General features: G+C 42.6%; 5 protein-coding genes across 14 annotated transcripts; 3 read left to right on the top strand and 2 right to left on the bottom strand.

The window, feature by feature from the left end:
* Window positions 1-38,789: 38,789 nt before the first annotated feature.
* Wnt5 (Wnt oncogene analog 5) lies at window positions 38,790-129,141 on the bottom strand. Of its 9 annotated transcripts, none has more exons than XM_033379023.1 (11): window positions 129,054-129,141; window positions 117,309-117,724; window positions 109,417-111,022; window positions 108,385-108,469; window positions 105,780-105,974; window positions 104,285-104,465; window positions 80,911-81,307; window positions 75,232-75,456; window positions 54,742-54,844; window positions 39,812-39,979; window positions 38,790-39,755 (listed from the first exon to the last, which is right to left on the bottom strand). In XM_033379023.1, exons 2-11 carry the CDS (start codon window positions 117,422-117,424, stop codon window positions 39,568-39,570), a joined length of 3,264 nt encoding a protein of 1,087 aa, XP_033234914.1. In that variant the 5' UTR covers window positions 117,425-117,724; window positions 129,054-129,141; the 3' UTR covers window positions 38,790-39,567. The 9 variants fall into 9 exon arrangements, with proteins under 9 accessions (XP_033234914.1, XP_033234912.1, XP_033234915.1 ...); XM_033379021.1 differs by lacking the exon at window positions 129,054-129,141 and adding an exon at window positions 128,691-128,829; XM_033379024.1 differs by lacking the exon at window positions 129,054-129,141 and adding an exon at window positions 128,691-128,815 and having other exon boundaries at window positions 117,309-117,650.
* LOC117183773 (uncharacterized) lies at window positions 113,210-113,803 on the top strand. The gene is made up of 2 exons (XM_033379033.1): window positions 113,210-113,465; window positions 113,532-113,803. Exons 1-2 carry the CDS (start codon window positions 113,268-113,270, stop codon window positions 113,703-113,705), a joined length of 372 nt encoding a protein of 123 aa, XP_033234924.1. The 5' UTR covers window positions 113,210-113,267; the 3' UTR covers window positions 113,706-113,803.
* Window positions 113,973-114,850, top strand: LOC117183774 (uncharacterized). Its single transcript, XM_033379035.1, has one exon. It carries the CDS (start codon window positions 114,063-114,065, stop codon window positions 114,429-114,431), a length of 369 nt encoding a protein of 122 aa, XP_033234926.1. The 5' UTR covers window positions 113,973-114,062; the 3' UTR covers window positions 114,432-114,850.
* Window positions 115,540-116,811, bottom strand: LOC117183775 (probable salivary secreted peptide). Its single transcript, XM_033379036.1, has 2 exons — window positions 116,360-116,811; window positions 115,540-115,793 (listed from the first exon to the last, which is right to left on the bottom strand). The coding sequence occupies exons 1-2, from the start codon at window positions 116,543-116,545 to the stop codon at window positions 115,617-115,619; spliced, it is 363 nt and encodes a 120-aa protein (XP_033234927.1). The 5' UTR covers window positions 116,546-116,811; the 3' UTR covers window positions 115,540-115,616.
* Window positions 129,142-129,617: 476 nt separating the features above from the next.
* On the top strand, window positions 129,618-141,727 carry LOC117183772 (uncharacterized). 2 transcript variants are annotated; one of them, XM_033379031.1, is made up of 2 exons: window positions 129,618-130,616; window positions 140,749-141,727. In XM_033379031.1, the coding sequence occupies exons 1-2, from the start codon at window positions 130,594-130,596 to the stop codon at window positions 141,485-141,487; spliced, it is 762 nt and encodes a 253-aa protein (XP_033234922.1). In that variant the 5' UTR covers window positions 129,618-130,593; the 3' UTR covers window positions 141,488-141,727. The 2 variants fall into 2 exon arrangements, with proteins under 2 accessions (XP_033234922.1, XP_033234923.1); XM_033379032.1 differs by lacking the exon at window positions 129,618-130,616 and adding an exon at window positions 135,730-135,782.
* Window positions 141,728-144,179: the final 2,452 nt, after the last annotated feature.

Below are 144,179 nucleotides of genomic sequence, written 5' to 3'. Positions count from 1 at the left end.
CATAATGAACTAGACTTCCCACTGTTCCAAAGGGCATTCCTGGAGATAATCAGCCCAAATCACTTCACAAAACTGATTAAATCCAGTACCAAACTCAATCATGTGAAAAATTCCTTGGGTCGATTGCTTGATCTATGCTTTGTATCGGATCCGACCATAGTGTTGTTAACCCGAGCCCTTCCGCTCACTATACCTGAAGACGCCTACCACCCTACTTTCGAGGTGTCGCTAGATATAGGACCAACTGTATTGGATCGGTCGAGTAGACTACCTGAATGTGTCCGTTGCTTTCGTAAAGCCGAGTTTGCGAAGCTTAATAACCTAATTAGGGATTTTGATTGGTCCGCTTTGTACTTGTGCACTGATGTCACAAAAGGCACAAACATTTTTTACAATGCTCTTGGCACATTTTTTGATTCTTGTGTGCCGCTTTCTTGTCCGATTAGATCTGGAAAACCCCCTTGGTTTACCAAAGAGTTATCCAGTCTAAAAAACTTAAAATCAAGACTTTATAAAAAATTTCAAGAAGTGGGTTCTCCTACTTCTCACTCTCGTTATGTAATAGCTCGGTCAAACTTTTCAGTTCTTAATGCTCAATGCTATAAGAACTACCTATCTCGATGCAGGATACGTTTTTCTCAGGACCCTAAACAGTTTTACTGCTTCGTAAACAGTAAGCGTAGAACGTCCGCACACCCATCATCGCTATCATTTTGTAATACGTCGGCAAATAATGATCAGGCAATTGCCGATCTTTTTGCCCAGTTTTTCCAAACCACCTATTCTGAGGAACGCTACTCTGGTCAACCGTACCCATACGGATTACCGAGGTCGAACGGCATTTTCAGTCCCTTGTTAAATGAATATTCCCTACTTCAAGATCTTCGACTAGTTAAGCCGGTGTTTTCACCGGGTCCAAACGGGGTTCCAGGTTGTGTACTCAGGTATTGCGCCGAGGCTCTGTGTGGACCATTGCTTAAACTATTCACCCTGTCCATTGATTCCTCTTGCTTCCCCCCAATCTGGAAGGAATCGTTTATAATTCCTCTCCATAAAAAAGGTAGCAAGTCTGATGCAAAAAATTATAGAGGTATAGCAAAGTTATCCGCTATTCCCAAATTGTTTGAGAAGTCTTTCCAGGTAACTTACAGACGGATGTTATTTACACCGACTTTAGTAAAGCATTCGACTCTGTAAACCATTCCCTTTTAGCACATAAACTTGACCTTATAGGGTTTCCGCCCAACCTCCTGAGATGGATTTCTAGCTATCTTTGTTCTAGGTCTCAAAGAGTCCTCTTCAAAAACTCCCTCTCTTTACCAGTAAAGGTTTCTTCGGGAGTACCACAGGGCAGCCATCTAGGCCCCTTACTTTTCACACTCTTTATTAATGACTTGCCTTCAGTATTAACATACTCTGTAGTACTTATGTATGCGGATGATGTTAAACTCGGTGTCCAGTATAAGGAAATTTCATTTCGTTCTCGCTTGCAATCCAATCTCAATAGCTTTCAGTCATGGTGTTGTGCAAACTTGTTACACCTTAATGCCTCGAAATGCAAAGTTATGACATTTCATCGTTCTAGCCCTTTGTTGGCTCCCTACACCCTATTTGGGAGTTCTCTTGAGAGAATTACCCTGGTGGATGATCTGGGTGTTATGTTAGACCCCAAGGTTAAGTCCGAACACATTTCTACCATGGTAAATAAGGCCATGGGCGTGCTTGGGTTTATAAAGAGGTGGTCAAAGGAATTTGACGACCCCTATATAACAAAGACTCTCTATACCTCGCTTGTTCGTCCGATCTTAGAATACGGCTCCTGTGTATGGTGCCCTCAGTACAAAGTACACCAGGACCGTATAGAATCAGTACAGAAAAACTTTTTACTCTTTGCTCTGCGGGGCCTTAACTGGGATGCGGGTGTAAGACTCCAGTAGACTATTATTAGTAAACCTCCCATCCTCAGTTAACCGTAGAAAAATGCTTGGTGTGATATTTATGCACAACTTGATCAGGGGTGACATAGACAGCCCTGATCTGTTGAGCCGCATAAACTTCACGATTCCTATTAGACTGACTAGAAATTTTATACCGTTGTTCCTTCCACTTTGTAGATCGAATTATTCCTTGCATGAACCGTTTAGGGTCTTATGCTCGGATTATAATTCCCTCTACCATATTATATCCAACACTAATTCTCTTCCTCTTATTAAATTACTAATCCTTACACACCTTTCTATTAATTAGTAATTGTAGAGGTATTTGTATTTTGATTGCATGCTTAGTTTCTTGGTAAGTTTAGTGCTAATTTTCCTCGAATGTTAGTCTAATATCTATCTTTCTTGCATGTTCGCGTTTGGTTCGGCTACGCACCGCGCGTCATGCGGCAGCGCCCCTCGGTCGGTTGGGCGGGAGTAGGACTGCGTTTTGCCTGGGATCCGCGCGTAACAGCCTTCTACTGGTGTCACACGGGCCACTTGACGGTGCAGTAATTGCATCGCCTCTTGAAAGATGCAGTCATTGCATGTCAACGTCCAATATAGATATTCCGAACTACTCCGAATTCAAGGAACACATATTGAAGAATCATAAAGAGCTACTTCATCCAGGTATCGAAAAGACCACTAATTGGTTTAAAGGAAAATTCTACTACCCCGATTATCAAAAGTTAATCCAAATTATTATCAATGAATGTCCTACGTGCAACGTTGCTAAAACGGAGCATCGTAACACCAATCTAACCTTCGAAATCACCCCTGAAATACAAAATATCAGAGAAAAGTATGTCATGGATTTTTATCTGGTAGGCAATCAACAATTCCTATCATGCATGGATGTATATTCTAAATTCGCTACCCTTGTAGAAGTTAAGAGTCGTGACTGGTTAGAAACAAAGAGAGCCATCATAAAAGTCTTTAACGAAATGGGCAAGCCACAGGGAATTAAAGCCGACAAAGATTCAGCCTTTATGTGCGCAGCATTGCAAGCATGGTTGAATGCGGAAAATGTCAAAATATAGATCACTTCCAGCAAAAATGGAATATATGACGTAGAAAGATTTCATAAAACAGTAAATGAAAAATTAAGAATAATATCTAGCGAGGATAACACAGAAGATAGATTCACGAAGTTTGAATTAATTCTTTATACTTATAATCATAAAACCAAACATAATACCACAAATAGGACACCAGCTGATATATTCATTTATGCAGGCTCACCTGATTATGACACCCAACTAAATAAAGTGAATAAAATCCCTCAATTAAATAAAAACCGCAAAGAGTATGAAGTAGATAGCCGCTATAAACTATCACCTCTAGTTAAGTTAAGGTAACAAATCCTTTCAAAAGGACGGGTGAAATCAGGCAGGTAGAGGTAGAGGTAGAGGGAGAAAAATCACCCACTATAAAACAAAATTCAAAAGAAAGAAAAAATCTCATAAAAGTAAATACGTTAATTGCAGAGTACCCGAAGAGAGTACTGGGAATCCAGAGCTACAACATGATTAAGATTATAATCTTACTAATGTTCACCGTCCTACAAGCTATCGGACAGAATATAGAGATAGATCCCATCAACTCAAGGAATGGATATCTCATATTCAAAACAAATACCATTAACATACCCATTAATTATGAATACCACTATCTAACAATTAATATAACAAAAACAGATGAAACATATCAGAGTTTACTAGAACAGGCAACCCAATTTGATAACGAAAGTTCAATATTTAGTCGAGAAATTGCAACGTGAATTCAACGGCATTAAAATAGCCAAAAGAAACAGAAGAGGCCTTATAAATGCAGTAGGCACAATATATAAATATCTATTTGGAACGTTAGATCAAGATGATAAGGTCGAATTAGAAGGGAAATTAGACAATCTGGCTAGCCAAAGTGTTCAAGTTAACGAATTAAACTTAGTAATTCAAGCAGTAAATTCCGGCATAGAAGTTGTCAATAAATTAAAAAAGATAATGACAGAAATAAGCAACTAGAAATATTGTTTGAGATGACAAGCTTTTTTGGCACCTATTTGTTTCAAAATGAAAAGAGATTTTGGGTTAAACTTTATAATTCGTATTTAATCTTGGTGGCTTAGCGGAAGCCGATTGCTTGCTATTGCCAGATAAACTTTATGCGAGATCGATATGCAACCAATGCGCAGAGGGGTTAGCATAGAACTAAACTATAGACGACGGCGTTAGATCAAAGTGACTGCCGAAGTGGCGGCAGCAGATCAAAGTAATTGCCGAAGTGGCGGCGGCAGAGAGCCCCTTTAGCGGGAGAGCGCAGCAGCACTGCAGAAAGTCAACGCTTTACAACATAGGCGGCTCTCTCTGCTCATACAATAATAATGTTAAATGTACGGTTATTATTCAGCGGCTGGCCCGAACATACTCCCCCCGTTGGGAGCTAGTCTCTCAACAGATTCCTTAAGGGGCAGCAAACATAGCCGAGTGACGTCCCTCCTGATGTTTCCTGAGGATGTCTTCAGGTCAGCGACGCGACACACTCCGTCCTTGCCCAAAATGACATCGACCACTCTAGCCAGTGGCCAACGCATTGGAGGAAGATTTTCGTCCTTCACCAGAACGAGGTCGTTCTTGCAGATGTTTTGCGCGGGGGTACGCCACTTCGCGCGCTCTTGCAAAAGAGTGAGATACTCTTCGCGCCAACGGATCCAAAATATTTGTTGTAGTTGGGTGACCCGCTGCCAGCCATCCAGACGATTGTAGTTCAGCTTCGTTAGGTCAGGCTCGAGGATTAGCTCATGGGGGCCGCCTAAAAGCAGATGAGCAGGAGTCAAAACGTCTAAATCATCAGGATTTTCTGAAAGCGAGAGCAAAGGGCGAGAGTTAACAATTGCAGTGATCTGACAGATCAGAGTGCGCAGCTCGTCGAAGCTAAGCACAGATGGTCCAACTGAGCGGTACAGGTGATATTTTGCGGTCTTCACGGCCGCTTCCCACAACCCGCCAAAATGCGGAGAGCGAGGTGGGATGAAACGCCAGTCGATCGAGTCAGCCAAGCAGGATTCGTGGACCTCCTTCATATGCGGTTCGCTCAGACAGAGCTTCTTTAGCTCCAGAAGCTCGTTCTTGGCCCCAACGAAGTTTGTCGCATTGTCCGAACAAATTTGACTTGGCCTTCCTCGAGTGGAAGTAAAACGCTTTAGTGCGCCTAGAAACGATGCGGTGGTCAAATCCTTTACGAGCTCCATGTGTATAGCCTTAGAAGTGAAGCAGATGAATACGCTAATGTAGCACTTGATCGGAGGTCTTGTGCGGATTTCTGATCGGTAGTAAAAAGGTCCACAGTAATCTACTCCAGTGACTTCAAAAGCTCGAGATCCTTCCAAACGTTCCTTAGGTAGGTCTCCCATGATGTGTTCGACCATGCGCGGCCTAGTCCTGAAGCACACATCTGCTGACGACCCTTGACACTGCCTTAACACCTCCAATGGGCCAATATTCCAGCCGAATTTTGGATAGCAAGGCGCGAGGTCCGGCATGGAGGTTTCTTTCATGATAATATCTTATCAGCGCAAAGGTAATGGAATGTCCCTTTGGCAGAAAGAGCGGGTGCTGAGCGTCAAATCCTAGCGATGAGTTGCCAAGACGACCTCCAACTCTAAGTAGTCCAGAATGATCGATGAACGGGTTGAGCGAACTAATAGAACTGGATTTCATGACTTGACCATTGCGCCGAATCTCCTTTATGTCCATCCACAAATTTGCCAGCTGAATGTGTCGAATTAGAAGATGCGTTCCTTGCCGAATATCAGAAACGGTGAGTCCTGGATGCCTAAGACGATGTATAAATTTATGCATGTAGGCGAATGTGCGCTGCATGCGAAAGAATGAATTCGCAAATTTGCATCCGGACGTGAGATCGGCATGTGGAGACGTGATTAGCAATCCTCTCTTGCGAAGCTCCAAAGTTGCTATGTTGTTAGATGGAGATACAGGCCACTTATCCTTGGAGCCTAGCAAAAAAGATGGGCCGTGAAACCATAGCTCCAAAGTTGCTATGTTGTTAGATGGAGATACTGGCCACTTATCCTTGGAGCCTAGCAAAAAGGATAAGCCGTGAAACCATAGCTCTGACTGGATAAGATGGTTGGGAAGCGAGCCTCTCGAGAGAATATCAGCAGGATTTAAAGATGTGGGAACATAGCGCCATTCCATGTCTGCCGTCAACTCCTGAATTGATGCCACTCGATTTGCCACGAAAACTTGAAATTTAGCTGGCTCGTCCCTAATCCAAGATAATGCTGTTGACGAACCGACCAGCAATAGAACCGACCTGTAAAGATTCCCATGTCCTTTACATTCTGCATGATTTTCGCAAGCAAATGGGCTCCACTTAATTCCAGCTTAGGAATCGATATAGTCTTTAGCGGCGCCACTCGCGACTTTGAGCACAAAACGTGGCTCGAAGACTGGGCTTCCCTGGACACGACATACACGCAAGCGCCATATGCTTCTAAGCTAGCATCACAGAATCCGTGAACTTCTGTAGCCACACTAGAACGAAGAACCAAGCGAGGAAATGAGATCCGAGAAATGCTTGCCAAACTATTTCTCAAGTCCATTCAAGTTGAATGCAACGCTGAGGGTAGGCGTTCATCCCAATCCAAATTTTCTCTACTAAGCTGCTGAAGGAAGATTTTGCACCTGACAATGACTGGATTTATCAATCCAAGAGGGTCGTAGAACCACGCAATCGTAGATAAAACCGACCGCTTTGATGGCTTTGAGGTTGTGTCCAGTGCGGACAAGGCAAAAAGCAGCTGATCCGAAGCAGGGTCCCACGCTAAGCCGAGAGTTTTGGCTATGTCGCTTCCATCATTAAACTTTAGGAACTTCTCTATGTCATCACGCTCCAGTTTTCGCTCCAGACTGATGAACCGTCGATAAGCCTGAGCATAAGATTCTCCTAAACGATCAGTATTGTTATTTAGCGGCAGACGAACTGCATACTCCCCGGATGGCAACCGTGAAAGGTGGCTTACGAAATGTGCTTCACAATCGTCTTCTTCTTTGGTATTAAACCCAACCTCCACACAATTCTCGACTTCCCAAAACATACGAAGAGTTTTATCCAACCTTGCTTCCATCTCAGCTATCGAATTTGGACAACTGTGCGTGGCCAAAAGCGCCGAGCTTGATACCTTCTGTCCACCACCAGATACGATCCACCCAAGCCGGGTCTTCTGCAGAAGAGGCAGTCCATCGGTGAGTTTGATTTGCCCTACGCAGAGGAAATCATAAAAAACGCTCGCACCAATGAGAAGATCAACCCGTTGATGATTGAAAAATGCAGGATCAGCGAGCTGAATGTTAGATGGAATACGCCAATCGGATACATTTACTGCCATACTTGGTTGAGAATCGGTAATCGTGGGGGCGATGAGAGCAGTAAGCGTAGTTGTGTAAGCAGAGGTGCGAGAATGCATACAAATGCTTATGGTGGATCCCTCAGTAGAAACGCTGGTATCGCCTAGCCCAGACACAAGTGCAGACGATTGAGTTCTCCTAAGCTGAAGCTGCTGGGCGAACCTGGATGTGACGAGATGCAGCTGCGTTCCTGAATCTAAGATGGCACGACAAGGAACTAAAACGCCAGACCGATTCTTCACGAGAACCACGGCTGTAGCCAGAAGCACGACATCAGAGTGAAGACCTTGGTTAGTAAGAGAGGTAGACGAAGGTAGAGACGAGCTGCTAGCAGAATTTTGAGCAACGGAAAGAGTGTCCGGTTGAACGGCCAGATCGGGAGGAGTAATACCTGGGCAGCCTTGTGTTGTGGGCTGTATACTATCGAAGTGCAACAAACTATGATGCCTACCGCCGCATACTCGACATTTTCCACTATTGCATGCGCGGGTCCGGTGCCCCGGTTTTAGGCAATTGAAGCATAGTGTTCAGGCCAGCAATGGACAGTTTCCGCGCACTGTGCCGGCTCCGCGCGCCTCGGTCCCGGCTCGCGCTCGCGCGCTCGGAGGGGCGCTCGGATCCACAATCCACGATTAACACGGCGCTCACCGCAGCACAAAGGCAGCATAAAGCATAGAGCATAAGGCATAGAGATTTAGTGACGTGTTCACCCCCGCTTCAACCTGTCGACATACCGCGCGAATACCCAATAACTACGTGAACAATATATATATATACACACAACGAAACCCATCGGCCTTTCCTTTCTGTGACGGCTGCTAGGAGTTTATACTGGAACATACACCTCGCCGTTGGATAATTGATCCTCGATCCGCTCCACTACAAACATTGGTCCTTCGAGCCGGATCTTCGCCTTCCCCATAAGGAGAAGCTCACCCCAGCCAGCATCGGCGGATCGCTCCAAGTGTAAGATAAGTACAACCCTTCGATTGTGCCCAACACCAGTGCAGTGATTTTGTGCGAGTTTCCCATCCCAGTCCGAGTGCCCGCGGCATATGTACATATATGCCTTTCTCGCTCTAGCTCCAAATTAAACCATACTTCGTTCTGCCAACGGTTGTGGCCTCCTATTTCTCCAAAGGTTTAATTTGATCCGAGCTAGCTCCTGCGTTCCTCCTCCGATCCAGTGCCCACATTAATATATAGCTGTCTGTAAATCATATTCCTACCGCTCCCAGCTACCAGCTGAGCTTTCGTTGCTGACAAATGCACATGCACACCAACATACATACATATGTACATATGTGTAACCAACGCAATCCAAGCGGCTGGCAACAAACAAAAAGACATATTCTTGCAATTAATTTGTTGTTCATTCCGTGCATGCTCAACGGGTTATAGTTCTTTCGTTTGTTTTAAAGAATATAGAATAACAAATCACAAATCACAACCAATCTTTATTTAACTCATTATATTGCCAATAAAAATAAAACACGACTCCATACATATCATCTTACATATGCGCACGCATTTTCAACTAACAACTCTTGCACATCTGTATATACATACATATATTGTATTGTATTGTATATAAAACGGTTACTCCGTTTTTTTTTTACCCGTTGTTTCAATCTCGTCAAAAGGGGGGGTCGTTAATCCAAGCCACGGTACCTAGCACTTACACCCATACACACACACACATACAAGCAACAGCAGCGACGCATTCTGTTCATTTTTCCTTTCGCTTTCGCTTCTCCACCGTTTGCTTGCGTTGTTGTTGGTGGGAGAATATTTTTCGGTGCCGCGCTTGACCGTAACGGAACGCCAAGTGACGCGCTACCCTGTTTTTCAAGGGTATATTGTTTTGAACATTCGGTTTGCAACCGACTCTATATAGGGGGACCTTGTGCATTAATATCATTGCTCATCCATTAGTCGCTCTTGGTTGGACATTTTTTTTTGTATTTGATCGTAGTATTTTATATTTATATTCCGGCCACGGTGCCCGACTTCTACTATATAAATACTCGCGATAAATTCCGCCAAGGCCACATATCCACGGTTCGTCGTTCAAAACTTCCACTTCTCCATTTCCGCTCACCTGCTTTGCGACTCTGATACGCGTTATCGCAAATCCATCAGCCAACCATGCCCACTGGTGATAAGAAATCTCGCAAGAAGTTTAAGCGGGTGAGTTCGCTGAGTTTAACCCATCCACCCAGCTCCAACGGCTCAATCGCTACGCCCACATCTTCCCGTCCGGCCCCAACTGAGCGAGGTCCGACCACGTCCAGGGCTCACGCACCACATGCCTTTGAGGCCTTGTTGCTCCCCTCGGTCGTCCCTCGCATGGTTCCGAGCACTATGGCCCAATCGGCCGCCAGTTCCGCACGGTCTAAGTTTGCCTTGGCTGCAAGCAGACTGACACGCTTCGACCAGAAGCTCAGCGCTCCAGATGCTAGCACACCAACCCGCTCGCTCTCCCAAGTCCATCGAGATCAACTCCGAAGCCTGTGGGCGAAGGTGGACGCGGAGTTCGAGGCCTGTGTGGAGGCGATAACGGAAGTAGATCCAGAGGGGGTAGCTGACGTCCAGGGGATGTACGATGACTGCTACGCGGTCTACGCGCAATGCCTTGCCGAACTGAACGATCAGCTCGAACCCCCGACTGTCCCTCACACGCCTCAACTGGCCGTTCAAGTGCCGACGTCCGGCGGTTGCCGTCTTCCTCCATGTGACACTGAAGTTTTCAGTGGGGACTATCAGCAGTGGCCCACGTTCCGAGACCTGTTCACCGCCATATATATAGAGAACCCGAGGTTGGCTCCAGTAGAAAAACTGTTCCACCTCAACAAAAAAACAAGAGGTGAGGCCCACGACATAGTGGCACAGGCTCCACTCACGAACGAAGGGTTCGCGTCCGCATGGAGCGCCCACCGTGAGCGTTTCCAGAACAAGAGGCTGATACTCAAAGCCCAGCTGAAGATCCTTTTCAGTCTGCCCCAAATCCGCACCGAGTCAGCTGCAGCGCTAAAAGAGCTTCAGAGGGCCGTCCACAAGTGCCTTACGACACTCAACCACTCCGAGGTCTCCACAGACAGCATTTTCGCTGACGGAGTGTTAGTGTACCTCATATCCGCGAAGTTGCCGAAAACGACTTTGGAGCTTTGGGAGCAGTCCGTGACACACAAGTCCGAAATTCCCACCTGGCACGCTATGGACAAGTTCCTGGCGGAGCGGTACCTGTCTCTCGAGGTGACCGAGGACGGCCATCCAGGCATGGAGGCTCAGGCCCACTCCAGGGCGAGTCTACCCATGTCAGAGAGGTCAAAGGGCAATCCCAACCCTTTCCGTTCCCAAGAGAGCCCTGTTGCAAGGCGGGCTCACTCTTTCGGAACAACTGTGGGTCCGAAGCGGAGAGCGTGTGATCTTTGCTCCAAAGAGAACCATCCGATCCGGGTATGCCCTCAATTCCTTCAGATGAGACCTGATGCTCACTCCAGCTATATTAAGCAAAAAAAGCTTTGCTTAAACTGTTTCGCAAGAGGTCACCAGATTCGTGAATGCCAAAGCGCCCACAACTGCAACACGTGTGGAGACCGGCATCATACGCTGCTGCACCGTGGCACTCCAGTTTCCAGCCAATCCGTGCCCAATTCCGTACCACTTCCGACTCCTGCCGAAGCTCAGCCTAGCGTTCAGAACTATTTCGCCTCCGGCAAGAGGGCGGTACTCCTAGGCACGGCTATTATTAATATTTGCCACTTGGGGACAAATTTTCGCCCCCGCGCTCTAATCGACCCGGGCTCCGAGGCGACGTTCATTACGGAACGTCTCTTCCAGATCATTAAGTTGCCATTCCGACTCGCCCAGGCACAGGTCTCGGGCCTCAATCAGACAATATCCGCTCAGTCCAAGAAACTCTGCCATTTTTCCATCCGCTCCCCGACTAAGCCGGGCTTACAATTGGACGCCACAGCCTATGTCCTGCCGGAACTATCAGGCAGCCTTCCCTCCCATCCGATCCCGCAACACTCGTTGCGAGACTTGCCGAACCTGCCATGGGCAGACCCGACATTTTACGAAAGCTCACAAATAGATGTCCTGATTGGTGCCGACATCCTTCCATCCATCCTCTTGAGCGGCTCACAGACGAACATCTGTGGATCTCTCCTCGGACAGGAAACCATTTTCGGGTGGGTTCTTACAGGCCCAGTGCCAAACACGGTACAAGGCCGGGTCGCATCCTTCTCCACGCAAATTTCCACCGAGCTAGAGACTCCATTGGACAAACTCCTCACAAAGTTTTGGGAGGTGGAGGACATTCCTACTAAAATAGAAAGCGAGTCGGATTCGTACTGCGAAAGAAATTTCCTCCGAACTACGTCAAGAACGCCAAGCGGGAAATACGTCGTCACGTTACCGTTTCGCGACCCAGATCATCTCGGATCAGATCTGGGGTATTCAAGGGCAACAAACGGTCCCCTACAAGAGCAGTACGACACCGTGATCCAAGAATACCTAGAGCTTGAACATGTGACAGAAGTTCCTCCGACTCATGGGTCCTCAACCCACTACCTTCCGCACCACGCTGTCTTCAAGCCTGAGAGCACTTCCACGAAGGTCCGTTTGGTATTTAACGCATCCAGCCCGTCGACCAACGGTGTGAGTTTGAATGATCTTCTGCACGCCGGCCCGGTCCTCCAATCTGACTTGACCCTCCAGATCCTAAAGTGGCGTTATTTCCGCTACGTTTTCAACGCGGACATCACCAAAATGTATCGCCAAATTTGGGTTGACCCGAAACACACCCCTTTCCACCGAATATTATTTCGAAACAAGGAGGGACACATCCGCGACTACACCGATTCATTGGCCCCATTCATTGTGCGGTCCAAGATATTCATGCAAGAAATCTGGTTGCAGGACCTGGGATGGGACGATGAGCTTCCAAGCGAGATGCGCCAGAGCTGGCAAAGTTTCCTGCGGAGCCACTCCGCTCTCGACCAAATCCATATTCCAAGATGGGTCGGCTCCCGGCCAGCGGTAAAAGTCGAACATCATGGGTTCTGCGATGCATCCGAGAGGGCTTACGGTGCTGCCATCTACGTGCGCATTGAGGTTGACCGTTTGGTCGAGGTGCAGCTTCTCACAGTGAAAACGCGAGTCGCACCCGTGAAAACCCGTGTTAGAGCTTTGCGGGGCAGTGCTTTTGTCCGAAATGGCGGCGGCTATCCTGCCGAATATGCCAACAGCAAGTACGAGCTGCTATTGCTGGACCGATTCCACCATAGTCCTCGCCTGGCTGGCAAAGTCCGCGTGTCACTGGACCACGTTCGTGGCCAACCGAGTGACTAGGATATCTCAAGCGACCGATATTGAGAAGTGGTGCCACGTTCCATCCGAACAGAACCCCGCGGACTTAGCCAGCAGAGGCGTGCCGTTACAGGAGTTGGTGGAGAACCAACTCTGGTGGCACGGACCAACTTGGCTGCAGAAGGGCCGAGATCAATGGCCGGCACCAGTTAATAACTCCCCCGTTATGACCTTAGAGCAGCGAACTGTAAAAGCCCATTTCGCACTCAACCCAGCCGAAGACTTCCTCGAACGATTCTCCAATCTGGAGAGAGCTCTACGAGTCCGTGCATATATCCTGCGCTTCACCAAGCGCTGCCGGAAGTTAGCCACCGCGCAAAAGGGCCATCTTACGAGCGGCGAAATTACCGAAGCTGAAAAAACTCTTATCATAGAGACGCAGCGTAGAGAATACCCCGAGGAGTATCGCTGCCTAAGCGGTAAGCGGCCAACGTCAAGGTCAAGTTCTATCCTGAACATGAACCCTTTCCTAGACCGCCATGGGTTGATCAGAGCATGCGGCCGTGTCGCAGGCTCTGAAGTGCTAAGATACGACGAACGACATCCAATCATTCTCCCATATAATTGTCGATTGTCTCGCCTTCTCGCGCAATTTACACACCGGATAACTCTTCATGGCGGCAACCAATTGATGGTGCGCCTCATTCGATCAAAGTATTGGATTCCAAAGGTTCAAAGGCTTATGAAGGAGGTTGTGAACTCCTGCAAGGTCTGCGTTATTCACAAAAGAAGGTTGCAAACCCAAATGATGGGAGATCTCCCAACCGAGCGGTCTTCCTTTTCCAGACCGTTTACGCATACAGGGATTGATTACGCGGGTCCTTTCGAAATACGGAACTATACAGGGAGAGCATGTCTGATCACGAAGGGGTATGTGTGCGTATTCGTGTGTTTTTCCACAAAGGCGATACATTTAGAACCCACGTCCGACCTCACCACCGAAAAATTTCTCGCCGCCTTCGCTCGTTTCGTCGCAAGGCGCGGATGTCCACAGCGTATCCATTCAGATAATGGAAAAACTTTCGTTGGTGCAGCAACCCTGCTTTCCAGTGACTTCCTTGACGCGTTTAAGGACTCGGTGACTGATGCGTATAGCCATCAGCGGGTTTCGTGGCGCTTCATCCCACCAGGAGCTCTACATATGGGAGGCCTATGGGAAGCCGGAGTGAAGAGTTTCAAAACTCTCTTCTACAAGGCCACGTCCACTCGGAGGTATACGTTTGAAGAGCTTTCTACGCTGCTCGCGAAGATTGAAGCGTGCCTCAATTCCAGGCCGCTCTCACCGATGTCCGATGATCCGACGGAGTTGCTAGCCCTCACTCCCGGGCACTTCCTTATTGGGGGGCCCTTAATGAGTACGGCCGAGCCCGAAATAAAGGGGAACCTTAATTTGATCATCAATCGGTGGCAGCATTTGAAGGCCCTCAACCAACAGTTCTGTCAAAGGTGGAAGGAGGAATACCTCAAGGAGCTCCACAAGCGGACTAAGTGGCAGACGCCGACGCCAAATCTGCAGGTTGGCGATATGGTAGTCATCAAGGAGGATAACCTGCCGTCCAACGAATGGCGGCTCGGAAGGATAACTTCCGTGTATCCCGGTGCCGACGACAGGGTCCGTGTGGTGGATATCCTTACTGCCCGCGGTACCCTCAAAAGACCGATTGTCAAGGTCGTTCTCCTGCCAGTAGAACCCCGTAGTTCCATCCAACAATAACGTGAATGTGCACTTGTCCCATTCACAGCTCCGTACTAATACTTCTTCGACTTCTCTATTCCATCCTAGTTCCATCCTCATCCAGACATGGCCCCACGGATCCGCGCCAGCCGCACCACGGAGAGCCGGCGTGATCGAGGGATCAACTCGTACCGTTGCCGGGTCTGCCGAGGAATTCATCCGCTACGGACCTGTCACCATTTCCTTCGCCTGAGCCCTGAGAAGAGACTCCGAGCTGTCCTCATTAACAAATATTGCGGGAACTGCCTGGCCCACCAACACTCCGGCCAGGATTGTCGCAGTGGCGGGCTGTGCCAGGTGTGTGGCAAAAACCACCACACTCTACTCCACATACCCTCGTCTCGTCGTCCAGTCCGCTCGGCCTCAGGAGCATCGTCGCCATCTACAGCGCCCCACGTCAAACGCCGACCTCGGCGTCCAGCCCGCTCAGCCTCGGCTGCATCGTCGCCATCCACGTCGGCCCACGCCGACCGCCGCCCGCGTCTCCCCGTGAGCCGCCCCGTGGCAGGGCCCCCGGCACCATCCGTCGACTCACTTCTACAACATCGAAGCCTCATCATACTCCCGACGGCGCTGGTGGTCTTGGATACGGGTTCCAAAAACTTCGAGACGGCGGCGCTCATCGACCAATGCACGCCGGTCAGCTGACTCCTTGGCCAGCGCCTTCAAGTTGCCCACCACTTGTGTGGGGGACGAGAAAGTGTGTACGGCGGTGATCCGCGCCAAAATGGGCGACTTCCAGTTGGAGACGATGCTCAAGGTCGAGCCCCGTGTGCGCATCCGCACGCCTATCCGACAGCTGAGCGATTCCGTGCGGGCGCGTTTCGGTGACCTGAGGCTTGCCGATGAACAATTCCATCGACCGGCGACAATCTCGCTCATCTTGGGAGCAGATGTCTACCCGAAGGTGATCCAGCCCGGGTTCCTTGCGCGTGAGGACGGCCTGCCGGTGGCCCAGAGCACCGTTTTTGGATGGATCGTGTCGGGGGCGTGCACCCAGCCATAGGCCACCCCATTATACTTTGCAATCCTGCAAGGGGGGGGAGGATGTTCAGGCCAGCAATGGACAGTTTCCGCGCACTGTGCCGGCTCCGCGCGCCTCGGTCCCGGCTCGCGCTCGCGCGCTCGGAGGGGCGCTCGGATCCACAATCCACGATCCACACGGCGCTCACCGCAGCACAAAGGCAGCATAAAGCATAGAGCATATGGCATAGAGATTTAGTGACGTTTTCACCCCCGCTTCAACCTGTCGACATACCGCGCGAATACCCAATAACTACGTGAACAATATATATATATACACACAACGAAACCCATCGGCCTTTCCTTTCTGTGACGGCTGCTAGGAGTTTATACTGGAACATACACCTCGCCGTTGGATAATTGATCCTCGATCCGCTCCACTACAAACACATAGGGAAAGCTTCTTCACTTCTTTGTGGCGCAGCAACGGTGAGAGATTTCCGAATATCTTGCACGAGTATATTCCATGGCCCGCTGAGTGGCAAAAGACGCATACAGACGGGTCGGCGGAAGAGTTGGAAGCTACAAACGTTTTCTTAACATGCGTATAGGAATGGTTTTTTCCCACCTGATCGCTGTGTCGCTGTAGCATATTCCAATCGCTCCATTTTCTGGCAGCGTTGCTGCAAGAATTCGAAGAACTCTTCTGCGGTAGGTATAGCATCCGACGGCGTGTGCTCCTCCCATTTGGTTTGCGTCTTCAAATCCAACTTCTGCAGCAGCATGTTGATAACCATGAATCCCGAAATCTCCTCAGCAGTTCCCAATGTCTGCAACGCTCGCATGTGTAAATTGACTGCATCCGAAAACTCCCGAAGCCTTTTAGCAGAAGGCGAGTCTAGCCTCTTTAGCCCAAGAATCTTCTTGATGTGTGCCTGGAAAACAAGTCTTTTGTTATTAAAGCGTTTATTAAGTATATCCAGAGCCGCACGATAATTGGCACTGGAGAGCTCCAACGATCGAACCGAATCCAAAGCCGCATCAGCGAGGCAAGAGCGAAGGTGCTGGAATTTCTCGATGTCACTGAGATCCGCATCCGCTTCAATCACCGATTTGAACATTGCCATAAAATCCGAGAACTCGACGTATCCACCAGAAAACTTCGGCACCTTCAGCTCAGGAAGTCGCTGCTTGTGAGCCATGATGATGGTACTATGTCCGGAATGGCTTGGCAGAGTCGTAGAATGGGCAGCGGCGTGTGACTGGCTTACTTCAACAGCAGCCAGCAACTCAGCTTTCAACGATATGAAAAGAATATCGAAGATTTCGCGCAGCTCACTCCCAATCTCGTTTTGATCGAGAGCCTCCAACTCATTATGGGCCTTATTAAATTCCGCTCGAATTTCTGCCAACATATCAAGGCGCACCTCGACTTCCGCGGCGGTCAGCTTGTCGATTTTATTCCCCGCGAAGGATTCGCCAAGCCTGTGCAATCGATCATATAATGACTGACTTTTACGCTTATACAGACTCAGTCTGGAATCAGCCACCACAATATTTCCGCCCGCGCCTGTATTCGGATCGTAGTCCATGTTAACCGTTGTGCAATTCGACACTACAACGGAAAATGAAATACCGCTTAAGCGACGATGTATAGACGCGAGAGCGAGAATGCAAGACACGAAAAGTCAAGAACCGCGGCTGCAGCTGCGCAGAGAATGAGAGATTCGACGCTTAAAGTACCAGAATTTGTCTATAAATATTCCAGCCGCACTCTCACTGAATTGGCACTTTAAACTGTTTTTCAACGTGCACCCAAATGTATTTCTTGGTAGTTAAACTACCCAACAACACAATATTGTATAATTAATAAGTGTTTTAACGGAACGCGATTATTCACGTCGGGGGGTCACCAATGTTTGAGATGCCAAGCTTTTTTGGCACCTATTTGTTTCAAAATGAAAAGAGATTTTGGGTTAAACTTTATAATTCGTATTTAATCTTGGTGGCTTAGCGGAAGCCGATTGCTTGCTATTGCCAGATAAACTTTATGCGAGATCGATATGCAACCAATGCGCAGAGGGGTTAGCATAGAACTAAACTATAGACGACGGCGTTAGATCAAAGTGACTGCCGAAGTGGCGGCAGCAGATCAAAGTAATTGCCGAAGTGGCGGCGGCAGAGAGCCCCTTTAGCGGGAGAGCGCAGCAGCTCTGCAGAAAGTCAACGCTTTAAAACATAGGCGGCTCTCTCTGCTCATACAATAATAATGTTAAAGTTACGGTTATTATTCAGCGGCTGGCCCGAACAAATATTAATATTTAACCTTCAACATTTTACTGAGTACATAGAGGATATTGAATTAGGCATGCAGCTAACAAGATTAGGTATCTTTAATCCAAAATTATTGAGGCAGGATTACCTGAAACACATCGATTCAGAGAAATTATTAAACATCAAAACATCTACTTGGTTGAAATCAGACACTAACAAAATATTAATAATTTCCAACATCCCACGAGAGATCTGAAATATTCCTATACTTAAAATTGTTCCATATCCAGATGAAGATAATAACATCCTCACTGACCTAACGCAAAACAATTATTACATTCTAGAAAACGAGGTATATGAAAAAGAATCAAAACGAAAAATAAATGACGAATGTATTTCAGGAATAGTCAAACAAGTAGAAACAAAATGTCCATACACCAAAACTTTCAAATAAGTTTCATAGAACCCAATATATTGTTAACTTGGAAATTACCAAAAACCTTATTTAACCAAGATTGCCTAAACCAAGAAATAAAAGTAGAAGGTAACGCATTAATAAAAATACATAATTGCAATCCAACTCAATACCAGAATTTGCACAGAGCATATACATCAACAATAACGTAACAAAAATTAAACCACTGTCTTATTTGCAAACCAAAGAAATCGTAATAGAAAATACGCGATTAAATAATGTATTACATGTAAGCTTAATACTACTATTTGTCATAATCATAATAGGATTAAGCTACAAATTGTTTAGTCTAAGTAAAAGCAATAAGCCTAAAACCGACCCGCACATAGAAACATCCTTAGACGAAGACGAAGAATCCCCAGCAGGCACAGTTTTAGACGAACCTGAACTATATCCAAGGATAATCGCCTGAGGACAGGCTTAAATCTAACAATGGGGGAGTGACATATCTATAGTCCATGCTCCGCAAACCCTTGTCTATGTCTATTACCCTGCACCCACAATACTATAAACAATCCGACACTACTATAAACAATCCGACACTCTCAGCTTCGAAACCCCATAAACAATCTCACGCTCGAAATGGACCACGCGTAGCCGATTGCAGGCAATGTAAACAAACACCCCAAGCCAGAAGTGGAACATAAAACAATAGATGCCGCACTAGAATCCAGCCGCACTAAAATCCACCCGCACTAGAATCACGCCACTCTTCAGAGATCAATTACTATCAATCGTAGCTGACCAATCAGAGGCCCTATTCTCAGCCACCCCCAAGTAATGCAACACCGATCATACGCAGCGGAAGCCTTTCATCAAAAGCCGCCTTTCCCACATATCGATCGAGACACGTACTCCATCTCCGAAGCCGAAGTCGAAGCCAACGCCTCCGAATCCCAATCCGAATCCCAAGCCGAGCATCATGATATAAATAGTCTACATTTAAGAAGGCAAATCAGTTCTGTTCAAGACAAACGTCAATCGCGACACCGTCGGAGAATTCAACAAAAGTTAATTCCATTCAAGACATCGGACATCAGTCATCGTCGGGGAACTAACTAATCAATGTGCACTAAGTTTAAGTGAAAGAATAAAATCTTTTTTAAAAACGTAAACTGCAGTGTCGCATATTTAACTATATATATGTAAATATGTACCTATATTTCGGAAGACAAACTCTTATCTTGTACTGCTGATTGGGATATTCTATCGAAAATCTGAGTCCGCATTGTTATCAGCAAACGAAGTATATTAAAAAGATAAGGCAGTTGAATAATGTTGCGTCATTCCTATTTATTTCATATCGGTGAGCCTAGTCGTTCAAATGCAGAAAAAAAAACCCAAATATTTAAAAAACAGATTTTACAAATTCTTACAAGGGTAATGTAACATTGATTTTGGATGAAATTTTGCTAAATTTGGTGTACTGTTTTTTATTTATAAGTTCTTAAAAGGTTCAATTCGAATTTTATAAATTCTTATTTTTATGAATGTAAGATTTAGTATTTCGTATATTTTAAAAATAATAACTTTATAATAATTTTATGCATTCGGTTGTTTTAAGAGTTTTTGTTAAGTTAATCTTGCAGGATAAAAGTGTTTTTTTTTTTTAAATGTGATCAACCCAGAAGAAACCATCTCCATAAGAAAACGATTTTTATTTTTAGGCACCATTGCAATTGTGAGAAAAAATGTTCTTATGAGGATCACCCAACGGATGATGGCCGGTAAAAAAAATATATCTGGTCCCTTCAGTAACTTATAGACCAGCGTTTCAATAGAATTGTACCACTATTTGGGGGCGAGGAACGAGGTTTGGACTACCAGCTACAGCAGCCCACGTTTTTGCACTTGTATCAGGACTTTTTCTGCTATACAGAGTCCAGGCACAGCAATATTGATCGCCACTTGGTCGAATTTTTTTTACGGCCTAGTTTTAGGCGGTAATTTGCAGCTTAGCCGTTGGCTTTTCAAATTAGAAAAGCCACGACAAGCGTCGAATATTACATGATAGGCATTACCTCCTCACATACTACGGCTGAGACAAAAAAAATGATTAGAAAAAAAATGTTTCCCGATCACGGGTAGGTTTAGAAAAATGTATTCCTGGGTAATAAGAACAACTGAAAAAATATTTGAGCCAAATCGGCACAGCCTTTCTCAATTGATGAAATCCCATACATTTTTCAGTCCTATACATATCTTGATCAGTACAATAGCCGTGTCGATAGGGCCATGACTGTCTGTCTGTCTGTCCGTCCGTCTTTCCGTCCCTATGAGCGCCTAGATCTCAGGGTTTTGCTTGGCCACTCCAAATTTATTTGTTCCTTTTGGTTATAATAATGATCAGATCTAATTCAGATTCGGCAGTCTGGTAGATGTGGTCATTCTCTACGATTCTGCATTTTTGGTTTTCTGATATTATTAAAATTGTGGATGCTGCAGAGTTTCGTCCTTTGCGTGGCAAAATTTTGAAACAAGCTTGATTCAGAGTGACATCACAGGAGTCTGGCTACAATTTCGCTGCTCTAGCTCATGTAGTCTCCGAGAACTAGGCGCCAAAAAAGGCGGACGGACAGACAGACATGGCCCTATTGATGCTGATCAAGAATATATATATTTTATGGGGTTGGAAACGCTTCCTTCCGGACGTTAAACATATCCATTTTACCCACAAATCTAATATACCCCAATACTCATTTTGAGTATCGGGTATAAAAACCCAAATATTCAAAAAACAGATTTTACAAATTCTTAGTGTAACATTGATTTTTTTTTATCTTGGACGTTGACATGCAATGACTGCATCTTTCAAGAGGCGATGTAGTTACTGCACCGTCAAGTGGCCCGTGTGAAACCAGCCGAAGGTTGTTACGCGTGGATTCCAGGCAAAACGCAGCAGTCCTCCCGCCCAACCGACCGAGGGGCGCTGCCGCATGACGCACGGTGCGTAGCCGAACCGACCGCGAACATGCAACAAAGATGACCATTAGACTAACATTCGAGGAAAATTAGCTCTAAACTTACTAAGAAACTAAGCATGCAATCAAAATACAAATACTACTACAATTACTAATTACTAGAAAGGTGTGTAAGGATTAGTAATTTAATAAGAGGATGAGAATTAGTGGTGGATATAATATGGTATAGAGAATTATAATCCGTGCATAAGACCCTAAACGGTTCTTGCAAGTCATAACGCGGTCTACAAAGTGGAAGGAACAACGGTATAAAATCTAGTCAGTCTAATAGGAATCGGGAAGTTTATGCGGCTCAACAGATCAGGGCTGTCTATGTCACCCCTGATCAAGTTGTGTATAAATATCACACCAAGTATTTTTCTACGGTTAACTAAGGATGGGAGGTTTACTAATAGTAGTCTACTAGAGTAAGATGGGAGTCTTATACCCGCATCCCAGTTAAGGCCCCGCAGAGCAAAGAGTAAAAGGCTTTTCTGTACTGATTCTATACGGTCCTGGTGTACTATGTACTGAGGGTACCATACACAGGTACTATACTATACAGAGTCTTTGTTATATGGGTGTCGTCAAATTCCTTTGACCACCTCTTTATAAACCCAAGCACGCCCATGGCCTTATTTACCATGGTAGAAATGTGTTCGGACTTAACCTTGGGGTCTAACATAACACCCAGATCATCCACCAGGGTAATTCTCTCAAGAGAACTCCCAAATAGGGTGTAGGGAGCCAACAAAGGGCTAGAACGATGAAATGTCATAACTTTGCATTTCGAGGCATTAAGGTGTAACAAGTTTGCACAACACCATGACTGAAAGCTATTGAGATCGGATTGCAAGCGAGAATGAAATGAAATGTCCTTGTACTGGACACCAAGTTTAACATCATCCGCATACATAAGTACTCGAGAGTATGTTAATACCGAAGGCAGGTCATTAATAGAGAGTTTGAATAGACCTAGATGGCTGCCTGTGGTACTCCCGAAGAAACCTTTACTGGTGAATAGAGGGAGTTTTTGAAGAGGACTCTTTGAGACCTAGAACAAAGATAGCTAGAAATCCATCTCTGGAGGTTGGGCGGAAACCCTAAAAGGTCAAGTTTATGTGCTAAAAGGGAATGGTTTACAGAGTCGAATGCTTTACTAAAGTCGATGTAAATAACATCCGTCTGTAAGTTACCTTGAAAGCCTTTAATAATGAAAGAGGTAAACTCTAACAAGTTCGAGGTGGTTGATCGCCGCCTTATAAATCCATGCTGAGTTGGAGATATAAGTGACTTGCAGAGATGTTGCAAGTGCGGAGTTAAAACCTTCTCAAACAATTTGGGAATAGCGGATAACTTTGCTATACCTCTATAATTTTTTACATCAGACTTGCTACCTTTTTTATGGAGAGGAATTATAAACGATGCCTTCCAGATTGGGGGGAAGCAAGAGGAATCAATGGACAGGGTGAATAGTTTAAGCAATGGTCCACACAGAGCCTCGGCGCAATACCTGAGTACACAACCTGGAACCCCGTTTGGACCCGGTGAAAACACCGGCTTAACTAGTCGAAGATCTTGAAGTAGGGAAAGTTTCATTTAACAAGGGACTGAAAATGCCGTTCGACCTCGGTAATTCGTATGGGTACGGTTGATCAGAGTAGCGTTCCTCAGAATAGGTGGTTTGGAAAAACTGGGCAAAAAGATCGGCAATCGCCTGATCATTATTTGCCGACGTATTACGAAATGATAGCGAGTATGCGTGTGCGGACATTCTACGCTTACTGTTCACGAAGCAGTAAAACTGTTTAGCGTCCTGAGAAAAACGTATCCTGCATCGAGATAGGTAGTTCTTATAGCATTGAGCATTAAGAACTGAAAAGTTTGACCGAGCTACTACATAGCGACAGTGAGAAGTAGGAGAACGCACTTCTTGAAATTTTGTATAAAGTCTTGATTTTAAGTTTTTTAGACTGGATAACTCTTTGGTAAACCAATTGGGTTTTCCAGATCTAATCGGACAAGAAAACGGGACACAAGAATCAAACGAGAGGAACATTGTGAGTTGCTGCGGAAACCGCATCTCTACAGTTATACCCGATACTTAGTCAGTATGGCTCTCCTCCGGCAGACGCCGCTAATATTGAACGACATGACAAAGAGTGCCTGCGAAAGAGACAGCAAATCAGTCTGAGCGTGTCATCGGTCCCTGCGTAGCCACTGCAAATTGATTTGTTCCTTTTGGCTATAAAAATGATCCGATCTGATTCAGATGCAGCAACTTGATAGATATGGTCATTCTCTATGATTGTGCGTTTTTAGTTTTCTTGAATCTTTAATATTGTGGATGCAAAAGATTTTTTTCCTTTGTTGGGCCTGAAGGGGGTGGGGCGAAATTTTGACAAAAAAACATTCAAGGTCCGATATCACAGGAGTGTGGATACCGAATTTAGTTGCTCTAGCTTTTATAGTCTCTGAGATCCTTGAACTCATATTTTGCAATTGGCAAAACCGACTATAAAACCTGTGTGTTATAGAGAGCGAGAAAGAATGAAGTGTTTTCTTGGTTCTGACTATAATAATGATATGATCCAATTAAGATTTTGCACCTAATATTTTCGACCTCCAAAATATATATCAAAATACAGCCACCCAAAGTTTTCGGTTATTTCGTATTAAAAAAACTCTTCTTATTTTTCAATGTATAAGAATAAAATGGTTAAAATGGATGTGTGTAACGTCCAGATTCCGACCCCATAAAGTATATATATTCTTGATCAGCATCAATAGCTATCAGTGCCAAGTGCTCAAAGACTATAAGAGCTAGAGCAACGACATTTTAAATCCGGACTTCTGTGATATGTCACTGTTACGAGAATATTTCAAAACTTTGCCCCGCCCACTTCCGCCCCCACAAAGGGCGAAAATCTGTCGCATACACAATTTTAAAGATACGAGAAAACCAAAAACGCAGAATCGTAGAGAATGACCATATCTTTTCATAACCACGATTAAAGATCAACAATGCAAAAATATTCGACGATTCCCTGAAACGTCACGGAACATACATATATACTAGAATTACACAGTTTTAAGTACGCATAAGTCATTGTTCTTTATTAGTTATAATGTTGATTTTTAAATATGGATGGAGTTTGTGTGCGTGTGGCTCAAACTCTAGGCAGAGACTGGTTCCAGAGCGACAGAGTTGCTTAGCAAAAAACGAAAGCTGGTTATTTCTATGGAGAAATATTCAATATTGCGGTATTCCGTAGAGCAACATAAAGTCTATGTTCTGCCTGAATACAGTCAAATTGCACATGCAAAACTGATGGTATGGCCAGAAACAAAAAAAACGTCTAGCGTTAGTAGAAATAAAACGTCTAGACCTGGTGGAACACCCTTTGAAACGGCTCATTAAAAGATTACCTCGACATCAGATTGAGAGTCTGCCGAAAATCGCACATTAATCAGCAATGAGGCTGATTCTAAAATGTTTTTGGATACATCGAAATATTGGAAAATTCCGCAACCTTCGTCTGCTTTCTACTGCCGCCCTATATTATTTAAATACGCCATAGAATCTTCGGATTAAATAAAGTCAACTGTAATCGATATTAAGAATCAGATTGAAAATATGGGTCAGGTACAACATAAAATCAAGGAAGGAAAAACCATACGTGTCGATTTTGAATTTTTCCTATTTTAATTGATGGATAATTTTTTAACGATCTCACTTTTACTACATGGACCTCACAATGCGCATTTTATAAAAAAATACAAAAGTACTTAAAAAATTTTGATGATTCCATAATTAAAGAGGAAACCTTAGAATAGAATAGAATTTCCCCATTTCATGCAAAAATAAGATGTATGGAGTTTATTCTTAAACTTACATATACCATTACACGAAGCGGAGAATTTTTGGACAACGGCACGCCAGCCAAGGAAAAACAAAACAATGGAAAAAAAATTATTCAAGATAAATTCGTTGACAAACTATTAGTGAAGGTTAGTTACACCAGCTATGTAATCACATTCATACTTTTAGAAAAACGAAATTACTGCAGAAATAACTGGGGTGGAATTATCAAAAGATTGGGTGTCATGTTGCAGTACTTGCTGCGACTCAATACTTTCCCGTTCGTTTATGTTGTTATCTGAAACGAAACTGGGTGGAATTGGGTGGTCGACAGTTAGTCGCAAATCATATTGTGATAGAAAGTGCAGAAAATAGACTTTTAATGATGTTTACTCCAAGTTATTATATTTTATATTTATTCGAATTTAATATGCCACACAAAATTACCGATATACCGGTAAAATTTAAAATACACAAATCCAATTTATTCAGCCAGGCTCCGTGTTCACAAAAGTTTTATGATTTACTTTTGAATACACATAAATTATGGCTCCCGTTTTCACATTCCGCAAGATTTATTCGTTTTCAAAACGAAAACATTTTCATTGACGAAATGAAAAGTAAACGAAACGAACCTTAATTACAAAACGAAAAAAATAGATGACTTATTATGATGCATTAACATAATCTTGACACTTATATCAGGGTAATTAAACTTTAATAATTTTATTTTAACCCAACCTCAAATTTCTCGGCAAAAATTGGCCAGGGCAACAAAAACAACACCTTGAAACGAAAATGAAACGTTTTGACTGAAAGCGTAATCCGCAAAAGTAAGTGAAAAATGGAGCCTGCCTGATTATGAAATGATGGGGTATTTTTACGAGTAACTAGTGTGATCGTGAAAAGATCTATTGCATTAATAATGTGCGTATTTCGGGATGTCGACCGTCCTGCAATGGTAGAAAATTCCTTTGCCTCAGTCTCCTTTTTATATGTACCATATGCTATGATAATCATCTAATTTTAGATTTTTGTATTTTTTTAAGGCCGTCTTTAAAAAAACTCGAATAACTTGCAAGTGTCATGGAGTCTCTGGATCATGCAGTTTAATTACCTGCTGGCAGCAATTATCATCTATAAGAGAAATTGGTAAGTTATGTTCTAAAAATAAAATAGTGACATGATATGACAGTCATCTAAGGATCATGTAGACGTATCATGTGTTTTTTTGCGAAGTGAACTATCTTCTTATATCCCTTGATATAGGCAAATTCCAATGATGCTGCTCTCGTCATGACGAAAAATTCCGCCTGGAATATGTTAAGTAGGCTGCTATTTAAGATTCTGGCCTAATTATGACAAAACAAACTTTAGTTGTTGAAAATGGTTTTATTGGTTTTAAAAATATTCGCAAAGAATTCATATTCACCATTTTCAAATGTTTAAAACTCTTATCGCACAACTTTCACCATCTGAAAGATGTATCTCTAAAACAAGACTTCATCAGCTTCTGTCGGCGTCAAAACCCGTTGACAATTCAATTTTTTTTTTTTGCTTAAAAAAGTTTTTGTTGATTGTGATAAAATGTTTTTGAAGCAGATGTCCTTTTGATTCGATACATTGGGTGGTTAAAAAATCTATCTATATGAGTGGTTTGATGTGGAAGAGCTTGGACTGTGAAAGTAAAGACCACTCTTTTATGTTGGTTTTTCTTGATATTATCAAAAACCTTCCGGGCCAAAAAATTGTTACTGACCACTCAGAATCGGTCTTCCTACTTTTCTCTATCGAAAAAGTAGCAGCAGTAGTTGTTTAACAGTTTTCGAACAAAGAGGCAAACAGTTTATTTGCATTTGGCTCTTTGTTTCAGACTTAAATTCTTATATCCATGATATTTCACCTGTGTAGATATAAAACGCAGCTTTTGAAGAACCACGATCGTATTTTTTGACTATTTTCTTAAACCAATCGACACGAGCCTCTTTTCGACCGATTTTTAAATTGTGTGTGATCCAAGGCGAACACACCTTTTTTTTACTACGATGTGATCATGAAAAATCTTATTAATGGACGTCATACTAATGCTTAAGGATGTTTCAATCTTATGCTGACATGACGATCTTCCCCAATTATTTCTGTGTTAACTAATTTTTATTTATTTATTTTTATACCCGATACTCAAAATGAGTATTGGGGTATATTAGATTTGAGGTAAAAGTGGATGTGTGTAACGTCCAGAAGGAATCGTTTCCGACCCCATAAAGTATATATATTCTTGATCAGCATCAATAGCCGAGTCGATTGAGCCATGTCTGCCTGTCCGTCTGTCCGTCCCCTTCAGCGCCTAGTGCTCAAAGACTATAAGAGCTAGAGTAACGTTGTTTTGGATCCAGACTTCTGTGATATGTCACTGCTACAAGAATATTTCAAAACTTTGCCCCGCCCACTTCCGCCCCCACAAAGGGCGAAAATCTGTGGCATTACAATTTCGACGATACGAGAAAACTAAAAACGCAGAATCGTAAAAGATGACTAATCTTCTAGAGTGCAAAATCTGAACCAGATCGTATAATTATTACAGCCAGAATCACGAAAACAATTTCACTCTTTCTCGCTCTGTCTCACTCTAACACACAGGTTTCATGGTCGGTTTTGCCAATTGCAAAATATGAGCTCAAGGATCTCAGAACCTATAAAAGCCAGAGCAACCAAATTTGGTATCCACACTCCTGTGATATCGGACCTTGACCGTTTCATGTCCAAATTTCGCCACACCCCCTTCCGCCCCCGCAAAGCACGAAAATCTGAGGCAACCACAAATCTCAGAGACTATTAAGGCTAGAGTAACCAAATTTGGTACACACACTCCTTTAAGATGTCACTATAAAACGTATATCTCAGAATTTCGCCCCACCCCCATCCGCCCCCACAAAGGACGAAAATCTGTTGCATCCACAATATTGCAGATTTGAGAAAACTAAAAACGCAGAATCATAGATAACGACCATATCTATCAGATTGCTGAATCTGGATCAGATCAGATAATTTTTATAGCCAAAAGGAACAAATCAATTTGCAGTGGCTATGCAGCGCCCGACGTCACGCTCAGACTGATTTGCTGTCTCTCTCGCACGCACTCTTTGTCGTGTCGTTTAATATTAGCGGCGTCTGCCGGAGTATACTGACTAATTATCGGGTATAAATGTAGAGTTGTACAGTAGAGAACTCACAACGTTCCCCCTCCTTTTTTATAAGATGTACTTCTTTTTGTACGTTAATCGATTTTAGACGCGATCGTACAAGAAAACGGTATATGTAAGCTTATCCCAGAAAATATCATACTTCTTACTACAGTGTTACATTTTGAAAGTTTTTTTACTTCAGCTTCAGTAAAAAACAAAATTTTATTTTATTTTTTCTGCATATTTAAAAGATAAAATATGCTGGTGGTGGAAATTTTGGCCGTCTAAACAGTCTGATCTCGAAACGAATGGGCCTGTCTTGGTCATGTCTGGCTTGTCGGGAGATTGAGGCCGAATTGCGCTCTTTCATGGGACAGACTCGAACTGGGTTTCAGGATGTCCGGAAAAAATTCGTGGCTCTCAACGAGAAATTTTTAGCTCTAGAATCGCAATTTACATTTTAATTTACATTGAAACATAATCGCAACATACACTCCCCGACACTTGAATACGACATACTAAATTGTACACTTTAGGCACCAATATTTTCGGGCACAAGCCAAAGAAAACGGTGAAAAAAAACATGTTTTATTATTTTATCACTAGCTTAAAGTACAGTTTTAGATTTTTAAATCGAGTTTTAGTCGTGATTTTTAGTTGCGGCTCGCAGATGAGATCTCATAGAGGTCTCGGAAGTAGCAATTTTGGTTCGGTTTTTTATGTTTTTGCCATAATTTGACCCGTTCTTTATGAAATCACTGTGAACACACCTAATTTTACCAATTTCATCCCTTATTTTCATTATTGATGGACCTACTTCCTTCGAGGCTTTTATAGTGGAGTTTTCGTCCTTTGAAAAGGACTTACCATAACACAAATATTTTTTCTCGTAATAATGACACCCTAATTGATTTTTGAGAATTTATTCAATGTCCGGTCGCGACCACATCCAAAATAAAAAATTTTTCAATGTGAATGTCGTATTCAAGTGTCGCATTTTTTGGGAGCGGAAATTTGAGTTATGTCAATTAAATTTTTTTCCTCAATCTACTTTGATGAATATTGCTATTATTTTTTTTAATTTATGCTAAATTGAATAGAGATTTGAGAAAAATTCAAATTCACCGTTTTCTTTGGCTTGTGCCCGAAAATAATGGTGCCTAAAGTGTACATTTTAGTATGTCGTATTCAAGTGTCGGGGAGTGTACCATCTTTTAAAAATCTTCTCCCTGATTCTTTACTATCTAAATCTCTTGACCCGTCAAAATGGACTGAGTATACAATTATGCATAAGTTTCTTCATAAAGACTCGCAATCGAGTCCCAGAATTACCAAACCTTCTGCTCCAAAAAACTAATTAACCATTGTTCGGAGCAGAACCCAGCCGATTAGCTGCTTGCCAAATAGCACCTAATTCTTGGCCCTCAGCCGCTTATTTTGTTTGTTACTTATGTCTATGTCACTCATTTGTTTGTTAAAGCTTTGCGCGTGCTTGCCCTGCTAAACGCTCTCTGCCAGCTCGCTCTTCGCTATCTCCGCTTTGCGTATGCCTACCGACGTCGGCCGAGCGAAGCTGCGCTTAGCGATCGGAGCGGCAATGTAAAGGGCAGGCAAGCCACACCTGCAATTTGGATGTCACGCATTAAAGAACATATCGTAATTTTATTTCTGCGCCGAGTTTTATATAATTCGAAATAATTAGTCGGCCGATTGGGGATAAAAAACATTATCTCCACAACCATTTTTCTATTCACTATCAGAACGTTCGCAGTTTGTTGGGCAAATTGCGTCAAATTCATACGAATAGTGCGTCCTTTGATTTCGACGCCATAGCTTTTACCGAAACCTGGCTTAACTCTTCTGTCAATAATCATCAAATTTTTATTGACAATTACACTATTTTTAGAATGGACCGCCCATCTTTCGCTGGTGGGGTTCTGGTTGCAGTAAAATCTGATTTCTCATCTGAGTTATTCCCATTCAATAACATCCATAGAATTGAATTTGTTGCAGTCAAAGTTCGTGTTGGTTCGGTATTTTTCTATTTAACCTGCTCCTACATTCCTCCCAGGTCTGATGCTGAGGTTTACTTTAACCACCTCTCAGAAATTAATACTATCGTATCCGCATTACGTTGCAATGGTCAAACTATTGTTATGGGGGACCAATCTACCATTTGTTTCTTGGGTGCCTTGCGACGACGCTAACCGGCTGCTTCTCAATTGCCACAATGATTTTATTCATGGGCTTATCAATTTTTCCTTGTTTAAATTAATGGTGTTAAAAACATTAGGGACAGTCTTTTTGGCCTCATGTTTCCTGAAGATCCTTACCATCCAACTCCACTCTACTCCAGGGTCGAAATTACAGCAATATTTATAATTTGACGGGGCTCAGAATTTCGGACCGACGAAAGCGAACCGTACGGGGCGTGTCAGCCGGTTTCACCAAGAACGCTTAGGCAATCGCCGGATAGCGCTTTCAGGATCTTATCAGACTCAGAATTACTACGAAGGTCTTTGCTATGCGGAGATACCGACAAGTATCGCCGAGAGTACTTACGGGACCCTGTCGGTCTACTGGGATCATACATGGCGCCAACAGCTGTCACCGAGAGCGCCTAGGCCTAGGCCTAGCACCGTAGACTGCACTTGGCCTAGTTTCCATCGTAGCGGTAGCAGTTTGTCCTCATGGATGATGTGGTCATCCATCCGTGACCTCGGTGAGGTTCGTTGAGGGTGCTGTCCAATTCGTGCGTGATCGCAATTCGTTGACATAGTCAACAGACCATTTCTTCCAAAAACGTTGCTTGACGTCCGTAATCGCATCGTAGCGGTCCATATTTGACATCTTGATATTCTCGAAAGACCTCTCAGGTAGTGATCGCACTAGTGCGATCTATAGTGAGAGTGCTATAGTCATTTGGGTCTGACGAAAGCGGCAGTTCTATACAAATTTGGACTAGGCAGCAGCAACGGATGTTTTTGACCGTCTGGTACTTCTGAAGTAAACGGATGTCCTCTGCAAAATGAGTTTGTTGAATGTTCCAAATAACGCAATGTAAAGCAAAGCGAAGTTCATCTGGCGTCATTGCGGTTGTGGTAAATGTCGATTGATTCCGACATCTCCTTATGACCCAAACCATCCAAGCAATGAGACGAAGACTGTGAGAGTTCGAGTTGATATTATCGACGATGTTGAGGATATTATTTGTCTCCTGTACGGCAGCGAACAAACTTTTCCGTTTCTCCGAGTTAACCACGTCCATGTCAACATCAAGTTTTCCACCGGTGGCGGGCCAGTTTAGCGAATCCTCAAAAACCATGGAGACTTGATACAGCCTCGTGACAGAATATCAACAGGGTTTTGATGTGTGGCACTAAGCTCCATTTACCATCAGAAGTTAAATCCTGAATATCGGACACTCTATTTCCAACAAAGGTCAGTCAGCTTGACTGAGTGTTGTTACAGCCAATGCAATACGAGCTGTGAGTCGCTCCAAAAATAAGATGTAATAGTGTGTTTACTGAATATGGCCTTGATTTTGTTATAAAACTGAGAAAGTAGATGTGCACCGCATAGTTCAAGCTTCGGCAGAGACTGTTTCTTCACTGGTGCTACTGACTTAGAAGTGAACAATTTCACTTTGACCTGTCGAAGCGAATTCTCCGTGCTCCAGGTTAGGTTAGGTTGACTCGGACGGCCCTCAGCGGAGCCCCACATAGGCCAATATGGCCCTTAGTTTTCCGGATAGGAGAGTAATGAACCGTCCCTGCAGTGTTTAGGGGATTTTATACTCCTTTAAAAAAATCGAGGTATTTTTCGCATAGGACAGTAGTTGCTTTGGCGGCCTCTTGGAGGCATCTTCCAGTAATGCCAGCACCGGTGCGCCCAGGAATTTCCTTCTTACCCTTAAGAGAGGGTTCTAGGGTTTCGGTTGCCTCCTACAACTGTCTCTGTTGGTGAGGCCTAGTTTTGTTGCATGCTCGGCAGCCAGACTACAGTCCTTTCGTGGTAGGTGCAGTAGGTAGTGGCTGAGTTTCTCGTTGCGTTATTTAAAAATGATTTTCGAGGTTCTGCAGGGGGTGGTACTCCTCTAATTGCCGCTTGGCTGTCGACGAATAGATTGACCGCATCGTGTGCTCGCTCTATAATCTGAGCGACCTCTTCTGCTTTCCTGATGGCGAAAACTTCCGCCTGAAATATGCTGCATCGGTCCGGTAGCTGATACGACAGCCTTATCTCAGGGTCAGGGTCCGTCCATCTTGGAACCATTCTTATATATGTTAAGGTGTTTAACTTGGTAACTTCCCTTTTTCCAGTCTTCGGGTCCCAGAGATGAGATAGTTTTGATGTAGAGGCAAGTTTGGAGGATCATGTAATCAGTGGATCTGGTCATGTCCCTGCCAACTGAACTGTGCCCTTATCCTTGTGGCGACATATTCCCTGATGCGAATAGGCGCTGTGCTGCCTTTCCCGCAATCAGGCGAGCGTGAATGTCCAGGGGGTCGATTCCGAGGACAGTTGCGAGTGCTTTTGTTGGGGTTGACCTAAGCGCCCCTATAATACAGAGCCGAGCCTGTCGCTGAGTCTTTTCCATAAGCTTATGGTATGTCTTCTTTTTGGTATCTTGCCCCCACACTAAGGCTCCATACAGCAGAGTTGGTCGCGCCACCGATATGTAGATCAAGTGCATTAGAGCAGGTGACAGGCCCCATGTGCTACTGAGCATCTTCTTGGATGCATAAAGCGCAATGGTGGCCTTCTTAATCCTTTCCACTACATTGGGTTTCCATGCCAGCTTGCTGTCCAGTTCTGTGCCTAGGTATTTCACCTGTGCTTTCGGGGTCAGCCTAGTTTGGTCAATTATCCGATAGGACCCCCCCCATATCGGAACCTTGTACCTCTTGGTAAAGAGGATGAGGTCCTTCTTGTCCGCGTTGATACTGAGTCCTACCTCTTCTGCCCACTCACGTATCTTCCTGAGTGCACGTTCCATTAAGGAGCTGAGGGTTGATGGACATACACCCGTAATAAGTATGCTTATGTCATCTGCATAAGCGGTTAGTTTTGGGGTCTTCCTTTCAAATCTTTTGACGAGGTCGTCGACCACCAGATTCCACAGTAGTGGCGACAGGACTTCCTTTTACAATTGAAGCGGTGTCCCACTCCGATTGCACCCGCCTACAACTTAGGAGGTTCTTGATCCAAAGGTTGATTGCTGGGTGTATGTTATTCGCTTCTAGGCGAATTGTTATTGCGGTTGTGGCCACGTTATTGAATGGTCCGGAGATGTCAACAAATGCTCCCAGTGCACACTTTTTATTGTGAAGGGCGCTCTCGAGGGTGGCTACTAGCGAGTGTAGTGCCGTCTCCACTGATTTCCCTATGGTATAGGCATGCTGATTGGGTGACATCAGTCCTTCTACCTCATTCCTGACGTTGGGCGGAAACCTTAAAAGGTCAAGTTTATGTGCTAAAAGGGAATGGTTTACAGAGTCGAATGCTTTACTAAAGTCGGTGTAAATAACATCCGTCTGTAAGTTACATTGAAAGCCTTTAATAATGAAAGAGGTAAACTCTAACAAGTTCGTGGTGGTTGATCGCCGCCTTATAAATCCATGCTGAGTTGGAGATATAAGTGACTTGCAGAGATGTTGCAAGTGCGGAGCTAAAACCTTCTCGAAAATTTTAGGAAAATGCCGTTCGACTTCGGTAAACCGTATGGCTACGGGTGACCAGAGTAGCTTTCCTTAGAAAAGGTCGTTTGGAAAAATTGGGCAAATAGATGGGCAATTGCCTGATCATTATTTACCGACGTATTACGAACTGATAGCGAGTATGCGTGTGCGGACATTCTACGCTTACTGTTCACGAAGCAGTAAAACTGTTTAGCGTCCTGAAAAAAACATATCTTGCATCGAGATAGGTAGTTCTTATAGCATTGAGCATTAAGAACTGAAAAGTTTGACCGAGCTACTACATAGCGAGAGTGAGAAGTAGGAGAACGCACTTCTTGAAATTTTGTATAAAGTCTTGATTTTAAGTTTTTTAGACTGGATAACTCTTTGGTAAGCCAAGGGGGTTTTCCAGATCTAATCGGACAAGAAAGTGGGACACAAGAATCAAAAAATGTGCCAAGAGCATTGTAAACGAGGGGAACGTTGTGAGTTGCTGCGGACACCGCAACTCTACAGTTATACCCGATACTAAGTCAGTATGGGTCTCCTCCGGCAGACGCCGCTAATATTAAACGACACGACAAAGAGTGCGTGCGAGAGAGACAGAAAATCAGTCTGAGCGTGACGTCGGGCGCTGCGTAGCCAATGCAAATTGATTTGTTCCTTTTGGCTACAAAAATTATCTGATCTGATCCAGACTCAGCAATCTGATAGATATGGTCGTTATCTATGATTCTGCGTTATTAGTTTTCTCAAATCTGCAATATTGTGGATGCAACAGATTTTCGTCCTTTGTGTGGGCGGAAAGGGGTGGGGCGAAATTTTGAAAGAAAGGTTTTATAGTGAGATCTAACAGAAGTGCGGATAACAAATTTGGTTACTCTAGCTTTAATAGTCTCTGAGATTTGTGAATATCCCCAGATTTGCATCTTTTGCGGGGGCGGAAGAGGGTGTGGCGAAATTTTGAAACAAACTCGTCTCGGTCCGATATTTTAAGAGTGTGGATACCAAATTTGGTTGCTCTAGCTTTTATAGTCTCTGAGATCTAGGCGCTAATGTTTTACTCTAAGCAAAGCCACCTATGCTACGTGTGTGTTAGAAAGAGACAGGGCGAGAAAAAATGAAATTGTTTTCTTGATGCTGGCTATAATAATAATACGATCCAATTCAGATTCTGCAGTCTAAAAGATATGGTCATTGTCTACGATTCTGCGTTTTTTGTTTTATCTTATCGTCGAAATTGTGGATGCCACAGATTTGCGTCCTTTGTGGGGGCGGAAGTGGGCGGGGCAATGTTTTGAAATATTTTTGTAGTAGTGACATATCACAGAAGTCTGGATCCAAAACATCGTTGCTCTTGCTCTTATAGTCTTTGAGCATTAGGCGCTGAAGGGGACGGACAGACGGACAGACGGACGGACGGACAGACGGACAGACGGTCGGACGGACAGACAGACATGGCTCAATCGACTCGGCTATTGATGCTGATCAAGAATATATATACTTTATGGGGTCGGAAACGATTCCTTCTGGACGTTACACACATCCACTTTTACCACAAATCTAATATACCCCAATACTCATTTTGAGTATCGGGTATAAAAATGTTTGTGCCTTTTATGACATCAGTGCACAAGTATAAAGCGGACCAATAAAAATCCCTAATGTGGTTATTAAGCTTCGCAAACTCGGCTTTACGAAAGCAGCGGACACGTTCAGGTAGTCTACTCTACCGATCCAATACAGTTGGTCCTATATCTAGCGACAACTCGAAAGTTGGATGGTAGGCGTCTTCAGGTATAAGGAGCGGAAGGGCTCGGGTTAACAACACTATGGTCGGATCGGATGCAAAGCACAGATTAAGCAATCTACCCAAGGAATTTTTCACATGATTGACTTGAGACAGGGACAGGTCAAAAAAATCGTCAACAAAGTCATGTCGTGACATGGGCATTAGGATACTAGACTCGTTTACCGAAGACCAAACAGTTCCTGGCAAGTTGAAGTCACCAAGAACTATCATACGATCTTTATCAGATAGCGAGGAAGAAACAGCGGTTAAAGCGGACAAGTGCTGCTCATAAATTGAAATATCCGAAGAAGGTGGAATATATGAACAAGTAATGAATATAGCGAAAGCGGGAAGAATCAGTTTTACACACAGGAATTCCAGTTCCTGTTGGACTTGGACTGTGAAGTGTTCCGACGCAAAGTTAGAGTTCACTGCAATCAGAACCCCTCCTGCACGTCGAGACGAACGGTTTGAACCTCGGAACTAAGAATGTCCGGCTTTAACCAGGTTTCGGTAAGCACAATAACGTGGGAAGCAAATGCAAAAAGTTACTAAAAGAAAAGTTGGTTTTTTGGAAAGGTGTAAGCAAGACAGGAAGTTGAGGAAGAGGAAGTTGAGGTTGAGGGTGGCACACTGGAAAGATTTGTAAGGGATATGGGAGCCTTGAACTGCTTCACCACCAAATGCTCCGGCTAAAATTTGGCGGAGCAAATGGTGTCAAATTGGGTTGGGGAGATGCTTATCTCAAACGAGGCTATCTCCCTGACATAAGAGAAGTAGAATTTCTCCACCTTTAAACCCCCGGCTCTTATTTTGCTTTGAATAAAAGCAATTACATCATTAGATGTGAAGTCAGAGGCCAGCCGTGAAACAAAAACTTGTCGGTTTGGTGGGACTCCCACCAGTGGTTTAGTCAGCATAGGACTAGTACCTGTGGTGGCAATATCTGGAGGTCCGGAACGTCTATTTACTGGTGGGATCGGGATAGACGGGACGCTGCAGACGTACTTGGCTGCACATTCTACGAGGCGATGAATTCGGCTACCGAATCTGCATCGCCAGCAGCTGTCGTTGCCCTTGGAGTGGCAAACGAGATCAACTGCTGCACACTTGGAGTGGTCGAAGTCAGTTTTTCGGCGGCGCACGGCGAGTGACGGTTGCACTTGCAGATCCCGCGGAGTGACCTTCATTCAGCAGTTTTAAACCGCTAAACTGAGCCTCCATGGCTAGGAGCCGATCGTATTGGTTTTTAAAACCAACGGTCAGCTCCTTAAAGCCACTCCGCGTCTGCCTCATAAAAGCTACCATGTCTTTCTCCATTTTGCGTTCACTACGCTGTCGCAGAGCCAGCAGGAGACATTCGGCTGATCGTGGGTGATCTGCTTCTTGCAGGTTTTTTTGGCACAGACCACAGCGTATTCCATTTTATTATTTATTTATTTACTATTATTTGCAAAACAAATTGGTATCAGACCAATGTGCAAGACAACGCTCAAAGCGGAATTGGTAAAAAAAAGAGAGCAGAGTGGAAAGCGGTTATAGCGAGAGCTACTAAGCGTAGAACGCTATTGCTCAGAAAGTTTAAAGAGCGAAAGAGAAAGAACAGTTATTGAAGTTGAGGTGATAGCGAGATAGTGATAACACAACAAATGCTACCAGACGAGAGCGGACTGCAATGCAATGTAATGCGTACTCACTCACTGCAACAACACAAACACGACAAGCCGACGCCGAAAAATAAAAAATTAAATAATGTTTTAACACAAATCAAAAGGCATGCACTCCCGGAATAGAATAGGTTTCCAGATTGTTGATGATGTCGTATGATATTTAATCAAAGGGTAAAAAATGCCGGAGCGAGAAAAAAATCTTCGACGACTATACAAGCATCGAGCTGGCGCATCTCCCTAGTAACTTCGATGGAATACATCCTTACAAAACGGAACAGCTGTACCCGTTCAAATCGCCAGGTCCGGACACAGTAATTCCGGCCAAACTTCAAAGGCCGGGGAAATGTCCATCAACTGGCTACAATGTACAATGATTCCCAGGCCCACAACATATTTACAGATGGATCGAAGCTGGACAAGCTGGTCTTCCAAGCGGAGGTCATATTGATCTGGGAAGCTCTGAACTGCCTTCAATCTGTTGCCGTTATGTCAGCTCGGATAAACATTTGTAGCGACAGCATAGACGAATTGGCCAGATCTGGTGGAGGAGGCAGTGGAACAACTGTTCTGCTCCTGTCCAGCTCTCAGCAGAAGAAGGCTACAACACTTGGGCTCGGTCTTTCTAAATGACATTTCAGAGATGTCTATACTATGTCCCAAAAGGAAGGCTAACTTTGTGAACGCATCTGGTTGAATTGGACCCAAACATTTTGTACCTTAGCTTACCGTCTGGGAAATATTAAGCTCTCAAATGCAAAGTTTTGACTTTAAAAACTCCGGAAAAGTCGACCAATGTAATAGGCGTTCAAGCTATCGTTGAATACCATTCGGTACCTTCCCAAATGCTCTTGATAGTTAATAACAGTTACAAACACAAAATTTTGGTATTTTTTTAAAAATAAGGTTTGATTCCTTAAACGGAAGAACAAAAAAATGTTGGGCCATTGGACTTTGCTTTGTATCGATTACACAAATATGTAGACGATGTTGCTAGATAATTAAATGATTAGTGTTGCCCCAGGTGTGTTGTCGCAAGTTTCCCTAGAATATAATAGCATAGATAGCAGCAAAAAAAAATACTATTAGCTGCCGACATTGAAAAAATTATCATCCATATTACCGGTAATTGTTGAGGTACTATTTTCTAAAAATATAACCTTCTACTTCAAACACCCTTCTGTTCTCAAAGAGACTTGCCTTGACAAGGGCAACATCCCCTTGGTAGTAGAAACATGAACGCGAACAGGAACACAGCACGATTCATTTCAATTCAGTAAAATTTCATTGTGATTAAAAGAGAGAACAAAAAAAAACTAAAATCAAAAAGTAAAATATATAGTTTTTTAATTACTACTAGGATATGATAATAAGTATTTAACAAATATCCAAGAAAACCACGATTAATCAATTTGATTTCCAGATGTACAATCTTTTTATTCGTAATTTGCATATGATTCTATAGTTGAGAGCCGATATTTCATTATCAATAGTTCGACTTAACTTTTTGGAACACTAATTGGACATTTTATATTGAAAGATGTGCTCTCATACATTAGAAGACACACAATTCATTCTAAATCATATAGATGTATACTTACAAAAGTAAGTTACGTTACGAGCATAGGTTGATCATTGCATCTACTTAGATCTAATTGAACTTATTCTAGCGCTAAAATCGAATTATTAGCTACACGTCACAATCATCAATTTGTATATTTTAAAATCAGTTTCAATTTTTCTGACTTATAAATACACTCGTTTTACGAATTAAACTTACTAATAGGATAGAAGCATTAAAAATCGAAGCTATTTTACGCTGAATACAAATTATTACGAATATAGTTTTTTAAAAAAGTAGTTACATACATGCTTAATTTCGAGTTCGGATGAAAGCGCATGTTACAATATTTTCCCAATTCGTGAGGCAAAATATATATATGAAATAAAGCAAGCCTTAATTTTAACTATCGTTAAATAGTATAAGTTAACTCTATAGTTATTTCGCAGGAATGAAAATCGAATGATTTAGTAACCTGTTTAATTGTTAAAAAATAAATACCAGAAAGCAGAATGATCGATTTTGTAACTTATTGATTTCAATAAATAATTTTTGTAAGTATCCATTAAATATATAATGGCTATGCAATGAACATTTGGATATTACTATTCCGTTGCTTTTAAATATTCTATTTACATGTATGCTCTTCCAGTACCTTTGTACAAACTTCGCATTTAACCTGGCAGCACCAATGGAACTTGCAATTACACCGTTCATGGACGACAATATTTTTGGTATTATAGCCTCGACCGCAGCAAAGTATGGCACAGCTATCTAGACCCGACGAGCTCTTGTGACAAACCCGTCCATGCGTACCTGATAAAAAAGATTATCAAAATGTGCATTTAAATGAACTATTTTAAAACAATTACCAGGCCAATGCAGAACATAGTTACTTCGACACCAGTCGGGACTTTCATCTATGTAAATAAGGTCGTGCGCTGTGGGTACTTTAAATTGCGAATCCTTAACCTGAAGGCGTCCTCGTTTATTTAACTTCACTTTGGTTGCCTCTTCGTATTTCTCCCGCAGATAATCACCTGGAAATAATAACGTTGAAAATACAACAAGTTTAATATAATATATACATAAAATAATGAATATTAATAAATTAATAATACTTCTGTTGAGCTAATGAGCAATTTCAGAAGGGTAAATGAGACAAGATAGGACATTAACTAAACAAGATAACCCGATGACGCCTCGTTTTTAAGCGATACAAAACAGGGGTTGAATACGGTTTATAAACATTTTGAATGATCGGTGATTATCGATTTAGATTTAAGTTCTGCTATGCAGCCGAGCCTTCTCGCAGCTCAATCCTTCGTTCTCTTTCGCAGCGACCAGACGTGTTTTGTTCTGCGCTCCGCTTTGCATAAACAGCCGGTGCTTTCGTAAAATAATTTATTTTTTGTATTTATTTATTTATTTATGTAATGCTAATAGCTAGTTAAAACTAAATATTAACAAGTGTTGGAGCTATAGCTACTGAGGCCTTAAGCTCTAGGGTAATTGGGTCAGATTTTATATATATTTACAGAGGTGTTGGGATGGGTATTTACAGTATGCTCGGTTATATTTTGTGAAGGAGATTTGCGGTTACAAGGAATTTGAGGATAGTTTTGGAATTTTCGTTGGTGGGATTTGAGATCAGTTGCATGGGGTCTTTGTTTTTGAATGATAGGGACCTTTGAGAGGAGAGTGAGGGGCATTTGTATAGTATGTGTCGCAAGTCTATGTTCGCGTTGCGGCACAATGGACAAGTCTTGGGCAATTTTTTGTCAATGTAGTGGGCGTTGGTCAGCTTGGTGTGGCCCAGTCTGACTATTAATTATGACCTGGTGCCTTCTATTAAGGATATTGTTCTTTGGGGGGGTGTTGTTGGTAGCGAGGTTGCTAATTTGTTGGTACCATGTTCCATGTAGGAAGTGTGCAATATCGGTAGAATTGTGGTTTGGGGTGTAAATGAGGGGAAATTTGGTGTTCATCTTGGCTGCAGAGTCTGCGATTTCGTTGCCTTTCATGCCTATGTGACTGTGATTATTAAGATCTTTAAGAAATGGATAATAGATTTTTGATCGAGGATGCGTGTAGGAGTGATTGTTGTGGTTCCTGATTGCGGTGATAGAGGAGAGGGAGTCGGTGCAGATAGCATATTTTCCACGTTTATTTCGGGTAAATAAGATGGCTTCGTGTATTGCAACTATTTTGCTGGAGAGTACGGATGAGTATGCTGGCAGCAATCCTGATTTTATTACTGATGACTCGTTTGTAATACAGTAGCTGGTGATGCCCCCAGCTTTGGAGCCGTCTGTGTAGAGGAAGTTGTGTTTGGGGAGAGTTGATTTAATACAGTGGAAAAGTTGGTGGAAGACAATTGTAGGGGTGGTGTTTTTGTTGTGTTTGGAGAGGTTGATATTTGTTGATTTGTGGATGGTAAGGATGTTGAATTTTTTGGATGTGTAGGTTCTGATTGGGGAAAAAGGGATGAGGTATTTTTGGGAAATTTGTATGGTCCTGTCTACCGTGCTGGGAAGTCGGTGTTTTTTTCTATGCTTTTGGTAAGGGTCTTTAGGGGGGTGGATTTTCCGTGTATGAGGTTTTTGGAGATTTTCCGGTTAGGTAGTCTCGTTTGCTTTCAATGATGAAGATGTTAGTTTCAGATAGCATGTTATTTATGGGGGCTGGTACGAAATGATCCAAGGGCGGCTCTTAATGCTGTATTTAGGATGGTTTTCAGGAGGTTAAGTTGGGATTCTGCAAATCCATACATGGGAAGGCAGAAATTTATTTTGGAAATGATTATGGAATTTATAATTTTGACTAGTGATGAGGTGTTTGATGGGGTTTGATTATGCCTAGTGGGTTAGCAAGGTCAATTTTGAGTTTGTTGATATGAAAGTTCCAATTGTATTTGGTGTTGATTGTAAGCCCTAGGAGTGTGTCGGTAGCTTGGATAGTTGTGCCACCGGTGAGTATCTTGGGTTTGCAGTTGTGTTTGCGGCATATATAAGGAGTTTCCTTAAAGAGGATTGAACCTGAGTGATTGCACCAGTCGCTATTTGGTTTTGTTTGTTGTGATTGATAAGTAGGTGGAAGTCGTTGGCGTACGCGCAAAATTTTATTTGTTTGTGGAGGGAGATGATATCGGTGAGTGAGTTGTATGCTATGAGGAAAAGGATAACGGAGATGGGGCAGCCTTGGGGAATGCCATTACTAAGAGGGAAAATATTTGAGAGGCTTGACAGTTTTGACGAGGATTTTCCTGTTGGACATTAAGTTCTTAACATAATTAAGTATTCGTGGCCCTATCTTCCATTTTTTTTAGCTGGTTTATTACGGTGTGAATGCCAATTTTGTCAAAGGCTTTGGTGAAGTCCAGCGAGATGACTGTGAGGTGTTTTTTTAGGGCGATGCCTCTGGTAGCTAGGTGGTCTACATAACGTAGTCTGTCTAGTACAGGTTTTCTTTTTTTGAACCCTAGTTGGTTGTTGTGGATCAGGTTGTTATTTAAAACAAACCACCACAACCTTTTTGCAAAAACCTTGTCCAGAGTTTTGGTAAGTCATGAGTTTAGAGAGATGGGCCTGTATGATTTGATATCGATTTGGGGCTTTTGTGGTTTTAAGATGGGCCTGAGTTTAAGGGACTGTGGGATGGAGGAGTCGAGTATCTTGTTGTAGAGTGTTAGGATTCTGGTTTTAAGGGTGTAGGGTGAGTTCTTTAGCATAGAGTAAGAAATTCGGTCAAGACCAGGACCTTTCAAGGTGGACAGCGCTGCTGTATATTCGATAATTGTTATATCTTTCACGATTTTTAGTGCTGATGGTGTTGGGGTATAGTTAGAAGGAGTATTAATAAGGAGTTTGTTTGAGAGGAATGTTGGGGAGAAGTTTAAGTCGTCTGCTTCTTCTGACCATGTCTGTGCGAAGGAGTTGGCTATTTCGGATTGATTGTTTGATTGCGATTGGGTGTGAGGGTTATGAATGGCATGGATATTTTTTGTGGTGTAAAGACCGCAGAGACGTCTGATGTTGGGACATGTTGTGGTTGGATCTGAGTTAGGGTGTATGTGGGTTGTGAATTCAAGGATCGCTTTTCGTTTGGTTTCTCTAATTGATCTTTTAAAACTAGCCTTTGATTTTTTGTATTCTATGATGTTATGGTTGGTTATGTTGTGTTTGAGATGGTTTCATTTGGCGACTTTGTCTCTTTTGAGGAGTGAAAGTTGTTTGTTCCACCAGGGAACAATACGGATGAGGGAGAAGGTGGTGTTTTGTGGGATAGATAGGTGGGCACTTTGGATAAGTAATTTTTTTTTATTAGGGCGACATTGGGTTGTGGAGATGAAGTGGGCTGTATGCTTCCTGAAGAGATTCCAGTCTGCGTTTTTGAGATTGAAAGCCGGTTTAAGGGTGAAGTTCGGGGGAGAAGGCGTGTTGAACAGCGAAAGTAAGATGGGAAAATGGTCAGAACCGTAAAGGTCGTCTATCACTTCCCAAAGGATCTGTGATGCAATTCTGGCTGTTGAAAGTGAGAGATCGATGTGGGTAAAAGTATTGTGTGTTGAGAAGTGGGTCGGGGTCTTGTCATTTAGTACGATAAAGTTCGAACGGTCTAGGAATTAGGCTATTGTTTTTCCTCTGCAGTTGGCCTTAGGAGAGCCCTAGTAGGGGTGCCAGCTGTTGAAGTCTCCTAGGACAATGGTGTGGTCGTTTGTCGGGGTGAAGACGTTTTCGAGGTTAAGGGTGTTGAAGGATTTGTTAAGGGAGATGTAGGCGTATATGATATTGAGATTTGATTTTGACTTTATGGTGAGTCTTACGGCGTCGAAGTCTGCGTTGAGTTGAATTTTGGTATGGGAGATGGTGTTGTGAATGAGGAGAGCTGTTCCACCGAACGCATCTGTGGGGTTATTGTTGCAGTATAGGGTAGAGTTAATAGGGATTGGAAGTGTGATGGGCTTAGTTATGTGGGTTTCCTGTAGGTCTATAAGTTGAGGGTTGTGGGCTTTCATGAGTGTTTGTAGTTCTACATAGCTATTTTTGTATCCGTGGATGTTCCATTGTATTATTTTGGCTTAGGTTTGATTGGATGTGTGTTTGAAGTGATGTCTCCTTAGTCTTTGATTGGTCTTATTCGGTGTGATAGGTTTAAGGTGTGTGATGATGAGGTAGATGTTTCGGTGTTATGAGGTTTTGGTTGATGATGGCGGGCTACTTCAGCATATGGTGTGGATTGATGGGTGTTCCGTTGGTGGAAAATTTTCTTTGCGGTGGTCAAATCTACTCTTTCTATTGCTTTCATTATTGTGATTTCTTTTTGTTCGAGGAAATCTGGGAAATTTTTGTCTGTGGGGCTGTGGTTATTCTGAATGTCGGTGTTGAATTTGCACTTGCTACAAAACTTTGGCTTAGAGCATAGTTCATCGTCAGCAGGATGAACTTCCGAGCAGTTTATACAGATCTTTGCGGATCTGCAGTATTTAGAAGGGTGGCCGTATTTTTGGCAGTTGTGGCATTTGAGGGGGCGAGGTGTTTGTGGACGTACGTTCACTCGTTCGTAACCGATCATTAAATGTTGGGGTAGAGTTGGTGTGTCGAATTTAACGATGATGAGTCCGGTTTCATGGCGTACGTTGTCTTTCTGTTTAAGTATTTTGGTTGCGTCAATCACTTTTTGAGCTTTGGGTTCTTTTTTGATTTCGTCAATATCAATGTTCCGCAAATCGTTGGAATAGATAATCTATACTATTTTGCGAGTGTATGCTTTTTAATCTGTGTAAAAACATTATTTAAATTTGTTACTAAGTACTCATTGCATTGCATTACATCCCGCTCTCATCTTGTGCCTGTTTTTGCTTTATTACCTACCCATAAATAACTGTTCTGGTCTTGCACTATTTAAAAAAGAAACAAGAAAAGCAAGGAGGGTCTCTTGGCAAAAGTTTTGCTGGGAAATAGACGAAGATCCTCTCGAAAACTACCCCCTCGGTAGGGTGCCTCAAATGTTGGTAAAGTGCCCAACTCAAGTGAGGAGTCCCTACACATTATACGCGACACGCATTTCCCCGGAAGTACAACCATCGAGCCGGCACACCTCCCTAGGCTGATCACATTCTTACAAAACGGAATATACGCTGGGCAGGCCCGGAACAAGTAGTCCCGGCCCAACTTCAGAGGACCGAGGAAACGGCCATCAACTGGCTACAATGTATCTTCAGCAAGCTACTGGCTGTGGGCACAATCCCGCGAGCTTGGCTTATGGCAAAGATAGTCTTCATCCCCAAAGCAGGGAAAGCCTCGCACTCCACTGCAAAAGGTTTTAGTCCAATCAGCCTATCGTCGTACCACCTCAAAACTTTTGAGAGAATTGCCGGGGTACAACTGAGGGCAACTATACACCCTCAGATGCTGTCAGGCGCACAGCATGTCTACCGGAAAGGAAAATCCACGGAAATCTATACATCTCAAAGACTAAGGCGGTCTGCAAAGTCGTGCTTTACGCGGCAGACGTTGCAATTATCTTCTCGGGGAAATACCTTCAAACACTCTACGACTTAATGACCGCGAAGCTATTGTAAATGTCGGAATGGACAGAATCGCGCGGCCTAGTAGTAAATCCCACAAAAACGGAAATTCACAAAAAAATACAAGGTCTCTCACATCAAACCACTAATATAACATGGATGCAGGCTCTCCTCTCGCGGCAGGGCTAGTTACTTAGGGTTGGTAACTGGTAAGAAGCTTAATTGGAACGAAAATTGGGCTGGCGAAAACCCTCTAGCTGAACCCTCCACGAGGGTGCCAGCTGGGCAAGGGACACTGCTTTATCCCAGGCAAGGGTAATGCACTGTCGCTTCCAGCGTCTTCCCGATCTAAAATCCGGGTAACTGAACAAGGTCCATGATTAGAGGTGGCTGGTGGTCAGGCATAAAACGCTAGGGCTTAGTCCGCCCGAAAAATATTAATCCGTACGGACTTTCGGGCCAGACATGGAGGCTGATACGCATCAAGTACGGGTTGGGATGTCAACCCAAGCGTCGGTGGAAAGCGTGACTGCTACCACCGGCGGCCACCGGCAGGAGCAATCTTCTCTGCGTGTCGCCAGCGGTCACCCCATATCAGCAGGCCATATCAGCTGCAAAGCTACTGCCACAACTAAGACTCAATCCGCACTCCGCAAGCTGAGCCGCACAGATGCCGTGGTCGAAACAGTCATGGATCCGGAGAGCGTGCTTTCTTTAAGCACGACGGAGGAAGAGAGCCTTCTCCGCTCACCAGAACCAGGCACCAACTCCCTGCGTAGGGAATGGCAGAAGTATTCAAAAGAGGGGATGAGGACTAAAGCACAATACAAAGCGGCCCTCAAGATCAAAAGCCGGTTCCAAGGTAAGGCCAACATCTCCCAGGAGGAGAAAGTCAAGCTGGTCTGGGCCGAGCATCCAGTAGAGGGGGGCCGGCTAAACTACGCACAAATGCCAAAAAGGTGGAGGAGATGATGCCTCGAAGAGGCAACGCTCGACTGAGAGTGCCATCAAGGACACTCCAGGGAGCTAGCGGCAACGCGGGCCCAAGAGTGCAGAGCCTCCACCGGCCAAGAAGCCAATAACTAAGCTCAAAGTCAACGTCAGTGACGTGACCAAACGATATCTGATCGTGGCACTCATCGACCGCAGCGAGGAGAATGGCAAGATGACAGCGGCACAGTGGAAGTTGGTGCATGCGCGTCTTGTCGACGCACTGTTTGGGCATATGGAGGAAGAACCCGCGGCCCCAATTCCCACTTTCGATAGTGCTGGGTGACTCAATGGGGTTAAAATCCTAAAGTGCAATGACGACCCTAAGGTGGCTGACGCGCACGGCCTCCCAATTGTGGGAGGGGGCCAAGCTGGAGATCGTGAATCGGCAGCTTCGAAGGAATGTGTGATCCTTCAAATAAACAAAGAAACAGAAGATCTGCTGTACCTCAAATTCGGGAAGATGGCGTGGGGCATGGGTAGTGTCTACCTGTGCCTCAAAAAGCGCCACCCCAAAGACAAGGACGCACACAACCTACAGGCAGGCGAGGTGGAAAACGACTTAGAACTTGAGTCCATCGTGGAGGCCGACCAGGGTCTTGCGCTCGAAGACGCAGAGGAAGAAGAAGAGGACGGTGACCTGACGCTGGTAGTCAACCAGGTGCAACTGAGGCTGATGCTTATGATGCTGAGTGTGCTGCAGCTAAAGATTAGAAAGACAGTTACTTCGAAGATCGCGAATCCGGGCTCAGTGAAATCCGCGGAGGATATAGAGAAGTCCCTAGAGACCCTATCCAACGCGTTACTGGACGCCTACCACACATCGTGCAAGCCCTCGAGAACGAAGAAGAGGTGCAAGCCACTCTGGTGGAACAGGGTTCTCTCTCTTCAAAGTAATAACCTCAGGGAATCGAGAAAGTACCAGAAACCGCACGGCTTCGGAAGCTGCTCTCTAAGCAGCCTACCATACAAAGCCAATTAAAGCTAGATGACGGACAGTGGACAGAGGGCAGTGACGAAGCCCTAACAGCACTAATGGAGGAACATTTCCCTGGTTGCGCCGAGGTCGCTGATGCCAAAGAGCACCAGGACCTACCAACCGAGGAACAACACCCCCCAACAGATCTGTAAACCACTAAGCGAATCCACTGGGCAATAGACGCCGTTGCGGGCACAAAAGCACCAGGACTGGACGGGGTATTCCCAGCCATGTTGCAGGTGACCAAAGAGGTGATTACCCCGTGGCTCTCCGCAATATTCACAGCATGTCTAAGTACGGACTATATCCGTATCCAATGAAGAACCTCGATAGTTGTCTTCCTCCTAAAGGCAGGAAAGTGCAGCCATGCGAGTCCCAAGGCCTACAGACGGATAAGCCTTACCTCCTTTATACAAAAAACACTAGAAAAGCTGCTGGATTTACACGTCAGGAATGAGGCAGAAGGACTGATGTCACCCAACCAGCATGCCTATACCATAGGGAAATCAGTGGAGACGGCACTACACTCGCTAGTAGCCACCCTCGAGAGCGCCCTTCACAATAAAAAGTGTGCACTGGGAGCATTTGTTGACGTCTCCGCACCATTCAATAACGTGGCCACAACCGCAATAACAATTCGCCTAGAAGCGAATAACATACACCCAGCAATCAACCTTTGGATCAAGAACCTCCTAAGTTGTAGGCGGGTGAAATCGGAGGGGACACCGCTTCCATTGTAAAAGGAAGTCCTGTCGCCACTACTGTGGAATCTGGTGGTCGACGACCTCTTCAAAAGATTTGAAAGGAAGACCCCAAAACTAACAGCTTATGCAGATGGCATAAGCATACTTATTACGGGTGTATGTCCATCGACCCTCAGCTCCTTAATGGAACGTGCACTCAGGAAGATACGTGAGTGGGCAGAAGAGGTAGGACTCAGTATCAACGCGGACAAGAAGGACCTCATCCTCTTTACCAAGAGGTACAAGGTTCCGATATGGGGGGGGTCCTATCGGATAATTGACCAAACTAGGCTGACCCCGAAAGCACAGAAATACCTAGGCACAGAACTGGACAGCAAGCTGGCATGGAAACCCAATGTAGTGGAAAGGATTAAGAAGGCCACCATTGCGCTTTATGCATCCAAGAAGATGCTCAGTAGCACATGGGGCCTGTCACCTGCTCTAATGCACTTGATCTACATATCGGTGGCGCGACCAACTCTGCTGTATGGAGCCTTAGTGTGGGGGCAAGCTACCAAAAAGAAGACATACCATAAGCTTATGGAAAAGACTCAGCGACAGGCTCGGCTCTGTATTATAGGGGCGCTTAGGTCAACCCCAACAAAAGCACTCGCAACTGTCCTCGGAATCGACCCCCTGGACATTCACGCTCGCCTGATTGCGGGAAAGGCAGCACAGCGCCTATTCGCATCAGGGAATATGTCGCCACAAGGATAAGGGCACAGTTCAGTTGGCAGGGACATGACCAGATCCACTGATTACATGATCCCCCAAACTTGCCTCTACATCAAAACTATCTCATCTCTGGGACCCGAGGACTGGAAAAAGGGAAGTTACCAAGTTAAACACCTTAACATATATAAGAATGGTTCCAAGATGGACGGACCCTGACCCTGAGATAAGGCTGTCGTATCAGCTACCGGACCGATGCAGCATATTTCAGGCGGAAGTTTTCGCCATCAGGAAAGCAGAAGAGGTCGCTCAGATTATAGAGCGAGCACACGATGCGGTCAATCTATTCGTCGACAGTTAAGCGGCAATTAGAGGAGTACCACCCCCTGCAGAACCTCGAAAATCATTTTTAAATAACGCAACGAGAAACTCAGCCACTACCTACTGCACCTACCACGAAAGGACTGTAGTCTGGCTGCCGAGCATGCAACAAAACTAGGCCTCACCAACAGAGACAGTTGTAGGAGGCAACCGAAACCCTAGAACCCTCTCTTAAGGGTAAGAAGGAAATTCCTGGGCGCACCGGTGCTGGCATTACTGGAAGATGCCTCCAAGAGGCCGCCAAAGCAACTACTGTCCTATGCGAAAAATACCTCGATTTTTTTAAAGGAGTATAAAATCCCCTAAACACTGCAGGGACGGTTCATTACTCTCCTATCCGGAAAACTAAGGGCCATATTGGCCTATGTGGGGCTCCGCTGAGGGCCGTCCGAGTCAACCTAACCTAACCTGGAGCACGGAGAATTCGCTTCGACAGGTCAAAGTGAAATTGTTCACTTCTAAGTCAGTAGCACCAGTGAAGAAACAGTCTCTGCCGAAGCTTGAACTATGCGGTGCACATCTACTTTCTCAGTTTTATAACAAAATCAAGGCCATATTCAGTAAACACACTATTACATCTTATTTTTGGAGCGACTCACAGCTCGTATTGCATTGGCTGTAACAACACTCAGTCACCTTATCGACCTTTGTTGGAAATAAAGTGTCCGATATTCAGGATTTAACTTCTGATGGAAAATGGCGCTAAGTGCCACACATCAAAACCCTGTTGATATTTTCACGAGGCTGTATCAAGTCTCCATGGTTTTTGAGGATTCGCTAAACTGGCCCGCCACCGGTGGAAAACTTGATGTTGACATGGATGTGGTTAACTCGGAGAAACGGAAAAGTTTGTTCGCTGCCGTACAGGAGACAAATAATATCCTCAACATCGTCGATAATATCAACTCGAACTCTCACAGTCTTCGTCTCATTGCTTGGATAGTTTGGGTCATAAGGAGATGCCGGAATCAATCGACATTTACCACAACCGCAACGACGCCAGATGAACTTCGCTTTGCTTTACATTGCGTTATTTGGAACATTCAACAAACTCATTTTGCAGAGGACATCCGTTTACTTCAGAAGTACCAGACGGTCAAAAACATCCGTTGCTGCTGCCTAGTCCAAATTTGTATAGAACCGCCGCTTTCGTCAGACCCAAATTACTATAGCACTCTCACTATAGATCGCAGCGGACCGCTACGATGCGATTACGGACGTCAAGCAACGTTTTTGGAAGAAATGGTCTGTTGACTATGTCAACGAATTGCGATCGCGCACGAAGTGGACAGCACCCTCAACGAACCTCACCGAGGGCACGGATGGATGACCACATCATCCATGAGGACAAACTGCCACCGCTACGATGGAAACTAGGCCAAGTGCAGTCTACGGTGCTAGGCCTAGGCGCTCTCGGTGACAGCTGTTGGCGCCATGTATGATCCCAGTAGACCGACAGGGTCCCGTAAGTACTCTCGGCGATACTTGTCAGTATCTCCGCATAGCAAAGACCTTCGTAGTAATTCTGAGTCTGATAAGATCCTGAAAGCGCTATCTTGCGATTGCCTAAGCGTTCTTGGTGAAACCGGCTGACACGCCCCGTACGGTTCTCCTTCACCACGATCGCTCCCGTCTGCGAGACTGCCTTCGTCGGTCCGAAATTCTGAGCCCCGTCAAATTATAAATATTGCTGTAATTTCGACCCTGGAGTAGATTGAGATATGTACCCCAGCCAAGATCGCTACCTTACACAGTAAAGTCTCTCTTATGCTCAGTGATTAAGCACTATAATTTGTAATCAGGCAGGCTCCGTTTTTCATTTACTTTTGCGGATTACGTTTTCAGCCAAAACATTTCGTTTTCGTTTTAAGGTGTTCCATTTTTCACATATTTTTTTTATCGATATGTTACATTTTGAAGTCCGAATTAAATTGGGCGGGAAACAGCTGTGCTCACCCAGATTTTCTGTTGAGCGCATGTTACAAGCACAGTCTGAGCTGTTACATGCACATTTGTGCTGTTAAACGCAAAAATTTAGTAATTGCCAACGTTCCGATAACCAAATCGGAATGCGTCAGCTGCTTACACCAAAACGAAATTTGTTGTTGCTGTGGCCAATTTTTTCCGAGTCAAATTTTAGGTTGGGTTAAAATAAAATTATTTATAAAGAAAGCACACGTTAACTTATCCTGATATAGGTATCAAGTTTATGTTAATGCATCAATAAGTCATCTATTTTTTTCCTTTTGCAATTAAGGTTCGTTTTGTTGTATAAAAAGCCGTTTACTTTTCATTTCGTCAACGAAAATGTTTTCGTTTTGAAAACGAAGAAATCTTGCGGAATGGGAAAAAGAGAGCCCCAATTTATGTGATTTCAAAAGTAAATCGGAAAACTTTTGTGAATGTGAAAAACGGAGCCTGGCTGAATAAATTGTTATTGCCTAACGCTTAAACGCATACATCAAATTTTATTCGTTTACTAAAAACTAACACGCCCTCATCCGTGAATAAACATTAATGCGGAAAACGCTCCGTGTTCAAACAAATGGTTTTTCGAAACCACTTTATGCGGCAAGGAGCCATGCAACTGTCAGCACCATCAGATCGGGTACACCAAAGGATATCGGCAGAGTTGGATGGTAAGGATCTTCAGGAAACATGAGGCCAAAAAGACTGTCCCTAATGTTTTTAACACTATTAATTTAAACAAGGAAAAATTGATAAGCCCATGAATAAAATCATTGTGGCAATTGAGAAGCAGCCGGTTAGCGTCGTCGCAAGGCACCCAAGAAACAAATGGTAGATTGGTCCCCCATAACAATAGTTTGACCATTGCAACGTAATGCGGATACGATAGTATTAATTTCTGAGAGGTGGTTAAAGTAAACGTCAGCATCAGACCTGGGAGGAATGTAGGAGCAGGTTAAATAGAAAAATACCGAACCAACACGAACTTTGACTGCAACAAATTCAATTCTATGGATGTTATTGAATGGGAATAACTCAGATGAGAAATCAGATTTTACTGCAACCAGAACCCCACCAGCGAAAGATGGGCAGTCCATTCTAAAAATAGTGTAATTGTCAATAAAAATTTGATGATTATTGACAAAAGAGTTAAGCCAGGTTTCGGTAAAAGCTATGGGGTCGAAATCAAAAGACGCACTATTTGTATGAATTTGACGCAATTTGCCCAACAAACTGCGAACGTTCTGATAGTGAATAGAAAAATGGTTAATTAGTTTTTTGGAGCAGAAGGTTTGGTAATTCTGGGACTCGATTTCGAATCTTTATGAAGAAACTTATGCATAATTGTATAGTCAGTCCATTTTGACGGGTCAAGAGATTTAGATAGTAAAGAATCAGGGAGAAGATTTTTAAAAGATGGTATGTTGCGATTATGTTTCAATGTAAATTTAAATGTAAATTGCGATTCTAGAGCTAAAAATTTCTCGTTGAGAGCCACGAATTTTTTCCGGACATCCTGAAACCCAGTTCGAGTCTGTCTCATGAAAGAGCGCATTTCGGCCTCAATCTCCCGACAAGCCAGACATGACCAAGACAGGCCCATTCGTTTCGAGATCAGACTGTTTAGACGGCCGAAATTTCCACCACCAGCATATTTTATCTTTTAAATATGCAGAAAAAATAAAATTAAATTTTGTTTTCTACTGAAGCTGAAGTAAAAAAACTTTCAAAATGTAACACTGTAGTAAGAAGTATGATATTTTCTGCGATAAGCTTACATATACCGTTTTCTTGTACGATCGCGTCTAAAATCGATTAACGTACAAAAAGAAATACATCTTATAAAAAAGGAGGGGGAACGTTGTGAGTTCTCTACTGTACAACTCTACATTTATACCCGATAATTAGTCAGTATACTCCGGCAGACGCCGCTAATATTAAACGACACGACAAAGAGTGCATGCGAGAGAGACAGCAAATCAGTCTGAGCGTGACGTCGGGCGCTGCATAGCCACTGCAAATTGATTTGTTCCTTTTGGCTATAAAAATTATCTGATCTGATCCAGATTCAGCAATCTGATAGATATGGTCGTTATCTATGATTCTGCGTTTTTAGTTTTCTCAAATCTGCAATATTGTGGATGCAACAGATTTTCGTCCTTTGTGGGGGCGGATGGGGGTGGGGCGAAATTCTGAGATATACGTTTTATAGTGACATCTTAAAGGAGTGTGTGTACCAAATTTGGTTACTCTAGCCTTAATAGTCTCTGAGATTTGTGGTTGCCTCAGATTTTCGTGCTTTGCGGGGGCGGAAGGGGGTGTGGCGAAATTTGGACATGAAACGGTCAAGGTCCGATATCACAGGAGTGTGGATACCAAATTTGGTTGCTCTGGCTTTTATAGGTTCTGAGATCCTTGAGCTCATATTTTGCAATTGGCAAAACCGACCATGAAACCTGTGTGTTAGAGTGAGACAGAGCGAGAAAGAGTGAAATTGTTTTCGTGATTCTGGCTGTAATAATTATACGATCTGGTTCAGATTTTGCACTCTAGAAGATTAGTCATCTTTTACGATTCTGCGTTTTTAGTTTTCTCGTATCGTCGAAATTGTAATGCCACAGATTTTCGCCCTTTGTGGGGGCGGAAGTGGGCGGGGCAAAGTTTTGAAATATTCTTGTAGCAGTGACATATCACAGAAGTCTGGATCCAAAACAACGTTACTCTAGCTCTTATAGTCTTTGAGCACTAGGCGCTGAAGGGGACGGACAGACGGACAGGCAGACATGGCTCAATCGACTCGGCTATTGATGCTGATCAAGAATATATATACTTTATGGGGTCGGAAACGATTCCTTCTGGACGTTACACACATCCACTTTTACCTCAAATCTAATATACCCCAATACTCATTTTGAGTATCGGGTATAAAAATAAATAAATAAAAATTAGTTAACACAGAAATAATTGGGGAAGATCGTCATGTCAGCATAAGATTGAAACATCCTTAAGCATTAGTATGACGTCCATTAATAAGATTTTTCATGATCACATCGTAGTAAAAAAAAGGTGTGTTCGCCTTGGATCACACACAATTTAAAAATCGGTCGAAAAGAGGCTCGTGTCGATTGGTTTAAGAAAATAGTCAAAAAATACGATCGTGGTTCTTCAAAAGCTGCGTTTTATATCTACACAGGTGAAATATGATGGATATAAGAATTTAAGTCTGAAACAAAGAGCCAAATGCAAATAAACTGTTTGCCTCTTTGTTCGAAAACTGTTAAACAACTACTGCTGCTACTTTTTCGATAGAGAAAAGTAGGAAGACCGATTCTGAGTGGTCAGTAACAATTTTTTTGTCCGGAAGGTTTTTGATAATATCAAGAAAAACCAACATAAAAGGGTGGTCTTTACTATCACAGTCCAAGCTCTTCCATATCAAACCACTCATATAGATAGATTTTTTAACCACCCAAATGATCTACATGATCCTTAGATGACTGTCATATCATGTCACTATTTTATTTTTAGAGCATAACTTACCAATTTCTCTTATAGATGATAATTGCTGCCAGCAGGTAATTAAACTGCATGATCCAGAGACTCCATGACACTTGCAAGTTATTCGAGTTTTTTTAATGACGGCCTTAAAAAAATACAAAAATCTAAAATTAGATGATTATCATAGTATATGGTACATATAAAAAGGAGACTGAGGCAAAGGAATTTTCTACCATTGCAGGACGGTCGACATCCCGAAATACGCACATTATTAATGCAATAGATCTTTTCACGATCACACTAGTTACTCGTAAAAATACCCCATAATTTCAAAATCAGGCAGGCTCCATTTTTCACTTACTTTTGCGGATTACGCTTTCAGTCAAAACGTTTCATTTTCGTTTCAAGGTGTTGTTTTTGTTGCCCTGGCCAATTTTTGCCGAGAAATTTGAGGTTGGGTTAAAATAAAATTATTAAAGTTTAATTACCCTGATATAAGTGTCAAGATTATGTTAATGCATCATAATAAGTCATCTATTTTTTTCCTTTTGTAATTAAGGTTCGTTTCGTTTACTTTTCATTTCGTCAATGAAAATGTTTTCGTTTTGAAAACGAATAAATCTTGCGGAATGTGAAAACGGGAGCCATAATTTATGTGTATTCAAAAGTAAATCTTAAAACTTTTGTGAACACGGAATAAATTGGCTGAATAAATTGGATTTGTGTATTTTAAATTTTACCGGTATATCGGTAATCTTGTGTGGCATATTAAATTCGAATAAATGTAAAATATAATAAATTTGAGTAAACATCATTAAAAGTCTATTTTCTGCACTTCCTCCCACAATATGATTTGCGACTAAGTGTCGACCACCCAATTCCACCCAGTTTCGTTTCAGATAACAAAATAAACGAACGGGAAAGTATTGAGTCGCAGCAAGTACTGCAACATGACACCCAATCTTTTGATAAAATCCACCCCAGTTACTTCTGCAGTAATTTCGTTTTTCTAAAAGTATGAATGTGATGCGTTTACATGGCTGGTGGGCTGCTTGGGGCAGCCCACCTTCACTAATAGTTTGTCAACAAATTTATCTTGAATAATTTTTTTTTCCATTGTTTTCTTTTTCCTTGGCTGGCGTGCCGTTGTCCAAAAATTCTCCGCTTCGTGTAATGGTATATGTAAGTTTAAGAATAAACTCCATACATCTTATTTTTGCATGAAATGGGGAATTTCTATTCTATTCTAAGGTTTCCTCTTTAATTATGGAATCATCAAAATTTTTTAAGTACTTTTGTATTTGTATGTATAAAATGCGCATTGTGAGGTCGATGTAGTAAAAGTGAGATCGTTAAAAAATTATCCATCAATTAAAATAGGAAAAATTCAAAATCGACACGTATGGTTTTTCCTTCCTTGATTTTATGTTGTACCTGACCCATATTTTCAATCTGATTCTTAATATCGATTACAGTTGACTTTATTTAATCCGAAGATTCTATGGCGTATTTAAATAATATAGGGCTGCAGTAGAGAGCAGACGAAGGTTGCGGAATTTTCCAATATTTCGATGTATCCAAAAACATTTTAGAATCAGCCTCATTGCTGATTAATGTGCGATTTTCGGCAGACTCTCAATCTGATGTCGAGGTAATCTTTTAATGAGCTGTTTCAAAGGGTGTTCCACCAGGTCTAGACGCTTTATTTCTACTAACGCTAGACTTTTTTTTGTTTCTGGTCATACCATCAGTTTTGCATGTGCAATTTGACTGTATTCAGGCAGAACATAGACTTTATGTTGCTCTACGGAATACCGCAATATTGAATATTTCTCCATAGAAATAACCAGCTTTCGTTTTTTGCTAAGCAACTCTGTCGCTCTGGAACCAGTCTCTGCCTAGAGTTTGAGCCGCACGCACACCAACTCCATCCATATTTAAAAATCAACATTAGAACTAATAAAGAACAATGACTTATGCGTACTTAAAACTGTGTAATTCTAGTATATATGTATGTTCCGTGACGTTTCAGGGAATCGTCGAATATTTTTGCATTGTTGATCTTTAATCGTGGTTATGAAAAGATATGGTCATTCTCTACGATTCTGCGTTTTTGGTTTTCTCGTATCTTTAAAATTGTGTATGCGACAGATTTTCGCCCTTTGTGGGGGCGGAAGTGGGCGGGGCAAAGTTTTGAAATATTCTCGTAACAGTGACATATCACAGAAGTCCGGATTTAAAATGTCGTTGCTCTAGCTCTTATAGTCTTTGAGCACTTGGCACTGATAGCTATTGATGCTGATCAAGAATATATATACTTTATGGGGTCGGAATCTGGACGTTACACACATCCATTTTAACCAAAAATCTAATATACCCCAATACTCATTTTGAGTATCGGGTATAACAAACTTATTCTTATACATTGAAAAATAAGAAGAGTTTTTTTAATACGAAATAACCGAAAACTTTGGGTGGCTGTATTTTGATATATATTTTGGAGGTCGAAAATATTAGGTGCAAAATCTTAATTGGATCATATCATTATTATAGTCAGAACCAAGAAAACAATTCATTCTTTCTCGCTCTCTATAACACACAGGTTTTATAGTCGGTTTTGCCAATTGCAAAATATGAGTTCAAGGATCTCAGAGACTATAAAAGCTAGAGCAGCCAAATTCGGTATCCACACTCCTGTGATATCGGACCTTGAATGTTTTTTGTCAAAATTTCGCCCCACCCCCTTCAGGCCCAACAAAGGAAGAAAATCTTTTGCATCCACAATATTAAAGATTCTAGAAAACTAAAAACGCACAATCATAGAGAATGACCATATCTATCAAGTTGCTGCATCTGAATCAGATCGGATCATTTTTATAGCCAAAAGGAACAAATCAATTTGCAGTGGCTACGCAGGGACCGATGACACGCTCAGACTGATTTGCTGTCTCTTTCGCACGCACTCTTTGTCGTGTCGTTCAATATTAGCGGCGTCTGCCGGAGGAGAGCCATACTGACTAAGTATCGGGTATAAATGTAGAGATGCGGTCTCCGCAGCAACTCACAATGTTCCTCTCGTTTGATTCTTGTGTCACGCTTTCTTGTCCGATTAGATCTGGAAAACCCCCTTGGTTTACCAAAGAGTTATCCAGTCTAAAAAACTTAAAAACAAGACTTTATAAAAAATTTCAAGAAGTGGGTTCTCCTACTTCTCACTCTCGCTATGTAATAGCTCGGTCAATCTTTTCAGTTTTTAATGCTCAATGCAATAAGAACTACCTATCTCGATGCAGGATACGTTTTTCTCAGGACCCTAAACAGTTTTACTGCTTCGTAAACAGTAAGCGTAGAACGTCCGCACACCCACCCTCGCTATCATTTTGTAATACGTCGGAAAATAATGATCAGGCGATTGCCGATCTTTTTGCCCAATTTTTCCAAACCACCTATTCTGAGGAAAGCTACTCGGGTCATCCGTACCCATACGGTTTACCCAGGTTGAACGGCATTTTCAGTCCCTTGTTAAATGAATGTTCTTTACTTCATGATCTTCGACTAGTTAAGCCGGTGTTTTCACCGGGTCCAGACGGGGTTCCAGGTTGTGTACTCAGGTACTGCGCCGAGGCTCTGTGTGGACCATTGCTTAAACTATTCACCCTGTCCATTGGAAGGAATCGTTTATAATTCCTCTCCATAAAAAAGGTAGCAAGTCTGATGCAAAAAATTATAGAGGTATAGCAAAGTTATCCGCTATTCCCAAATTGTTTGAGAAGGTTTTAACTCCGCACTTGCAACATCTCTGCAAGTCACTTATATCTCCAACTCAGCATGGATTTATAAGGCGGCGATCAACCACCACGAACTTGTTAGAGTTTACCTCTTTCATTATTAAAGGCTTTCAAGGTAACTTACAGACGGATGTTATTTACACCGACTTTAGTAAAGCATTCGACTCTGTAAACCATTCCCTTTTAGCACATAAACTTGACCTTTTAGGGTTTCCGCCCAACCTCCTGAGATGGATTTCTAGCTATCTTTGTTCTAGGTCTCAAAGAGTCCTCTTCAAAAACTCCCTCTCTTTACCAGTAAAGGTTTCTTCGGGAGTACCACAGGGCAGCCATCTTGCCCCTTACTCTTCACACTCTTTATTAATGACTTTCCTTCAGTATTAACATACTCTCGAGAACTTATGTATGCGGATGATGTTAAACTCTGTGTCCAGTACAAGGACATTTCATTTCATTCTCGCTTGCAATCAGATCTCAATAACTTTCATTCATGGTGCTGTGCAAACTTGTTACACTTTAATGCCTCGAAATGCAAAGTAATGACATTTCATCGTTCTAGCCCTTTGTTGGCTATCTATATCCTATTAGCCTGGTGAATGATCTTGGTGTCTTATTAGACGGAAAGTTAAAGTTTTCCGAACACATTTCTACCATGGTAAATAAGGCCATGGGCGTGCTTGGGTTTATAAAGAGGTGGTCAAAGGAATTTGACGACCCCTATATAACAAAGACTCTCTATACCTTGCTTGTTCGTCCGATCTTAGAATACGGCTCCTGTGTATGGTGCCCTCAGTACAAAGTACACCAGGACCGTATAGAATCAGTACAGAAAAACTTTTTACTCTTTGCTCTGCGGGGCCTTAACTGGGATGCGGGTGTAAGACTCCCATCTTACTCCAGTAGACTACTATTAGTAAACCTCCCATCCTTAGTTAACCGTAGAAAAATGCTTGCTGTGATATTTATGCACAACTTGATCGGGGGTGACATAGGCAGCCCTGATCTGTTGAGCCGCATAAACTTCACGATTCCTATTAGACTGACTAGAAATTGTATACCGTTGTTCCTTCTACTTTGTAGATCGAATTATTCCTTGCATGAACCGTTTAGGGTCATGCCTGCTATGAATTGTACGTTAATAGATATCCTGAAAAACTGGCCACTTTGTGTAGCTGCCAGCGAACCGTTCGATTTGAATTTTTGGAAATTCGCTTTGTATTGGTGTGACCGCACCAAATGCAGTTTGAATTCACCGCGCTTCCGAATTCGCCCATCTCGCTCTCTCCACCAGCACGCATGGACATGTTCTGGTTTGCAGCTGACTGTTTAAATAGCTGTTGTTGTTGTAGCAGACAGAGTACTGCGTCTTTGTGTAGATGAAGCCCTTTGCTGCCATCCCCGTTGATCGTTGTAGTTGTAGTTGGTTGTACCAACCGCTTTTTCTCCAAAATCATTGCATGTGCCGTTAGATATTTTTCCTCGTAGATTGCATTGTCTTCCTCTGGATTTCCATACCCATCCACGTGTTCGAGAAGGGCCATGGAATCCCCAAGTTGTGAGAACTCTTTCCAAGCTGATTGGAACAGCTCCATCCGTGAGGTGACCTCCGCAGTTGTAGTTGGTTCCTGCCGTTCAGCCCAAGCCAATGCGCGCGAGTTACTAGTTCGGCCTTCTTCTTGTAGATGGTCCTGGTTGTTCTTGTATGGGTTTATATTTCTGTCTTTTCCAAAGATTGGTGTTTGAGTTTGTATAAAGTCTGACTGTTCGGTTTCGAGTTCAAAATTGAAGTGTTCTGTGTTTATTAATTATATTCTTAGGAAGCCTTCGCAGAGGCTTTGAGTTTAGTACATAAGGCATACATAAGTATAAAATGTTGCAACGGGCTAGCGTATGTGAAACCGCCGAGTCGGCATTATGCCGGATGTCGGGTTCCAGTTTCGATGTTGTTATGTTAAAATGTGTAGGCGGTTGTTTGTGCCGCGGTATGTAGAATGTTGCGACAGTCAAAGTAGTCAAAGTGGACATTACAATGTCCGGGTTGAATGGTACGGTAAGGGTATTAATCGGTACAATTGGTATTGTTCCTGTGATAGCATGGGTATTTTAATTTTAAAAGTTAGAGTTTTGTTTACTGTTGTTGATTCCAGTGAAAGTACGTTTTACATTTCATGGTCTAATTCTAGTGTAATATTTTGATGTGACAGTAATTCTTTAATTCTTTGAATCTCCTCTGAATTTAAGATATATTTTGGGATTAATTTTAATTTGGTGAATAGCAGGCTCTCCGCTATGTTGCTTAGGTGATTATATAATATGTCTATACTATAAGTGATTCGATTGATATATTTTTATAAGTTGTATAGTGTGTTGTTCTGAATCTAGTTCTTTAGAGATTTTATTTTGGTAAGTGTTTATGAAATTGCTAATCGCTTCTTGTTCGATGTTGATATGGTTCGTAATATTTTTAAATCTAATTAGTGTCTCTTTCCTAAATTTCTGGCTGAGCTCTAAATTTTTGTTAATATTTGCGAAATTGTTGGTTATTTTTGTCTCATCGTCGGCATCCATATTGCCTGAAACGATCTTCACTATGCTACCTAGTCCGTTAATCAATCCCCTCCTCGGTATGTTATGCGGGAGTAAGGTGCTCAATCTTTCTAACACCTGCTGAATCTTTTTATGCAATGTTAGTTTTAGGTCAGAGAATGCGTTGTCGTTAGGTAAGTTATCGATTACTTTGATAAGTTGTTCTGCTGTTACTTCGTAATCGTTTAAGTGGATGACGTGGTTTATTGTTTTAAATGAATTTACTACTCTAGCCGGTCCCAGGTTGACCTTTATTAACGGCTGGTCCTTATCCAAAACGTCGAGCAAAAGTCGTTGTGCATACCCTAGCGTTAGTCTGTAAGAGTTCAGTTTAAGGGGTAGTTAATGCATGGTGTAAACTTTTACTTTATTGTTTGTGTTTGTCTGTTGTCTACTAAAGCTTTATGTGTTTTGAAACGCGGTTTTAATTTGTTTTCTCCTATTTTCCTTCCTAAATATTAGATTACCCGTCGGTACGGTGGGGCCTCTATCCTAGATTCATTCGCTTTTTCTGTTCTTTTATAGGTCTGGTTTTCCATGTTTAGCTTGACTGCTGGGTAAAGTGTAGTTTGGAATTCGTTAAGTTTTGTCAAGTATTCATGTTCGTTATTAAATTGGATTATTTGATCGAAAATGTGTGTTCGTCCACTGAATAGTTCGAAAGGTGTCAAGTTGGTACTGCTGTGGATGACATTGTTGTAAGTTATTATGGTTTCGTCGAGGATTTCGTTATGGTCTTGTGTCAATTTCAATTCTTTCCTCTTTTTGAGGATTATTCTATAGATTTCTGTTAGTGTTGAGTGTAAGCGTTCGACTGTCGAATTGCTGCTTGATTGTTGGAAGGAAGTGATATGCAGCTCGATATTGTACTGTTGAAGAAAGTCTTTGAAAACAGCTCCCGCAAATTCGGCACCTTGGTCGAGTATTATCTTTTTGGGCAAGCCGAAGTGGCTCATAAAGTCTTTGAATGCTTTTGTGACGCTAACAGAGTTTCTGTTTGTTAGTGGGTAAGCTTGTGAAAATTTAGAGAATTTATCAATAATTGTCAGGTTGTAATTACTGTTGATTGTATAGATGTCTGTGTGAATGATATCTAATGGTCCGTTCGGTATTTCGGGTAAAACGAAAGGGGGTTTTTGTGGTTGCCTATCATATTTAAGGGTGAGGCATACCTCGCAATTTCGAATTATTTCGGAAATTTCGTTTTTCAATTGAGGTATGTAGAACTCCCTTTTCAGGTGTTCGTATGTCTCATCGATCCCCCTGTGGTTATTTTTCGTGTGGTACGTTTTGATTAATTCTTTAGTCTCGCCTGGGTTTGCTGGTTCCGCAAGGAAAATTAAGCATCTACAAATCTTGTAAAGGTTGCTATCCGAAAAATATTTAGAATACGATATCTCTATACTGTTGAATATTTCGTCGGTAGTGTGGATTGCCAAAGTCTTGTTGGGTATTAAAAAGGTTTTCAATATAGTAGAGCTTTTTTCTAACGTAAAAGAAGGTTCGGAGATAACTCTACGAACTTTGTGGTTGAACGCATGAAGCTATCGGGTTGATTTTAAATATCGCTTGGATAGAGAACTGGTTCAACGGGCTATTGATTGTTGGTATACTAGGGGTTACTGTGGGGCTGGTATCATTTACGCAGATATATGGCTCTATTCTACTTAGGCATCTGCTACAACGTTTTGTGAACCTTTCCTGTAGACTATTTCTTAGTCATACTCGGAAAGTGTTATTTTCCAGCGAAGGAGCTTTGGGTTCTGACCCTTGAAATTGCCTAACCAAACTAGAGGCTTGTGATCTGTGACAATTCTGAACTTCATATAGGTATGGGCGGAAGTACTTTACCGCCCAAACTATAGCCAGCATTTCCTTTTCTATCGTGGAATACCGGGTTTCTGCGTCTGTCAGAGTCCTACTAGCAAAACAAACTGGTTTATCAGCGTTATCTGGGCCTTGGGAGAGCACGGCCCCTATAGCGAAGTTACTCGCATCAGTTGTATGTTTGTGAATGTTTTTTCGAAATCCGGGTACTGTAATATAAGGTCGTTAGTTAGTAGCGTTTTGCAAAGTTCAAACGCTTGTCGGAACTCCGAATCGATTACGACCCATTTGCCCCTTTTGAGCTGTTTTGTTATTGGTTTTGTAAGCTTAGCGAAGTCCCTGATGAATTTCCGGTAATACCCTAGCAACCCTAAAAAGGATTTGATTTGTCTGGAGGTTTTGGGACAGGGAAAGTCTTTTATGGCTTTTATCTTGTCCGGGTTTGATCTCTCGCCTTCTTAACTATGTGTCCTAAAAAGTCTATTTTTTTTCTAAGAAAGTTTCTGTTCTGATGAGCTCGTGAGGTGGCTCAAAGGGGGCCTAGCTGAGGCCACCGGACGGGTCGCAGGTTGCGGATAGCGAACGACCTACCTATATACAGGTCATATAGGTAGGTCAGCTGCGAATAATCGGACATCCCTAGGGAGAGTACCGAAAATAAGCAGCCCCGGACAGCCAGCGGGTGTTCGCGAAGTAGCAACACTGACGATGCGCTTGTGGTGCCGCCTCGTATAAGTAGCTCACACACTCCCCTATCCCTACACACTACCTACCCACATCCCAACCCCCCACATTCAGCTCACACCGGGCCGGACTAAGAGTGTTATTCGACCCGTGCCGAGAGTCAGCCTGGCTGGGGGCCCGGTATATAAAACTAGCCCAGTCGTTAACGGAGAGCTCAGGGACTTGGCAGCCCCCTGTTCTAAGTATGCCTTATCCGGGCAACGTGGATCTCTGCCCGGACGGACCGTACCCCTTCTCGGCAGCTCGTGGGAAAAGAATGGCAGATTTAAAAAACAAACAAAATGAGTCTGACACTCCCCAAATGCCAACAGGGAGTAATCCCAAACAGGGGAAGGCAGCGGCCCAAAGGCCTGGCCCAATCCGCAAACCAGCAGTGAAAACCTGCGCGGCGGAAGATGCTAGGGAGAGCCCAAAGGGGTCCCATCCCGGTGTCGGGGTGGGTGGTAAATTGGCTCCCAAAACCGATACCTTGGCAGAGTGGCTATGCAATCCTGCGGCTGCTCTGCCTGCTGGTAAAGTGGCGGGTGATGAGTCACCATCTACTAGTGTCCAAGCCAAATCTTTTACATATGCCGATAGAAGGAGTGCTGGCAACATACTCCGTCGGCAGAACGCAAGCCAGATGTCCAGCCCGACGGACAAATGGATTAAGAAGGTTGAGTGGGCGTCGAAGGTGCTGCCGAACTTTGGCAAGGAAGCACCGAAGAAGGAAGCCCCTCAACCACAAAGGCAGCGCTCGGAAGAGACTCCTGTGCCAACACCGAAGCGATCCAGAGTACTGCCTAACACATCGTTCTCGCAGATTGCCAGAGAAAGGACGCTGATTGGCGTCCTGGACAAAGGCAGACTCCCGAATCCCTAAGACCCGGAAAAGCAGCCTGAACCCCCCCGCAGGTAAAACCCGCCCCTGCATTCTCGCCAGAAAGCACCTTTCTGCTTCATTCCTATCTTTCTGCTCCATAATTATAGCGATAGCGACAACACGGCGGCAAGCCTTGATCTGAAAGGGACACATCTAAGGCTGATGTCGTCCTACATGGCCCATGAGGGAAACGATCCTCCCAACGACCTTGTTCGCAAACTAGCCAGCGACAGCGAGAGGTCGGACATAGACCTATTAATAGGTTGCGATGCCAACGCTCACCACACTCAATGGGGGAGCTCGAACACAAATGTAAGGGGTGAGTAAATTTTCAGCTTCATCCTTAACTCAAATCTATTTATTTGTAATCGGGGCAACGACCCCACTTTTATAATTAAAAGTCGACAGGAGGTTATTGACCTCACCTTAGTGTCTCCCAACCTGTAAGACATAGTCAAGAGTTGGCAAGTCCTTGATGACCACACTTTCTCTGACCACAGATACATCGAGACCACACTATCCCTCGAGTGTCCGAAACCTAAGGACTATATTAATCCCAGGAAAGCCAACTGGGAAAAATATAACTCAGCCCTGGAGGACTTACTCCCCGCCAAAGCAACATCATTCCCGGACACAAAAGACGACCTAGATCGCCTAGTGAACAGGTTCACAGAAGCATGCAACAAAGCCTTCGCGGCAGCATGTCCCTCTAGCAAACCTAGGGGGAAAAAGAAACCCCCCTGGTGGTCAAAACAAATAGACATCCTACGTAAAACTGCAAGACCCTCTTCAACAGGGCCAAAAGCGCGAACGAGGAGAGCCACTGGGCAGACTACAAAATCAGTCTGTCACTATTGTTCGGAGCAGAACCCAGCCGATTAGCTGCTTGCCAAATAGCACCTAATTCTTGGCCTGCTTATTTTGTTTGTTACTTATGTCTATGTCACTCATTTGTTTGTTAAAGCTTTGCGCGTGCTTGCCCTGCTAAACGCTCTCTGCCAGCTCGCTCTTCGCTATTTCCGCTTTGCGTCTGCCTACCGACGTCTGCCGAGCGAAGCTGCGCTTAGCGATCGGAGCGGCAATGTAAAGGGCAGGCAAGCGACACTTGCAAGTTGGATGTCACGCATTAAAGAACATATCGTAATTTTATTTCGGATCCATCGAAAAGGACACGGAGTTTTGTCGTCGTACTGTCCTCCTTTAGGACACAGTGCTGAAGCAAGAAATATTTGCAAAGGCGGAATACCGCTCCTTGAGTGTAAGATTACGTTCGATATTGAACCGTCAATAAGCCTGAGCATAAGATTCTCTTAAGTGATCATTATTGTTCTTTAGCGGCAGACGAACTGCATACTCCCCGGACGGCAACCGTGAAAGGTGGCTTACGAAATGAGATTCACAATCGTCTTCTTCTTTGGTATTCAAACCAGCTTCCACAAAATTCTCGACTTCCCAAAACATACGAAGAGTTTTATCCATCTCAGCTTCCGAATCTGGACAATTGTGCGTTGCCGAAAGCGCCGAGCTTGAAACCTTCTGTCCATCGCTAGATACGATCCTCTGCAGAAGAGGCAGGCCAGAAGAATTTGATTTCCCGTACTCAGAGAAGATCATAAAAAAAGCTCGCACCAATGAGGAGAATAACCCGTTGAGAATTGAACGAGCGGGAACGTTGTGAGTTGCTGCGGACACCGCAACTCTACATTTATACCCGATATTTAGTCAGTATGGCTCTCCTCCGGCAGACGCCGCGAGAAAAAATGAAATATTATATTAATTATATTACATTATATTAATTATATTATATTATATTAATTATATTATATTATATTAATTATATTATATTATATTAATTATATTATATTATATTAATTATATTATTATTAATTATATTATAATAATAATACGATCCAATTCAGATTCTGCAGTCTAAAAGATATAGTCAATCTTTACGATTCTGCGTTTTTGGTTTTCTCGTAGCTTTAAAATTGTGGATGCCACAGATTTTCGTCCTTTGTGGGGGTGGAAGTGGGCGGGGCGAAGTTTTGAAATATTTTTGTAGCATTGACATATCACCGAAGTCCGGATCCAAAAAATCGTTGCTCTAGCTCTGATAGTCTTTGAGCAATAGGTGCTAATAGGGACGGACAGACGGACGGACGGACAGACAGACATGGCTCTATCGACTCGGCTATTTGCGCTGATCAAGAATATATATACTTTATGGGGTCGGAAACGATTCCTTCTGGACGTTACACACTTCCACTTTTACCACAAACCTAATATACCCAAATACTCCTTTTGAGTATCGGGTATAAAAATGCAGCATCGGCAAGCTGAATGTTAGATGGAATACTCCAATCGGATACATTTACTTCGTAATTGGCACTGGAGAGCTCCAACGATCGAACCGAGTCGAAAGCTGCATCAGAGATGCAAGAGCGAAGGTGCTGGAATTTCACGATGTCACTGAGATCCACATCCGCTTCAATCACCGATTTGAACATGGCCATAAAATCCGAAAACTGGACGTATCCACTAGAAAACTAGGGCACTTTCAGCTCAGGAAATCACTGCTTGTGAGCCATGATGTCCGGAATGGTTTGGCAGAGTCGTAGAATGGGCAGAGGCGTGCGACTGGCTTAAGTCAACAGCAGCCAGCAACTCATCTTTCAATAATATGAACCGAATTTCGAACTTTTCGCGCAGCTCACTTCCAATCTCGTTTCGATCAAGAGCCTCCAATTGATTATGGGCCGTATTAAATTTCTTTCGAATTTCTGCCAACATATCAAGGCGCACCTCGACTTCCGCGGCGGTCAATTTGTCAATTTTATTGCCCGCGAAGGATTCGCAAAGCCTGTGCTGGAGGATCATATAATGACTGACTTTTACGCTTATACAGTCTCAGTCTGGAATCAGCCATCACAATATATCCGCCCGCGCCTATATTCGGATCGTTGTCCATGTTAACAGTTGTGCAACACGTCACAGCAACGGAAAATGAAATACCTCTTAAGCGGCAATGTATAGACCAGAGAGCGAAAATGGAAGACACGAAAAGTCAAAAACGCGGCCGAAGCTGCGCGGAGATTCGCTTATAGCTCTTGCTTAAGCCGGTCATGTTTTTTTCTTTCTCCTGCATTCTCTGCCCCTTTTTTAAGGTGGCTCCAGTTTTCACATATTTTTTTTATCGATATTTTTCTTTTTTCATCGTTTCTGGCAAACAAAAACAACTGACCTGGCTACTTTGTAAAAATACAGCGTGATTAAAATGCCTTTTATTTTTTCAATTGCTTGTTTTAAAGCAAAACGATTGCAGAAAAGTCCGAATTACATTGGGCGGGAAACAGCTGTGCTCACCCAGATGTTCTGTTAAGCGCATGTTACAAGCACAGTCTGAGCTGTTACATGCACATTTGTGCTGTTATACGCAAAAATGTATTACTTGCCAACGCTCCGATAACCAAATCGGAATGCGTCAGCTACTTACACCAAAACGAAATTTGTTGTTGCTGTGGCCAATTTTGTCCGAACCAAATTTGAGGTTGGGTTAAAATAAAATTATTTATAAAGAAAGCACAAGTTAAATTACTCTGATATAGGTATGTTTATGTTTATGCATCAATAAGTCATCTATTTTTTTCCTTTTGCAATTAAGGTTCGTTTTGTTGTATAAAAAGCCGTTTACTTTTCATTTCGTCAACGAAAATGTTTTCGTTTTGAAAACGAAGAAATCTTGCGGAATGGGAAAAAGAGAGCCCCAATTTATGTGATTTCAAAAGTAAATCGGAAATATTTTGTGAAAGTGAAAAACGGAGCCTGGCTGGTATCATTTGTCATTTTGTTTTGGTAGATCATCGAATCTCTTTGATATTGACTAAAATTTTTGTTAATCACCGGTGTTTCGCAAAGTAATATCGGACTTGTGCAGTCAATTTGTTATTGTTTTTTACCCAGTCTGACTTTGGTTATCGTTTCATCGGTGTGCACTGTTCTCGCGCATAAGCGTTTGCATCGTCTACACTCTCTCGAAAGCATAAGCGGGCCTGCTGCTCGCATTCTTGCTCTCACTCTCTCTGGATGGCCTATATTCTCCTTCTTTGTGGAGTATTCTTTTGTTGTCTCTGCTTTGGTGAGTTTACTGCTCGTTCCCTGCACTTGTTGAATCGTCTGCTCTGAATTAATGCCGTTGCTGCTGATTGTGGGGCTCGCTCTGCTGTCTCCTCTCCCATTTCGCCTGCGCTCTTAATCTGTGCTTTTATTATTCGTGCACAGTGACTCTACTGCTGTCAATAATGGCAATCGCTTGTAGTGCAAAGAAATGTGAATTCGGTGGTGTTATCATTGGTGATTCATTTCTTAGCTGCTGGCTGTGCGACAATTTTGCCCACATAAAATGTGCTGGTGATGGAAATTTTGGCCAACTAAACGATCTGATCTCGAAACGTATGGGCCTGTCTTGGTCATGTCTGGCTTATCAGGAGATTGAGGCCATGAGACAGACTCGAACTGGGTTTCTGGATGAACGGAAACAATGCGTGGCTCTCAACGAGAAATTTCTATCCCTAGAATCGCAGTTTCTTGGGTTTAAACTCTTGAGCGAATCGCCTAGACGGAAAATTCTAAATTATGATACTAATCTCTTGCAACCTAATCCGATTGGTATGCCTGCTTCCCACCTCCATACATCGGAACCATTTGTTACTCCGTGTGGTCATGCCTTGCCGTTAGCAGTAAATCCGACAACGGCAGCTCCGGTGTTTTTTACACCGGGCAATTCCTTCGAGCATCCAAGTTCCCATCAGCATCAATCCCATCATTACCGACCTGGTGAGTGCTCCTAGTACGGGTGTGTTGGTTGCTGGTGATGTCTTGCCAATTCCTGCTCCACCCGTTGCTGCCAATGCCTCTGCCCCAGGACCGGGATCTCTTTTAGGAGTAGCTCCACCGTCACGCTCTCGCTCGGGACTTCAACTTAGAGCAGGAACTAGGAAAGAAATATTTGTTTTCCGTCTTATTCCTGAGGCTACAACGGAGGATGTTAAACAACATCCTTCCTCTAAACTTAACGCTTCGCCTGATGATATAGTTGTGACTAAATTTACATTTAAACATAAGCGCAACATATCATCCTTTACAATTCTTCTCCCTGATTCTTTACTATCCCATTCTCTAGAACTGTCAATATGGCCTAAGCATACTATTATGCATGAGTTCCTTCTCAAAGATTCGAGCTCGAATCCCAGAATTACCGAACATGCTGCTACAAAAAACTGATGTACCATTTTTCTATGCACTATCAGAAAGTTCGCAGTTTGTTGGTGGGGTTCTGCTTGCAGTCAAATCTGTTTTCTCATCTGTGTTTTTCCCATTCAATAAAATCCATGGAATTGAATTTGTTGCAGTCAAAGTTCGTGTTGGTTCGGCATTTTTCTAGTTAACCTGCTATTACATTCCTCCCAGGTCAGATGCTGAGCTTTACTTACACCACCTCTCAGCAATTAATACTGTTGTTTCTGCATTAGGGTGCCATGACCGAATTATTGTCATGGGGGACTTTAACCTCCCATTTCTTCCTTGGCTGCCTTGTGATGACGCTAACCTGTTGTTTCCCAATTGCCATAATAACTTTATCAAAGGGCTAACGAATATTTCCCTTGTCCAAATTAATGCCGTTAAAAACATTATGGACAGACTTCTTGACCTCATGTATGTTAACGATGCTTCTCTTGCTACGGAGCAAGCCAATATCATTCCCTGAAGATCCTTACCATCCAACTTTGTCGATATCCCTTGAGTGTACCCGATCTGGTGGTTTCTGACAATTCCATGGCTCCTTGTCACATAAAGTGTTTTCGCAAAACAAACTTTATCGATTTAGATCTACATCTCTCGCGTGTTGATTGGTCGTTTCTTTATTTATTACCGAACATAGATGCAACTGTTAGCTTGTTTTATAGCTTTATGTACTCCGCCCTTAATACATTTGTTCCAGATATCACTGTACCCGTATCGTCCAAGCCTCCTTGGTTCTCGAAGTATTTGTCATACTTAAAAAACAATAAATCCCGGCTCTATAAAAAGTACCAGAAGTCGGGCTCAACGTCGGCCTTAGCTCTATACTCCTCTGCTCGCTCTCTGTTTCTTGCCATTAATAGTCAGTGTTATAATCATTACCTTTCACAATGTAGTCGTAACTTTCATAGTGATCCTAAAAAACTCTATTCGTTCGTTATCTCTAAGCGTAAGTCAAACGCTTTTCCTCCGTCCCTTCATTACCAGAACAAAACAGAAGCTTCTGCTGTTGGTATTTCAAATTTATTCGCTACCTTTTTCCAAACAACGTACTCGTCTCATATTTACAACAGGTTACCTATGAGAAGTTGCCGCTGTGGCCCGACTTTGAGAAAGTCTTGAATCGTCGATACCAGCATCTGTCTGCTAAGGAATCGACCAAGCCAAGGCAAGAAAAAGTCATGCCAAACAAGCCACATAATCGCAGTTCATTTGCTTGTTCTTCCACTTCTACCAACAGTAGAACTCAGCAAACTTGTAGCTACTGCAATTCAGGAGACCATGTAGTGGTCGGTGATGCAAAGTTTTTAGTTTGCCAAGTCGGCATCCTTATGCATTAATTATCTGCGAAAAGGCCACGCTGTTGTAAAATGCAAAGCCAATAAATGTCGAGTGTGCAGCCGCTCACATCATACATTATTGCATCGATACACAGTGTCGGCGAATAGTCTCGCGTTGCCACCACCCCATGAGAGTTATTCTCCTCCATCAAATCAGAATCAACCTTCCACGTCACATGTTCTGCATGGGACAGCGTTGGACAGGGTAATTCTGGCTACATCGATCGTAAGCGTCTGAACTAAGAGCGGTGAACACATTCTGGTCAGAGCTCTGCTCGACTCTGGATCACAAACAAATTTCATTGCCGAGGACCTCGCTAATCGCTTACAGATCCGTAGAGAGAAGTCCTGTATTAACTTGGAATTAGTGAATCTAACTCTCAAGTAAAGGAAAAAATACACACAGGGGTGAAGTCGCGAATAAATGGTAGTGAGTTCTCCTTTGATTTTTGCATCCTGAAATCAATTTTAGGTTATCACCCTGACCGATTGGTCTGCCATCTACCAAGAAAATTGGCACACCTGAGCACAAGCTACGTGAAGAACACTATCGTAAGACGACTCAGGTACTATCATCAGGCCCTTTCGAAGTAAGGCTCCCGTTTAAATCAGATCGAAATTGTTTAGGCAACTAGTTTGAGGTTGCTAAACGGCGGTTTTGTCGCTTGAAAGACGATTGCATCGTGACCCTGAGTTGAAGAAAATGCACTTGGAACATGGAAGAGTACCTCTCCTTAGGTCATATGTCTCCTACTGACAATACGATTCCTTCGACTCCACACTACGTAATCCCTCATCAGGGTGTTCTGAGGCCCCAAAGTACGTCTACCAAACTCCGAGTCGTGTTCGATGCTTCGTCCAAGACGTCCTCACAGGTGGCCTTGAATGATATTCTGATGGTCGGACCTACCATTCAAGAGGAACTATACTTGACACTGCCCCGTTTCCGTCTGCACAGGTTTGCCCTGACTGCCGATATCAAAAAGTTTTATCGCCAAGTGATGGTGAACGAAGCGGATCGGCAGTTTTAGCTCATAGTGTGGAGAAGAGACCCTTCTGAATCCTTGAGATTATACAAGCTCAACACTGTAACCTATGGGACTGGACCAGTCCCATTCTTAGCTATCCGGTGTTTGAAAAGGTTGAGTGAGTCTGCGAAGCTCTCATTCCCTAGAGCTCAAACTCACCCGAGATCACCGCATCTGAGAGCACAGCCAAACCCATTACAATCTCGGATTCAGAGTCGACAAAGGCGTTAGGAATCTCATGGTTACCTACTGACGATGCCTTTAAGTTCAAAATTGACAATTCAGTTATGGGTCTCCGAGCGACAAAACGGAACATACTATCGGTGACATAAAAGTTGTTTGACCCCCTTGGTTTGTTAAGTCCTATCGTCATAAAAGGCAAGATCCTATTGCAGGAGCTTTGGCTTAACAAACTAGATTGGGATGAGTCGATCCCGCTGCATTTGGAAACAGCGTGGAATAAGTTGAAAAATACACTCTCTCAATTGGAAGACATATCCATATCTCGGTTTGTGTATTCCGATCCGATGTCACCGATTCAAATACATGCCTTTGCTGAGGCCTCCATGAGAGCCTATGGAGCGTGCTGCAGAAGGTTTAAAAATATCTTTGTTGACTTCGAAATCCAAAGTAGCGCCGCTCAAGACCAAAACGCTCCCAAGGCTTGAGTTATGTGACGCTCACCTTTTCGCAGATCTCTGTCACAGAATCAAGCCCCTATTAAACGAGCCCATTGAACGAGTCGTTTATTGGTCGGATTCAGAGCTCCGGTCTCATCCATCGTCGTTGTCGACATTCGTTTCAAGTACAGTGACTGAGATTCAAGAGTGGTCAGATGATGTACCCACGAAACAGAACCCAGCAGATATTGTCTCAAAAGGTTGTGACGTCGACGAATCGTTCAGTCAATTTGGTTCGAAGAAACATTATTTCTGAAAGAGGAAGAAGAAAACTGGCCCAAGAACGCTCATTTCGAACACTCCGATGATCTTCAGCTGGAAAAGAGGAAGACTGCGGTCGGTCTGACCGCGGCTGTGCGAAGTTCGGAGCTGTTAGATGTCATCGAGGGATTCTCCTCACACCTCCAACTGCTTAGAGTGTTCGTGTATGTGTTCCGCTTCATAAGAAAATATAAAGACCCAAGCCTAAATTTCGAAAAAACTATCTCACCGACCGAATACAATGAAGCATTTTATAAAATTGTCGAAATCGTCCAGCATCACAAGTATCACGGAGAAATCGAAAAAGTTAGGAAAGGATCTACAATTGGTCCTAGTCTTCAGCGGCTGAACCCATTCATCCATGAAGACACAGGGACTTGGTGCAACTTTTCGTTGTTGCGAGTGGGGGGGCGACTAGCCAAAGTTCCTATATCATACGATGCCAAGTTTCCTCTGCTTTTGATTAAGCGCTCGCAATTCGTGCGAAGCTATATTCGTCATCTGCACCATTCGAATTTTCATGTCGGCCCACGAGCACAAACTGCCAAGAGCGTACTCCTACGGGCAGTAGGCAGCGCGCTCCTAACCGTCGAAGAGCTCGCCACAGTCCTCGTCGGCATCGAGGCCGTAATGAACTCGAGGCCGCTGGGAGCCATCAGCCAAGATCCAAGCGACGGCGAGGCCCTAACACCTGCTGACAGGCGGGTCGCTCATCGCCGGCGGGCCATACACAAGTTGGCGCCGCTCCCAATGTGTTGAAGCCGATGCAGGCGTTCAACGGGGCCGGTGTTGCGTGACCTTCATTCTATGCGGCGATTATTCTTTATTTGGTCGTAATTATGAAGTCTAGTGTAAGTTAGGCTAGGGCAAAGCGGGAGCGCAATAAACGCTCGCTCTCTCGCTCTTGGCGAATTCGCCCCGCTTTGCCACCGTAGGTTAGCTAGAGTAAGAGATTTGAATTGTGAAGAAAATGTAGTTGTTCGCTAACATTGAAAGAGATCGAGCGTATTTTCGCCCCGCCGAATAAATAACTAAATTACAGCCACCCAAAGTTTTCGGTTAATTTCAGTTAGAAAAACTCTTCTAATTTTTCAGACGTCAATAGAAACATATGCAAATTTCGTAACAAAAGCTTTCTATTTACCCGCCTAAAAATATTTGTGAAGAAGCATCGTAATTTCAAGCGTCACTCTGAGTATTCCAGAGTAGTAACCTTATGACGTCCAGCGCCAGGAAGACCAAGCGCCGGCGCCGATGCAAACACCACAATAATAACACTAGAAACACCAAGACAAGCCATGAAGACTATAAAATAAGTATTAGTAGGATAAGTAGAACATAAGCGACAAATACATGAAGACCTGCCACATAAGAAATAAAAAGAAATAAAAAAACAATAAATGATACATAAAACCAACCACAGCTGATCACCACCAATGGGCCCGTAGCACAGCCACCCACGGTCACACCCACTGCTCACCGCCCCAAGTGTGACCATAGCCCAAGCTCCAACGGGCACACTATCAGCCGATCCGTATAAACGCGTTAGGGACACCTCAGCACAACGCGCTAGGGACATACCGTACGATCAGCTGCTTTTCGGAAATAAAACGGGCTCCTCCAGAGCGATCATCATCAGTTCGGCTTCGGCCAGTGGAGAGGTAAGCATCAGTAGCAGCCACCAGCAGCCCCAACGATCCTCCTATTCTCCTCGGAGCGCATTTACCCTCCGCAACATTATTTCTCCTCGGAGCGCATTAGACCTCCACACCCTCAACCGACACCGACCAGAAGACTACCAGGACCCGAAGGACGACCCCGAAGGAAGAGCCAGAAGAAAAAAACCCGCGCAACTACCAAACTTTGTACCCTTTTGAAGAACAATAAAAATAACTCTATCTCTTTTATTACCGCTCAATCCCCGCCTTATTCTTGAACCACGAGACTCTCTTTCAGCTACCACACCCAGAGATCAAACAAATTTCTGTGGAACCCGGCGCGACGATCCCCCGGCCGAAGCGCCGTCACAACCTTAATCAACAGTGGATTTGAACAACAAATTTGGAAAACTTATGTCCACTACGTAATAGAAAAAATAATTTTATTTCAAAAACATACCCGACGACCTGCTTCATTGTTATGTAAATTCATTAGGCTTCTAGCCTTGGTAGTTGTTGTGGTTGAAGTATCCACTCCATCCACATAATTTACTCTGTCATTGTTGATAGCAATAGGCGCGTCTTCAACTACAGCCCGTTGATTCTTCCGCTTCCGTTTCCGTCGTTTGCTTTTACCGTCTGCTTGAAAAATTTTCGAGTTTAAAATCTCTCGATTAATTTTTTCCTGTGGAAAGTATACAAAATAGAGGCTATAAAACTTGTGAACATGTATGAAGAACCTAAAGATGGCATAACTTAAGATTTTACAGTTTCTTTTGAAGGTTAAGAATCCGTTACTACAGTTTCTACATATACATATGTTTATACATATATTCTTATAATTTAATTTGTTTAATTTCGTTTTCAAATACATACATATGTACATATAAAGAGTCAAATTTCCCATTCCTTCAATCAACGATATGCATACGCTTAAATTATAACATAGTACACGCGGAGATGAAGATAAGGACGAAGCACAGAATGCCAGATTCAAACAGTTTGGTACTGATGTTGAAGGAGTATCGCTTGTCAAATGTACTAATTTACACTTTTTTAAATATTTTTCTAACCGTATAAACTATTTATATTCTTGATCAGCATCAATAGCCGAGTCCATCTGTCTCATCGACTTGATGAGCCCTTAGATGTCAGAGACAATTACAAATTTGACAATGACAGATTTGTGTGGAGACTTCTGTGATATCACACTTACGGAGCTTGACGACCCGTATGCTACTAAACAACTGTATAGTACGTCCGATATAGGAGTATTGTTCTTGTGTGTGGAGCCCGCAGTATAAAGAGCAGCAGGTTGTTATTGAATCCGTGCAAAAGAAATTTTTAATTTTTGTCCTTCGTAACTCGGGTAGAATCTTGCCACCCTACCGGTCTAGACTAAATCTAATTGACCTGCCGTCGTTGCACCATCGCAGAATATGCAATGGCGTAATGTTCGCGCACAAGCTCCTTCTCGGGATTGTTAACTCCCAAACTCTCTTGGGTCAGATTGACGCTGCCGTTCCATTTAGACCTACCCGTACTTTTAGGCCAATCCGCTTACCCATAAGTAGGTCTAATTATGCCCTACATGAACCTTTTAGGGTTATATGCCATAACTACAATTCCCTCTGTTATAACTCATCCCCTTAAGCTAATAGCATGTAATATTTATAATCACCTAAATTGAACAAACTTTTAACTTCTCTTCTTTCCTCCTTTTGTAATTAAGTACCATTATTAGCAGATAATTGTTAAGTAAATAAATAAAACTAATGTATCTCCAATTTATGCCCCGATTCCTAAACGCCAAAAATCTGTCGCAGTCGCAATTTTAAGTATAAAAGTAAACTGAAAGCGCAGAATCTAAATAATTTGATTATGTAGATCACACAATTTTAATCAGATCAGGACATTATTATATTAAAGTATATTCTCCCATTCCCACTGTTGCCGAATTCAATTAATAGTTTACCATTCTCGCAGCACAGTGGGACATCAACCGAAAAGAGGTGCAAAAGTTTTATGAGCGTTATGGATAAAATCAATACACGAATCTTTTTATTTATTAAAATTAGGATTTTATTTTATATTTTGATTGATACAAAGTACGTTGTCTGCTGTCCCTGTTAGAGCAACTTATGGTCTTGGTCTTGGTCAAAGAAGCTGCACTATCGTGGGCAACACGGAAGGTCCTCCCCCTCAGTGCCGAGTAGTCCCCTCGTTCCACAACCGGCCGAAGGCCTGCGAAATATCCAAATATGCAACCGTCTTGGAAACCGTCTAGTATATGTTCTACCCTGTGCTGTTTTTCGGTTGTGCCGTGCTGAAGCTGCTGAGTTGTCGATAATGCTCTTCATGGATGGTAAGTTGATTGCTAGGAATAGATCGATATATGAAGATGTCTAGCCAAGAGGGCATGGACCTCTGAAACGGTGGGTAGTGGGTGGGTCTTCCTGTCGCAAGTAGTTGAGTCGACCCATTAGTTAGGGCGTCATGCGCCCTCTGCGGTCTACTCTGTGATTACCCCAAAGCCTGTGCTTCGCATTAAAGTCTCCTCCAATTATAAATTTGTTACCCAGTTGGGTTTATTTTATTGTAAATAGCGAAATTGACCATAAAACGTTCTTTACAGATAAAAAAAATTAAAAAATTGTACGTAGGAAAATAAGCACCGGAACAAGGTTCAACTTTTACAAATTATTTTGAAGCTAATAAATGTCGTAAAAGTTTTTACTGCAGACCTGCAGATCCCATTGATGTTACAAAAGTTGACTTTTTTATTTTGTACCAGAATCATTTTGTTTTTTAATTTCTTGCTATTCTTGGTATCGAATTTATTGAAAAATGTGTCCCTAATTGAGAAAAAATGTTTTGCTTGTTTTCTTTACTGAAATTAAATTTCGCCTTGAAAGTAACAAGCCAGCTGAAAAACGAGGGGGAACGTTGTGAGCTGCTGCGGACACCGCAACTCTCCAGTTATACCCGATACTAAGTCAGTATGGCTCTCCTCCGGCAGACGCCGCTAATATTAAACGACACGACAAAGAGTGCGTGCGAGAGACAGAAAATCAGTCTAAGCGAGACGTCGAGCGCTGCGTAGCCACTGAAAATTGTTTTTTTTTTTTCATTTCGGCTATAAAAATTATCCGATCTGATCCAAATTCAGCAACTGGATAGATATGGTCATTCTCTATGATTCTGCGTTTTTAGTTTTCTCGAATCTGCAATATTATGGATGCAACAGATTTTCGTCCTTTGTGTGGGCGGAAGGGGGTAGGGCGAAATTCTGAGATATACGTTTTATAGTGAGATCTAACAGAAGTGCGGATACCAAAGATGGATACTCTAGCCTTAATTGTCTCTGAGATTTGTGGTTGCCCCAGATTTTCGTCCTTTGCGGGGGCGGAAGGGGGTGCGGCGAAATTTTGACACAAAACGGTCAAGGTCCGATATCACAGGAGTGTGGATACCAAATTTGGTTGCTCTAGCTCTTATGGGTTCTGGGATACTTGAACTCATATTTTGCAATTGGCAAAACCGACCATGAAACCTGTGTGTTAGAGTGAGACAGAGCGAGAAAGAATGAAATTGTTTTCGTGATTCTGGCTATAATAATTATACGATCTGGTTCGCACTCTAGAAGATATAGTCATCTTCTACGATTCTGCGTTTTTAGTTTTCTCGTATCGTCGAAATTGTAATGCCACAGATTTTCGCCCTTTGTGGGGGCGGAAGTGGGCGGGGCAAAGTTTTGAAATATTCTTGTAGCAGTGACATATCACAGAAGTCTGGATCCAAAAAATCGTTGCTCTAGCTCTTATAGTCTTTGAGCACTAGGCGCTGAAGGGGACGGACAGACGGACGGACGGACAGACAGACATGGCTCAATCGACTCGGCTATTGATGCTGATCAAGAATATATATATTTTATGGGGTCGGAAACGATTCCTTCTGGACGTTACACACATCCACTTTTACCAAAAATCTAATATACCCCAATACTCATTTTGAGTATCGGGTATAGTAACATCAATTCAACGTCAGAAGTCATAAGCAAAATATTTTATAATTTCTTAGTATTATTGATATCCACATTTACTTTAAATAACGAAACTAAGAGAATATGTGTGTATACTTTTTTACTCTACGAAATTTTTGTAAACGGCATTAAGAGCAGGACAAGATTATTACTCTCTTCTGAAGCTATATTTTGTAACACCTTGTAAGTCACAATTAAAAATAAAAATACTATTCAATACATAGAAAACACTTTTTTCTAAAAATATATGGCTTCCACATCGCAATTCTTTACAGCTTTAGCTTACGCATTATATGTTAGGCTCGATAGCATATATGTAGCTCTTAGAATTTTTGAACTTAAAATAAATCAAAAAACGATAATTACTTGATAAATTGTAAATGGATACGGCCAAACAAATTTTTTGAAATTCCGCATTTTTTTCCTGCTAGATTAGTCATTTCACCCACTATACGTTGCCGAACACCATCGTCTTGATCCTTCTATTTTGCTAGTACGCCGAACCAAATTCTTTATTTTCTATGTTTCAAACAACTCTGTCAGAGTTTTAGTTTTCAAGCAATACTGTGTAACAGCAACACTCAACAAACCAAACCAAAATTTTCTGATAGATTTTGAGACCTCAAATTTTTTTTAATGAATTAGGTTTTAATTCCTACGGCAAGGTTTTTTTAATTTTTAAAAACGTCAATTTTTTTACAATTTAAAAACTTGTATTTTTTAAATGTTTTTTCTTCAGATATTGTAACTTTTTTTTTCATATAACTTAATTATCTTACATCTGGTTTTATTGGACCCAAACACTTTGTAGCTTTAGCTTGCCGTTTGGGAAAAATTAAGCTTTCAAATGCAAAATTGAAATTTCAAAATTCCAAATTTTTACTTCAAAAACTCAGGAAAAAAGTGAACTCGAAAAAAGTGTTACCAATATTAATTTCGAAGATTTTTTGTTTAATCAATCTTTAGCCATGCCATATTTTTATAATTGTACGAATTAAAAATGTTGCTCCAAAGTCGAGTCCGGACATCTTTTGGCCTTGTAACCTATTGAGTGTCATTTTGAATTCCAATCTAAAGGAAATTCATTTTGAATGCCAATCTAAAAGGAAATTTAGCGATTCTGAATTCAATGGCACGTGTTGGATTTAATGAAACAAATTTATTCTCTGAATTTTCCATTCATAACATTGTTTTCAAAAACTTGGTTGCAAAATTTACAGCTTTGTTCTCATCACAAACTGTATCAATCGATTTGAATGCTACCAATTCGCCTCGACTTTTTTAACGTTAAACCTCAGTGGCGATGATTAAGTTGAACGTGGAATGACGGCATGTGATCCTCCACGGAAACTTGCTATCACGATTGCAGCTTTTGACCGTAGCTGCAGTTTGGCTTTTTAACCGCTTGGCTGCAAGCCAATTCATTCTTTAATTTTGCAAGTTTTTAATCTCCGAATTCAATCATTCTTCAATCCCACTTCCTGGGGGAACTAGAATGGCTGAATTACGAATAAAGTTTATCTGGCAATAGCAAGCAATCGGCTTCCGCTAAGCCACCAAGATTAAATACGAATTATAAAGCTTAACCCAAAATCTCTTTTCATTTTTGAAACAAATAGGTGCCAAAAAAGCTTGGCATCTCAAACACCCCCTTCCACCCCAGCAAAGGACGAAAATCTGGGGGTATCCACAAATCTCAGAGACTATTAACGCTAGAGTAACCAAATTTGGTATCCGAACTTCTGTTAGATCTCACTATAAAACGTACATATATCTCAAAATTTCGCGTGTGCGTAAAATTTGATTATACAGATTCTTATCTGCTGTTGTCCAGTTTAAAGAATAGCTAAAACCAAGAAAGCTAAATTAGTCCAAAATATTCCCATCTTTGTAAGTTTTAAAATTTAAAAGTCTAACCAGTTAGCTGGCTTTTAAAGAATCGAAAATATTTACTCACAGGAATCTCGCCTTTCTTGCTAAAACTTTTGTGCGATTACCGACCTCTTACCCATAAACATGTTTACAGACATATTTAATCTATTGACAAGGTCGTAAATATAACTTTATTTGTTTACAAATTGCAGGAGGTATTCTTACCTGCAATACCATCATTTCCCTTCCCTCCAATTTTGAATTGAGTATTTCTTTGGTAATACGTTGCTGAAGCTCGAATAGATCATCTGGTAAGCCTGGTCCACTATTCTCCTTTCTTTGAAGTTTTAATGGAGTTGCTGTTACCACAAGGTCTTTACGTAAATAATTATTGTTAGCACTCGACTTTTTTCTGAGTTCTTTTGACGAATTATCGATAGTGTCATTTTTTGCGTTAATCAAGAACGTTGCGTTTGTTGTTTCCAATTCGGATGTCCCAAATGTTTTTATATCGTCAGCCTGCATTAAAGTCTTCAAGGTAATTTCGCGAGTCCTTTTACGAACGCCGCGAGTTTCACGGTGAGCCTCTTTCTCACGCACATCGATGAAATCGGTAGCAAATCTGTTGATGAAATATTTAAAAAATGATTGAACAAATATTAGGCTAGTAAGATTTTTCACTAGCTTTTCTAAAATTTAATGAATAAACTTAATAATTATTAAAAATTTTTAAGTTAATTTGCATTATCTGGTATTTTTTTGCATTTGTTTTTTTAGAGGTAGTGCTTCTTTTTTCATATTAAGTTTTGTATCCTACGCCTGCTTATATCGAACTTAGCAATTCTGAAAAGCTGATAAATGCAGGTATATATCCTACCCGAATACTTTGCAGCTTAAGCTGCAAGCTTGCAAACTTATGTCTGGAAAATATTAAGCTTTCAAATTCAATGTGGTGTTGCATAGTGTTATAAAAGATTGTTGTCTTCATAGTCTTGCATGCTTTGAATGCAGAAACTATAGTCGCAAATATTAAAGAATAAGTACGTGACGCTATTAAGCGTTTTTAATAACTGTTGCGAGTTTTGAATTTAATAAAAGCGGAAAGTTTGTATATAATTCACAATTTATTTGCATATGTAAGCCAACTTACATATGCATATTGATGTACATATATATTTATGTACATATTGATGCGAGGATGTTAATCTAATAGCTGCGACGATTGCCGTGCCCTATGCAGCAAGCTTAGACGCGAGAGCGTAGGATACAACGAGAGCGTTAGAGATGCTCGGTATAGAAATATATAACAATGTTATATGCGGTAACAAAATAATCTTTACAGTTGGCATTGCAAATGACAACCAACAACAAAATGCATTTCCTTTGGGCCGCACCACTAGCAATAATTTACAATATTTACGCTGCTTGACCCGACAAAGTAATTCAAATGAATCCTGATTCTGCAAAGTGTTTTGGACTAGATTTGGAATGAATGTACGATATAAAGGTATTAAGGTATACCAGATACGTAGACTGCTATTTGGCTCGCTTTAAAACTTTTTTTTCAACTTTTCTACCCTGCTCCTTCTAGTAACATGCATTCAATTCTCGATTCACCTAACGACTATCCAGCCGCGCACTCATATCCTATACCTTTAAACAGTTCTAGTTATATCCATCCCCCCTTTATTGATTATGATGGCCGTTTAACTAATTTCAAATCGTGTAAATTTTATTTCTCCACTGGTCCTGATTTGGTTTCCAGTGCCGTGCTTAAACTTTGCACGGATTCTCTTGGCGTGCCTCTCTTAAAACTATTCAACCTCTCTCTCGAGCTTGGTTATTTTTCCACCGTCTTTAAAAAATCTTACATAATTCCTATTCATAAAAAGGGTTATAAATCAGACGTCTCAAACTACCGTTGTATCTCCAATTTACCTGCCATTCCTAAACTCTTCGAAAAAAGTATAACTTCTCAGCTCCACTTTTGTAGTTCCATGTTATCAGAATCACAGCCCGGATTTGTAAAACGTCGCTCAATTTCGTCTAACCTCCTTAAATTTTCCTCCTATGTAACTGCCGGATTTGCAAAGCAATGTCAAACTGACGTAGTCAATACTGATTTTAGTAAAGCTTTCGATTCAGTTAACCACAATCTCCTCATCCAAAAACTATCTCTATTAGGATTTCCGACTAAACTTCTTCTTTGGACTAATGCGTACCTTTGCGATCGACCTATTTTCTCTTTCTAAACCAGTTTTTATCTCTTGGGTGTGCCACAAGGTAGCCATCTCGGGCCCTTAACCTATTTTTCTATGATCTTCCCCAAGCTTTAACTAATTAACGAGTCCTTATGAGTGCTGATGATGTCAAGCTTTTTTTCCTATAGCGATCCTGTGCCCCCGTATTTCTTCAATCGGATCTCTTCCTCTTAACATTTCCAAATGACCTTCCAACAAGCCTTACCTTTTTGACTTCACAATTAACAACATTTCCTTTTAACGCCTGTACAAAGTTAATGACTTAGGCATTATCTTCGTACCTAACTTATGTTTAAGTTCTCATATATCCGCTATTTCAAATAAAGCCAAAGGATTCCTTGGCTTTATCAAAAGATGGTCGAAATAATTTTCTGACCCCTATACCACTAAACTACTTTACGTTTCTCTTGTACGGCCTATCTTGGAATATGGCTCCTGTATCTGGTCTCCCCATTACCAAAAATATCAAGATATGCTCGAGTCCGTTCAAAAACAATTCCTTATCTATGCCCTGCGAGGACTTACTTGGGAGTCAGCTGCGTCTCATTAACTTGCACTCTCTTGAAAGCCGTAGGACTTGTCATGGAATTCTATTTCTCCACAAACTTCTCCTAGGCGACGTTGAATCCTCGGCCCTCATTAGCCTTATCAATATTGCTGTCCCATCCCACCCGACTAGGTATTACTATCCTCTGCGTCTTCCTGTCCTTCGAACTACTCTGACCATGAATCTTTACGTAGCCTTTGCCGCGACTACAATAAATTTGTCCATCTTTTTACCTTTGATACTTGTGCTTTCGAAGTAAAATCTTCTTTAATAAATAATTTAAGTTAACTTTCTTTTGCCTTGTATTGTGTTACCGAATTTTCCAGTAGCAGATAATTTTTATGATTTGTACGTTCCTATTTTTACACAGTTTAACTGTCTATAGTTGAACTCTAGACATTAAACATTAAAAAACACGCATACCGTCGTCGATACAAATTTGTTTCGGACTCAAATTTGTATATCCATGATTCTTCGCTTATGTTGATTCGTCGTATTCTTTGATCATTTTCTTAAACCAATCGACACGAGACTCTTTTTGTTCGATTTTTGAATTGTTTGGGATCCAACGCAAACACAACCTTACGGTATGTGACCAATTATTTCTCTCAAAGCTTCACTACATGATTATTGGGTCTTAATAAGCCTCTTCAATTGCAGACTGCGGCGTTAAAGAATTTGTGCGAAGCCTTAGGCAGCAGGAAATCCATCTCTGGAGGGCGGAAATCCTAAAACAGGGAATGGTTTACAGAGTCGAATCCTTTACTACTACTACTTTTCGCTACTCTTTTTATGGAGAGGAATTATAAACGATTCCTTCTAGATTTCGGGAAACCCTTTAAGCAAGGGTCCACACATAGCTTCGGCGCAGTAACTGAGTGCACAGCCTGGAACCCCGTCTGGACCCGGTGAATATACCGACTTAACTAGTTGGAGATCATGAAGAAGACAGCGCTTATTTAACAAGGGACTGAAAATGCCGTTCGACCTCGGTAAACCGTATGGGTACCCCTATACTCTTTTTGAGTATCGGGTATAATTCATTTTTGCAGTTCTCTGGTAGGCATATGTGTACTGCTGATGAATATTTAATGAACAAAATACAATTTCTGCACGGAAATGAACATGAGACATCAACATGAATAAACGGAGTGCGGGAATATATTATATATTCTGTGCACGTGTGCCGCCACTCCTAGTCTGGCTAGTTTTTATGTTAGCTTCTTTTTTGACAAAATGATTAGAAATATCTATATCAATTATTAATTAATTAAAGAAAAAAATTATCTGGTTTTCACAAAAATAGGAATATTATTGGTGAGAAATGCGCCTCGTAGTTTTGTAGTTCAATGTTCATGTATATTAGAACTGCCCTATTCATACGCTCATGAGTGTATTACACCGCTTAGGTAACTATTTTTACGCGCATAGCTGTGTTGTGTCCAAAACATAGCTGTAATGTTCTCACACGTATAGCTAAAGCCCGCAGCTGATGTGTACGATGTGTACCGTTTTGCATTGGACCGTCGAAGACCGTGGAAGTTAGTCGAAATCTTTAGATAAAACTAACCGCACGCATAGTTCATACCGCCGCATCATATTAAAAGATTATACGCCGGATTTCCGCGTTTGAGTTTATTTTATATACATATTGAGTGATATCGTTGACCGCTGTTCGCCATGAAGGCTCTAGTGCATCGTCTAATTCAGCAACGTGGTGCCTGCAAATCCCAACTAACTCGCGTGGCTACGGAGGCTCAAGAGTTTGTACAGTCATGTACTTCTGTGCAAACTTTAGAGCACAAGTTGGACCGACTGGTGGCAACTTTCAACCGCTTTATGGAGCTCTCTGAAGAGCTGGTCCAATATGATGATGAAGATGAATACGTGGATCCAGATTTGGATATCCCCGAATATGAGAAACGGTTCTTTAGTGCGCATAGTATTTTCACTGAAGCCATACGATAATGAGCACGACAACTCAAATCTACTGCTATCGAACACTGTGGAACGCTTATTTGAGGGACAAACTCAACTTCTGGAGAGGATTCGGGACTCATCGGGAACCACAGAGCTGCAGTTCGAGAAAATACGCATTCGAACGTTTTCGGGCAGATATGAGGATTGGTGTCAGTTTAGTGACTTGTTCTTAGGCTCAGTCGACAAGAAGAGTAGTCTGTCCAAGTGCCAAAAGTTTCATTATTTGAAATCCTATCTGGATGGTGAAGCGTTGTCTCTGATAAAACATATTCCCATATCGGATGCCAATTATCGCTATAACAAAAAGTCACTGATTGTCGTTCGTTCATTCAAAACTTTCTTTGGTTGTCAACCGCAAAGGGTTCAAACATTGCCGAGTTGCGTAAAATAGTCGACACCGCCGACGAAAGTATACGTGGCCTACATGCGCTGCGCTGCGACAGCCGCGATGTGTGGCTGATCCATATCTTGCTCTCAAAGCTAGACCCTGAATGCAAGGAAGCTTGGGCCACCTCCAGTGAATCGTGCAAGGAAAATGTGACTATCAGCCGTCAGCCGTGCGCCGCCGAAAAATTGACTCCGACCACTCCAAGTGTACAGCAGTTGATCTCGTTTGCCACTCCAAAGGCAACGAAAGCTGCTGGCGATGCAGATTCGGTAGCCGAATTCATCGCCTCGGAGAATGTGCAGCCAAGTACGTCTGCTGCGTCCGTGTCCGTGGTGTCCGCAAGTTCACTAGTTGTCCCGTCTATCCCGATCCCACCAGTAAATAGACGTTCCGGACCTCCGGATATTGCCACCACAGGTACTAGACCTGCGGTGACTAAACCACTGGTGGGAGTCCCACCAAAACGACAAGTTTTTGTTTCACGGCTGGCCCCTGACCTCACATCTAATGATGTAACTGCTTTCATTCAAAGCAAAATAAAAGCCGTGGGTTTAAAGGTGGAGAAATTTAACTTCTCTTATGCCAGGGAGATAGCGTCGTTTAAGATAAGCATCTCCCCAACTCAATTTGACACCATTTGCTCCACCAAATTTTGGCCGGAGCATTTGGTGGTGAAGGAGTTTAAGGCTAAGAAGAAGAATAGGCCCCCCATATCGCTTCCAAATCTTTCCAGCGTGCCACCCTCAACCTCAACTTCCTCTTCCTCAACTTCCCGTCTTGCTCCAACCTTTGCAAAAAACTAACTTCTCTTTTAGTAACCTATCAGAATGTAAGAGGCTTGCGTAGTAAGCTCAGCATTCTTTTCCGGGATAGTGTTGCATTTGCTTCCCACGTTATTGTGTTTACTGAAACCTGGTTAAAGCCGGACATTCTTAGTTCCGAGGTTTTGGCAGGTCGGTACACAACTTTTAGAAAGGACCGTTCGTCTCGACGTGCAGGAGGGGTTCTAATTGCAGTGGACTCTTACTTCACGTCAGAACACTTCACAGTCCAAGTTCAACAGGAACTGGAATTCCTGTGTGTAAAACTGATTCTTCCCGCTTTCGCTATATTCATTACTTGCTCGTATATCCCACCTTCTTCGGATATTTCAATTTATGAGCAGCACTTGTCCGCTTTAACCGCTGTTGCTTCCTCGCTATCTGATAAAGATCGTATGATAGTTCTTGGTGACTTCAACTTGCCAGGAACTGTTTGGTCTTCGGTAAACGAGTCTAGTATCCTAGTGCCCATGTCACGACATGACTTTGTTGACGGCTTGCTTGACCTGTCCTTGTCTCAAGTCAATCATGTGAAAAATTCCTTGGGTCGATTGCTTGATCTATGCTTTGTATCGGATCCGACCATAGTGTTGTTAACCCGAGCCCTTCCGCTCACTATACCTGAAGACGCCTACCACCCTACTTTCGAGGTGTCGCTAGACATAGGACCAACTGTATTGGATCGGTCGAGTAGACTACCTGAACGTGTCCGCTGCTTTCGTAAAGCCGAGTTTGCGAAGCTTAATAACCTAATTAGGGATTTTGATTGGTCCGCTTTGTACTTGTGCACTGATGTCACAAAAGCCACAAACATTTTTTACAATGCTCTTGGCACATTTTTTGATTCTTGTGTCCCGCTTTCTTGTCCGATTAGATCTGGAAAACCCAATTGGTTTACCAAAGAGTTATCCAGTCTAAAAAACTTAAAATCAAGACTTTATAAAAAATTTCAAGAAGTGGGTTCTCCTACTTCTCACTCTCGTTATGTAATAGCTCGGTCAAACTTTTCAGTTCTTAATGCTCAATGCTATAAGAACTACCTATCTCGTTGCAGGATACGTTTTTCTCAGGACCCTAAACAGTTTTACTGCTTCGTAAACAGTAAGCGTAGAACGTCCGCACGCCCATCCTCGCTATCATTTTGTAATACGTCGGCAAATAATGATCAGGCAATTGCCGATCTTTTTGCCCAGTTTTTCCAAACTACCTATTCTGAGGAACGCTACTCTGGTCAACCGTACCCATACGGATTACCGAGGTCGAACGGCATTTTCAGTCCCTTGTTAAATGAGTATTCCCTACTTCAAGATCTTCGACTAGTTAAGCCGGTGTTTTCACCGGGTCCAGACGGGGTTCCAGGTTGTGTACTCAGGTACTGCGCCGAGGCTCTGTGTGGACCATTGCTTAAACTATTCACCATGTCCATTGATTCATCTTGCTTCCCCCCAATCTGGAAGGAATCGTTTATAATTCCTCTCCATAAAAAAGGTAGTAAGTCTGATGTAAAAAATTATAGAGGTATAGCAAAGTTATCCGCTATTCCCAAATTGTTTGAGAAGGTTTTAACTCCGCACTTGCAACATCTCTGCAAGTCACTTATATCTCCAACTCAGCATGGATTTATAAGGCGGCGATCAACCACCACGAACTTGTTAGAGTTTACCTCTTTCATTATTAAAGGCTTTCAAGGTAACTTACAGACGGATGTTATTTACACCGACTTTAGTAAAGCATTCGACTCTGTAAACCATTCCCTTTTAGCACATAAACTTGACCTTTTAGGGTTTCCGCCCAACCTCCTGAGATGGATTTCTAGCTATCTTTGTTCTAGGTCTCAAAGAGTCCTCTTCAAAAACTCCCTCTCATTACCAGTAAAGGTTTCTTCGGGAGTACCACAGGGCAGCCATCTAGGCCCCTTACTCTTCACACTCTTTATTAATGACTTGCCTTCAGTAATAACATACTCTCGAGTACTTATGTATGCGGATGATGTTAAACTCTGTGTCCAGTACAAGGACATTTCATTTCATTCTCGCTTGCAATCCGATCTCAATAGCTTTCAGTCATGGTGTTGTGCAAACTTGTTACACCTTAATGCCTCGAAATGCAAAGTTATGACATTTCATCGTTCTAACCCTTTGTTGGCTCCCTACACCCTATTTGGGGGTTCTCTTGAGAGAATTACCCTGGTGGATGATCTGGGTGTTATGTTAGATCCCAAGTTAAAGTTTTCCGAACACATTTCTACCATGGTAAATAAGGCCATGGGCGTGCTTGGGTTTATAAAGAGGTGGTCAAAGGAATTTGACGACCCCTATATAACAAAGACTCTCTATACCTCGCTTGTTCGTCCGATCTTAGAATACGGCTCCTGTGTATGGTGCCCTCAGTACAAAGTACACCAGGACCGTATAGAATCAGTACAGAAAAACTTTTTACTCTTTGCTCTGCGGGGCCTTAACTGGGATGCGGGTGTAAGACTCCCATCTTACTCTAGTAGACTATTATTAGTAAACCTCCCATCCTTAGTTAACCGTAGAAAAATGCTTGGTGTGATATTTATGCACAACTTGATCAGGGGTGACATAGACAGCCCTGATCTGTTGAGCCGCATAAACTTCACGATTCCTATTAGACTGACTAGAAACTTTATACCGTTGTTCCTTCCACTTTGTAGATCGAATTATTCCTTGCATGAACCGTTTAGGGTCTTATGCTCGGACTATAATTCCCTCTACCATATTATATCCTCCACTAATTCTCTTCCTCTTATTAAATTACTAATCCTTACACACCTTTCTAGTAATTAGTAATTGTAGTGGTATTTGTATTTTGTATTTTATTGCATGCTTAATTTCTTAATAAGTTTAGTGCTAATTTTCCTCGAAGGTTAGTCTAATATCTATCTGTCTTGCATGCTCGCGTTTGGTTCGGCTACGCACCGCGCGTCATGCGGCAGCGCCCCTCGGTCGGTTGGGCGGGAGGAGGGCTGCGTTTTGCCTGGGATCCGCGCGTAACAGCCTTCTGCTGGTGTCACACGGGCCACTTGACGGTGCAGTAATTGCATCGCCTCTTGTTAGATGCAGTCATTGCATGTCAACGTCCAATATAAATGACCTGTTCGGCTTTGTCTTCGCCCGTTGCGATGCACTTGAGTCTTGTCAAGTTCCAAAGCTACTCCAGAATACACACACGGTGCTGAATAAACGTCGTGCAATGTCTCATCATGTTGACGTGCCAAATACGCCTGCTCGTGATTGTGTATATTGTCACGAGCAACACAGTCTGTATGCGTGTACACAATTCAAGGCTCTGGATTTTGCGGACCGCCGCAAGTTCGCAAGGGATGGTAATTTGTGCTTCAATTGTCTAAGCCGATCTCATCAAGTCAAGGAGTGTAATTACAGAAACACGTGCTGTCTGTGTAAGTTGAGGCACCACACTCTTGTCCATCCAGAGGATATACGCTATGTCCCGGTTTCCGCTGCTGTCTATACATCCGCTGACTCAACCTCCCGCTCGTCCAAGTTCGCTGCGGATGCTGATCCTGCCGTGGTCAGCCACTATACATTGGAGAGGGAATTCGGTGCCAATGGTAACGCTATATTGCCAACGATTTTGGCCACTATAGTAGACTCCTGGGGCAACGAAACAACCTGCAGGATATTGCTGGATACTGGTTCAACTATAACGGTGGTCGCCGAATCATTTATTCAACAAATCGGATTGCCGCGCACGCATGCTCATATACCAGTGGTTGGTCTAGGCGCAAACCCTGCCGGGGTTACTAGAGGTCGCGCACCATTCACGCTGCTCTCCCGCACAAGCTCAGCCTCAGTGGTGGTCACAGGTCTTTACTTTACACAGGTCTGAACACTTTAACCTCCTCGATTCCAGCCCAGCGGATCGAGTCGAACACTCTAATGTGGGAAGAGATTCGTGATCTACCCTTAGCGGACCCAACATTTGGTAAACCAGGCGAAATCGACGTGATCTTAGGAGCTGATCTCTGGTCTGATGAGCTTGTGAGGTAGCTCAAAGGGGGCCTAGCTGAGGCCACCGGACGGGTCGCGGGTTGCGGATAGCGAACGGCCTACCTCGGTAGGTCAGCTGCGAATAAGCGGGCATCCCTCACGGGAGAGTACCGAAATAAGCAGTCCCGGACAGCCAGCGGGTGTTCGCGAAGCAGCAACACTGACGATGCGCTTGTGGTGCCGCCTTAATAAGTAGCTCACACACTCCCATCCATACACAATACCTACCCATATCCCAACCCCCACATCCACCTCACACCGGGCCGGACTAAGTGTGTTACTCGACCCGTGCCGAGAGTCAGCCTGGCTGGGGGCCCGGTATAAAAAATAGCCCAGTCTCTAACGGAGGGCTCAGGGACTTGGCAGCCCCCTGTTCTAATGATTCCTTACCCGGGCAACGTGGATCTCTGCCCGGGCTGACCTTTCCCTTTCTCTGCATCTCGTGGGAACAAGATGTATAACAATAAAAACAAAACCAACAAAAAAACAAATGAGTGCGGCGCTCCCCAAATGCCAACTGGGAGCAATCCCAAGCTCGGGAAGGCAGCGGCCCAAAGGCCTGGCCCAACCGGCTCTATAGTGGGGAATACCCACAAGGTGGAAGGTGCCTGTGCGAACCCGAGGGGGTCCCATCCCGAATCCGGTGTGGGTGGCAAGGTAACTCCCGAAGCTGACACCTTGGAAGGGAAGCTAAGCAATATTGCGGCTGCCCGACCTTCTGGTAAAGCGGAGGGGGTTGACTTGCCGTCGACAAGTGCCCAAGCCAGACGATACTCATATGCCGAAAAGAGGAGTGCAGGGCACATACTCCGTCGGCAACACGCCAGCAGTGAAGCCAGCCCATCAGCCGAATGGCTGAAGAAGGTGGAATGGGCTTCGGCCGTACTTCCGGAGTTCACCTTTGAACAGAAAAAGGTGGCTCCCCAAGCCAAGAGGCAGCGCTCGCAGGAGACACCGGGACCGGTAGCAAAGCGCTCCAGAGTGCTGCCAAACGTCTCCTTTGCGCAGATTGCCAAGGAGAGGACGCTAATTGGTGTCCTCGACAAAGGCAGCTCAGAGGGGAGAATCCCAAGGAGTCAGTGGAAGTGGGTGGAAGCGGCATTGGCCGACCGCTGCTTCGAACTCCTCGACAAAGACCCTGGACCTCCGCCAGTCTGCAAGGACATGGGGTGGTTCCAGGGCAACGTAAAGATAATTGCCTGCGAAGACGAGCGCTCTGTGAAGCTGTACAAAGCGGCGGTAGCGCAGGTCGGCGAGGTTTATGCTGGGGCGAAACTCGTCGCAGTCGACTGGAGCGAGGTGCCCAGCAGACCGAGGGCCAGAATTTGGGTGCCGGCTACCTTTAAGGAGCCAGAACGCATCCTCAAGATGTTGCAGAGGTGCAACCCAGGACTACCAACCTCCGATTGGAAGGTAGCCAAAGTTGAGACGACACAAGGGCCGACTAACCAGGCAGTTCTCGTTCTCAATAAAGAGTCGCTGGCCCCGATAGAGGCAGCAAAAGGAGAGCTCAACTTCGGCTTCAGCTCGGTCACCATCAAGGTGTACAAATCGGACGCGGCGGCCGCGGCGCTTCCTGTCGTCAACCCAGACGTGCAGGATGTCGTTGCGGAGATCGAAGCGCCTGACGACGAGCTGGAGCCAGACCAGGAAGGCTTCTCCTCAGACACAGAACTGATGCTCGACTTCGAGTCAATGTGCCGAGAGAGTCTCAGATGTCTCGGACGCGGACATCACGGTGGTGGAGAATCTTGAAGATGGTCCTAAGGATCCTTCAAATAAATCTCCACCACTGTAAAGCAGCATCGGCTGCTCTCATACTCCGCCTAGACGCAAGCGGAGCCGACGTAGTCCTGATCCAGGAGCCTTGGGTGGTAGGAGGCAAGGTCTGTGGATTGGGGACGAGGGAATACAAGATCATTGTATCCCAAAATGAAGGTAAAATCCGTACCTGCATACTTGCTAGAAAGCAGCTAAATATCTTTCTGCTCCACAATTATAGCGATGGAGATAACACGGCGGCAAGCCTAGAACTAAGAGGTCATCATCTCAGGCTGGTGGCATCCTATATGGCCCACGAGGAGGATGATCCTCCGAACGAGCTTGTTCGCAAAATAGCCAGCGACAGCGAAAGGACGGACAAAGACCTACTTATAGGTTGCGATGCCAACGCCCACCACACCCAATGGGGGAGTACGGACACGAATGTAAGGGGTGAGTCACTGTTCAGCTTCATCCTGAACTCAAATTTATTCATATGCAATCGGGGTAATGACCCCACATTTATAATTAAAAATCGGCAGGAGGTCATTGACCTCACGCTAGTGTCAAGCAAACTGCTGGACACAATCAAGAGCTGGAGAGTCCTAGGAGACCACTCCTTCTCGGACCACAGGTATATCGAGACGATATTATCCTTCGATATTCCTAAACCAACCGACTATATCAACCCCAGAAAAGCCAACTGGGAAAAATATAGCACAACGCTGGAGGAGCTACTCCCTCCTAACGCCCCTAACTGCCCGAACACTGAAGACAACCTAAACCGTCTTGTGTACAGGTTTACGGATGCGTGCAACAAAGCCTTCAAGGCAGCATGTCCTTCTACCAGACCAAGGGGAAAAAAGAAAACCCCCTGGTGGTCCAAGCAACTAGACACCCTTCGTAGAACTTGCAGGACTCTATTCAACAGAGCCACAAGAACTAAGGAGGATACTCACTGGGCGGACTATAAAACCAGTCTAGCACTATACAAAAAGGAAACGAGGAAGGCTAAAAGAGCCTCCTGCAAAAATTTTGCTCCGAAATCGAGGAAACCTCGGAGGCCGCAAGACTCCGGAAAGTTCTCTCAAAAACCACCCCCTCGGTAGGGTACCTCAAAAAGAATGATGGCACGTGGACCAACTCTAGTGAGGAGTCCCTGCACATTTTGCTCGACACGCACTTCCCCGGATGCACATCCACCGAGCCGTCATACCTCCCAAGAGAGGGATCGGTAGTATCGATGGACCATATCCTTACAAAACGGAACATAAGTTGGGCAGTAAACAGCTTCAACCCGTTTAAATCGCCAGGCCCGGACCAGGTAATCCCGGCCCAGCTTCAGAGGGCCGGGGAGACGGCCATCAACTGGCTACATAGTATCTTCAGGAAGATACTGGCGGTATGTACAATACCGCAAGCGTGGCTTAAGGCTAGGATAGTTTTCATCCCTAAAGCAGGCAAAGACTCACACTCAACCCCAAAAGACTTTAGACCAATCAGTTTATCGTCTTTCCTACTCAAAACCTTTGAGAGACTTATCGGGCTACAATTACGTACTACCATATAAAAATTATAGAGGTATAGCAAAGTTATCCGCTATTCCCAAATTGTTTGAGAAGGTTTTAACTCCGCACTTGCAACATCTCTGCAAGTCACTTATATCTCCAACTCAGCATGGATTTATAAGGCGGCGATCAACCACCACGAACTTGTTAGAGTTTACCTCTTTCATTATTAAAGGCTTTCAAGGTAACTTACAGACGGATGTTATTTACACCGACTTTAGTAAAGCATTCGACTCTGTAAACCATTCCCTTTTAGCACATAAACTTGACCTTTTAGGGTTTCCGCCCAACCTCCTGAGATGGATTTCTAGCTATCTTTGTTCTAGGTCTCAAAGAGTCCTCTTCAAAAACTCCCTCTCATTACCAGTAAAGGTTTCTTCGGGAGTACCACAGGGCAGCCATCTAGGCCCCTTACTCTTCACACTCTTTATTAATGACTTGCCTTCAGTAATAACATACTCTCGAGTACTTATGTATGCGGATGATGTTAAACTCTGTGTCCAGTACAAGGACATTTCATTTCATTCTCGCTTGCAATCCGATCTCAATAGCTTTCAGTCATGGTGTTGTGCAAACTTGTTACACCTTAATGCCTCGAAATGCAAAGTTATGACATTTCATCGTTCTAACCCTTTGTTGGCTCCCTACACCCTATTTGGGGGTTCTCTTGAGAGAATTACCCTGGTGGATGATCTGGGTGTTATGTTAGATCCCAAGTTAAAGTTTTCCGAACACATTTCTACCATGGTAAATAAGGCCATGGGCGTGCTTGGGTTTATAAAGAGGTGGTCAAAGGAATTTGACGACCCCTATATAACAAAGACTCTCTATACCTCGCTTGTTCGTCCGATCTTAGAATACGGCTCCTGTGTATGGTGCCCTCAGTACAAAGTACACCAGGACCGTATAGAATCAGTACAGAAAAACTTTTTACTCTTTGCTCTGCGGGGCCTTAACTGGGATGCGGGTGTAAGACTCCCATCTTACTCTAGTAGACTATTATTAGTAAACCTCCCATCCTTAGTTAACCGTAGAAAAATGCTTGGTGTGATATTTATGCACAACTTGATCAGGGGTGACATAGACAGCCCTGATCTGTTGAGCCGCATAAACTTCACGATTCCTATTAGACTGACTAGAAACTTTATACCGTTGTTCCTTCCACTTTGTAGATCGAATTATTCCTTGCATGAACCGTTTAGGGTCTTATGCTCGGACTATAATTCCCTCTACCATATTATATCCTCCACTAATTCTCTTCCTCTTATTAAATTACTAATCCTTACACACCTTTCTAGTAATTAGTAATTGTAGTGGTATTTGTATTTTGTATTTTATTGCATGCTTAATTTCTTAATAAGTTTAGTGCTAATTTTCCTCGAAGGTTAGTCTAATATCTATCTTTCTTGCATGCTCGCGTTTGGTTCGGCTACGCACCGCGCGTCATGCGGCAGCGCCCCTCGGTCGGTTGGGCGGGAGGAGGGCTGCGTTTTGCCTGGGATCCGCGCGTAACAGCCTTCTGCTGGTGTCACACGGGCCACTTGACGGTGCAGTAATTGCATCGCCTCTTGTTAGATGCAGTCATTGCATGTCAACGTCCAATATAAATGACCTGTTCGGCTTTGTCTTCGCCCGTTGCGATGCACTTGAGTCTTGTCAAGTTCCAAAGCTACTCCAGAATACACACACGGTGCTGAATAAACGTCGTGCAATGTCTCATCATGTTGACGTGCCAAATACGCCTGCTCGTGATTGTGTATATTGTCACGAGCAACACAGTCTGTATGCGTGTACACAATTCAAGGCTCTGGATTTTGCGGACCGCCGCAAGTTCGCAAGGGATGGTAATTTGTGCTTCAATTGTCTAAGCCGATCTCATCAAGTCAAGGAGTGTAATTACAGAAACACGTGCTGTCTGTGTAAGTTGAGGCACCACACTCTTGTCCATCCAGAGGATATACGCTATGTCCCGGTTTCCGCTGCTGTCTATACATCCGCTGACTCAACCTCCCGCTCGTCCAAGTTCGCTGCGGATGCTGATCCTGCCGTGGTCAGCCACTATACATTGGAGAGGGAATTCGGTGCCAATGGTAACGCTATATTGCCAACGATTTTGGCCACTATAGTAGACTCCTGGGGCAACGAAACAACCTGCAGGATATTGCTGGATACTGGTTCAACTATAACGGTGGTCGCCGAATCATTTATTCAACAAATCGGATTGCCGCGCACGCATGCTCATATACCAGTGGTTGGTCTAGGCGCAAACCCTGCCGGGGTTACTAGAGGTCGCGCACCATTCACGCTGCTCTCCCGCACAAGCTCAGCCTCAGTGGTGGTCACAGGTCTTTACTTTACACAGGTCTGAACACTTTAACCTCCTCGATTCCAGCCCAGCGGATCGAGTCGAACACTCTAATGTGGGAAGAGATTCGTGATCTACCCTTAGCGGACCCAACATTTGGTAAACCAGGCGAAATCGACGTGATCTTAGGAGCTGATCTCTGGTCTGATGAGCTTGTGAGGTAGCTCAAAGGGGGCCTAGCTGAGGCCACCGGACGGGTCGCGGGTTGCGGATAGCGAACGGCCTACCTCGGTAGGTCAGCTGCGAATAAGCGGGCATCCCTCACGGGAGAGTACCGAAATAAGCAGTCCCGGACAGCCAGCGGGTGTTCGCGAAGCAGCAACACTGACGATGCGCTTGTGGTGCCGCCTTAATAAGTAGCTCACACACTCCCATCCATACACAATACCTACCCATATCCCAACCCCCACATCCACCTCACACCGGGCCGGACTAAGTGTGTTACTCGACCCGTGCCGAGAGTCAGCCTGGCTGGGGGCCCGGTATAAAAAATAGCCCAGTCTCTAACGGAGGGCTCAGGGACTTGGCAGCCCCCTGTTCTAATGATTCCTTACCCGGGCAACGTGGATCTCTGCCCGGGCTGACCTTTCCCTTTCTCTGCATCTCGTGGGAACAAGATGTATAACAATAAAAACAAAACCAACAAAAAAACAAATGAGTGCGGCGCTCCCCAAATGCCAACTGGGAGCAATCCCAAGCTCGGGAAGGCAGCGGCCCAAAGGCCTGGCCCAACCGGCTCTATAGTGGGGAATACCCACAAGGTGGAAGGTGCCTGTGCGAACCCGAGGGGGTCCCATCCCGAATCCGGTGTGGGTGGCAAGGTAACTCCCGAAGCTGACACCTTGGAAGGGAAGCTAAGCAATATTGCGGCTGCCCGACCTTCTGGTAAAGCGGAGGGGGTTGACTTGCCGTCGACAAGTGCCCAAGCCAGACGATACTCATATGCCGAAAAGAGGAGTGCAGGGCACATACTCCGTCGGCAACACGCCAGCAGTGAAGCCAGCCCATCAGCCGAATGGCTGAAGAAGGTGGAATGGGCTTCGGCCGTACTTCCGGAGTTCACCTTTGAACAGAAAAAGGTGGCTCCCCAAGCCAAGAGGCAGCGCTCGCAGGAGACACCGGGACCGGTAGCAAAGCGCTCCAGAGTGCTGCCAAACGTCTCCTTTGCGCAGATTGCCAAGGAGAGGACGCTAATTGGTGTCCTCGACAAAGGCAGCTCAGAGGGGAGAATCCCAAGGAGTCAGTGGAAGTGGGTGGAAGCGGCATTGGCCGACCGCTGCTTCGAACTCCTCGACAAAGACCCTGGACCTCCGCCAGTCTGCAAGGACATGGGGTGGTTCCAGGGCAACGTAAAGATAATTGCCTGCGAAGACGAGCGCTCTGTGAAGCTGTACAAAGCGGCGGTAGCGCAGGTCGGCGAGGTTTATGCTGGGGCGAAACTCGTCGCAGTCGACTGGAGCGAGGTGCCCAGCAGACCGAGGGCCAGAATTTGGGTGCCGGCTACCTTTAAGGAGCCAGAACGCATCCTCAAGATGTTGCAGAGGTGCAACCCAGGACTACCAACCTCCGATTGGAAGGTAGCCAAAGTTGAGACGACACAAGGGCCGACTAACCAGGCAGTTCTCGTTCTCAATAAAGAGTCGCTGGCCCCGATAGAGGCAGCAAAAGGAGAGCTCAACTTCGGCTTCAGCTCGGTCACCATCAAGGTGTACAAATCGGACGCGGCGGCCGCGGCGCTTCCTGTCGTCAACCCAGACGTGCAGGATGTCGTTGCGGAGATCGAAGCGCCTGACGACGAGCTGGAGCCAGACCAGGAAGGCTTCTCCTCAGACACAGAACTGATGCTCGACTTCGAGTCAATGTGCCGAGAGAGTCTCAGATGTCTCGGACGCGGACATCACGGTGGTGGAGAATCTTGAAGATGGTCCTAAGGATCCTTCAAATAAATCTCCACCACTGTAAAGCAGCATCGGCTGCTCTCATACTCCGCCTAGACGCAAGCGGAGCCGACGTAGTCCTGATCCAGGAGCCTTGGGTGGTAGGAGGCAAGGTCTGTGGATTGGGGACGAGGGAATACAAGATCATTGTATCCCAAAATGAAGGTAAAATCCGTACCTGCATACTTGCTAGAAAGCAGCTAAATATCTTTCTGCTCCACAATTATAGCGATGGAGATAACACGGCGGCAAGCCTAGAACTAAGAGGTCATCATCTCAGGCTGGTGGCATCCTATATGGCCCACGAGGAGGATGATCCTCCGAACGAGCTTGTTCGCAAAATAGCCAGCGACAGCGAAAGGACGGACAAAGACCTACTTATAGGTTGCGATGCCAACGCCCACCACACCCAATGGGGGAGTACGGACACGAATGTAAGGGGTGAGTCACTGTTCAGCTTCATCCTGAACTCAAATTTATTCATATGCAATCGGGGTAATGACCCCACATTTATAATTAAAAATCGGCAGGAGGTCATTGACCTCACGCTAGTGTCAAGCAAACTGCTGGACACAATCAAGAGCTGGAGAGTCCTAGGAGACCACTCCTTCTCGGACCACAGGTATATCGAGACGATATTATCCTTCGATATTCCTAAACCAACCGACTATATCAACCCCAGAAAAGCCAACTGGGAAAAATATAGCACAACGCTGGAGGAGCTACTCCCTCCTAACGCCCCTAACTGCCCGAACACTGAAGACAACCTAAACCGTCTTGTGTACAGGTTTACGGATGCGTGCAACAAAGCCTTCAAGGCAGCATGTCCTTCTACCAGACCAAGGGGAAAAAAGAAAACCCCCTGGTGGTCCAAGCAACTAGACACCCTTCGTAGAACTTGCAGGACTCTATTCAACAGAGCCACAAGAACTAAGGAGGATACTCACTGGGCGGACTATAAAACCAGTCTAGCACTATACAAAAAGGAAACGAGGAAGGCTAAAAGAGCCTCCTGCAAAAATTTTGCTCCGAAATCGAGGAAACCTCGGAGGCCGCAAGACTCCGGAAAGTTCTCTCAAAAACCACCCCCTCGGTAGGGTACCTCAAAAAGAATGATGGCACGTGGACCAACTCTAGTGAGGAGTCCCTGCACATTTTGCTCGACACGCACTTCCCCGGATGCACATCCACCGAGCCGTCATACCTCCCAAGAGAGGGATCGGTAGTATCGATGGACCATATCCTTACAAAACGGAACATAAGTTGGGCAGTAAACAGCTTCAACCCGTTTAAATCGCCAGGCCCGGACCAGGTAATCCCGGCCCAGCTTCAGAGGGCCGGGGAGACGGCCATCAACTGGCTACATAGTATCTTCAGGAAGATACTGGCGGTATGTACAATACCGCAAGCGTGGCTTAAGGCTAGGATAGTTTTCATCCCTAAAGCAGGCAAAGACTCACACTCAACCCCAAAAGACTTTAGACCAATCAGTTTATCGTCTTTCCTACTCAAAACCTTTGAGAGACTTATCGGGCTACAATTACGTACTACCATAAGTCCCCAGCTGTACTCAAGTGCGCAGCATGCCTACCAGAAAGGAAAATCCACAGAAACGGCACTTCACGAAGTGATCTCGAGTGTAGAAAAATCCCTGCATCTCAAAGAATACTCACTAATAGCTTTTCTCGATATCGAGGGAGCCTTCAATAACGTCACACCGGGCGCCATTACAGAAGCCCTGACCGACCTGGGGGTGGACCGTCACTTGGTGATGCTCATTGATCAATTGCTCATACGCAGGACGGTGACATCATCGATGGAGGAACCCCGCAAGGGGGAGTTCTGTCTCCTCTTCTGTGGAACATGGCAGTCAATAAGATTCTGTGCGACCTGCAAGAGGGGGGCTGTAAAGTAGTGGCATACGCGAACGACGTAGCAATTATCTTTGCGGGGAAATACCCCCAAACACTATGCGAACTAATGACTGCAAAGCTTGCTCGATTGTCCCAATGGACAGAATCGCGCGGATTGGGACTAAATCCCTCGAAAACGGAACTCGTGTTATTCACAAAAAAATACAAGGTCCCGCCCCTCAACCCCCCAACACTAAACGGATACAGGCTCTCCTTCAGCGACAGTGCCAGTTACTTAGGGTTGGTAATTGACAAAAAGCTTAGCTGGAACCTGAATGTCAAGGATAGAGTGAGGAAGGCAACGACAGCACTCTATACTTGCAAAAAAGCTATCGGCCTAAAGTGGGGCATGAACCCAAGCATAGTCCGATGGATATATCTGGCAATAGTCAGACCTATAATACTCTACGGAGTTACTGTCTGGTGGCCTGCCCTAGCGAAAAGGACAATAACCAATCAGCTGGGCAAGGTTCGTCTACTGTGGCGAAGTGCCGCAGATCTCTTCACGAGATGGCTCAGCAATTTGCTATCAGCCTTATATGGGTCCTGGGTCACCGGGATATCGAGGGCAACTGCATATCGGACGAGCTGGCCAGATCTGGCACTACAACCCCCCTTCTCCAAGATAAGGAGGATATTTGTATGCCTATGGCCACCTGCAAGCTCATCATAAAAGAGCAGTACACGCTACTGATAGACAACAAGTGGCAAACAGGGCCACGTTGTCGCACAGCTCGGCAAACATGGCCGACCATAGATAAGAAGCGCACCTCAGAGCTCTGCAAACTAGGCAGGGAAAGGTGCAGCGCAGTCATACGTTCCCTCACAGGACACTGGCTAGTAGGCACCCACGCAAACAGGCTGGGTGCCCCATACAATGATTTCTGCCGCAGCTGCAGAGACGAGGACGAGGAGGAAACAGTGGAACACCTGTTCTGTTCCTGTCCAGCTCTCAGCAGAAGGAGGCTGCATCACTTGGGCTCTGCCTTTCTGAACGACATCTCGGAGATGTCCACGCTATGTCCCAGAAAGATCGTCAACTTTATAAGGGCATCTGGATGGGACAACTGTTGACATGAAGTCTCATCTGCAGGGAGGGAATGATCCCAAACGGTATCACAACGGGCCGAAACCGGCCTATGTGTGCTGGGCTCCGAGCGAGCTTGGCGGCCGTCTCTACCTAACCTAACCTAACCTAGGAGCTGATCAGCTTTGGAACCTTTACACTGGACAACGCAAAGAGTTTGGCTTATTCCACTTCATACTAATTTTGGTTGGGTCGTTACAGGCAGCTACCATCTCAGTAGTGATGCTTACAACCACGCACTAGCACATCACGCTCACGAGGATCTGGACTCTTTAGTTCAATCGATCATGGATAAGGAACAAGTTAAACCAAGTAACGTTACCACCGATGCTAGTGAGCACGCTGAGAAATACTTCGTTCATACGCACACCCGCAGAAACGATGGCGTGTACATCGTCCAACATCAGAGAAAGGATTGTGCTCCGCCGATGGGGCCCACATTGCCGCAAGCTCTAACTCTTGCTATTTCCAGTATATCGTGTTGGTCCGACTCAGAAATTGGACTGCATTGGCTCTCATCACCCCCACGGACGTGGAACACTTAGGTTGGCAATCGCACTGCAGGGATTCTGGAAGCTTGCCCACGTAGCTGCTGGCAACACATTCGCACTGAGGACAATGCCGTGCATCACGCGAACTTCTACCAAGGGATCTGGTAGAACATAACTGTGGTGGAATGGACCACTGTGGCTTTCCCAATCACATCGCACTTGGCCACCTGCTAACACAAAGTTCGCAATGTCGACTGAGGACGCTGAGCAGATGGAAGTAAAGGTCAAGCCCCAAGTTAATCTACACATTTCCAATGAAGGAAATGATCTTAACTGTATGATCAACAAAGCTTCCTCCTGGTCACATCTCTTGCCGACACTTAGCTATTGCTTTCGTTTTGTACATCGACCTCGTTGCAAGGACCGCCTGTCATCGTTTTTATCGTCATGGGAGCTTGAATATGCCCGCTCTAGGGTAATCAAACATGTCCAGATGGAGTTCTTCCAAGTGGAGTACAAACAGCTGAGAACTGGACAAGCCCTTTCTCCAAAATCCAAGTTGATTCACTACACTCCATTTGTTGACGACCAAGGAATTCTGCGCGTAGGAGGACGAATTGGAAATTCGATGGCAACCTATGATGTAAAACATCACATACTTCTTCCAAAGGAATCACCAGTCGCTGTTTTATTAGCTAGACACCAGCACGTCACATCGTTACACGCTGGAGTCGATTTTATGTTCCACACGTTGAGGCAATAGTATTTTTCTACATTCTGGATTGGATTACGCTGGACCAGTTACCATCAAGACATCAGCAGGTCGGACACCGAAGTTTGGCAAAGCTTTGTTTGCCATCTTTGTTTGTCTGTCCACCAAAGCAATTCATATCGAGCTCGTCAGTGATTTGACGACTCCTGCATTTATCGCCGCCTTCAAACGGTTTTGGTTTCGACATGGCCCCATATCCGATTTGTACTCAGACAATGGCACAACATTCCATGGAGCCAGAAAGGAACTAACGGAGATGCAACGGATAGCTGAATCTCAAAGTCAGGACGAGGAAATTGCTAATTTTCTGACGAGTCAGGAAATCAACTGGAACTTTATTCCGCCGTCTGCCCCGCATTTTGGAGGTCTTTGGGAGACAGGCGTAAGATCTAACAAACTCCACCTTCGCCGAGTAATTGGTAGCAGTGCATTGACATTCGAGGAATATTCAACAATTTTAACTCAGATTGAAGGTTTACTCAACTCTCGCCCACTGTGCGCGCCCAGCGATCACAGCTTGGATCCCCTTTCCCCCGCTCATTTTCTTACAGGTCAACTTCACATGTCGGTGCCGGAGCCGTCCTTGTTAGACGTCAACATTAATAGACTGCAGCGTTGGAGACAACTGTAAGCCAAGGTTCAAGGATTCTGGAAACGTTGGAGTCTGGAACACCTTACTTCCTTGCAACCTCGCACGAAATGGCAGCAGGAGTCCAACAACATAACCGTGGACACTCTTGTGGTACTGAAGGAGCTGAATCAACTGCCTAGCAAGTAGCTGCTTGGGCGAATCACCGAAGTTCATCCTGGCCAAGACGAGAGGGTTCGAGTGAGTGGTCACCGTCAAAACAGCCCGAGGAGTTTACAAGAGACCTATTACCAAACTTGCTGTGCTTCCTTTGTTCTGAACAGTCGTTCAGGGGGGCCGGTATGGTGAGAAATGAGCCTCGTAGTTTTGTAGTTCAATGTTTATGTATATTACAACTGCCATATTCATACGCTCATGAGTGTATTACACCGCTTAGGTAACTAATTTTACGCGCATAGCTGTGTTGTTATTGCTCGTGTCCAAAACATAGCTGTAATGTTCTCACACGTATAGCTAAAGCCCGCAGCTGCACACGCATACAACGATGTGTACCGTTTTGCATTGGACCGTCGCATCGCCTGATCTTTCAATTCTCTTTTGGCTCGACTTCTTTTGTGGAGTGGAAGTTAGTCGAAATCTCTAGATGAAACTAACCGCACGCATAGTTCATACCGCCGCATCACAGACAACCCCCGCTATTCATATACACTTTGTAACATAACCGACAATCTTAAATACTCAATATAAGTAAATAAATAAGCTCAATATATTAAAAGATTATACAGTCCACTAATTCATAACAAATTTTAGTAAAGGTTACTTGTGTAACCTTTTATATAAGCATATGTCTAGAGTGCAAAATAATAGGTAAGCCGACGCCTATGGCTATGTCCAGGGTATTGATGATGATCAAGATTAATTGTTATTTATAAGATCGGAAATGCTTCCTTTTTTTGCGTTAAGAACATCTGGTACAAGCTTGAATCTACAAATATGGTAACTAAGTTCAGTGAATATGTCACTGAATTTAGTTTAAGAGACTTAATCGGAATAAAAATAAGAGATCGAACGAAGTTACTACTTACTTATAAGCGTATTCCAGGTTGTCACCACAACCCCCCCACGTCCAATCGTCGTGAAGCTGTTTAGGCCGATTGCCACGCGAGCAGCCACACGACGCTAATTGGCCATCTCGACACGCACGGGCAATGAAGCTGGTCACCGTTGCTGCTGCAAGAGCATGAATAAATGCCATTTCTGGTGCCGCTGCATTAGATACAAAGATTTCAGTTAGTGGTATATTAGTGCTAGTGCATTTTTGAAGCGTATATTATCTTATACATATTACATGTGATGTAACTTTGCTCCTAATAAATTCCCAAACTTCTGAACCGATATTAACAAAATTCTAGATATTGTCTGCAGTTTTGTCCAACTTTCAAAATAGGATAGTGTTGGGTTACGTAGTATGTTACTAACAATGATCCATAGATTATAGCCACGTCTTTCTTTCGCCTTCTATATCGATCTCTTAGCGCTCTCGCTTGCATTAGGGGACGTTTGGACGTCTTTTTGCACGTCTATTGCGAATAGTTCTTCAATCCGACACCGTCTTGAACCGATCCCTACGTCTTCAATTTGACCCCGTCTTGAAGCGTGCTAATTATATACCAGTACATACCCACAAAAAACCACAATATTAAGCTGAAAAATCGTCGAATTTTAATATATAGATCGCGAACATACGGTGCTGGAAAAGCTCTGTAGCTCAACAGATAGTATTTATCACATTTAATATTCTTAATATTATTTTAATTGCAATTACATATAGGAATTTATTAGATTGATTGGGTAAGTATAGAGTTGTGTTAAGAGCTAAAACGATCCACTAATGAGAGAATTTATTTAACGTCCCGCGTTTGTAAAATTAAGTATTCAATTTAGCAACAGCTGATTATAGGTTGTGGTCTACACATGATGAGTTACCGATGTCAATGTTTTTTCTCATTTGAATTCAAGGTATTTACCGCGGTTTTTTGTGAAATGGGTCTCGAGAAGCAATTGAAAAAGGGCAATTAATGGGATTACATGGGTTCTATATTTAATCAGCGTAAAAATGCACAATAATCAGACGATATTAAAAGGGAAGTTGGTGATTTGATTTGTAATGAAGCAAAGGAAAGTCACAGCACCCAACAACACCAGCAGACAAGCGACTTATCCTTAGATAAATCGGTGAAATTCTGAGTTTGGAAATTTTAAAACGCATTATTAGGAGAGTCAAGCATTTGAAGAGATTGAAATTAAAATAAAACGAGGGGGAACGTTGTGAGTTGCTGCTGCGACTGCAACTCTACAGTTTTATTTATTTATTTAATTAACAATTATCTGCTAATAATGGTACTTATGTAGTTACAAAAGGAGGAAAGAAGAGAAGTTAAAAGTTTGTTAAATTTAGGGGATGATAAATATTACACTCTATTAGCTTCAGAGGATCAGAGGATAAGGTATGACAGAAGAGGCAGTTATAGTTATGGAATATCACCCTAAAAGGTTAATGTTGGGCGTAACTAGACCTACCTATGGGTAAGCGGAGTGGAATGGCGAAGTCAATCTGACCCAAGAGAGTTTTGGGGTCAACAATCCCGAGAAGGAACTTGTGCACGAACTCAGGTTTATTTACTGTTGCAGCTATATGGCTGTTAAAACACATCTTATGATCAAGTAGGACTCCGAGGTCATTAGAATTCAAAATTCGCTCCAGGACATGATTTCCTAGAACATATGAGACAAAATGTGGAGCGCGACGGTAATGTGTCATAAGATTGCATTTATAAAGGTTCACAAAAAAAATAAACAGAAGCGGTCCCAGATGACTTCCCTGTGGCACTCCTGAAGTAACATTAACCATATTTCACGACACATTAGAAAACAAAATACGTTGAGTACGGTTGTTAGAGAGTTAGAAAAAAATCCAATCTAGAAGATTCGTTGGGAACCCTAATAATGAGAGCTTGTGAATAAGCAGAGCATGGTTCACAGAATCGAATGCCTTGCTGAAGTCCGTAACAACTGCATCCGTCTGCAACCCACTTTGAAAACCACGGTGGATTATGTTAGAAAACTCAAGAAGGTTAGTCGATGTTGAACGATGTCTGAAAAAACCGTGTTGCGACGGAGATATCAAGCTGCAACAAAGATGTTGCAGTTGCCGGGTGACCAGGAACTCAAGAAGCTTCGGGATGGCGGAAAGTTTTGCGATATCACGATAGTTTCCAATATTTTTCCAATACCAACAGCAGAAGATTCTGTTATGTTCTGGTAATGAAGGAACGGACGAAAAGCGTTTGACTTACGCTTAGATTTAAAGAACGAATAGAATTTTTCAGGATCACTACGAAAGTTTCTACTACATTGTGAAAGGTAATGATTATAACACTGACTATTAACGGCAAGGAAAAGAGCGAATGGAGGAGTATAGAGCTAAGGCCGACGTGGAGCCCGACTTCTGGTACTTTTTATAGAGCCGGGATTTATTGTTTTTTAAGTATGGCAAATACTTCGAGAACCAAGGAGGCTTGGACGATACGGGTACAGTGATATCTGGAACAAATGTATCAAGGGCGGAGTAAATAGAGCTATAAAACGAGTTAAGTTGCGTCTATGCTCGGTAATGAATAAAGAAACGACCAATCAACAAGCGAGAGATGTAGATCTAAATTGATAAAATTTGTTTTGCGAAAACACTGTATGTGGCAAGAAGCCATGGAACTGTCAGCACCACCAGATCGGGTACACTCAAGGGATATAGACAGAGTTGGATAATAAGAATCTTCAAGAAACATTGGGTCAAGATATCTGTCCATTATCCGTTAGCCCATTGATAAAGTCATCGTCGCAATTGGGAAACAACAGATTAGCGTCATCGCAAGGCAGCCAAGAAAGAAATGGGAGGTTAAAGTCCCCCATGACAATAATTTGATCATTGTAACCTAGTGCAGATACGACCGTATTAGTTGCTGAGAGGTGGTGTAAGTAAAGCTCAGCATCAGACCTGGGAGGAATGTAAAAGCAGGTTAAATAGAAAAATGCCGAGCCAACACGAACTTTGACTGCAACAAATTCCATTCCATGGATTTTATTGAATGGAAAAAACTCAGATGAGAAAACAGATTTGACTGCAATCAGAACCCCACCTGCAAAGGATGGGCGATCCATTCTATAAATAGTGTAACTATCAATGAAAATTTCATGATCATTGACAGAAGAGTTAAGCCAGGTTTCGGTAAAAGCTATGGCGTCGAAATCAAAAGACGCACTATTTGTATGAATTTGACGCAATTTGCCCAACAAACTGCAAACTTTATTCAAGCTCATCTGAATAGGTTCAAGTGCACTATTGCATTTTGACGTCCTTATCGCTTATTAAACGACGTCATTTCTTGTTTGAAAATTGCAGTCAAAGAAATTTACGTCGATTTTTTTCAAAAATGGGTGGCGTAAAGCATTTAAATCACTTTGAAAAATGTCAAATAACAGGTTATATAAATTCAGGCCTAAATCAGGTTGAAATCGCTATAAAAAAAAAAAAAATCGGACGAAGCCAAAATGTAATTGGCAATTTTATTCGTCACAGCACGCGACAACACCAGAAGACAGACGACTTATCATTAGACCTGCTTCAAATTCCAAGCGTTCAGCCAACATTAGTGAAGAATGCGGTGTAAATGCAAGTTTGGCAACTGTTAAACGCATTAATCGGAGTGCAAAACATTTGAAGAGGTTGAAGGATGGATGGACCGGCCGGCTATATATGCTATACTATACTATCCTTTACTAACCATAACTAACTACTATAAATATTCTAAATAAAATATTCTTCCAAGAGTTAAATCGACTTTTAAATGGCGCTCTTTGCGGGTAAAAGACTGCATTTTTCAGAAACAAGAACTAAATTCGAACCGAAATTTGCTTTGGACTAGTTAAAAACCCGATGCAACCATTTCTTATTCAAACTATTGTTGGATGCATTCTTGAATGGAGCATTCTTCAATCAAAATTCATTCAATGTTTATTCGAAGGTTTTATTAATGTTGATCGCAATTTTTTTTGTGTTAATTGACTACTAATTCTGGAACATAGCTAAGAATATAGTATAGAATTAAATTTTATTTAAAATACTCACCTAAACTTGTCATGGGACCAAAAACGGTTTCATCGTTAGTTGTACTGCAGTTCCAGCGACGACTTTTAAATTGAAATTGGCACTCCTGATAAATAAAAACAAAGAAACGGTTTAAAATAGGAGATGAAAACTTCTTAAAATTTAAATACAAATATCGGTAATAAATATATTTGAGATCAGATTTTTTGTTATATTTCAGATATATCGTGCGTGTGTGTGTGTGTTTATACACCCGTATGTTTTTACGGAACTCGCAAAGTTTGTATTAAAATCTTATAGTGATATGAAAAATTTGTCGCAGAACAAGTCCGAAGTAATTTTTGTATCTGCTGGTTTGGTTTACGATTGAACTAAAATGATAATTAGTTGATAGTCTGGCAAATGGAGAATTGAAATGAGCATGAAATCTCCATTGAATTTTTTCCTTGACTTCTATTATAAATATGTAGAGATATGCGGACAAAAATATGAACCAGCAGATAATTTAAAAAATACAAACTTATCCGAGGATATAGGGCGTAACAATTAGGAATCACCCCAACATGTTTTTAAATTTTGATATGTTTTACCTTGCCACTTAAACTACCTCCACTGAGTGACGTTAAATAGTTCGAGCCGAAATATAATTTGCAAAACATTGCGGCACCTCTGATACTATCTCAACATAATTTTCAAGCCAATCCTGAATATAAATAAAGTTTTTTCCCATGGTCAAGATTGATACCGAAAAAGATTAATTAATTACTATTAAAAAACAAAAAACTTTGAATTCAATTTGACTTTTTTCTTGTTCGCTCGAAAATTACTGGTAAAATTGAGTGATGGTTGTATAGTCGTTTTTTTATTTAAATTAAATTTTGATACCCTTTTTCCAAAGTTTATATATATGGTTTTTTTTGTCTCTGGGTGTATATTTAGATTTTTTATCTTAGCCCATATTATGTTCAATATATGCACATGTACTACATACTTTAATATGCAGCAATAATAGTTACATACATTAGTATGTTACCACTTTTGTTACATACTTACTTGAATAGCTGCACGGGCACCACGACTAATCGCTGGCATAACACTAGTATGCTTTACACATTGTTTTTTCTGGCCGTAGCTTAAGCCATTGATTTTATAACAGCTATTAGGATTTAGGTCTATTTTTTCTGAGTAGGCATTTAGTCTTGAAGTTGTATCATTGTACTGTTCTTTAGGTGATACCAAGCCGTTCATCTTGGCGATCAGGAAATCGCTTCCACTTGCGATATCTGCCGATGTCATCACAATATCTCGGTCGAAATAATCAGTATCACGAGCCAGTTTATCAAATTTCTTTTCAGCTGAGCCTTCAGTGATTTCTTTCATGGCTTTCTGACCGCTTGGTTGCGAGCGCTTCATACGATACAGCCTTTCATCCTCTGCTTCATCGGATGGTGAAGTCAAGGCGGAATGTGCTTTAAAGGAATCTGGTATCTCAATAGAGACAGCGAAACGCCTAGTATTATTGATCGTTTGTATGATAGGCTGAAACCGAGGTTGTATGTATTCTGATTGACCTCGAAACCACTCATCTCGTTCCCGTTGGCGCTGTTGCTCTTCTCGTCGCCGCTGACGTATACATTTTGGTGAGTCTGGATTACGAAGACAAGCCGGGCGCTTCGTTGTGCGTGCCGGTTCCAAATTTCCTGGACTTACTATGGTGGGCACTGTCTCTTCAGTGGTTGACCGGGTCGTTGACTCATCCTCATTCAACAAGTGTACTTGAGGCACTATGGGAATATTATCCAACTTTCTGTTCCCATCGCTTTGAGCAGAATCATTGGTATCCGCAACTGGTTTAAGAAAAGACGACAAAGTATTTATATCTTCATCGTTATGGTAGTAACCGCCAAACGGCTGTTGACCTGGAGTATGTGCGCCGTGCGGAACTTTGCGTGTGGGCGGCGCTATCGGCGCTGCATATTGGAAAACCGGTCTAGGCGGACGTTTCACGTTCGTTGGTGAACCAGCAGACTGCTTAGCTTTGTCTTTTTGCAAGCTTGGGAATTTAACAAACTTTGACTCAAAGTTTGTATTGGTTTTAGTCATATTGTGCAAGAACAGTATGTGCTTCTTCAAATCGTCAATATTGGAAGTAGGGTCCACTTCTAGTTTCGTCGATGTACTGCTATGTGCTATTTGCGTGGCTCGACGTTGTGTATTGGAAGCGGCTACGAATGTCGATTTTACAACTGGTGGATGGGAAGAGGCAGAATCAAGCCACCCAGGATCAGGTGATGCATTCTTTAGTGCCATTGGCACTATAAACTTGCGATCCTCATCAGTTAAGCTAGCGGGCAGACCATTTTCATCAGTATCATCATCAAGAAGTACAATTTGTTTTTGATCCATTTCTTCCTGTATCGGATGAATCCGGCGAGATCTTGGCGGATCATTTGTCAGTCTTTTAGTGAGATCTGCTTTTACAAAACCAGTCTGAGAGTCTCGCAAATCTACAGGTTTTATAAAAGTTCCAAGTTTACGCAGACCCTCTTGATGCATATATGCTTGTTCATCTTTAGTGATATTAAGAGGAATACTTGTATTCGCCAGCTGTTCCTCTTGACTTCCAAATTCAATAAATGGCGATCTTAGTCCAAGACACCTACAAAGAAAAACAACGCGTCATTTATTGGATAGAAACAACATTCATTGAGATCTAATATGTTTAAAAAAATATACAATTATATATATATACATATATATAAATAAGATTGTCCGATTCGGTCATCAATGCAAAGCGCGCAGCACTCCGATAAGTCAACCCAATTACTCGAATCTCCAACGGAATCTTTAACCCCTTGTTGAAAGTTAGTTTGCCGGTACACCTAAACCTGTTGTTACACGTTCTTTTTTTACACGGTTTGGAAATAACACTGTTCAAAAATCAAAAATTGTACATTTTTGTACACAAATAGATAAAAACCCACATAGCTCAAAAACAGCAAGAAACCATGCAAAAACAAGAAAGAGCATAAAGAGAAATGGAAGAAAATTTACTGGACAGAGCAATTGCAGATAGCAAACATTTAGAGGAATTCCCTTTTTGTGAAAATTTAAGGATATTACTTTTTCCAACGTTTACTAGTTGGTTTAAAGTATATGTAAGTATATAGGTATATCTATTTATTTAAATATACTGTTTCGGAAAACTCTCTCATTTACATTTAAGCTATCGAGCTCAAAATAAATTGCGTACCATTAAATTCAAGAATTTCGGAAAAAGTATGAAAAAAATATTGTCCTGTTTTTAGAAACATAAAAACGGAACCGTATAGGCCCTGATAGAGGCGAAATGGTCAATTAATGAAAAACTATGCTTAAAGTAACTGGCCACTTTCGTCATGACAGTGAACATACGCAGTAACATGGTTGACATCATAGCAACTCATCTTGCTAAGAGAATCCGGTTCACAGAGGGATGATCTAAGGATCATCGTTTTCATATACAGAAATGAATTTTTCGTAAATCCAGAACACTTTTTTTTATTATTATTTTACGAGATGCATTTCATATAATTATTAGTATAATTATTAATTTTAATTATGTGTGTGACGCATGAACCCAATCTTCTAAGATAATCTAAGATACTTACATTTTATACGCTTTCTTACTTTTCAATACATTTTTTTCACTGCAACGGCCTAGCATAAGGTCCTGCCGACTCTTGATTAGTATTTGAGTCAATACTTTTTAAACCACTTTCCAAAACTCGGCTTTGGTAGATGGATTTACAGTTTGATATATTCATTTGATATACCCTCACAAGATTTCGACTTCTTACTTTTGCCTTTATTTTTTCGTCTAACTCTTAGGTCTCTTCTTCTGGACAAAGCAATGATTAATTTTTCGCTCCAAAAGGAAAAGTAGATGGTGCCGTGTCTAAAAATTGTTTTCATCAAAATATTTAATAATTACATATATTGATGGTGATATTTTACAATTTTGATTTTTTAAATAACTACACCCAGCGCTGTTATTTCAATGAACAGCAGCTTTTACGGGTATTACGGTCGTTAAAGACAAAGAGGTGGAATACTTAATTTCAGGCTTTTTAAAGAAGTATGACTTCTTTAATTTGGTAGTCTAGAAATGTATCAAAAAGGGATTTGAAAGTTGCGCCATTACTATTTTAATGAACATTAAGAATAACTTGAATTTATTTTAGTAGATAAAAAAACGTTAAATGGTCATCGACTTCAAGGGTATACAAAATTCTAAGCAGCGAGCTTTGTTTTTTTTTTTACTTTTCATTTTTCTATTAAAGCTTGCCATGTTTTGCTGTAGCAATTAATATTTTTGTCTCTATTTTCGATAAGATAAAGTTTCTTAATTAATTTGAACCCTGAATAATACAATTTAGGTAAAATGTAGCATTATATTTATACCCCGTAACTCGTATTGTGACTTATGTTACGTGTGTGTGAAAAGGGCAGAATGAATCGTTTTTGACATATGTACATATATATACACTTTTAACAGCAAGATCTAACCAAATTTGGAGCCAAAGCCAGAGGGCTTTAGGACCGTTTTGATATTTAAGATCCCTAATTGAATTTGAAAAGGGAATTAAGAAATTTAAGAGATCCCTGTTAAATTTTTTTTTTGTCAGAAAAATAACTGTAATTCCTATAGACAGTTTTTCTGTTGCATTCCCAAAATTATAAAGAAATCAGATTAGTGGATATACTCCAGTCTGAATATCGGAGATCGCATTCGCAAGTCGAGTATATGATTGTACTATCAAACTAGTTCAGAGTATAGAGTATAGCGCTATAAATAAAAGGTTCGTGTAAGATTTGTTGCGTTGCAGTTTGAAAAGTTTTGCAGATTCAGCGAAATTCTCAAAATGAGGCAAAGTTCCGTAGCTTTTGTAGTGACAGTAGCATTCATCTTATTCGTCGCTTTCCACGAACCGGTGTGTGCCACTAACAACTACCTCTGGGGCGAAATTGGGGCCAATGACTACAAGCTAGCCAAAGATACAGTCAAGAAAGCATTTTTTGTTGGTCTGGTACAAACTAAGAAATATGTTTTTAAACAGTCGGTAGGTTAAATACCTATTAAGTTAAGCAATATCTCTAAACAATCAAGTGTTTTTGTTTAATTGCAGGACAACCTAGACGCGTTAACTATTACTGCCATTCAAATCACTGACAAAAAGAAAAATAATGGAGCCACTGCCGAGCTTACAAGCGGTGGCCCTGGTTCGAAGGGTGCTACAATTTTATTTAATTCAGTGCGTGGCTATGGCATTAACGATGTTGTTGAAATATGGGGCCGATAAAGTGTAACAAATTTAAAATTTAACACCACACCAACTATTATGATGTATAGTATTCCACTTTACTTTCTCCATAATAAATGAGATACGCAGCAATAAAATGTTTTGTTTTTTTATGTTACACCGATAACAGCAAAGAGCCGTTACAAGAGTTTCCACAAAGTGTGGAAAGCTAGAATTTATGGACTTTTGAGATATGCTGCAGGTGTTGGAGACACAATTTTATTATCGAAGTAGGTCATCATCGAATAACAATTTTTTAATCACGCCGGCCCTATAAAAACGAAAGGCTGTCTTGTCATTCGCATCAGTATTCATTCTTCCATCTTCAAAACACCACCGGAACTCACTTCTGTTAAAATGTACTTCAGCAGTGTGTTCTTGTTGCTACTAGGCTCCTATGTCTGTTTGATCAACGGTCTAGGCGGCAGTAGTAGCGAAGGTAACGATTATACGTGGGGTACTAAATTAACAACTGATACCCTAATTGCACGCGAGGTCATAACTAAAACAAAGATGCTGCTGCAAACCACAACAAAAACATATACGCTGACCCAGGCGGGCACCGCCAAAACTATAAGTTATATACACATAACGGATCTAAAACGCATGCGCGGTGCAACTGCTGAGATCACTTCTGGCGGTGTAGGTGACACGACAGTGACAATCAAATTTACTTCTTCAAGAGGATCCGGAATTAAATCTCAAGTGGAAATATATGGAGCATGATCGAATGATAAACTCCATGGTAAAATATCTCACGAATAGTTATTTTTCCGCGATGTTCTTACACATTTTAAGTGTATTTAAGTGTACACATAGTTTATTGTTCTAATAAAAAATAAAAAACATAAAAAAATATGCTGATATTATTAAGAATACATTTAAGAAGGACATATAAATGTTAGGTGGAATACTTTGCCAGCAATAAACTGTAACAACTTTAACATTATAATTTCTACCTACATGCATGTACATATGTACAGAAGTATTATTATGTACATATACTCGTATACTCGATTGGTTGTACTTAGAAGAACTATGTTGAGCAATTTTGCAACGATTTTACGTAGATTGTTATTGTTATATTGTTACTTACCAATGACCAAACCATTCAGCGAAAAATATTAAAAAATCTGATCATTATATTCACTATATCATTATATATTATATATCTTCCAGACTTCGAATTGAGAAATACCTCACAAAAAAGGTTGTTTCTGAAGAACATTTTCACAAACGCTAAAGAATTCACTTTCATATTTTAGGATTTCCCTTCAGGAGTAACGTTACGTTCATACGACAAAATGTAACAAATTAATAATAAAAAATTAAAATTTTAAAAAGATGTATTCCTATTTGCATAGTAATTATGTAAGTAATTAATTAAGTATTCAGCAAAACAACAATCAAAAGTACGGATTCTAAGATAAAAGCCTAAATATGACATAACACTACGCTACCAAAAATAGAAGTGATCTTTTAGCTTAAGTTGCCAAAACGCCAAACTGGGAATATTTAATATTTATTTATTGAGTGATTTTTTTGCTGTCTATTAAATGTAAAAGTATAAGAGATTTTATCTCTCTTATATTATAAACATAATTATAAAAATAATCAAGAAAAAAAATATTATATATAATTAAATTATATGACAATTGGCAGAAATGTTCTTATATAATATGTACATATTACATTAAAGTCAATAAAAAAAGGAAAATTATGAAATGACTATCTGTAAAATGACTCAGTGTAGTTGTATTGTACTGTGATTCTTGCGCAAAGAGAATCCTTATTTTAATGGGTCATAATAAAAGAAGCAAAAGACTTTTTTTTTCAAGATTCCTTACTATTTTATTTTACGCATTTTGTTATTTATTTACTTATGGGCTATAATCAATTTGGATACTAGTTTTATTTTCCGTAAATTTCAACTCGAAATATAAGGCCATAGTTGTACTGAGATTGAAGCTTGATGTGTACAAAGTTGAAACCGGGACCTCCAGAGTAAATTGTAGCATGGCCACCCGTGTTATTCGTCACCTGGTCGAACGCCCGTATTCCCGTAATGATTCTCCCGTTACCAATGCCCTGTAGTGTGTGGAAACCGAGATATATATATTGTGGGAAAGAAGCGCGAACAAGTTGTATACATTTTTACACAAGGCCTATTATAGTTCGTGCTTGAATTTGTATGTTAACTAGCTTTCTCATATAGAAGATTTCATATATGTAGATTTCAATGTGGGGGCTTCAAGGAAAAAATGTCTACCTCGGAAACACTGGATAAAGATATAAATGAAAGATTTAAGTTTCCGATGCACTGGCGAGCATGTGAATATTTTAGATCAAAACCTAAGACTCGTAATCAAGAAAACGTTTTGCTGCTTCGAAATATACTCATGTTATTTTTTATCTGAATTATTAAAAACTTTTTGCAAGTTTTTGCTCAAAAAAAGGTTGGAATTATATACTTTTTAAGACACTAATATGTGTAAGCTATTTTCCAGTATGTTTCCGCCAGTGCTGGAAGTTGACAACACATACAAAAACAGGAAATCGGACAGAATATATATTAGTACATATATATACATACATATATACATTCATATGTATTTATGTATACATATATATGTATATGTCACGATGATGCTTACGTTTTTCGGATATTTAATCTCATGGTTAACATATCGTCCCGGGGATGATGCGTTTGCCACGTTTTCAGCATGTAAAAGTTGAGCTGAGTTTGAAATATTTCCCCATGTACTGGATACTGCATAGACTGTTGCCACACAGCTTGTGACTACTAGCAAACGTATTAGACTCTTGTAGTTCGTTGCCATTTTAGCGTCTATAATCTATGAACAAAAACTCCTTGATAAGTGAACAAGCACTATTTATAGAGCTGATTGAACGTAGTGTTGATTTGTAGTAAGATGCTTCTAGTTGTTATTATTTTTTTTGTGTTATCGGGGCATGTGCATGTATATAAACTCTTATCAGTTTAAGTAGTGTCTACTATATGAGCGGTATTGAAGCGCTTTTAAATTAGAACATGTATAACACGAGCTCCTTCAATTTATTATACGCTACGGGGCTGCCGGTACCGTTTAAGTAAAGTTCAGATTAGAAACTAAATCGTTGTGTGGCAGCTTGTTTTGAGTAACAGCATTCCATGTGAGTCTCCATTTAAATATGAGAGGCATTTCGTTGAGCATCACTTTCTCTTTGTCACATTGAAGAGCTTATCAACTAAGGTAATCAACAATGTATTATATTATATGTAAGTTTATTAAAAATGTTTTCAAATTTTAAAAACATCCCAGATATGGTTTTAATTTACATTCATTTTAATTTCTTTAATACAAATTCTACTATAAACTGCATAAAGGTTTAACTTAAAATAACAATTATAAATATGACTTGACGTAAAAATACATTTGGGAAATAGTATGTACGTATATTATGTTTGATCTATTCAACGATTTTTGTGTCAAAAACTCTACTAATTGATACCTTTAAAAGCGCAGCATTTTACAAACTTCAACGATAGGGTTGGAGAGTATTTAAATAACTAATAAAATATATACAAGCAAAAGTACTTACATCCATGTTGGCACACCTTGCGATCCAGCCGCGGCATTAGTCCGCGACGCCATCAGAAAAACACAAATTAAATATACAATCCACAATGGGCAATGCTTCCTTTTAAAAACATTCATTTTTAAATAGGGGTAAATTGTTTTGTGCTTGACGATTAAACTTTTAATTTCTTATTGTAGAGTTAAATGTTTGATGTGATAAGTTGGTATCGGTACCACATAATAATCCAACTTATATCTTTGTGTCTTTTGATTAAAGTTATTGTAAAGCTCAACTTGAACGAAGGAGCCCCAGTTTGTTAATTTTGCGTTAAATTATTCCTCGTTGACTTTTTTTACATGTAATCTATCCAAAATATACATTTGAAATCAATTTCATTTGTTTGTGGGCTACGTGCATTTGATGAGTGACATTTTGAGCTGCAATACATATGATACGATTAATAGCGTTAGAAAGTAATTTAATTTATTAATAGTTGTAAATATATGTCCTGACTCGATTAAAAATAAGTAATTTCAGAGTAAGTTCAGAGAACAGTACAATAAGTAAAATAGTATAAAAAAAATCGTTGTAAAGTGCAGTCAAAGTTGAAAAACTGCTCAAAGGTTAGGTACTAATGAATCCATATGCTCAGGTACACTCAATATTAGAATAATTTTCCATTTCGCGCCACCTCGATTATGTTTTTGATTATGAATGAATATGCAGGCTAGTATTTATACCTTGACCTGTTTTTTTGATCAGGTTTCGCATGCAAGAATTAGACTATTTATTATTTAAAACTTGCATGTTCACTTCCGCGAGAGGGAGAATCTTTTGACAACAGCACGCCAGCCAAGGAAATACAATAGCCTAGGAAAAAATAATTCCAGAAAAATTCTTAGACAAACTATCACTGAAGGTGGACTGCCCCAAACAAGGATTTGGAAACACAAACTCATCACAGACATTTTTTGAGAAAAACGAAATTACTGCAGAGATAACTGGGGTGAATATTTACATTATCAAAAACTTGGGTGTCATTTTAAATATTTTAAACTGCAAAGAAAAAATAAGTACCCTCAATTTTGGTGAATATGCGAAGACTACAGAGCTACTACTGGAAAAATATCCTGAAAAGAAGCTAACTATCACGCTTCATAAAATTCTGGCACATGGTCAAATTTTAATTTAACATCAGAGTCTACCAATTGGAGAGATGTCAGAGGCAGCCCAGGAAACGAGAAAAAAAGATTACAAAAAATACAGAAATAAGAATACGTGCAAGACATCACGAATTAAGCAAAACCAAGACCTTTTCAACATGTTGGCAACCTCTTCAGATCCATATATTTCATCCATTAGATATGTGAGATCACAAAATAAATCGGCAAGCAGTTATTCTTCAGAAATAATAAGCTTATTAGTTATTCCCCCCACTTAACAGGAGATGGAGGATTATTTTATAGAAACAAAACAATTCAAACAACTTTCAGATTTAAAAAAAAAATAGTTTTAAGTTGCTTTCATTTAATCGATCGACTTGCAGTGCAGTGTTCTGTTTCTTTTCGGATCCTAATGTAGGAACCATAAAATTATTCTGAATAATATTTCATAATTTGGTCAAGTCTTAAAACATAACTTTATCCATTAATTATTTAATTAATTAAGAAATACAAAAATAACTTTAAAAAAAATCAAAACTAAAATTCTATGATATTTTTTCAACGATATTTATTTTTATAAATTTATATTTCCTAATAGATTGTCCACAACACTGCTTTCAACAGGAATCTTTCAGTTGTATTCTGTCACATGTTGAAGAAGTCAAATAGTTTGTATTTGACCATTTGATAGCACTAGGCAACAAAATTGAGCTTTCTTTTTCCGCTGTGAGCCAAACCTAATTATACCCGATACTCAAAATGAGTATTGGGGTATATTAGATTTGTGGTGAAAATGGATGTGTGTAACGTCCAGATGGAATCGTTTCCGACCCCATAAAGTATATATATTCTTGATCAGCATCAATAGCCGAGTCGATTGAGCCATGTCTGTCTGTCCGTCCGTCCGTCTGTCCCTTCAGCGCCTAGTGCTCAAAGACTATAAGAGCTAGAGCAACGATGTTTTGGATCCAGACTTCTGTGATATGTCACTGCTACAAGAATATTTCAAAACTTCGCCCCGACCACTTCCGCCCCCACAAAGGGCGAAAATCTGTGGCATCCACAATTTCGACGATACGAGAAAACTAAAAACGCAGAATCGTAGAAGATGACTATATCTTCTAGAGTGCAAAATCTGAACCAGATCGTATAATTATTATAGCCAGAATCACGAAAACAATTTCATTCTTTCTCGCTCTGTCTCTCTCTAACACACAGGTTTCATGGTCGGTTTTGCCAATTGCAAAATATGAGTTCAAGGATCTCAGAACCCATAAGAGCAACCAAATTTGGTATCCACACTCCTGTGATATCGGACCTTGACCGTTTTGTGTCAAAATTTCGCCACACCCCCTTCCGCCCCACAAAGGACGAAAATCTGTTGCATCCACAATATTGCAGATTCGAGGAAACTAAAAACGCAGAATCATAGATAACGACCATATCTATCAGTTTGCTGAATTTAAATCAGATCAGATAATTTTTATAGCCAAAAGGAACAAATCAATTTGCAGTGGCAACGCAGCGCCCGACGTCACGCTCACACTGATTTTCTGTCTCTCTCGCACGCACTCTGTGTCGTGTCGTTCAATATCAGCGGCGTCTGCCGGAGGAGAGCCATACTGACTTAGTATCGGGTATAACTGTAGAGTTGCGGTGTCCGCAGCAACTCACAACGTTCCCCTTCGTTTTTTTTATATATTTGGGGCTTTACAAATGGTTAATGTTCATTTTATTTTTGTTTAGTTTTTATTTAAAAGTTTTTCTAATCTCGTTTATCCATAGAGTTTTACAAACGATACCTTCAACGACGCCTAATTAATGTACCATATTGAAAAAATATACCGAAACAATTATCAATTTTGAAGTTGAAAGCTTGATATTTCAGGTCCGCCCTATTCAAAAAAATGCCTATTGTGAGGACTACGAGAAATCCTATTTTTTGAAAGGGATACGAATTGGAGAAACGTAGCACAAAGTAGAGTTAAAAATAGACTATGTTGAAAAATAAAACGATTTTTTATCCAAAAACCTGTGTTTGATTAAAAAAGTCACAAACTTATTGAACAGCCCTTGAATAAGAGCTAGAGCAGATATATTTTTCATTGGGTGGAAAGAGGATAGACGGACTGCATACGTAGCTATATGGTATTTATAAGTTATACTAATCCACTGTATAACTTGAGTACAACAATTTAGCTTTAAAGGAGTTTGCAACTCTCGAAACGTAATGAACCAACCTATTAACTGACCCTCAAAACGTTTTAGCGTCACTTTAGAATTTAGGAAATACTAAGTTTTTAAATGCAAAATTATGATTTTTATACCCGATCCTCAAAATGAGAAATTGGTAAGCGTTTTTTTTTTTATCAGCATCAAAAGCCAACCTAATACATGGCCATGTCTGTCTGTCCGTCCGTTTTGTTTGACGCCTATATATTAAATTTGTAGTGAAAGTGGATGTGTGTAACGTCCAGAAGGAACCGTTTCCGACCCCATAAACTATATATATTCTTGATCAGCATCTATAGCCGAGTCGATTGAGCCCTGTCTGTCTGTCCGTCCGTCCGTCTATCCGTCCCTATCAGCGCCTAGGCTCAAAGATTATAAGAGCTAGAGCAACGAAATTTTGTATCCAGAGTTCCGTGATATGTCAGTTTTACAAGTATATTTCCAAACTTCGCCCCGCACAATTCCGCCCCCACAAAGGACGAAAATCTGTGGCATCCTCAATTTTGGAGATACGAGAAAACCAAAAACGCAGAATCATAGACAATTACCATATCTAGCACATTGGAGAATCTACATTAGATCAGATCAGATTATTATAGCCAGAATGAACAAGTGGCAAAGCCTTCCACGCGCTTTGTCTGTCTGTCTGACGCAAACTGTGCGTCGTGTAGTGTGAGCTCTCTAGCGAGTCAAAACGGCTGATGTAGATGTATGTGTGAGAATAGAAAACAAAACAGAAGGAAAAAATAATTTAAAAGAAAAAAAATCGATTTAAAAAAATTTTGTTTGGCTTAAAAATTAAATTTTCCTTTTGCGAATATTAATAGCTATATAAATAATAAAATCACATATATAATGTCTGAGTACCGGGAATAAATTAGTCTCACGTTTCTGTGAGTCCACAGTCCCTTGGCAAATGAAACCGTTTTCTTTCTCTTGGATGATGTATTAAGGATTTTAGGACAGTTTGCATTAAAAATACAACTTCAAAAAATCAGCTACAAAGAAATTACCAAGAAATTCAGAAGGTACTTTGTTACCCTTAGCCATATCCACACGCTGAGGGTCTTTCCAGATCTACCCGTACTTTCCGGCCTATTTGTTTACGCATATGAAGTACAAACTACAATCAAATTACACTCTGAAATATCCCTTAAATTTATACAATTTCATATTTACCATCATCTTGAAATTTAAAATATTTAAAACTTTTTGTTATTAGGGTAATCCCTAGCTAGCAGTTATTAAATAAATAAATAAATAAATCTATGAGGCAATCCCCAATTACCTTCATTACCTTCATTCGCTCCTGCTTAAGCCGGTTGTGTTTTTTTTCTTGCTCCCGCATTCTCCGCCCTTTGCCTAAATATCATACAACATTGTTGTGACTTTGTTTTGATATATTATAGCATCTCTTTAATTTGATTCTACTTTGTGTTAACCACCAGTGTTTTGTTTGTAAACAAGTGTTTAATATAAATTCAATATTGCAACGTAACGCATCGGACTCGTGCAGGCAATTTGTTGTTGTTTTTTGCCCAGTCTGCTTTTCGTTATCGCTTCTTCGGTGTTCACTGTTCTCGCGCATCAGCGTTTGCATCGCCCACAATCTCTCGTGAGCATAAGAGGGCTGCTCGCATTGTTGCTCTCACTCTCTCTGGACTGCCTATACTCTCCCTCTCTGTGGACTTTTCTTTTGTGTCTCTGCTTTGGTGAGTTTACTGCTCGTTTTCTGCACTTCGTTGGATCATCTACTTTGAATAATTGCCGCTGCAGCTGATTGTCTGGCTCGCTCTGCTGTCTGCTCTCCTACTTTACCTGCGATCTCACTCCGTTCTTTTATTATTCGTGCACAGTGATTCTACTGCTGTCACTAATGGCAATCGTTTGTAGTGCAAAGAAATGTGAATTCGGTGGTGTAATCATTGGTGATTCATTTCTTAGCTGCTGGCTGTGCGACAATTTTTCCCACATAAAATGTGCTGGTGGTGGAAATTTTGGCCGGCTGAATGATCTGATCTCGAAACGCATGGGCCTGTCTTGGTCATGTCTGGCTTGTCGGGAGATTGAGGCCGAAATGCGCACATTTATGAGACAGACTCGAACTGGGTTTCTGGATGTCCGGAAACAATTTGTGGCTCTCAACGAGAATTTTCTTGCCCTTGAATCACAGTTTCTTGGGCTCAAACTCTTGAGCGAATCGCCTAGACGGAAAATTCCGCATAATGATACCAATCTCTTGCAACCTAATCCGATTGGTACGCCTGCCTTCCACCTTCATCCATCGGGAGCATTTCCGTGTAGTCATGCCACGCCGTTGTCTGTAAATCCGCCAACGGTGGCTCCGGTGTTCTTTACACCGAGCAATGTGCTTCCTTTGAGCACCCAACTTCCCAACAGCATCAATCCCATCCCTGCAGTTTCTGTGGCCGTCACTTCTGACGCGGTGAGTGCTCCTAGTGCGGGTGTGCTGATTGCTGACGACGTCTTGCCAATTCCTGCTCCGATTCCTGCTCCAATTCCTACTCCAATTCCTGCTACAGCCATTGCTGCCAATTCCTCTGCCCTTGGACCGAGATCTCTTTTAGGAGTGGCTCCACCATCTCGATCTCGCTCGGGACTTCAACTTAGAGCAGTGGTCCCTCGGAAAGTAATATTTGTTTCCCGTCTTATTCCTGAGGCTACAACGGAGGATGTTAAACAACATCTTTCCTCTAAACTTAACACTTCGCCTGTTGATATAGTTGTGACTAAATTTACATTTAAACATAAGCGCAACATATCATCCTTTAAAATTCTTCTCCCTGATTCTTTACTATCCAGTTCTCTAGTACCGTCAATATAGCGTGAGCATACAATTGTGCATGAGTTCCTTCTCAAAGATTCGAACTCGAATCCAAGAATTACCGAACATGCTCCAAAAAACTGATGTACTATTTTTCCATGCACTATCAGAACGTTCGCAGTTTTCTGGGAAACTTGCGTCAAATTCATACTAATAGCGCGTCCTTTGATTTCGATGCCATCGCGTTTACCGAAACCTGGCTCAACTCCTCTGTCAATGATCATGAAATTTTCATTGATAGTTACACTATTTATAGAATGGACCGCCCATCTTTTGCAGGTGGGGTTCTGATTGCAGTTAAATCTGTTTTCTCATCTGAGTTATTCCCATTCAATAACATTCATGGAATTGAATTTGTTGCAGTCAAAGTTCGTGTCGGCTCCGCATTTTTCTATTTAACCTGCTCTTACATTCCTCCCAGGTCTGATGCTGAGCTTTACTTACACCACCTTTCAGCAATTAATACTGTTGTTTCTGCATTAGGGTGCAATGATCGAATTATTGTCATTGGGGACTTTAACCTCCCATTTCTTTCTTGGCTGCCTTGTGATGACGCTAACCTGTTGTTTCCCAATTGCCATAATGACTTTATCAATGGGCTAACGGATATTTCCCTTGTCCAAATTAATGCCGTTAAAAACATTAGGGACAGACTTCTTGACCTCGTTTTTGTTAACGATGGTTCTCTTGCTACGGTATCTAGAGCAAGCCCAATATCTCTCCCTGAAGATCCTTACTATCCAACTTAGTTGATATCACTGGAGTGTACACAATCTGGAGGTGCTGACAGTTCCATGGCTACTTGTCACATAAAGTGTTTTCGCAAAACAAACTTTATCGATTTAGATCTACATCTCTCGCGTGTTGATTGGTCGTTTCTTTATTCATTACCGAACATAGATGCAACTGTTAACTCGTTTTATAGTTCTATTTACTCCGCCCTTAATACATTTGTTCCAGATATCACTGTACCTGTATCGTCCAAGCCTCCCTGGTTCTCCAAGTATTTGTCATACTTAAAAAATAATAAATCCCGGCTCTATAAAAAGTACCAGAAGTCGGGCTCCACGTTGGCCTTAGCTCTATACTCCTCCGCTCGCTCTCTGTTCCTTGCCGTCAATAGTCAGTGTTATAATCATTACCTTTCACAATGTAGTAGTAACTTTCGTAGTGATCCTAAAAAATTCTATTCGTTCGTTAACTCTAAGCGCAAGTCAAACGTTTTTCCTCCGTCCCTTCATTACCAGAACAAAACAGAAGCTTCTGCTGTTGGTATTGCAAATTTATTCGCTAACTTTTTCCAAACAACGTACTCGTCTCATATTTACAACGCATCCACTCCGTATCCGTACCAGCTACCTCAAGCTAACAGCATTTTTCTGCCCTTTTTCGAGGAAAGCATTGTTCTGGAAGGTTTGTCATCTATGGACATATCGTTTTCTGCGGGTCCAGATAAGGTACCAAGTTGCATCTTAAAACACTGTGCCCAGTCCCTTTGCAAACCCTTGACCTTTCTCTTCAACCTCTCCTTGCAACAGTCTTGTCTCCCAGTAATTTGGAATGAGTCCTATATCATTCCGCTTCACAAAAAAGGTTCAAGATCAAACATTGAAAACTATCGTGGTATCGCAAAGCTTTCCGCCATCCCGAAGCTTCTTGAGTTCCTGGTCACCCGGCAACTGCAACATCTTTGTTGCAGCTTGATATCTCCGTCGCAACACGGTTTTTTCAGACATCGTTCAACATCGACTAACCTTCTTGAGTTTTCTAACATAATCCACCGTGGTTTTCAAAGTGGGTTGCAGACGGATGCAGTTGTTACGGACTTCAGCAAGGCATTCGATTCTGTGAACCATGCTCTGCTTATTCACAAGCTCTCATTATTAGGGTTCCCAACGAATCTTCTAGATTGGATTTTGTCCTATCTCTCTAACCGTACTCAACGTGTTTTGTTTTCTAACGTGTTGTCAAATACTGTTAATGTTACTTCAGGTGTGCCACAGGGAAGTCATCTGGGCCCGCTTCTGTTTATTTTATTTGTGAATGACCTTCCTCAAGTTATAACATACTCTACTACACTAATGTATGCTGATGATGTCAAAATCTGTCTTTCTTACTCTGATTGGTATTTGCACACACGCCTTCAACTTGATCTAAGTGAACTACTATTGTGGTGTTCAACTAATCTTCTTTTCCTGAACCTTTCCAAATGCAAACTTATGACACTTTACCGTCGCGCTCCTCATTTTGTCCCATATGTTCTAGGAAACCATGTCCTTGAGCGAATTTCTAGTTCAAATGACCTCGGAGTCCTCTTTGATCATAAGATGTGTTTTAACACCCATATAGCTGCAACTGTAAATAAAGTTGGTCCAAGGAGTTTGACGACCCGTACGTTACGAAACAACTGTACATCTCGTTGGTACGTCCTATATTGGAGTATTGTTCTTGTGTGTGGAGCCCGCAGTATAAAGAGCAGCAGGCTGTTATTGAATCCGTGCAAAAGCAATTTTTAATTTTTGCCCTTCGGAACTTTAACTGGGACTCAGGTAGAATCTTGCCACCCTACCGGTCTAGGCTAAATCTTATTGACCTGCCGTCGTTGCACCATCGCAGAATATGCAATGGCGTAATGTTCGTGCACAAGCTCCTTCTTGGGACTGTTGACTCCCAAACTCTCTTGGGCCAGATTGACTTGGCCGTTCCATCTAGACCTACCCGTACTTTTAGGCCTATCCGTCTACCCATATGTAGGTCTAACTATGCTGATCATGAACCTTTTAGGGTTTTATGCCATAATTATAACTCCCTCTGTCAAACCCTATCCCCTGAACTGTCTCTTAAACTAATTGCATGCAATATTTATAATCATTTAAATTGAGCTAACTTTTAACTTATCTTTTTCCGCCTTTAGTAACTAAGTACCATCATTAACAGATAATTTGTTAATTAATACATAAATAAATTAATACCTGAGTACCCTAACATATCAAATAGCACAATTCACCCATAACCTATCGCAATATCATTCCTTATCTATATTCTTGTACGACGCCAAAAATCCTTAAAACCAATTATATCCTGCCCCAGCCGCCATGATTCTAAATGAAAAAAATAATGAGCTGTATAAGATTCCATACGCTTCGAGGACGTTGCAGTTTGTCCAGTGATTGGACAGACAATGTTGTTGCAGACATTCTGTCAAATCCATGAATATTAAAACCGGTTCTTCATGTTGCTCCACCGCAGATAAGATAATGTAGTCCTTTATGTGCATTTTCTTGTTGTTTTTTTTTTTTAATTCATTTTGTTTTTCTTCTAAACTTTGGTTTCTTTCCTTTATTTAAAGACAAATCAGCAGTTCTAATAACGCTGTAACCTACGGTTGCCATTGTAAACGCCTATTCTGCGATGTTCCGTTTCGATAAGAAACAAACGGCACTGTAGCTGGGCTATCAGTCTCACTCTTTACTCCAACAAATTACCAATCGGCTATTATATCTCGATCACTTCTCCAGAGGGTCGGAACTACACGAGGAAGAGTGTGTGTGAGAGAGATTTTTATGATTATCTGTTTTTGTCTTTCTCGTATCTTCAAAATTGTGTTTTTTTTTCAGATTATTGCCAATTGGGGGTAGTGGCAATTTTGGAAAACGAGCTAGGTTCTGTGTGATATCACACATCCTGGATGTTACATACATATGTATGTACATATGTACATCTACGCGAACTGTTTAATTTGTAAGTATTCTGCGGTTTTCCGAAACTAAATAATGACCCTGCGACATATCAGACCACCTTAAATATACATAATTGCTCCTGGTTACAAACAAGAAATATGTATGTATGTATGTATATATTTAGATGTGTACATATTCAAGTTCAGACACACAAAACCAAAACAAAACGCTTTATTTTTACATATGTATGTAAAAAAAGGATATATAAAGGAATAGACATATACGAATATAAATTTACATATGTACAGTGGCTCATAGCTTAAATGAACCAGAACACTTTTCACACTTAAAAGTGTTGTAACTTCTAAACCACCTAACCTACCACTAAAAATAAAATGTACATTTGATTTTTAGTTGGTTTAGAAGTTACATATAGCACTTTTAAGAGTAAAAACGTGCTCTGGTTCATTTAAGCTATGAGCCACTGTACATACATATGTATGTATGTACATACGTACTAGTATATGAATGCAAATTTACATGCATTTACAGACATATAAATATGGAAATAAATATTTGGATATTTTCTTTATATATATATATATAGATATATATATAATATACATATATCTAAGTACATTACATACCGATATAAATCTTTCTTTTGATGAATGAAGACGGCAATGTGCGTTTTATTGATGTTTGTTTATGTCCACCCGCTATTTACATACATATGTATGCATATATGTATGTACATATATACATAAGCAGACAGATTTTTCTTAATTTTGTAGTATTTACATATGTACATGCATATATCTCATATGCAGAGAAAAGTGAATTATTTTCGTTATATATGTAGATGAAAAACATATATAAATATTGAATTTCATATAAACGTATGCAAATTTATTTAGTTAAAAATCATCAATTAAAAGGAAAATACAAATTTTTTCGTTTACAACAGCAATAGGCTGAAACGCATGTGCGTACACATATACGAACAGGGTAAATATGTACATATGAATGTGCAGAAGTATTTACATATGTATGTGTATACATAATTGATGATCCAAAAATTATTAAAATAAGCGCAATGTGTTTTATAGTTACATATGTATGTATGTATATGCACAATATATTAGACCCTGCTGATTATACATGCATGAAAATACATACATACATTGTACAATACAAATACAATAAAATACATACAAACAATTGTTTACATCCAGTGTAACAAAAATCCTGCACTTTTATCTAAATATGTATGAACATTAATATTATTTAAATACATATATATGTACGTATGTGTGCATAAAAACTGAATAGTACCGAACATACATACATATGTAGGTATTTATTTTTAATGAAATGTTTCACTAATTGGATGCTTTCAGCTTGCTTCTGACGTACATTTTTAACTATGCATAAATGAATGGATTTGTAAAAATAATGTAAATTGGTTTGTTTGTGTACATACATATAGACACTGAAATAAGCTATTTCTCCAGCATAAACATAATTTGAAGTATATTGCACTCGTTATATTCATACATTCACACACTTAGTCATAGACATACACAACAAAACGAGAACTGGATTTGTAAAAAGTATGTATATATGTATGTATGTATGTAATCAACCACAACCGTATCAAGCACGAAGGAATCTCGGAAGAATAAAGCACACGACGAGGACCGGAGGAGAGTCCACCCTCAACGCAAGTTCGAACACAACACACAACTCGTTCGGCATTGAAGTCTTTCGTGGTATCCAAACACAGGCAGGGTCGAAATGTTGCTGTAAAACCAACCACCACCAGTTGAAAGAAAGTTTGTTATACCTGGTACTCGCAGAGTTTAGGGCTATATTAGTTTTGTGATGAATGTCGGTGTGTGTTACGCCTAGAAGGAAGAGTTTCCGATTCCACGAAGTATGTACATACATATGTATATTTTTTATCAGCATGAATAGCCGAGTCGATATACATACATATGTACATAGATATGTCTGTCTGTCCGTCAGTCCCGATGAGTGCCTAAATCTCAGAGACTTCCACGCCTCTTTCGACACCCCAAAGGACGAAAATCTGTGGCATCTGCAATTTTGAATACAAAAAACGCTGGAGTACCATGTATAAAAGTAAAGCCGCGGCCCTTTCTGCAGCTGACAACGTTTATGCTCGTTTTTCCCGTTGTGCAACATGTTGCAGGCTGCTCTGTTGGTACATTGACTATGATCTTTGAAAGTAATGACGTATAAATATATGCATGTACGTATATGTATATGAATAAGTATACATATGTATACGTACAACAAAAATCGAAGCACTTAGACGGTATTATTATTTTGACCAGATGTTTTAATTTCTAATAAATGTTTAAAAGATAGATTCATTCCATCCGTTTTATTACGTTGTTCATTACATCTGCCAGGAGTTTCGGTATTTTGTATTTGTATTTAGCTCTTGGGACGTTAGGACGTTTCACATACATATGTATGTAGTAAATTATATGGCTTGAAAGCACATACATATGTACATATGACTATCGCATTAACATAGAGTAGATACTATAGCGTTAGGAATTTACATATGTATGTACAATGTAAGTATATGTGAAATACGCAGGACTAAACTGGGAATCTGTTGTTCTATTAAAGCTCTCCATGAATCCACAGTATTCGTAAAATCACAGCTACATATGTATGTACATATGTCGTTGCTACTTTAATGCTTTCGATCAGTACATATCCTGCCTTCAGTCAGACTCGAATCCCTTAAAACCAATTGCGAGCACTGCGGATTAAAATAAGCTAGTTTGGTTCGTAGTCTCGGAAATGATTTATTGATGACATTTTCCGGAAATATCTGTTTTTTTTTAACTGCTTCAGACATCTGGATATCTATTATCTGGATATCTATTTCGCTTTAAGTTTGATTTGATATCTTTCTGTCTGTTTTGTTGTAAATTTGATCCAATTTCAACAATGTGGCATCGCATGTATACATGCTTACTGATATCGATAGTGTTACCGATACTCGTTTGGCATCAGAGCGTCTCTTTTGTGCCCTTCTCCAAAAACATATGAGCAAGTCACCCTTTTATTTTATTTTTTTAAATAGTAAAAGATTTAAGGATCTGGATGTGTCGCGACAAAGGCGATGCAAATTGCATTGCATTGCCATTCGCTCAAGCAAATAAAATTAAATATTCAGCCTGTTGAAACCAATTAAGTTTGTCGCCAGGAAGTAAGGCTAGCAATGTTTATTGCCCGGCGGCACTAATATCAATTAGATCGGACAAAATGCACTAACGTAAATAAGACCACTTCAACGAGGGTCTACGAAATGCTACTGGCGATGAAAAATAATGTCTTAATTGATGCAGCGTTTCTCAGATTCTAAGTAAGAAAAATTACATAGCTCTAATTATAATGATAACAAATTAATTTATATTGTTAAAACATTTGTATTAACTCTGAAATTAAATTTAAAATTTACTTCTAACAGAGTTATCTCAACTAGAAATATCAACCCAAAATGTAACTGGTAATGGTAATGTTATGGTGGGTAAAAAAATATTAGTGGTGTTTATGCTTAGTTAAAAAGTCTATGTCGTCGCTAATTTTAATTAGGCGCGTTTGTCATTCCGTGCAGTTGGCGTTAAATTCTGCTTTGAAAGAAGAATTATCCATAATTGATTAAATTTTTTGTAAGCGAGTCGTAAGCATGGTTCTGCAAAAGCTTCAGTAGGAAAATTTCTTATAATGATGAAGTAAAGTGAACTTCATTAACTGATTTACCATATAAAATAGTAGTGAATATTTGCCCTCTCAAAAACACTAGGTTGGCGACAATCGCTGGATTTCAATTAATCATGCAGTCAAACGAATTTTACAGCAATGGATTGAGCTGAAAATGCATTTCAATGTTTCTGCATTAACAGAACATTTCCACAAAGCTTCAATTTTTTGGGTTTTTTGGAAGATATTAACTATTTATATTTGTATTTTGCTTTGCATGTCGCTCCAATTGAGCACCGAGATCATAGGAACTATAAAAGCTGGAACAACAAATTTGTTTTATTGAGGTCTTATTGTTGTTCTTTATAAATTATACAGCCTCACAAAAAAAGTGTTGTGCGTGGTTGACTAGTATATATTCTAGTATACTACTAAAATTATGTTTGAATTTTTGGATCAAATTCTTTACAGTTATACATTTCGCATATAAATTGAAAGTCCAGATTTGGAGCTTCAACAGCTTATGTTGACCGAAACCAACTCTACATTTATACCCGATACTTAGTTAATATTAAACGACACGACAAAGAGTGCGTGCGAGAGAAACAGAAAATCAGTCTGAGCGTGTCGTCGGGCGCTGCGTAGCCACTACAAATTGATTTGTTCCTTTTGGTTATAAAAATCATCCGATCTAATCCAGATTCGGCAACCTGATAGATATGGTCATTCTCTATAATTGTGCGTTTTTTCGTTTCATCAATATTGTGAATGCAACAGATTTTCGTCCTTTGTGGGGGCGGAAGAGGATGGGGCGAAATTCTAAGATATACTTTTTATAGTGAGATCTAACAGGAGTGTGGATACCAAATTTTGTTACTCTAGCGTAAATAGTCTCTGAGATTTGTGTATACCCCCAGATTTTCGTCCATTACGTGGTCGGAAGGCGGTGTGACAAAATTTTGAAATAAACTTGTCAAGGTCCGATATCCCAGAAGTCTGGATACAAAATTTTGTTGCTCTAAACCTTATAGTCTCTGAACACTAGGCACTCATAGGGACGGCTATTGATGCTGATCAAGAATATGTATACATTATGTGGTCGGAAACGATTCCTTCTGGATGTTACACACATCCCCTATCATCCCCTAATTTACGCCTCTACTCATTTTGACTGTCGGGTATGAATAGAAACGTCGCGCAAATATTTTTCTTCTCGAGTTGTCAACTTAAACTCCTCTTAAAAAATATATGTATTGTTAATCTTTGATTTTATCTGTAAAGTGGTGATCCTAGGCTGGGGTCAGTCTCAGTCTGCCCAGGGTCACCTACAGTTTATTTGTAAGTTGCTGAGACGTTGAGACGGGTCGTGGGCGCATGGATCGCAGAGCCGTCGTCAACGACGGGGCATTCGGGAGAAATTATGGTGGGGGGCAGGGTAAAACCCTGTTGCCAGAGTCAGAGCGGGAACGCGGGGGCCGAGAACGGTCAGGAAAACGGAAGGGGAAGGGGGAGAGATGACCGCAGTCGGTGGTCCGACCGGGGAAAGCAAATGGAAGCGAAAGAATTCTTAGTCATACGATCGAAGTTTATTGGCCTGATGGCCTTGGCCATCGGCCAGCTCACCCGCGGATCCGGCGTCTGTATTCCTGCAGCTCGTCCATTCTTCCTCTCTTCTTGGGCGCCCGGCCGTTCAACACTTTTTGCTTCTCTATTCACTGTCCGCGGCGTTCTGTCTTCGCTCGCTTCTGAAAATCGACTCCTCGCTCTTGCAACGGTCGCTCGACGCTCTCACCACGCCTTGCGCTCGTTTTCGGGCCAACGGGACTTTCTCGAAAGAGATCCGCTCTGTTGCCGGCCGAGCATGGCTCTCTCTCCTCGCTGCTCTCTTTGCGGCTATTCTGTGTGAGCTGGCCGTTTGGCGGGATTTCGGCTATGCAAAACTTAACTAGCTTATTTACTACCATAGAAGATGATTTTAACTGATACAAATCTCGCTCCATTGCGATTTGCTATATTTTCGGGCTGTCTTCTTAATCAATTAGCTCTCGTTACTATGTGAGGCTCCCAGTATGGGTCCTCACATATCAACTATTCCCCATTTTGTTTCCCTTTCCGACAGCATTATGGGTAGACGAGGTTGGCAACTCGATTATTCAGTCACATTAGTGCACATTTGTTTGAAAAGTTGAATGTTAACTATTTATTGTTGGCTTAAATATTAAGAAGTCGAGATCAAATTTTGGGAGCTGAATTATTATATTATAATATTCTAAATCACAAAAAAAATTCAATCCGATCAGAGCGATATATAGTATAGCTGCCATAGGAACCATTGGCCAAATATCATATTTTTTAACTTTGACCTCAAGTTGGCACCTCTAAACATTGTCGAATCGGGCTTTTCGCCCATACAAATAAGAGCAATCTCAATGTACTTACATACATCCATATATACATTTTTATACCCGGTACTCAAGAAGTATTTGGGTATTTTTCCAAATTCTGTTTTTACACGGTATTGGTTCCTAAAAAACCGTGTAAAATAGACATTAATGGTGCTCATCCCATAAATTTTCCGAACAATATGTAGAAGATTTTCCAGTTGAATTCGCTTTGGTGCGGCGTCTTTGTTGCAGAACGAATACTAGAGCAACAGTTGTATCCTCCCCTGTCGAAATTAACGGAAGTATTTCGGGACTCCCGAAAATCCGCAGTACTATCAAGACAAATCGGCTGGCGAAAATCCTCTAGCTGAACCCTCCACGAGGGTTCCGGCTGGGCAATGGACACTGCATTACCCCGGACAAGAGAAATGCACTGTCGCTTGCTCTGTCCGGGGTAATGCAGTGTCTAGCTAAGGCTATGGTCCGGCGTCTTCCCGATTCAAAGTCGGGGGAACCGAACCAGGGCCATGGCTAGAGGTGCCTGGCGGTCAGGCCTAAAACGCTGGTCCCCCCGAAAAATATTAACCAGTATAGACCCTCGGGCCAAATATGGAGGCGAAGATGGATAAAGCACGGGTTGGGATGTCAACCCAAACGTCGGTGGGAAGCGTGACTGCTACCACCGGCGGGCACGGGGAGGAGCAATCCTCTCTGTCCAAGTCAGTTGTAAAGCTACTGCCACAACAACAACAACAACAACAACAAAAACAACTCACTCCGCAGCCTGCAAGTTGAGCCGCACTGATGCCGTAGTCGACACAGACAAGGATCTGGAGAGCGTGCTCTCTCTAAGCAGGATGGAGGAAGAGAGCCTTCTCCGTTCGCCGGAACCAGGCACCAGCTTCCTGCGTAGGGAAGGGCCGAAGCGTTCCAAGGAGGGGATGAAGGCCAAAGCACAATACAAAGCGGCCCTCAATATCAAAAGCCGGCTGCAAGGTAAAGCAGACATCTCCCAGGAGGAGAAGGTCAAGCTAGCCTGGGCCGAGCAGCGAGTAGAGGAGGGCCGACTACATTACGCCCAGATGCCTGAGGCCACAGATGCCTGAGGGCGTCGAATGGCGAATATGCCAATAAGGTGGAGGAGATGAAGGCCACCAAGAGGCAACGCTCGACTGAGAGTACCATTAAAGACACTCCGGCGAGCAAGCGGCAACGCGGGCCCAAGAGTGCAGCCGCTCCACCGAAAGTGGCCAAGAAGCCATCGAAACCGAAAGCGAAGGTCAGCGATGTGACCAAACGACATTTGATCGTGGCACTCATCGACCGGAGCGAGGAAAACGGCAAGATGTCAGCGGCACAGTTGAAACTTGTGCACGCTCGTCTTGTCGACGCACTGTTTGCACACATGGAGGAAGACCCCGCGGCCTCAATGCCCACGTTCGATGGTGCTGGGTGGCTAAATGGGGTTAAGATCCTAAGGTGGCTGACGCGTACGGTCTGCCAACTGGAGGCGATGTGGGAGGGGGCCAAGCTGGAGGTTGTGGACCGGGAGCTTATCCCGTCCAAGCATAAGGCGAAGGTACTCTTCCCCATCACAATCCAGGGGGACCCAGCGCTGAAGCTCCTTCAGCGGCAAAACGCGGACGTGCCAACGGCCGATTGGAGGATCCTACACATTGGTAGCCCACTACCCAACGAGGGGGGCCAATGTGTGATCCTCCAAATAAACAAGGAGGCAGAGGATCTGCTGTATCCCAAGTTCGGGAAGATGGCGTGGGGCATGGGTAGTGTCTACCTGTGCCTCAAAAAGCGCCACCCCAAAGACAAGGACGCACACAACCTACAGGCAGGCGAGGTGGAAAACGACTTAGAACTTGAGTCCATTGTGGAGGCCGACCAGGGTTTTGCGCTCGAAGACGCAGAGGAAGAAGAAGAGGACGGTGACCTGACGCTGGTAGTCAACCAGGTGCAACTGAGGCTGATGCTCATGATGCTGAGTGTGCTGCAGCTAAACTTGCATAAAAGCAAGGTCGCGTCGGCGGAGCTCCTCAATGGCACGGAGCAAGGGCTCGTCGCCATAGCTTTAGTCCAGAAGCCCTGGATTGCCACAGGCATCTCAGTGGCCGGACTAAAGTTCTCAAATCATAACTTGTTCTATTCAACATCGGTAAGCAGGAATAGGACCGTCGTACTCGTACGAAAGGGAATCCATGCTTACCTTATGTCTCATTACAGCGCGGATGACCTGACGGTAGTGATGCTGGAAAGTGAGGAAAAGCGCCTTCTGGTGGCTTCCTGCTACATGGCTCACGACAGACCCGCACCACACGACGAACTCAGGAGCCTGGTGACAGAAGCCGGCACCAAAAACTATCAACTCGTCATCGGGACGAATGCCAATGCCCACCACAATGTGTGGGGAAGCACCGACATCAATGATAGAGGTGAGTCACTCTTAGACTTTATACTAGCAACTAATCTATATAGCAAACGTCGGGGAGGAGCACACCTTCGTAGGTCCGACCTCATCCAACGTGCTAGACCTAACACTTGCAACGGGAAACAGTACTATGGTATCTAGCTGGAGGGTCCTTGAAAGACCTTCCTTCTCAGATCACAAGTACATTCAGTTTAAGTGCGACTTCAAACATTCTTCGAAGGTCATAGTGGGTGTAGCGCCATTTGAATAATAATAATTGTTATTAGGATAGTATTTCATGAAGTCCAGTGTAAGTTAGGCTAGGGCAAAGCGGGAGCGCAATAAAAGCTCGCTCTCTCGCTCTTGGCGAATTCGCCCCGCTTTGCCACCGTAGGTAAGGTAGGCATAGAAGAAATTGTTTTAATATATGAAAGGAATCGAGAAAAATCCATGAAATCGAACGCACGCACCCCTTTTCTTTCGTCGTATTAAAATAAAAAATTGCAGTCACCCAAGAAATTTCGGTATTGTTATTTAGAAAAACTATTCCAAAATTTCATGGCGCCCCCGGGTGGACTTGCAATTTAAACGTACATATTAATTCAAGTGGAAAGGCAAAAAGTGACAGTGACACAGTGAAGAAAAGATAAATAGCCAAAATCTATTATACATACATACATACATGTAAATGCATATGTGCGGCAGCTAAATTGCCAAATTGACCGCGACGTGTGTGCAAATAATCAAACAAACCAAACAAAATCAGTCTGCAGCTACATATAAACAAGAGGGGAGTACAGCACCTGGAATTTCCTATCTTCCCAAGAGGTATTTGTGCAAAAAATTGAAAGCTCGAGTGAAGACGAAAAGATTAAAAAACTCGCAATTATTGTCTTGTGCTGAAACAATTGCACCTCGCTTTCAATTCTTGGCACATACGTATGACATAGTAGAGCTAGATTGCATGCTGTAGTTAGAGTTGAGCATATATATTAATACATATATACATACATATGTACATCTAACCCTCTTGGACGCAATAACTACACATATAACTCATTATACCCGATACTCAAAATGAGTATTGGGGTATATTAGATTTGTTCTAAAAGTAGATGTGTGTAACGTCCAGAAGGAATCGTTTCCGACCCTATAAAGTATATATATTCTTGATCAGCATCAATAGCCAAGTCGATTGAGCCCTGTCTGTCTGTCCGTCCGTCCGTCTGTCCGTCTGTCCGTCCGTCCGTCTGTCCGTCCCCTTCAGCGCCTAATGCTCAAAGACTATAAGAGCTAGAGCAACGATGTTTTGGATCCAGACTTCTGTGATATGTCACTGCTACAAAAATATTTCAAAACTTCGCCCCGCCCACTTCCGCCCCCACAAAGGGCGAAAATTAGTGGCATCCACAATTTCGACGATACGAGAAAACTAAAAACGCAGAATCGTAGAAGATGACTTTATCTTTTAGAGTGCAAAATCTGAACCAATCGTATAAATATTATAGCCAGAATCACGAAAACAATTTCATTCTTTCTCGCTCTGTCTCACTCTAACACACCGGTTTCATGGTCGGTTTTGCCAATTGCAAAATTTGCGCATTAAAGACAGCTGATGAGACAATACCGGCAGTACCAGCTTATGGTGGCCCAACTCGTGCTCGCCTTCCGAAGTTAGCTCTGCCGCAGTTCAGCGGCAACTTTTCGGACTTTAAAAACTTCATAGGTTTATTTGAGACTCTAGTTCATAATGACCAAAGCATTCCAATTATCGAAAAGTTCAACCATTTGCTTTCGTGTCTCTCCGGTGAAGCGTTGGCAACAGTTAGGGCTTTCCAAGTAACCGAGACCAACTACGAAAAAGCAATGGCTAGCTTAAAACGAGTCTACGATAATGATTGTGTGATCTTTAAAAATCACATTGCCCTATTTGCCCTATTTAGTCTTCCCAAAATGACCCAGCAATCAGCATCGTCCTTAAGAAACCTTATCGATACCGCCTCATCCATATATGGTTCGTTGTTGTCGATAGGCGATGATAAAAAGATCTCGAATGCGATGATTATTCATCTCGTCTTGAGCAGAGTCGATCCGGTGACCAAAGAGAAATAGGAAGAACAGCTCGATTATGACAAACTGCCACTTTGGACGGACTGTGAAAAGTTGCTTAATCGCCGACATCAGCATCTTTCGGCCGAAAATTCGGACAAACCAAAGCAGGAGCAGAAAGCTGTGCCAAGCAAGCCGCATAATCGGAGCTCATTCGCGTGTTCCACCGCGAATACCAAAAACCAACAATGCAGCTACAGCAATGCGAAAGGCCATTTGTTGACAGATTGCAGTCCATTTGGTCGGCTGGCAGTAATGCAAAGGTTCGAATTCGCAAAAACTGCATCCTTGTGCATCAATTGTCTGCAGCCAGGCCACTCTGTAGTACGATGCAAAGCTAAGAAGTGTCGAGTGTGTGGCTGCTCACACCATACCTTATTGCATAGGTACACAGTGGCGAATAAAAGTCTAGCGTTACCATCACCCCCAGAGAATTCTTCTCCTCCTCCCAATCAGAATCAACCTTCCACTTCGCATGCTCTCCATGCGACAGCTATGGATAGAGTTATTCTGGCTTATCGCTTGAAAAAAGATTGTCTCATGACCCCGAGTTGCAGAAAATGTACTTGGAGTTCATGGAAGAGTACCTCTCCATGGGTCACATGTCTACCACAGACAACACAATCCCCAAAACTCCACATTATTTCATTCCACATAAGTGTGTGTTGAGGCCTCAAAGCACGTCGACCAAGCTCCGCGTCGTTTTCGATGCGTCTTGTAAAACGTCCTCTCAGGTGGCCTTGAACGACATATTGATGGTCGGTCCTACGATACAGGATGAGCTGTATTCGACATTGCTCCGATTCAGACTACACAGGTACGCCTTGACAGCCGATGTTAAGAAGATGTATCGCCAAGTCTGGGTCGCTGATGCGGATAGACAATTCCAGCTCATAGTGTGGAGAAGAAGTATACTCTCAATGTGGACCCGTCTGAGTCCTTGAGAATATACCAGCTCAACACCGTAACATATGGGACTGGACCAGCCCCATTTTTGGCTATTCGGTGTTTGAAGAGGTTGAGTGAGTCTGCAAAACTCTCATTCCCTAAAGCTGCTGAAGTTATCGACTCCGACTTCTATGTCGATGACATGTTGACTGGTTCTGGTTGCGTAGAGGAGTTAAAGACAATTAAGTCTGATGTGGCTCAGGTTCTTCAAACCGCTGGGTTTGAATTGACTAAATGGTTTTCGAACTCACCTGAGGTCACCGCATCCGAGAGCACAGTAAAACCGATAACGATCCCGGACTCAGAGTCAACTAAGGCGTTAGGAATATCGTGGCTGCCACACGAAGAAGTCTTTAAGTTCCAAATTGACACGTCAGTTATGGGTCTCCGAGCGACAAAACGGAACATCTTATCGGTGACATCAAAGCTGTTTGACCCCCTTGGCTTGTTAAGTCCTTTAGTAATTAAGGGAAAGATCCTACTGCAGGAGCTTTGGCTCAACAAGCTAGATTGGGATGAGTCAATTCCAATAAACTTGGAAACAGCATGGAACTTATTAAAAGAATCCTTGGGTCAGTTGGAGAAGATTACCATACCTCGATTTGTGCATACTGATCCCATGTCACCGATTCAAGTACATGCCTTTGCCGACGCATCCATGAGAGCTTATGGAGCCTGCGTCTATCTCCGTAGAAAGACTGCAGAAGGTTTCAAGGTCTCCTTGTTGACTGCAAAGTCGAAAGTAGCGCCACTCAAGACGAAAACGCTCCCAAGGCTTGAGTTATGTGCCGCTCACCTTCTAGCAGACCTTTGTCACCGAATCAAATCACTGCTCAAGGTTCCAATTGATAAAATGATATTCTGGCCAGATTCAGAAGTTACTCTTCATTGGATCAGATCCCACCCTTCGTCGTTGTCAACATTCGTTGCGAACCGAGTAGCGGAGATTCAAGAGTGGTCAAGTGAAGCTACGTGGCGGCATGTGCCAACAAAACAGAACCCAGCAGACATAGTTTCGAGAGGTTGTGATGTAGAGGAAATCGTGCAGTCGATCTGGTTTGGAGGACCAGAGTTCTTAAAGTTTGAAGAAGAGAGCTGGCCCAGAAATCCACACTTCGAGCTTTCCGAAGAAGAGATACAGATGGAAAGTCGAAAGAAATCGGTCGGACTGACCGTCGCGGCCAAGCCAAATTACTTAGTGGATGTAATCGAGGGATACTCGTCACACCTCAAACTGCTAAGAGTGTTCGTTTTCGTGTTCCGCTTCATCCGAAAATGCAAAGACAAAAGTCTCAACTTTGGAAAAATTCCGTCATCCGTAGAATACGACGAGGCGTTTCTAAAAATAGTCGAAATAACACAGAAAAATGAGTCTCAAGAAGATATTGAAAGGATTCGCAAAGCCACCAAGTTAGGCCCCAGTCTTCAGCGTTTGAATCCCTTCATCCATGAAGAGGCTGGGACTTGGTGCTCTTTTTCGTTGTTGCGAGTTGGGGGGCGACTAGTTAACGCTCCTATGTCATATAATGCCAAGTTTCCTTTGGTATTGACAAAACGCTCGCAGTTTGTGCTGACATACTGCATCGCTATCTGCATCAAACGAATTTTCATGCCGGCCCACGAGCACTCAGGCGCCTGAATGCTCAGGCGGTCTGCGGGGCGACAGTTAGGTCGTTTATTCGTTGCTTTAGATGCAAGCCGCTACTCCAGACCCAAATGATGGGCAACTTAACCGCAGACCGGCTCCGTGCTCTCCGCCCATTTTCAGTATGTGGCGTTGATTTTTGTGGCCCAGTCTATACGACTCTGAAAATTTGTGGAAGGCCCCCTTATAAGTCCTACATAGCGTTATTTGTCTGTTTTGCGTCCAAGGCGGTTCATTTAGAAATTGTTTCCGATTTGACGACTAATTCCTTCTTGTTGGCATTCCAAAGGTTCGTCGGTCGTCGAGGATGTCCGCAACGCGTGAACTGCGACAACGCGACAAATTTCGTCGGAGCAAGTCGCCACTTCAGCGAACTGCGGAGGAAGATAGAGGCGGAAGCGGACGCGATACGCGAATTTGCGTCAAGAAGCGGGTGCGAGTTTGCCTTCATACCGCCTCGTGAACCGCACATGGGCGGACTTTGGGAGGCCGGTGTGAAGTCTGCCAAGGGCCTACTCCTACGGGCAGTCGGAAGCGCTCTCCTCACCGCAGAGGAGCTGGAGACCGTGCTGGTCGGAATCGAGGCGGTACTCAACTCGCGCCCGCTAGGACCCCTAAGCCCAGACCCAAGCGACGGAGACGCGCTGACTCCCGGGCACCTGCTGACAGGCGGGCCGCTCATCGCACCCCCAGCACCCAGGACCCCGGACCAGGAGGGTCTGAGCTGCTTAAAGCGATGGCGGCTTGTCTCGTCAGCCAGGCAAATGTTCTGGCAGCGATGGTCCCGGGAGTATGTGCTGGGATTACAAATAAGATTCAAGTGGCACCAGGAGGAGCCAAACATAAAGGAAGGCGACCTCGTAATCGTCGCCGAGGACAACCTGCCCCCTCAACAGTGGCTCCTCGGAAGGGTGGTCGGAACAACCGCCGGGCAGGACGGAAGGGTCAGAGTGGTCGAGCTAAGGACGAGCAGCGGAGCCACGTTCAGGAGGCCGATACACAAATTGGCGCTTCTGCCAATGGTTTGAAGCCTTCCAGGCCTTCAACGGGGCCGGTGTAGCGCCATTTGAATAATAATAATTGTTATTAGGATAGTATTTCATGAAGTCTAGTGTAAGTTAGGCTAGGGCAAAGCGGGAGCGCAATAAAAGCTCGCTCTCTCGCTCTTGGCGAATTCGCCCCGCTTTGCCACCGTAGGTAAGGTAGGCATAGAAGAAATTGTTTTAATATATGAAAGTAGTCGAGAAAAATCCATGAAATCGAACGCACGCACCCCTTTTCTTTCGTCGTATTAAAATAAAAAATTGCAGTCACCCAAGAAATTTCTGTATTGTTATTTAGAAAAACTATTCTAAAATTTCACTGGGAAAAGTTTAAAAAGACAGTTACTTCAAAGCTCGCGAGTCCGGGCACAGTGAAATCCGCGGAGGACATAGAGAAGTCTCTAGAGACCCTATCCAACGTGTTGCTGGACGCCTACCACACATCGTGCAAGCCCTCGAGGACGAAGAAGAGGTCCAAGCCACTCTGGTGGAGCCGGGATCTCTCTCTTCAAAGGGACAACCTCAAGGAATTCTTTAAGATCGCCAAACAAGCGAACGAAGGGATCGTCTATGAGGAATACAGACTCCTACTCAGGAGCTACAAGAAGGAAATACGTAAAGCAAAACGGAACTCGTAGAGGACCTTCTGCTCCAACATCGAGAAAGTACCAGAAACCGCACGGCTACGGAAGCTGCTCTCTAAGCAGCCTACCATACAAAGCCAATTAAAAATAGACGGACAGTGGACAGAGGGCAGTGAAGAAGCCCTAACAGCACTAATGGAGGAACATATTCCTGGTTGCACCGAGGTCCCTGATGCCAAAGAGCACCAGGACCTAGCAACCGAGGAACAACACCCCCCAACAGATATGTTAACCACCAAGCGAATCCACTGCGCAATAGACTCCTTTATAGGCAGAAAAGCACCAGGACTTGACGGGATATTCCCAGCCATGATGCAGGTGACCAAAGAGGCGATTACCCCATGGCTCTCCGCAATATTCACAGCTTGTATAAGTACTGGCTATATCCCTATCCAATGGAGAACATCGAGAGTTGTTTTCCTCCCAAAGGCAGGAAAGTGCAGCCATGCGAGTCCCAAGGACTATAGACCGATAAGCCTTACCTCCTTTATATTAAAAACACTAGAAAAGCTGCTGGACTTACACATCAGGAATGAGGTAGGGGACTGATGTCAACCAACCAGCATGCCTATACTAAAGGGAAATCGGTGGAGACCGCACTACATTCGGTAGTAGCTACCATTGAGAAAGCCCTTCACAATAAAAAGTATGCACTGGGAGTATTCGTGGACATCTCCGAAGCATTCAACAACGTGGCTACGGAAGCAATAACAAATTATCTGGTAGCGACTAATACACACCCAGCAATCAACCTGTGGATAAGGAACCTCCTAGGTTGCAGACGGGTGCAATCAGAGTGGGGCACCGCTTCCATGGTGAAAGAGGCACTTAGAGGCACACCCCAGGGTGGAGTCCTGTCGCCCCTCCTGTGGAATCTGGTGGTCGGTGACCTTATCAAGAGATACGAAAGGAAGGCCCCAATAATAACATCTTATGCGGACGACATAAGCATACTTATTACGGGTGTTTGCCCATCGACCCTCAGCTCACTAATGGAACGAACACTCAGGGAGATACGCGAGTGGGCGGAGGAAGTGGGACTCAGTATCAACGCGGACAAGACGGACCTCATCCTCTTTACCAAGGTACAAGGTACGGATATGGACCCCCCCGAAGATCAATCAAACTAGGCTAACCCCAAAAACACAAGTCAAATACCTGGGGACAGTACTGGATAGTAAACTGGCATGGAAACCCAATGTATTGGAAAGGGTAAAGAAGGCCACCATTGCACTTTATGCATCCAAGAAGATGCTCAGCAGCATATGGGGCCTGTCTCCGGCTCTGATGCATTGGACTTACCTGTCGGTGGTGCGACCAACTCTGCTGTATGAAAGGACTCAGCGACAGGCTTTGCTCTGTATTACAGGGGCGCTGAGGTCAACCCCAACAAAAGCACTCGAAACCCTACTTGGAATCGAACCCCTAGACATTTTATTGGACGTTGACATGCAATGACTGCATCTAACAAGAGGCGATGCAATTACTGCACCGTCAAGTGGCCCGTGTGACACCAGCAGAAGGCTGTTACGCGCGGATCCCAGGCAAAACGCAGCCCTCCTCCCGCCCAACCGACCGAGGGGCGCTGCCGCATGACGCGCGGTGCGTAGCCGAACCAAACGCGAGCATGCAAGAAAGATAGATATTAGACTAACCTTCGAGGAAAATTAGCACTAAACTTATTAAGAAATTAAGCATGCAATAAAATACAAAATACAAATACCACTACAATTACTAATTACTAGAAAGGTGTGTAAGGATTAGTAATTTAATAACAGGAAGAGAATTAGTGGAGGATATAATATGGTAGAGGGAATTATAGTCCGAGCATAAGACCCTAAACGGTTCATGCAAGGAATAATTCGATCTACAAAGTGGAAGGAACAACGGTATAAAGTTTCTAGTCAGTCTAATAGGAATCGTGAAGTTTATGCGGCTCAACAGATCAGGGCTGTCTATGTCACCCCTGATCAAGTTGTGCATAAATATCACACCAAGCATTTTTCTACGGTTAACTAAGGATGGGAGGTTTA

This window comes from Drosophila pseudoobscura, chromosome 3 (genome assembly GCF_009870125.1).
Source record: "Drosophila pseudoobscura strain MV-25-SWS-2005 chromosome 3, UCI_Dpse_MV25, whole genome shotgun sequence".
In the NCBI taxonomy this organism is placed as follows: Eukaryota; Metazoa; Arthropoda; class Insecta; order Diptera; family Drosophilidae; genus Drosophila; species Drosophila pseudoobscura.
This window is presented reverse-complemented; position numbering and strand designations above follow the sequence as displayed.

Bases quoted from the DNA above. Each gene is read 5' to 3' on its own strand.
- LOC117183773 (XM_033379033.1), top strand. From the start codon at position 113,268: ATGAGGCAAAGTTCCGTAGCTTTTGTAGTGACAGTAGCATTCATCTTA. The intron at 113,466-113,531 runs GTAGGTTAAATA...GTTTAATTGCAG, and splicing joins AATATGTTTTTAAACAGTCG to GACAACCTAGACGCGTTAAC.
- LOC117183774 (XM_033379035.1), top strand. From the start codon at position 114,063: ATGTACTTCAGCAGTGTGTTCTTGTTGCTACTAGGCTCCTATGTCTGT.
- LOC117183775 (XM_033379036.1), bottom strand. From the start codon at position 116,545: ATGGCAACGAACTACAAGAGTCTAATACGTTTGCTAGTAGTCACAAGC. The intron at 115,794-116,359 runs GTAAGCATCATC...CACACACTACAG, and splicing joins AGATTAAATATCCGAAAAAC to GGCATTGGTAACGGGAGAAT.
- Wnt5 (XM_033379023.1), bottom strand. From the start codon at position 117,424: ATGAATGTTTTTAAAAGGAAGCATTGCCCATTGTGGATTGTATATTTA. The intron at 105,975-108,384 runs GTGAGTATTTTA...CATATGTTCTAG, and splicing joins TGGTCCCATGACAAGTTTAG to GAAATCATGTCCTGGAGCGA. The intron at 75,457-80,910 runs GTAAGAATACCT...TACTTTCCACAG, and splicing joins GGGAAATGATGGTATTGCAG to GAAAAAATTAATCGAGAGAT.
- LOC117183772 (XM_033379031.1), top strand. From the start codon at position 130,594: ATGCAGCGTTTCTCAGATTCTAA. The intron at 130,617-140,748 runs GTAAGAAAAATT...GGCATTCCAAAG, and splicing joins CAGCGTTTCTCAGATTCTAA to GTTCGTCGGTCGTCGAGGAT.